Source organism: Rana temporaria, chromosome 2 (genome assembly GCF_905171775.1).
Source record: "Rana temporaria chromosome 2, aRanTem1.1, whole genome shotgun sequence".
NCBI lineage: Eukaryota > Metazoa > Chordata > Amphibia > Anura > Ranidae > Rana > Rana temporaria.
The window spans coordinates 410,657,290-410,801,468 of record NC_053490.1 but is presented as its reverse complement, the minus strand read 5'-3'; positions in this window follow the sequence as shown (position 1 = coordinate 410,801,468).

Below are 144,179 nucleotides of genomic sequence, written 5' to 3'. Positions count from 1 at the left end.
TTTTTTAATGATGACAGGACATTTAAGGTACCATATAGTGACAATTGATTGTATTTTATACATGTTCTTTAATATAAATGTTTTTAATTATACCCTATTGAGTTTGGAAAGTTGGGTGTATCTGGAGTGTTGTTGTAGGTTCATCTTTTTTGTGGAGGATAGATGCTCCCTTTCCCAGGGTCCACACCTAGATTTCTGCTGGCGGTTTGACACTGTTATTTGGTTTTCATCTGCCTTCACAGGTAAGGGGTGCCCCAGCACAATACATGACAATGTTTATTATTTATTACCATTACACCATTTTGTGGTGTTTTATATGTATAGTATATATGTATATTTACACTTGCACTTTTCTATACAATCCCGAAGAAGCAGCCTGACATAACCGATATAAGAAAAAATATATGACTACTGTACATGAATATGTTGAAATGAATGTAAGAATTTGGGATTTTTAAAGGTTCTGTATTATATTTATGTTGACAAAGAGATTTTATTGTATTTATGTTGACAAAGAGATTTTATATATTACAGTTTTTATAAAGAAATTGTGTTAATAAAAAAATGATATGCCTTCTTTAGATGCAGAAAAGGTATATAATAGAGTAAAAATAAATGAATACTACCTTAAGTACCAAAAATATGAATTCATTGTAAATAAATAATAAAATTAGTTACAATAAATACCAGCTGCAGTAAAAACTTGCTAGTCGGCAAATTTGAATAAAGAAAACCAGTTCACCATACTAGGTGATATTAATTAGGCAATAATATCAAAATTGCAATGATTGCAATGTGACAGTCCCAATATAGAGATGTTCACAGGTGCTCGTACTCAAACATACTTCCGTGCTCCTTGGGGTTCAGACTGGGTGCCCCACATACATGTACACTCACCCCTCCATGTTGACCAACTATTGCTAGTATAGTCAATCAATAGTGTAGGGAGACCCCTGGAGATATCCGTTGCTGGTGGCTCTTGAAGTGGATATGCCTCATAAAGATGGATATGAATAAAGAGGAAACCTCATTGTGCAAAAATGTTTTAAGAAGGATTTATTGATAAAAACAATATGGTTTCAATCACATGTAAAGGTGTGTATGCCCTGGCCCCTGGTGTGAATAGCAGGTAATTAGTTTGGGGGAATTCGGCCCACAATGGATGATTGACCGCTGGCCGTTGTTCTGCATGATTTCTGAAAGTTGGTCGCGGACAGAAGTGGGTCACAATGACACAATCTACCTGAACACAATTCAGCAAATCAATGGGTAATCATCAGGAAGCTCTAGTTCCGCCATCCATATTGGGTGAGGGCATTTATACCCTTACTCCTAGTCTCGTGATTTGTATTGATCAAATGATTTAATTACCTGCTATTAACTCAGGGCGGCCTGCAATCTACTAATTGCAAACTTAATATAGATAAAAAAGACATCAATTTAATAGTACCAATATTATCATTGAATTAATTAGATGATGAATTAGAATAATACAATTTTAATTTAAACAAAAAAATTTGAATATAATTAGGAAGCCATCTAGTGGACATTAATGAAAATGTCAGTGACAATGATAATTGTCAATTCTTCTATGAAATGTGGTGTTAGTGAAATGTATTACTAAGGGTGTTAACAATTAATTTAACTTAGATAGCAACAAACCAATATTAATAAATATTGATCCAGAATGGCCAATAAAATATCTCTATGGGCTATAACCATAAATATACTATAATAGTTATAATATGAATATATTTAAAATTAAAATGAACACATAACAGAGTAACCCTTATGGATGGTCTCTATTAGATATTGGCCTTCCTTACAGTGATGATAAGGAATAAATGAATACATAACCAATAAGTCAATGCAGTTTATGATATCAATTATAAAGACTGAATAGACGGTTATGAACCTCTATAACATGCACGATACTAATCACCCAACTCCTACAGGGTTCCACCAGCCTATTCAATGCCTTGGAGGGGCAGAGGCAGGGGGAGGCAGAGGTAAGAACAATAACCATCATTACACAAGAGACCCAATAGTGGGAAGGGAGGATAGTGGGAGTGGAGAGAAACCATATCCCAATACCCCAAATCCAGCGTCCCAGTGGGAATCCATGAACCAAAGCGCACCACACAAAGCAAACAGGGGTGCAGAGGGGGGAAATCACATAAAAAGGGAAAAGAAAAAATTAGGAGAAGGTATTTTTAACATAAGCAATATCACATTATCTGATCAAGAGTTATATGCTATGCTTTTTTAGTGCTTTTTGCATTTTGCAGATTTGATCTACAGAACGTGTTCCATAGGTGCAAAAAGCACAAAAAATGCATAGGTGTGAATCCAACCTTTTGCCCTGTACACACAATTGGTCCATCCAATGAAAATGGTCTGATGGATTTTTCCATCAGTTATCAGATGAAGCCCACTGATGATCAGTCGTGCCTACACACCATCAGTTAAAAAAACGATCGTGTCAGAACCCGGTGACGTAAAACACAACGATGTGCTGAAAAAAATGAAGTTTAATGCTTCCAAGCATGCGTCGACTTGATTCTGAGCATGCGTGGATTTTTAACCGATGGACGTACCCACAGACGATCGTTTTTTTCTATAGGTTTTTTATCCATCAGATAATTTTAAAACAAGTTCCTAATTTTTAGGAACTAAATATGCACCTACCAAGAATCCAGATAAGCTTGAAGCATTTATTTAAAAAACAGGGTGCAATCAGCGCAAATATATAGATCAAAAAATGATGATATTAAAGTGTATTTATGTGATACAGACCCCCAGGGTTCAGATCACTGGTAATGCCAGCTGAACACTAAGGGAAATTCGCAAAAATCCTAAACAAGTAAAAAATAAAATAGAAAAAGTGCAGCGCAAAACTCAAATATATAAATGATACTGGTATACTCAAACACCAATACCATAAGTGTGAATATGAATATGCAGAAAAAATGAAAAAAAAAAATATTAAAAATTAAATACAATTCAAACAAACAGTCCACAAGTCCATAAGTGTCAGAAGATGAGTGAATTAAACGAAAATAAATCTCCACCACGTGACAATCCACCAAAATTTTGAAGTGATCCCTCCACCGTTGTAGATGGCTACTCTCACCTTCATATATGGACCACTGAGTTAACAGATGGTCAGTAAAGCAAATCAAATAGGCAGGTCATGAACAGGAACCAGGCTGATGTATTAGATCCTCATAAGACAACCAAACCGCAAAGGACAGGTGCATGTAAAGAGATAATCACAGACTAAGTGCTTACTGTTGCAATGTGTAGATTTATTCTTTAAAAGAAGCAAAAGTCAGGCTACTCACATTTGGCCAGACAAAAAACGGCATGAAGTAACAATCTTTAGGAATGAACAGCAGATGAGCGACGTGATGTTTCAGGCTCCTAAACCACCGGACGCGTTACGTTATATCAACTTCCTCAGCGGGGCGGTGAGGAAGTTGATATAACGTAACGCGTCCGGTGGTTTAGGAGCCTGAAACATCACGTCGCTCATCTGCTGTTCATTCCTAAAGATTGTTACTTCATGCCGTTTTTTGTCTGGCCAAATGTGAGTAGCCTGACTGTTGCTTCTTTTAAAGAATAAATCTACACATTGCAACAGTAAGCACTTAGTCTGTGATTATCTCTTTACATGCACCTGTCCTTTGCGGTTTGGTTGTCTTATGAGGATCTAATACATCAGCCTGGTTCCTGTTCATGACCTGCCTATTTGATTTGCTTTACTGACCATCTGTTAACTCAGTGGTCCATATATGAAGGTGAGAGTAGCCATCTACAACGGTGGAGGGATCACTTCAAAATTTTGGTGGATTGTCACGTGGTGGAGATTTATTTTCGTTTAATTCACTCATCTTCTGACACTTATGGACTTTTGGACTGTTTGTTTGAATTGTATTTAATTTTTAATATTTTTTTTTTTTTCATTTTTTCTGCATATTCATATTCACACTTATGGTATTGGTGTTTGAGTATACCAGTATCATTTATATATTTGAGTTTTGCGCTGCACTTTTTCTATTTTATTTTTTACTTGAAGCATTTATTGACTTACAAAAATTTGGTAGAACATTAGGCATTAAAAAACACTTTGCCACAAAGAATGACACTATCACAGCAGTACAACCATCTAACCTAACCTTAATTTAGAAAAATGCATACAGTTTCTTACTACCTTCCATTGCAGTCGGCTATGCTAATGTACAGTAGTTGATTCTGAATCAGGTTTTTTATAGTATACTTAACCACTTGCAAACCAGGCCAATTCTGACATTTCTCTCCTACATATAAAATATTAAATTATTTTGCTAGAAAATTACATAGACCTCCAAATATAATTTTTTTAGCAGATACCCTAGAGAATAAAATGGTGGTTGTTGTAACTTTTTATCTCGCACAGTATTTGCGAAGCAATTTTTCGTCATGATTTTCCGAAAGAAGCCGAACTGCGAGTCGGCTCTATACGGCGCTATATGGCGCCTGCGCACCGACTAGGAGCCGTGTAGAGCTGACTGCACAGGCGCCGTATAGAGCCGACTCGCAGTTCAGCTTCTTTCGGAAACTCGTGACGCTCCTTATCCACGGGGGGAAGTTTTTGTCCAGACGTCAATCATCTGGGCGAAGTCCCACATGACACTATGCCTCTTCATAGGAACACCTACTCCCGCGGGAGTGAGAACCCGGAAGCCGGGTGGAAAATAGCTATAAGATGGTATGTACAGCAAAAAATAAATAAAAAATCAGCATACTGTAAATGTTGGAAGTATGCACAATGTAATGTTAGAAAAATGTTTTTAGGGTGAACCTTCGCTTTAACATTAAAGGACTTTTTCTTCAACTTACAGCTTCTTTGTCGAAACCCTAGCACATAGGGCCAGATTCACAAAAGAGATACGATGGCGTATATCCTGATACGCCGTCGTATCTCTGTGATCCGCCCGTTCTAACTATGCGACTGATTCATAGAATCAGTTACGCATAGCTAGCCCTAAGATCTGACAGGTGTAATTGACTTACACTGTCGGATCTTAAGGATGCAATTCTAGACCGGCCGCTAGGTGGCGAGGCCACTGCGGTCGGTGTAGAATATGCAAATGACTAGTTACGGCGATTCCCGAACGTCCGCGCTGTCCGTCGATCTAACTTTACGTTGTTTCCGTCGAGATACGCCACGTAAAATTAGGGCTGAGCCGTAGGTTTTCTAAGCCATGTTAAGTATGGCCGTCGTTCCCGCGTCGAAATTTAAAAAATCACGTTGTTTGCGTAAGTCGTCCGTGAATGGCGCTGGATGCCATTTACGTTAACGTCTAAACAAATTACGTCCGTGCGACGTCATTTAGCGCAATGCACGTCGGGTAATTTTCCCAACGGAGCATGCGCAGTACGTTCGGCGTGGGAATGCTCCTAATTTAAATGGTGCCCGCCCCATTTGAATTAGACGGGCTTGCGCCAAGCGGATTTACGTTACACCGCCGCAAGTTTACAGGTAAGAGCTTTGTGAATCAGGCACTTATGCTGTAAACCTGCGGCGGTGTAACGTAAATGGGATATGTTACGCTGCCGTGGAGCAACGTAAATATATCTGAATCTGGCCCATAATGTATAAGTGCTTTTGGTTTGAGATCTTGGTGACCAATATTTGTTATACAAGTCTTCCTTCTTACGATCACCTATCTAAACCTTTCCACATTACGCTCCCACTCTTGCTAGATGAGCTACTCTCCACGCTGTTAAGGAAAAACAGTCATACACGCAACCGTTTTTCGGGTTGTAAGAAATTACATTTTTAATGGTCTAGAAAAAACAACGTTTTTTTCAACCCGATCGTTAAAAACGGCCTTGCCTACACATGATCATGAAAAAAAAATGCTCTAGCAAAGCGCGTGACGTACAAAACGTACGACGGCACTATAAAGGGGAAGTTCCATTCAGATGGCGCCACCCTTGGGGCTGCGTTTGCTGATTTTGTGTTAGTAAAAGACGATTCACGTTTTTCAGTCTGTTACAGCATGATAAATGTGCTTACTCCATTACGAACGCTAGTTTTACCAGAACGACCATTTGCCACAAGCCCACACACGACCATTTGTTTCGATGTTAAAAACTACAATGTTAAAAACGTTGTGAAAAATTGTAGCATGTTCTAAATTTTTAATGCCCATTTTTTACATCGTGAAAAATGCTCTGGAGCCCACACACGGTCGTTTTTAATGACATAAAAAAAAAACGTAATTTTTTACAACCCGAAAAATGGTCGTGTGTACGCGGCATAAGTCTTGGGTCACAACGAATGTGACTTTGAAATAACATGAGAAGTCACACCAGTGTGACTGGAGGCTAAGGTACTGTAGACCATAGATTATGCAATTTTCTTTCCTTCAACCAGTCAGTATTGATGGGGGAATCCCTCCTGTAGTTTTTTTGTGTTCTGTTGGAGGTGTGCATGGCCAAATTGTGATCAGTCTTTGGCTAGCTGTACATCCTGGGGTGCCATTTTTGGTTTTGCCATCTTGACATTTTCACTCAACTTGAAAATTTGTATAGATGTTAATACATATGACTTTGTTATATTGTTTAGTTAAAGGGTCACTAAAGGAATTTTTTTTTTTTGCTGAAATGACTGTTTACAGGGTATAGAGACATAAAAGTTAACTGATTCATTTTAAAAATTATTACACATAGATAAAAAATCAATCATATAATGTTCCTGTAAGTTAGTTTCACTTTTAAACTGTTTTCATGTTCCTGTGAACTAGAGAGACACACAGAACAAAAACAAACAAATTCAGGGCAGTGTTTTGTTTTTAAAATGAATCTGATTGGTTCTGTTAAGTTTTAGACACACAGTAATCAGGGCCGTCTTTACCACAGGGCAAATGGGGCAGCTGCCCAGGGCCCTGTCACTGTTGGGGGCCCAAAGCAACCCCCTTTAAAAAAAAAAAAAAACATTTTTTTTTTTTTTTTTAGGGGTCCGGAGGTCCCCAGGGGCCCGGAGGCCCCCAGGGCCCCAGATGGCAACCCCCCTTTTTTTATTAATTTTTAAATAAAAAAATATTTTTTTTTTTAATATATTTTTATTTTATTTTTTATTAAAGGGCCAATTTTTTTTAGAGGTTTTTTTATTAAAGGGACAGTTTTTTAGGGGTCCCCATGGGCCCAGAGGCCCCCAGGGCCCCAGATGGCAACCCCCATTTTTTTATTTATTTTTAAATAAAAAAAATATATTTTTTTAATATATTTTTATTTTATTTTTTATTAAAGGGCCAATTTTTTTTTAGAGGTCTGGGGGTCCCCAGGGGCCCGTAGTTCCCCAGGGCCTCGGATGACAACCCCCCTTTTTTTATATATTTTTTTTATATATATTTCTTTATTTATTTTATTATATATATATATATATATATATATATATATATATATATATATATATATATATATATATATATATATAATATATTATTATTATTATTATTAAAGGACCCAGAGGTCCCCAGGGCCCTGAATGGCAACCCCCCCTTTTTTTATAAAAAAAATCATATAATTATTTTTTTTTTATTTCTTTTTTATATATATATATATATATATATATATATATATATATATATATATATATATATATATTATTATTAAAGGGCTCAGAGGTCCCCAGGGCCCCATGTGGCAAACACCCTTTTTTATTTTTTTTTTATAAATGTTTATTTTTTTATTTTTGTTTTATATATTTTTTGTTTTATATATATTTTTTATTTTTGTATTTTATTAAAGGGCCCAGAGGTCCCCAGGGCCCCATGTGGCAAACACCCTTTTTTATTTATTTTTTATAAATGTTTATTTTTTTATTTTTGTTTTATATATTTTTGTTTTATATATATTTTTTATTTTTTTATTTTATTAAAGGGCCCAGAGGTCCCCAGGGCCCTGGATGGCAACCCCCCCTTTTTTTTATATAAATGTTTCTTTTTTATATATATATTTTTTATTTTTTATTAAAGGGCCCAGAGGTCCCGGATGGCAACCCCCTTTTTTTGTAATTTATTTTTATAAAAAACAAATTATTAAAGGGCCCAGAGGTCCCCAGGGCCCCAGATGGCAACCCCCTTTTTAAAAAAAATATATATATTTTTTATTTCTTTTTTTCTTTTTATTAAAGGGCTCAGAGGTCCCAAGGGCCCCGGATGGCTACACCCCTTTTTTTATATATATATTTTTTTATTTATTATTTTGTAAAGGGCCCCCCGCTTCTAAATTTGCGGCAGCCCCCCCCCCGCTTCTCAATTTCAGGCGGCAGCACCCCCCCCCTGCTTCTCAATTTCAGGCGGCAGCACCCCCCCGGTTCTCTGCTCCAGGGGGCCCATGCCTGAAGCTGTGTAAGTAGCCCCATAATTCCTGATCCCTGCCGCCCGTTAAGCCCCTGTGCTGCCCACAAATCAGGCTGAAAATCATCAGCGGCACGCAGCCAGTGACAGTACTGCTTCCCTTCCCAGTGTTTTAAAATGTACAGCACCCCTGGCTTCCCTTTAGATGTGCACTTCTCCCTTCCTGCCACTGGGTGCTGCTTGTATATAAAAGTGAATTAGAATGTGATTTTATAACATCCCCAGTTTGCTCTTCCCGAGGCTGACTTCTTCATGTCCTGCTCCTCAAGGTTTGTCACCGTTTGCTAATCTATATTGTAAATAGAAGTTTTCTGTAGAGTGTGCCCAAAGTCTTTATAATATTTGATGATTCACTGCAGGTCTGGTCAGTGTTTTAAAAAGTTCCTCTATTTTACACATGGCATGGCATGGGGGGTCACAGCACCGTCTGTCCATTCTGCTTTAGCACCATGGGACCCCATGCCATGCCATGTTTAAAATAGAGGAACTCTTTAAATCACAGACCAGACCTGCAGTCCAGGCTGAGTAAGGCCTCAGAGCACATGGCATTACTGTCTGTATTTAACTGCTTGATGGGCTTATTTTGGGCCTGGCTGGTTCACATGCATGTGTTTTGGCGGCCCACATTTGCGCAGGCACGGCAGCCCATTCATTTGAATGGGCCGCCATGCCTGCGTTTCCTGCAAAGAAAAGCGCATGCCTCATGTAATAGGCTGTGCACACGGCACACCTATGCCCATCAAGCACTGAAATACAGCACTGTCTGTCCATTATGCTGTCTGCTGTGACTTATCTGCAATTCCCGCACTGTCAAACTTGCTGCATTTTTAGACGTTTAGGTCACGCTTTTAAAAACACAGTGCGTTTGTGTGTGCAAGAACTGCAGGTAAGTAGCATGGTGCAAAAGCAGAATGGATTTCAAGGCAACTGTATTTTTAAAATGCTGAATGCACCTTTTTTCTGCAGGAAACGAAGGCATGGAAGCCCATTCAAATCAATGGGCTGCTGTGCCTGCACAAATGAGGACCGCCAAAAAACATACATGTGAACCAGCCAGGCCCAAAATAAGCTGGAGGGGGGCCCAAAAAAAATGTTTGCCCAGGGCCCAAACCATATTAAAGACGGCCCTGACAGTAATGACAGCTTAGACCTACAGTGAAAAGCTCCTAGTACGATAGTTATAAGGAAAAAGACAACCAGGAAGTGTGGAGATCACAGCAGAATTACAGCCACTTCAAAGCAAAAACGAACAATAAGGACATGAAACCAGTACTGCAGTAAGGTAAAGGAAGCTATTTAGCTAAAAAAAAATGTCCTTTAGTGATCCTTTAAAAACATTGCAGCAAGTGTTTAATGTTTCCCCCTAAACATGTATTTAAAAACCAACATTCAAGTCTGGGAACAAAAACAGCACAGTGCGTTTTATGCGTTGGAAAAAAAATAATAAAATGTGTCCAATTCAGCTGGTACTTGTGACAAAAAACTATCAGCAGTGAATTCTCATTCACATCTATGTAATATACAGTAACAGTATAGTGAGCTTATCTTGACAGGTATACAAAGAGTAAATGCTGTAAAGATATGCCCACCTCCCCAGTGCTATGATTAATTACACCAATGTGAATGTCTGCCTGCCTTTGGCAAGTGTCAAATGCTGCCAAGTGTAATAGGTGAAAAGTTCATGAGTTTGTTTTTTCTTTTTTAGCAAATATCCAGAATAATAATCTCTAAAGCCCCATACACACCATCAGATTATCTGCAGATTTTTGTCTTCAGATTTACCAAAACCATGTAGTACAAGGGCCTGCCTGATTGCATACAAATTGAAACTCTTAAGGTTTGACCTCCTATTATATGGTTTTGGTAAATCTGAAGACAAAAATCTGCAGATAATCTGATGGTGTGTATGGGGCTTTAGATGTTATACCATGTTATACCATGTTAAAAATAATTGCGAATGAATGCACATTTATTTTACAGAATTTATATAAAACCTTTGTATATGTAAAAGAGAAATGTGCCCTTTTTATACGTGTACCTATTTATCATTTTCTAGTCGATCTCAGTTTGTTTTGTTATTTTTTTCAGTCCAGTTATTGCTAAAGATAGTCAAACCAGATGCTGTCAGTGATTAAAGAAAGACAAATTATTTCTAGTAATAGGCTAAATGACAGGCACATTAAATCACAAAGGATATACTATTCGCAATTCCAGTCCTCCAATTAAAAATCACTGGGTATTAGGGGAGTGGTTGAGGCACTCATGTTAGCAGACACGCTAGCTGGAGCTCCAACTGAGTATCCTGAATAACCCTCTGTTCTGCTGATCCTGAGCTCAAACTGCTCCTATTCTATGGCCACTCCTTAAGATTTGTTTATGTAACTCTGACACAAAAAAGAGGAGGAATAACAGATGCCAGTATGCCATGATGGTGCCAGAACCCTTCCACAATACCCTGGCCAACACTCCATCCCAGGGCACATCTGCTGTACAAACAACTCAGCAGCCACCACCTTTTCTTGTACCTGTGGCGGAGTCCAGTGTACAGGAGTTGATGAGAGGCAAGGGTGTCTGGCCTATACCTCATGAGGGTCCCGCTGACACTGTGGAGACGCCACTCCTATATGATGAATATGAGCCCTTCAAATCATTTCTATAGGAGGTACTAACTATTAATAATACTTGTAAAACCTCATTGTTTCCTGTGTTGAATCAATGTTGAATCAACCTAAAAAGTATGAAAGAGGGTGTATACTTTCTGGGCCACAATGTTCAAAAAGTTAGGGAGCATATAACAGGTCTTAAATAGTTCAGTCCTTTATGAAACCTTAAGCAAAGCTGATGGCTGTCATAACCCTGTGCCTGTTTTGTTAATCTGACTCATGAATTGAAAGTGAGACAGCCACCGGATCACTTTCACAAAGTGGGTGGAGGGGTGTCCCCCCACCCCCACCTGTGCTGTTCTTGGGCACTCCCACTCTGACCACAACTGTGTATATATATATATATATATATACTCTGCATCCAGTGTAGCCTATACACTAGATGTAGCCTATACACTAAATGGCCTTTCAGCCACTTGCTACAAACACTTTACATCACTATTCTCACCCCTCATGGTCAATGCCTTTAACTCCCTCCTTAAGGGTCACTATTTTCATACAGAATCACTCACCGCCTCCATTTCCATGATTCTTAAACCCAACACAGATGACACATCTTGGTCTAACTATAGACCAAAATCCATCCTTAACAATGATATCAAGATATTGGCCAAAATTCTCTCCTCCAAACTTAACCCCATTATTGGCTCCCTAATTCATAAAGACCAAACTGGATTTATCCTCTTAAGACAAGCAGGTGACAAAATATGCTGAGCTACACTCATAGCTCATGTAGCTTTTTCTCACTGCATTGCTACATATTTCCTTTCGTTAGACATACGAAAGACATTTGACTCATTATCTTGGCCTTATCTAACACTCTATCCTTAATCAATGGGGACTCGGACCACATTACTTGAGATGGATCGCTACCCTTTATCAATACCCAAAAGCATATATTTCCTATTCAGGATTTAAATCCAAACCCTTCAATATTGAGAGAGGTACTAGACAAGGATGCCTACTATCCCTCTCTCCTTTTTTCTCTGGTAATTGAACCACTGGCCCAACTCGATCCAATCTGAATATCAGAGGACTAGAACTATTACCATAAATGATGTATGTTTTCAGACAAGGTCCTAATATTCCTTACTTCACCCATAGTATCAGCACCAACACTTCTAGATATCCTCTCTAAACTTGAATGAATACTGGGCCTGTCAATAAATCCTCACATCAAAAGTCCTAAATATTTCATTGCCACCTATTATCCAAACTCAACTACTTCATTCCTCACCATTTGCCTGGTCAACAACATGTATCTCTTATTTGGGAATTAACTTTACATCTAATCATATGTAGCTCAATGCAACAAATTACCCATCAATGTTATCACAACTTAATAAACTCCTCACAAATTGGTCAGCCCTACCTTTGGCATGGATGGATAGAATTACAGTGATTAAAATGTCTATCCTCACAAAAATCCTGTATTTTTTTAGAGTGCTTCCTATCACGATCTTATCACATTTCTTACGCATCTTACAATGCAAAACCTTGCAAATTATCTGGGGCAAAACTAAAACCCGATTACCTAAACCTATCTTATATTCTCCCAGAATGTGAGGAGGCCTAGCCGTACCAGACTTCACCAAATATTACTATGTAGCCCAGTTATCACAATTATCCAAATACCACGCTACGACTGAAACCCCACTATGGGTAGCATTGGAGTAGGTTGATTGTGACCCTCTTTCCACAGCAAATCTTGTATGGCACACTCCTACACAACGTCGGACAATTACAAACCCTGTTACCAAACACAGCCTATCTATTTTGGACAGATTAAAAGCCTGATTTGGTCTACAATCTCAACACAATCCTCTTCTTTCCTTTCTCCATAACCCATCATTTTACCCAGTCTCGTCCTCCCCAATCTCCTTCTTACCTTGGTCAGAAGCAGGATTGACATGTGCTCACCATTTTTACAAATCCACAACCATCACACTATTTCCAACCCTACGTGAAACGTATGATTTTCCACCCTCAGAAACCTTTAGATACCTTCAAATTAAACATTTCTTGATTAATAATGCACCCTCAGATTCGAAGTCCCCAGGTTTCACTATATTTAAACAAGCCTGTAAACAAGCCTGTCTTGCAGCCCTCTCAGGACCATGGGTATCCACAAGTACTTAAAGTCAATAAAAACAAGAGAAGGGCACACCAACCTAGTGCAGTACCATTAAAACCATGTATTCAAGGATAAAAAAATTATACACAGAATACTTACAAACATGTGTAGTAAAAATGAATGTCAAACACAGTGTGCAAGGAGACCAGATGCCGTCCGTGATGGCTAGGCTGACACATTTTGATGGAGAACCCTCTTCCTCAGAGCCAAGAGTCTTTTGGCCCTGAGGAGGAGGGTCCTCTCTCAAAACTCATAAGGTTTTTGATTCTAGCAACTTCTAGAATCAAAAGCCAAACTCTTAAGCCCTGTACACACGATCGGTTTGTCCGTTGAAAACAGACCAATGGACTGTTTACAAACCAATCATGTATGGGCCCCATCGGTCTTTTTTCCATCGGTGTAAAAAAATAGAACATTTTTGAAATTTTTCCTATGGATAAAAAGACGTTTAAAAAAAAAAAACAATTGTCTGTGTGGAAGTCCATCGGAGAAAAATCCACGCATGCTCACAATCAAGTCGACGCATGCTCGGAAGCATTGAACTTCATTTTTCTCAGCATGTCGTAGTGTTTTACGTCAACGTGTTTTGGCACGGTCTGATTTTTGACTGATGGTGTGTAGGCAAGACTGATGAAAGTCAGCTTCATCGGTTATCCAACGACAAAATCCATCTGATTAGATTCCATCAGATATCTGATCGTGTGTACGAGCCTTTGGTGTTTTTAAGCAAAGAATCTACTATGAGTTTGGTGATAAAAGTGGCACATTTTTAGCTAGAGCCCTTTGGGAGGCCAAATTGTCATCTAACATAGCTGGGATTAGGAATAAACAAGGAATGTTGGAACATGCCACTGAAAAGATTGCGGCTCAGTTCCATATTTTTATTGGGATCTCTACAACCTACCTGTGCAACATAAATCAAAAAGTCTAAATGGGGATAAGGCATTTTTAATTGTGCCTACTTGACCCAAATCCAACTTTCTACCCTGATACCGACAGACACTCGAAACCTAGACAGACCAATTTGGGATAATGAACTTATCCAGGCTATTAAGGACCTGAAACATGGCAAAAGTCCGGGCTTGGATGGTTTCTTCTTTGGAGTACTACAAGACGTACATTGACCTCTTTAAGAATCTGCTCCTACAGGACCTCTCACAGAATCAGACACAGTTCCTGCTGCCTTTTTTACAAGCTCACATTACCGTGATACCCAAGCCTAAAAAAGACCCGCCAGAATGCTCTAAATACAGGCCAATTTCATTACTTAACCCTGATCTAAGTCCTCATTCAGATGCCGCTACGGAGACCGCCAGCTCCTGCCAGCTCAACGGGTGATCTCTCTGCTGATCTCCGCTGACCTGGGCAGATGACATGTCTCTCTCTGCTCACTGAGCAGGGAGGGGCTTGTCTAGCGCCGCTGTCTCCTATAGAGAGATCTTATGAAAATGGACAGCATGTCTGTTTTCATCAGATCGGGTCGGATGTCAGCGGACATGTCACCGCTGACATCCGACACTCCATAGGCTTGCGTGGAGCGGCTGTTCAGGTCAATCGACAAAACTGACAGGTGGACCTCAACGGTCCGACCGTGTGAAAGGGGCCTAATGCGGCTGGCTAAAATTCTTACAAATCACCTTTGACCTTTATTACCACACATTATAGCCCCTTAACAAGCAGGTTTTATGGCGGGCAGGGAGGCCAAAAAATGTTACCAAAGCCCTGAATCTAATTTACTATGCCCATTGGCAAAAAGTCGAGGGTCTTCTCTTGTCTACTTATGTATATAAAGGCCCCACGATTAACATAAAAATAAGCAATTCCCTATCCAACACGATGTATATAAAAAACGGTATGAAACAAGACTGTCCTCTATAGCCTCTATTATTTTTTTGACAATGGAGGCATTACTCAGAACTTTCAACACAGACACTCCCATACAAGGTCTGAAGGTAGGCAACAGTGTCTACAAAACAGCAGCCTGTGCTGATGATATGCTGTTTTTACTGACCTGACCACAATACCCAGTCTAGCCTTCATGTCTAACTCCGCTGATGACTACAAATTCATAACTACCTTACAGTACATGCAGAGAGTGTAAACGGGCAACCTCCTTGTCCATGTGGAGGAAGAGGAAAAGAGTGCATTATCGGCACCATAACAAAAACTTAGGGAAAGTAGAAAAAATAGCACTGGACTTGTAAGGTTATCTTATTGGTATTGCTTTCTTAAAGTATTTATGTTTATGTAAATATATTTATTCCCAACCTGGTGGCTTCTACAACCCAGAGGAACTCCAAGGTCTCATTGGTTTGTAGTGTAATTATATATATATATATATATATATATATATATATATACACACACACATATATATATATACACTGCTTAAAGGTTCAAATTTGAATTAATTTCAATAAACATCAGGGGGACAATACAAAAAGTGTCCACCACTTTCAGGGGTCCAAAAAAAAACTTGCATTAGTACTTGATTGAAAACAATGTACATGCACTATTGATAGCCAGTGTTTGGATCTTTGAAATTCTTTGTTCATTTGTGGATTTTCACCCTGAGTTTTCTTGTCATAAAGTCATATGTGGACCTTTTAGCAGTGGTGTGCCATTTCAATTCACATTTTCATTACAAGAAAGTGAGTGCAACCTTTGGTTGATAACATGTCCCATTCAGGTACTGTTTTCACTGAGCTCTGTGGTGCAGTCATGTGTTTCCTTATGCATATGTGACCCAAATGGCTGGTACTTTTACCACAGCTGATAAGTTGCAGGCTGAGGCTGCAAAAGATGCATTCTGAAAGGCCCTCACTTTAGAGCGCTCTTTCTATTTGTGACCTTTTCATGTACTTGCGTACTAGTTTCTACCATACATATACCCGAAGTCTCTGTTTTCAACATTATGTGATTAATTGGGAATATATGTGAGGTTGTTGTTTTGAAGTGCTTTTGACATTTTATTAAACTTTTAAGACAATGCATGCTGGAAGATGCTCATAAACTATGCTTTTTAAATGGGCAGTGCTGCAATGTAATTAGTGGGCAATGTTTATGTAAATTTGTGAGAAAGACATTCATACAGTATTCACAAGACAGACACTGTATGGATGTTAATATACTGAGCTGTGCATGCATCCCTATGAACTGAGCTGTATACTTACAAATACAGAACTCAGAAAAAAAAACTATAGGTTTTGAACTTTAAGGCCTGTTCCATGAGGTGCAGTAGGCCTGTGTTGGGCATCTATTTTAGCATAGACCCACTAGAAGAAATGACAAAATGCCTTGTCTCCTATCAGGCCATTTCACACCACTGCAATCACTGTGGAAAAAAGTTCAGCACACGGTACATTTTTTTGTGTAATACAGTGTGGCACAGTCCACCACCTACCATTATATTGTGGCAAATAGGACTTAATGAAATGTCACACTGTGACAATAAAGTTCATAAAATAAAATAAAAATGACTGTTAATTACTTCAGCTTAAAAGTTCTTTGTATTGGTGGCTGTATTTGTTTTTTGTTTTTTATTCCCAGCTAAGAATATTTTTGCAGGTACCTTTTAATCTTTAAAAAATATCAGAATTTATCCGAAGATAGTACTGATCCAAGCGCTCTATGGATATAGTGTGATATCTACTGAGATTTGTGAAGTGGTAGTTTTTGGCAGAATAGCAGCTATTATAAAAGAAATGCTAGAAATTAGGAAAGGTGTCTCTATATGGAAACACTAACAGCGCTTAGGTAAAAGAAAAAAATCTAAAATTACCCCTCTGCTTATGGTGATAGATATTCACCCTTGGTGAGAGCAATTGTCACTCCAAATCAATCATATACCATGAGTGAAAAAGAAGAGCACAAAACCTCACTGAAATGATAATGGTTGAAATTGCAAAAGAAACGATGATACAAAGTCCATTTACCAAAAAAAACGCATTAGCATAAAAAAGTCTCTAAAATCATTGTAATTCCTGTGCGTTGTTATACTCCTGAAGTGTCCACACAAAGATCTTCACATACAGGTCTCCCTTAGGAGTTCTACTCACCAGATGCCTATGGTGTAATCAGCCTTGAGAACTCCTGTGATCCTGCTGGGCTCCTTCAAATGGTATGCCTAGGATGTATCCTGGAAGACTCTAAATATCTTTCCTCCTATTACCAGCGTCTCTCGGTGGAGTGGATGGGTAATCAAGGGCAGAGTATGATCATGGAAAATAAGCATAGGAAAGAAACATAGTGTGATACTGCTTTTTATTCAAACCAAGCCCCTCACAAAATGTTATGCTTACAATGTAATAGAAAAATACAGGCACATCAGATGTTAGGACTATTAGCTCACGTAGCTATGTTGCTTGTCAGCTCAGCTCCAGCTGACAAGTTGCTCGTTCTATACAACTGCTGTCTGTATGGGTGTAGACTCGTCGTGTAGCCACGCCCTGACGCGTTTCGGGATTGGTTCCCGTCTTCAGAGGTCGTAGCTACACAACGCTGGCTCCGAATTTAAATAGGCAGAGCTGGTGTGTCCATCCACGCTCCAGCCTATAGTACATCAGCTATGTGTGCGGATGGTACCTGCCCACTCAGTCCTGGAGTTCCCTCTCAGGTCCTGTTTTTGGCTGATGGTATCTCCCTATGCAAAACTATGGGCGCGGAGTGCATTGTAATGCCAGCGCTTCCATAATATGCCGGATGTTTAAAGCTTAGTGACACCTCCCTCCGAACGGATGACACGGCATCTGTGTCACCCTGCTCGAGGTGGTGTCTATGCAGAGATGGGGCAAATGAACAAAAACTCTGTTTAACCAGAGAAGTACTCCCCATCTCAGTGTGATAACCTGATCCCTGATGTTTTATCCTGCCCCCTGTTAACTGCAGATGCAGGACAAGGTTTGGGTAAATAAAGGTGTTATATCTTTAAACACCTGAATCAACATGCTGTGTGTGTGCCTCATCACTATACACAATGTGAGCACGAATTTAAAAATAATGACAATGCTAAAATGGCAGCAAGTGCTGTGCATGATAAACAGTAAAAAACACAACATATTATATGTGCAAATACAATGTATAAGTCAACGTAAATCCATTGATATGCTCTGGCACTAAGAGCTCAAACATGGAAATACACGTGTTAATTCATAATATCAAACAAATACAATAAAAATACCATTAAAAAATATCATAAAAAATGCAACTATCTCTTCGTTAGCTATATATATTCTATATGCGTTGAGATGAACGATTCAAATATACAGAGTCTTAATATAATGAAAATAAAAATAAAAATAAAACGACCTCTGTATAAAATATATAGTGATTACTGACTGTATCGAAGACAGTATGTACACTAGGTGTATGACTACTCATGAAAGAGACTAACAATAAAACATAGATGTTAAAACATATGTTAAACTGTAAAATGTGAATACTTAATAAAAATGACCAGCATGAGGGAAAATTTATCATGAGGGAAAATTTATCAGCATGAGGGAAAATTTATATATTACTGTGTGTCGATACACTAAAATCATGAAAAATCATAAAAACATCAATCTGAGCTGAAATTAATCTAAGCTAAAATTAATGGTTACTTATAAAACAATTTATGTCCAGGTCTATGTTCAGGCCATTGGGGCTGAGTGTGTTAGTGAGGAAAATCCACTCCGTCTCGCGCTTAGATATTTCTCTCACCCTATTGGACCCTCTCCAGTTGGGGTTGATCTTATCTATGCCCCAAAATTTTAATCCAATGGGATTTTTGTTATGTTTCTCCAAAAAGTGGAGGGACACACTGTGCTCATCGTAGCCTGTAGTAATATTGTATATATGCTCTGATACCCTCTTAGACAGCTTCCTTTTTGTACGGCCAATATACATTAAACCACATGGGCACTCCAGGGCGTACACTACATGCATGGATGCACATGTGATGCATTCTTTAATTTCAAAAGACTTGCCATTGGCCGTAGAAGAAAACTGTTTTAGGTCCCTTAGATGAACTGCAACCTGCCGGCATGCTTTGCATCTTCTGCATGCCGTGAAACCTGGTCTGTCCCAAAACATTTTAATCTTCGTGGGGGGGTCCAGTACTTTTTTCACTATCTGATCCCCAAAGGAAGGTGCTTTCCGATAGATGAATGGTGGAACACTCGGTAATTGTGTATTTAATATTCTATCCATCATTAGTATGTTCCAATGTTTTCTAAAGATGGCCTCAATGTCCTTATATTGTTCGTTATAGCCTGTTATGAAGCCCCATTCATGCTGTTGATTCTGTGGTCTGATTCTGGGTACCAGAAGGTTATTTTGTGTATTACTTCCCACCTCTTGCATTAAGGAATTCAATTGCGGTTCCTTGTATCCCTTTTCAACAAAACGATCCTTTATCATTGTTGCTTGATTAAAATAATCACTATCCTCAGTACAATTGCGCCTAATCCTCATAAATTGTCCTTTAGGGATGTTACGGAGCCATCTCGGGTGATGTCCGCTTTGAATGGGGATGTAACTATTTCTATCAGACGCTTTAAAGTATGCCTTAGTATAAAAATGTGTGACTCCCTTCATGACTGTCACATCCAGATAATTGATCTGTTCTTTATCCCACTGAAATTCCAGCTTAATATTATTTTCATTGGTATTTAGCCAATCTGCATAATTCTTAAGGGCGTCTTCCGATCCTTCCCAAATAATGAACAGATCATCAATAAAGCGTTGGTAGAAAATTAATTCTTTACGTCTGTTATGAAAGATCCATTTATCCTCCCACTCACTCATGAATAAATTTGCTATACTCGGTGCAAATTTAGCGCCCATAGCGACGCCAGTCTTCTGGTTATAAAAATGGCCACCGTACCAGAAATAATTGTGCGTGAGACATGGCGTATGTTAGTGTACAAAGAGGACACATCAGCTGTCACTAAATATAAAGTGCTATCGAGTGTGATCATAACTTGTTTTAATTTCTGCAAAAAATCTGTAGTGTCTTTGAGGTAAGCTTTAGTTATAATTACACTGGTCTGAAGAAAACGATCCAGGTACTGGCCTACTCTTGCTGTCACTGACTCAATGCCATTCACAATAGGTCTGCCTGGTGGTAATGTAAGGTGCTTGTGCATTTTTGGAACCGTATATATAGTGGGAGTGCGGCTGAAACTAGGACATAAAAATAGTTTTTCTTTTTTATTCAATATTCTCATATAGTAACCATAGTCTACTAGGTTCCGTAACTCTGTTCTATATTGTTTATTTGGGTCAACAACTAAGTGAGAATAAGTGTTTACATCATTCAGCATTTCCTGTAATTGGGAGTGGTAGTAGGTTTTGTCCATCACTACTACACCACCCCCTTTGTCCGCTGGTCTTACTACCACATCCTTAATTTTTTCTAAAGCTTGTACCCCTTCTTTGATGTGTTTCGGATTGAGGCTTTTTTTCACTTGTAGCGTGTCCAAATCCTTTAATACAAGCTGTTTAAACACCTCCACATGGTGATTGGAAGATTGTGGTGGGTTGAATAGTGACTTGTTTTTCAAACCGCTATCTACCCCAATAACTTCTGAGTATTTATTGCTCTTATTGCCACAGTTGTTATTAGTCAAAAAATATTTCTTAATATTGACTTTCCTTATATACTTATGTATGTCGATGTAAACTCCAAACTTGTTCAATGGTTTTGTTGAAGCACACTTCAGACCTGCATTTAGTATGTTGGTTTCTTTCTGTGTCAGAGCTATAGAAGATAGATTATAAATACCTCCTATTCTGTTTGTCTTGCTCTTTTTTTGTTGGACTCGTTGCCCTGCCCTGGTTCCTCTTCTCGTGGTGGTTGATTGTTCCTTAAAGGACTGTATGTGGCTTCCCCCATTGGGGGGTTCCACCAATCTCTCACATTCTGAGTGTTCTGATGTTGCTGTGGTCGTCCCCTCCAGGGGCGTCCCCCACGTGATCGACCTCTGGGGTGTCCCCTCATGCCTCTCCCTAAAAAAGGAGCCGGGCGTGGTGATTGCGTATAATATTGATTATCTGTATTCTCCTGTCTTGGTAATTGCTCGTACCTATTATGGGTGGTTATTGGGTAATGCTCATTATTATATGCTGTGTAGTTAGCATCATACTCCATTTTAGGAGGTGCATTGATACCTCCCCTTCCCCGAGATTTATTGCCTCTACCCCGTCTTTGAGGATTAGAAATTAATCTCTGATCACTACTAGGCATTGTTGCTGTAGTGCTTATAGAGCTGGTGTGTGGTTGATTCGATACGGGATTAGGTTGTGATTGTACTGTTTGAACAGTGACTTTGTCCAACTGCCACATATAAATTGTATTGGTTTTGAAATCATTCAGATCTCTTCTAAATTTTTTTGTTTTTTTCTTTTGAGTGTCTTTATCAGTTTTCTCCAACTTTTTTTTGATTTCATTATCAAAGTTGGTGAAAACCTGTGTTCCTTTCAGTGGGTCTAATTTGGCCTTTAAATCTGCAATGGTTTTCTCAAGGAGTGCCATCTTTTTCCTTTTGCGATTGAGAATCAGTTGCTGTAATTTAATGCCGACCCCATTAAAGAAATTCAACCACTCACTTGTGGATTCTTGGTCATCTAGCCCATCCTGAGGGGTTACTTCCCACCTGAGGCTGCGCATGATGATATTATCCTTTAAATATTGTTCAAACGTTGATATATCCCACCAGGTACGCACTTGTTTCTCCAGTGCGTTGCCTAGTGCGTTCATCAATATATTATGATCTTCATTGGTCTCCCATTCCCCTTCCTTGGAGAATACTAGATCTAGGTCTAATTGTCTATTCACTAAATAGTTAATGGAATCCATGCTCGCTATAGGTTAAAAAATAGATGAATATATAAAAAATATCAGAATTTATCCGAAGATAGTACTGATCCAAGCGCTCTATGGATATAGTGTGATATCTACTGAGATTTGTGAAGTGGTAGTTTTTGGCAGAATAGCAGCTATTATAAAAGAAATGCTAGAAATTAGGAAAGGTGTCTCTATATGGAAACACTAACAGCGCTTAGGTAAAAGAAAAAAATCTAAAATTACCCCTCTGCTTATGGTGATAGATATTCACCCTTGGTGAGAGCAATTGTCACTCCAAATCAATCATATACCATGAGTGAAAAAGAAGAGCACAAAACCTCACTGAAATGATAATGGTTGAAATTGCAAAAGAAACGATGATACAAAGTCCATTTACCAAAAAAACGCATTAGCATAAAAAAGTCTCTAAAATCATCTATCGGAAAGCACCTTCCTTTGGGGATCAGATAGTGAAAAAAGTACTGGACCCCCCCACGAAGATTAAAATGTTTTGGGACAGACCAGGTTTCACGGCATGCAGAAGATGCAAAGCATGCCGGCAGGTTGCAGTTCATCTAAGGGACCTAAAACAGTTTTCTTCTACGGCCAATGGCAAGTCTTTTGAAATTAAAGAATGCATCACATGTGCATCCACGCATGTAGTGTACGCCCTGGAGTGCCCATGTGGTTTAATGTATATTGGCCGTACAAAAAGGAAGCTGTCTAAGAGGGTATCAGAGCATATATACAATATTACTACAGGCTACGATGAGCACAGTGTGTCCCTCCACTTTTTGGAGAAACATAACAAAAATCCCATTGGATTAAAATTTTGGGGCATAGATAAGATCAACCCCAACTGGAGAGGGTCCAATAGGGTGAGAGAAATATCTAAGCGCGAGACGGAGTGGATTTTCCTCACTAACACACTCAGCCCCAATGGCCTGAACATAGACCTGGACATAAATTGTTTTATAAGTAACCATTAATTTTAGCTTAGATTAATTTCAGCTCAGATTGATGTTTTTATGATTTTTCATGATTTTAGTGTATCGACACACAGTAATATATAAATTTTCCCTCATGCTGATAAATTTTCCCTCATGATAAATTTTCCCTCATGCTGGTCATTTTTATTAAGTATTCACATTTTACAGTTTAACATATGTTTTAACATCTATGTTTTATTGTTAGTCTCTTTCATGAGTAGTCATACACCTAGTGTACATACTGTCTTCGATACAGTCAGTAATCACTATATATTTTATACAGAGGTCGTTTTATTTTTATTTTTATTTTCATTATATTAAGACTGTATATTTGAATCGTTCATCTCAACGCATATAGAATATATATAGCTAACGAAGAGATAGTTGCATTTTTTATGATATTTTTTAATGGTATTTTTATTGTATTTGTTTGATATTATGAATTAACACGTGTATTTCCATGTTTGAGCTCTTAGTGCCAGAGCATATCAATGGATTTACGTTGACTTATACATTGTATTTGCACATATAATATGTTGTGTTTTTTACTGTTTATCATGCACAGCACTTGCTGCCATTTTAGCATTGTCATTATTTTTAAATTCGTGCTCACATTGTGTATAGTGATGAGGCACACACACAGCATGTTGATTCAGGTGTTTAAAGATATAACACCTTTATTTACCCAAACCTTGTCCTGCATCTGCAGTTAACAGGGGGCAGGATAAAACATCAGGGATCAGGTTATCACACTGAGATGGGGAGTACTTCTCTGGTTAAACAGAGTTTTTGTTCATTTGCCCCATCTCTGCATAGACACCACCTCGAGCAGGGTGACACAGATGCCGTGTCATCCGTTCGGAGGGAGGTGTCACTAAGCTTTAAACATCCGGCATATTATGGAAGCGCTGGCATTACAATGCACTCCGCGCCCATAGTTTTGCATAGGGAGATACCATCAGCCAAAAACAGGACCTGAGAGGGAACTCCAGGACTGAGTGGGCAGGTACCATCCGCACACATAGCTGATGTACTATAGGCTGGAGCGTGGATGGACACACCAGCTCTGCCTATTTAAATTCGGAGCCAGCGTTGTGTAGCTACGCCCTCTGAAGACGGGAACCAATCCCGAAACGCGTCAGGGCGTGGCTACACGACGAGTCTACACCCATACAGACAGCAGTTGTATAGAACGAGCAACTTGTCAGCTGGAGCTGAGCTGACAAGCAACATAGCTACGTGAGCTAATAGTCCTAACATCTGATGTGCCTGTATTTTTCTATTACATTGTAAGCATAACATTTTGTGAGGGGCTTGGTTTGAATAAAAAGCAGTATCACACTATGTTTCTTTCCTATGCTTATTTTCCATGATCATACTCTGCCCTTGATTACCCATCCACTCCACCGAGAGACGCTGGTAATAGGAGGAAAGATATTTAGAGTCTTCCAGGATACATCCTAGGCATACCATTTGAAGGAGCCCAGCAGGATCACAGGAGTTCTCAAGGCTGATTACACCATAGGCATCTGGTGAGTAGAACTCCTAAGGGAGACCTGTATGTGAAGATCTTTGTGTGGACACTTCAGGAGTATAACAACGCACAGGAATTACAATGATTTTAGAGACTTTTTTATGCTAATGCGTTTTTTTGGTAAATGGACTTTGTATCATCGTTTCTTTTGCAATTTCAACCATTATCATTTCAGTGAGGTTTTGTGCTCTTCTTTTTCACTCATGGTATATGATTGATTTGGAGTGACAATTGCTCTCACCAAGGGTGAATATCTATCACCATAAGCAGAGGGGTAATTTTAGATTTTTTTCTTTTACCTAAGCGCTGTTAGTGTTTCCATATAGAGACACCTTTCCTAATTTCTACCTTTTAATCTTGCAAGAAATGAAGTGTCCTTGTCACTTCCTGGGAACCTAACAGAAAGCACAAACAGCTTATCTTTATTCGGTATACTACAAATCCCATCATTTATCATGTAATGGAGATAAACTGAGGCAGATAAGTCAGAAATCTAAACTGTGTCACAGCCATGTCTCTCGCCTTATATATAGTTATTCTGAGAATAACCAGATGAAAATAAAGTAAAAAAAAAAGAAAAAAATGCAGCCACCAAAATTAAGTATTATGTTTTGGGGGAATAGATGGGCTTAGATACACTTTAAAATTCAGTGTATGCTATTGTTATTTATTCAGACCTTTTCATATGGTTCTAATTTTTTTGTTTACAACCACTTTAATTAAAGGGTTAAAACAGGATACTGAAAAAAAAATATGCAATCAGTGTGAGACATAAGTACAGTATATGGCAGTATTAAGCATTGTGTATCCATTATAAACTAAAAATATAATAATAGGGAAATAAAAAGAAAACTGAGGGGCCATTGGCCTGGAGCAACCAGGAGGGAGAGAAGGACTGAGCATTTTTATCTCCACATATTTTTGCCTTAACAAAGGTTGACCCTAAAGAATTAATCCAGAAGTTGGACGTTGACACACAAAGTTTGGCATCAGTTAAAAAAGTGGCACTGATAGGTGGCACTGATAAGGCATGGACTGTGTCAGTAGTTGTTATCCGAGTACACATGGAGATGAATTTGCAGCGCTGACCCTGTCCAGGAAAGAGGATGATGGCAATTTAAAAACATTCCAATGCTTGACGTTTTTAACCATCTGGTGAGTGAGATTAAAGGTTTGTTGAAGAAATGTATACAAACTAAAAGGAGGTTCTTGTAACAGCGACTACTACATCACTATGTCATGCTCTATACATCAATCAAAGTCCGGTTTAGCCATTAAAGCCAGTAGAAAGGATGGATCACCCATCACCCAAATAAGAGGCCAACTGAGGGGGATGAGGGAATCAGACGAAATGTGTCCTTATAAAGAGACCACAAATAGAAAGAATGATAAAACAAAGTGTTCAAGGGTGCTATATCTATAGACTTAATAGATCTCGACCATATCCAGCCCGGGAGGTTAAAGGTCTCGATTGAGTAAGGTTCAAACTGCAACCAAGGTATCTGAGCAGACGGAGCGTGACATTGAGCCAATTGCACCAAACGGCTGCTAAATAATATTTCCAGAGGTTTCCTCCTATCGCTTGGGTTCTATAAGCTAACAGTTTGCCAAGACAAAGTTTTTTGCCTTGCTACAAAAATGTATTCACCTCATATTGCATGGCATCAACCATTGATCGAGAGACATAGAGAGATGGAACTTAAAAATAATATAACAATTTAGGAAGGATTGACATTTTGTCAGGCTAGAATCAGATAACAGGTAACAGTTCAGGTGTGCTGATTATGCAAAGAGATCAAGGAACAAGAGCACATACTATGAGCAGGTCTAAGCAGAACAGGTCAGCTGGAACTTGTAGTTCACCACTGTAGGCGGCTAGAAGGCCCATCATATTGAAGGTGAAGGTAGATGTTGGCTGGACCTTGTCAGGGCCGGACTGGCCTACCGGGATAGCGGGAAAATTCCCGGTAGGCCGCCTGCTGTCTGTCAAAAATCAACCAGTTAGCTGCCTGTGTGGCCGGGCCACGGCCGCCGCCGCCATCGCGGCCACACTTTTCAATTAGCCCTCTCTACTCCAGTGACTGTCACGTTAATGTCCTCTCACCTCACTCACAATAATCATTGTATGTTTTTTAAAGCAGCGGCGGCCGGCCGCCGGCTATTTGCGGCCGCCATTCTCGCCGCTGCACTTTCGCGGCTGTGAGCAATCGTGTGTGTCACGTGTCTGAGGGAGGGGAGGAGCCGAGCAGGAGAAGAAACGAACGTCAGATGTTCTTCCTTCTTCCCGTGCGGCGCCAGCACAAGGTGAGGAAAAAAAGATTAGAAATCCTACTGACAGTATCTCTCTCGACTCTCTCACCATATAACGGTGCACCCCCCGGGCCCCCCCTCCTCTCTCTGCCACCTACCTACCTTTTCTGCCCCTGAAAAATCTAAAGTGTGTGTCTAATAATCTCAGAGAGGGGAGAGAGGGGGGAGGGGGGGTTGACCATGGAATGGTGAGAGAGAGAGAGAGAGATTTTACAGTTTACAATTTGCAGGGGCAGAAAAGGTAGGTGCAGAGAGGGGGGAGGGGGGGGTTGACCATGCATTGGTGAGAGAGATTATACAGTCCAGATTACAATTTGCAGGGGCAGCAAAGGTGACAGAGAGAGAGGGGGGTTGCATGGTGCACCCCCCTTTCTTTGTCACCTTTGCTGCCCCTGCAAATTGTAATCTGGACTGTATAATCTCTCTCACCATTGCATGGTCAACCCCCCTCCCCCCTCTCTGCACCTACCTTTTCTGCCCCTGCAAATTGTAAACTGTATAATCTCTCTCACACCACCATTGCAGCTCCCCCCTCTCTCCCCCACCATTGCAGCCCCCTCTCTCTCTCCCCCACCATTGCAGCCCCCCTCTCTCTCTCCCCCACCATTGCAGCCCCCTCTCTCTCTCCCCCCACCATTGCAGCCCCTCTCTCTCTCCCCCACCATTGCAGCCCTCTCCTCCACCATTGCAGGTCCCTTCTCTCTCCCCCACCATTGCAGCCCCCCTCTCTCTCTCCCCCCACCATTGCAGCCCCCTCTCTCCCCCCCACCATTGCAGCCCCCATCTCTCTCTCCCCCACCATTGCAGCCCCCTCTCTCCCCCCACCATTGCAGCCCACTCTCTCTCCCACCATTGCAGGCCCTCTCTCATCATTGCAGCCCCCTCTCTCCCTCCCACCATTGCAGCCCCCTCTCTCCCTCCCACCATTGCAGCCCCCCTCTCTATCTCTCTCTCCCCCCACTATTGCAGCTCCCCTCTCCCCCCCACCATGGCAGCTCCCCTCTCTCCCCCACCATTGCAGCTCCCCTCTCTCCCCCACCATTGCAGCTCCCCTCTCTCCCCCACCATTGCAGCCCCCCTCTCTCTCTCCCCCCACCATTGCAGCCCCCCTCTCGCTCTCCCCCACCATTGCAGCCCCCTCTCTCTCTCTCTCCCCCCACCATTGCAGCCCCTCTCTCTCTCCCCCCACCATTGCAGCCCTCTCCCCCACCATTGCAGCTCCCTTCTCTCTCCCCCACCATTGCAGCCGCTCCTCTCTCTCCCCCCACCATTGCAGGCCCCCTCTCATCATTGCAGCCCCCTCTCTCCCTCCCACCATTGCAGCCCCCCCTCTCTCTCTCTCTCTCTCTCCCCCCCCACCATTGCAGCACCCCTCTCTCCCCCACCATTGCAGCTCCCCTCTCTCCCCCACCATTGCAGCCTCCCTCTCCCTCTCCCCCCCACCATTGCAGCCCCCCTCTCTCTCTCCCCACCATTGCAGCCCCTCTCTCTCTCTCCCCCACCATTGCAGCCCCCTCTCCCCCCACCATTGCAGCCCCCTCTCTCCCTCCCACCATTGCAGCCCCCCTCTCTCCCTCCCACCATTGCAGCCCCCCTCTCTCCCTCCCACCATTGCAACCCCCTCTCTCCCTCCCACCATTGCAACCCCCTCTCACTCTCCCACCATTGCAACCCCCTCTCACTCTCCCACCATTCCACCATTGCAGCCCTCTCTCTCTCCCACCATTGCAGCCCCCTCTCTCTCCCACCATTTCAGCCCCCTCTCTCTCCCACCATTGCAGCCCATCTCTCTCTCCCTACCACCATTGCAGCCCCCCTCTCTCTCCTATCACTGCAGCCCCCTCTCTCTCTCACTATTGCAGCCCATTTCTCTCACCATTGCAGCCCTCTCTCTCCCTCTCTCTTACTATTTCAGCTCCCCTCTCACCCACCATTGCAGCCCCTCTTTTTCTCCCACCAATGCAGCCCCCCTCTCTCCCACCATTAAAGCCCCCTCTCTCTCACACACTATAGCAGCACTTCTCTCTCTCCCACCATTGCAACCCCCCTCTCTCCCACCATTGCAGCCCCCCTCTCTCCCACCATTGCAGCCCATCTCTCTCCCTCCCACCATTGCAGCCCCCCCTCTCTCCCATCACTGCAGCCCCCTCTCTCTCTCTCTCTCTCTCTCTCACACTATTGCAGCCCCTTTCTCTCACCATTGCAGCCCTCTCTCTCCCTCTCTCTTACTATTTCAGCTCCCCTCTCTCCCACCATTGCAGCCCCTCTCTCTCTCCCACCATTGCAGCCCCTCTCTCTCTCTTGCCCACCAATGCAGCCCCCCTCTCTCCCACCATTAAAGCCCCCTCTCTCTCACACACTATAGCAGCACTTCTCTCTATCTCACCATTGCAGCCCCCCTCTCTCCCACCATTGCAGCCCCCTCTCTCTCTCTCTCTCTATTGCAGCTCCTCTCTCTCACTATTGCAGCCCCCTCTCTCTCTACTGCAGCTCCTGTCTCTCACTATTGCAGACTCTCTCTCTCTCTCACTATTGCAGCCCCTTTATCTATGTCTCACCACTGCAGCCCCTCTCTCACCACTGCAGCCCCTCTCTCTCACCACTGCAGCCCCTCTCTCTCACCACTGCAGCCCCTCTATCTCTCATCATTGCAGCCTCTCTCTCTCTCTCTCTATCTCTCTCTCTTGCAGCTCCTCTCTCCCACCATTGTAGCCCCTCTCTCTCTCCCACCATTGCAGTTTCTTTCTCTCTCTCTCTCTATTGCAGCCCCTCTCTCTCACTATTGCAGCCCCTCTCTCTCTCTATTGCAGCTCCTCTCTCTCACTATTGCAGCCCCTCTCTCTCTCTACTGCAGCTCCTCTCTCTCACTATTGCAGCCCCTCTCTCTCACACTATTGCAGCCCCTTTCTCTCTGTCTCACCACTGCAGCCCCTTTCTCTCTCACCATTATAGCCCCCCTCTCACCATTGCAGCCCCTTTCTCTCTCTCTCTCTCTCTCTCTCGCCATTGTAGCCCCTCTCTCATGGAGTTAACTTATGTATTATAATAAAATAATATACTGTAAATAATAAAATGTGAATGTATTTATTATAATAATAATTAAAAACATTTTTCAGGTAAAAAAATGTGCATTTATATATATTTTTTTACCTGTTCTCTCTGCATTAGTCTCTTGTATCATGTCTGCAGTCTCTGATCATCTCTTGTATCATGTGAAGTCTGCAGTCTCTGAGGGAGTTTGGAGAGGAGTCAAGAGTGGGAGTGTCGCTGGGATGGGGGTCATGGGAGAAGTCAGAGGTGTGTGGACTGTGGAAAGGAGACTATAGGAAAACCAGAGCCACCAAGCTGGAGCCGCCTGACTGATCCCTGCAAGGTGCACCTAAAAGGAGGTCAGTGACAGCGCCGCAAGGCCAGCCTAAGGGGGGGGGGTCATTGATGTAAGGGGGAGTTAATACAATAATGTAAAGGGACACTGATATAAAGGTTTCCCCCTTATATCAGTAACCCCCCTTACCTTAGGCTGCTTTCACGCTGGGGGCGTCGGCGGTAAAGCGATGCAATTTTTAGCAGTGCTTTACTAACTTTTTTGCAGTGCTTTTCGGGGGGCAGTGGGGCACTTTTAACCCCTGCTAGTGGCCGAAAAAGTTTAAAACTATGGGGCTGGTATGACATTTTTCCAGGGCTGGTTTTTATTCCCAGTCCGGCCCTGGACCTTGTAGTCGTGTAGGCATGTAGTTGGGGCTGCTTTTGCTTATTTTGTGTTAGTAAAAGTTTGGTGAGAGACGATTTGCGCTTTTCTGTCTTCGTGCTTTTCAGTCTGTTACAGCGTGATGAATGTGCTATCTCCATTACGAACGCTAGTTTTACCAGAATGAGCGCTCCCGTCTCATAACTTGCTTCTGAGCATGCACGTTTTTTTCACGTCGTTAAAGCCTACACACGACAACGTGAAAAATGACGCGAAAAAATAGAGCATGTTCTAAATTTTTAATGCCAATTTTTCACGTCATGAAAAATGCTCTGGAGCCTACACAAGATTGTTTTTAATGACATAAAAAAAAAAAAATTCACATCATGAAAAACGGTTGTGTGTACGCGGAATTACACTTAAAAAATGGACCTGTTCCAACCTACATATTCAGTAAGTTCAACTTAAGAACAACCCTACAGAATCTTGTTTTGAACCCGGGAACTGCCTGTATGTATGTATATGAGAGAATAATTAGATGGTGACAGCCTACAGTTTTATGGCATTTTAATGATATTATAATAAAAAAATAAAAATTTTATGCAAATGTCTGAGTTGGTCTTTCAGGGGTCAGTCTTTTCATAATTAAGCTGGTTAAGGCGTTGTAAACCTCCGTGTTTTTTCACCTTAATGCATCCTATACATTAAGGTGAAAAAACACCATGCAGTGTGTGGCCCCCAGCCCCTCGTTTTACTTACCTGAGCCCCAAATATCCATGGGCGCGATCCCACGTTGCTCTCGCCACAGCTTCTCAGCTCTTCATTGGATAGATTGGCAGCAGAGCAGTCATTGGCACCTACTGCTGTCAATCAAATCCAATGACGCGGCTACGGGGGGGGGAGGGGGCGAGTCTTACACTCGGTGGTGTCTATGGATGCCGAGTTTATGACACAGGAGTGCGTCTGCAAGGTTACCCCCTCAGGAGAGAGCTGCACAGAGGGATTTATCTAACGGAGGGAGGGGGCGCGAGAGCCATCGTGGGACCCCAGAAGAGGACGATCGGGGGCCACTCTGTGCAAAACAAGCTGCACAGTGGAGGTAAGTATGATGGGCCAGATTCACAGAAAAAGTACGCCGGAGTATCAGCAGGTACTTTCAAATTTGCCGCGTCGTATCTTTATTTTGAATTCTCAAACAAAGATACAACGGCATTTGGCTAAGATCCGACAGGCGTACGGCTTCGTACGCCTTCGGATCTTAGGCTGCAATACTTCGGCGCCCGCTGGGTGGAGTTTGCGTTGTTTTCCGCGTTGGGTATGCTAATTAGCTGTTTATGGCGATCCACGAAGCTACACGCGCTCGTCGCATTCTCTTACGTCGCCGCTAGTTGGCTTTTCCCGTCGTAAAGTTGCGAGTACTATTTCAATGGCTTATATTTAGACCAGCCATGTTAAAGTATGGCCGTCGTTCCCGCGTCCAATTTTTTATTTTTTTTTGCGTAAGTCGTCCGTGAATAGGAAAGGACGTAACGCACGTCACCGTTCAAAAAATTACGTTGGTGCGACGTCATTACGCGCAAAGCACGGCGGGAAATTTCAAAACGGAGAATGCACAGTACGTTCGGCGCGGGAACGCGCGTAATTTAAATGATACACGACCCATTTGAATTAGGCGGGCTTGCGCCGGACGGCTTTACGCTACGCCGCCGCAAGTTTACAGGCAAGTGCTTTGTGAATTAAGCACTTGTGCTGAAAACCTGCGGCGGTGTAACGTAAATGACATACGTTACGCCGCCAATGTATGTGAATCTGGCCCGATATGTTTGTTATTTAAAAAAATAAACTGCAACCACTTTGAGATTGTGGGTGGTGTGTCTCAGTCTTCTAGACATGGAAGATGTTGAAAAAAATACTTTCTATACAAAAAACAAAAACATTTGACAAGATAGTAGCAAACATTATAACCACCTAGAAAGAATTTGTTAGACTGTATAGCCACTTATCCACTTGCCAGCCATATAACTTAGATATACAGCAGCAAAGTGGCAAGGCTGTGTCCGATCACATACCTAGTATGCACGTTCCTGGATTCCATTTCCGCCGGCAACCACCGATCCTTTGGTACAGAGGGAGAACGGGAGTCTGCCTATTTTAACAAGGCATATCGCTGTTCTGTCACTACATAAGGCAGACATGTCCAAAGTCCAGCCCGGGGGCCAAATGCAGCCCCCCCTGTTGAATTAATATGGCCCCCCTGGGGATTTGGATATATATATATATATATATATATATATATATATATATATATATATATATATATTGTTTGTGGCCCCCAGGACCACAAAAGATATATACTGTATTTATTGGCGCTGCCTTGGAGGGGACAGGGAGGGGGCAGGATGAGCGCTGTTAGATTACATGAAGAGAATCTCCTCTTTACTCAGCAGCGTCTCTATTGGAAGTCCTGTCTCCTGGGATGCCATTGGATGACTGTTCTGTCTATAATAGGAGGTGGGACTTTGTATTAAAGAGGCCACAGGGTAAACAAGAGATTCTCCTGTCTCATCCTGCCCCCTCCCTCTGCCCTCCGAGGCTGCAGATGGGCATCTTTCAGGCTGAACTGATGGCAATGGTAAGGCTGCATTTATGTCACATGTGAGGCTGCATTTATGTCACATGTGAGGCTGCATTGGTTGCAATGGTAAGGCTGCATTGGTTGCAATGGTAAGGCTGCATTGGTTGCAATGGTAAGGCTGTATTCATGGCACATGTGAGGCTGCATTTCATGGTACATGTGAGGCTGCATTTCATGGCACATGTGAGGCTGCATTGGTTGCAATGGTCAGGTTGCATTGGTAAGGCTGCATTCATGGCAATTGTGAGGCTGCATTCATGGCAATGGTAAGCTTGTGCGTGTTATACGGCGATAAATGGGGTATATCAAAATAACACACCCAAGCTCATCCTTAGTCCTAAACAGCGCTCTGGGATTAGTTGGGGCCACAAAAGAAATCTATACAGTATATCCAAATAACACGCCCAAGCTCATCTCTTCACCACACACAGCCACAAGAGAAGGCAAGAGAATTCTTGTTGGGCAGTGTATTAGTGCTCAGACTAACACACTTAGATCGAATTTTAATGGTTCAGAGAATGTCAGGCAAAATAGTCGGCCCTCATGCATGTTCACTTATTGAAATCTGGCCCTCTTTGAAAAAAGTTTGGACACCCCTGACATAAGGCATCGATCATGTGTTCCTGCAAAGCAGGGACATGGATCCATGCCTTCCCCTAGTACAAGATCCTCCCCCATAGTAATAAAAAAACACCAGCTAGGCACACAGGTAACCCTTTTATCACCCCTGATATTAACCCCTTCTAAGCCAGTGTCATTAGTACAGTGACAGTGCATATTTTTTAGCACTGTATTAGTGTCACTGGTCCTCAAAAAAGTCTCAAATATGTAAATTAGTGTCCGATTTGTCCACTGCAATATCGCAGTCCTGCTATAAGTTGCTGATCACCACCATTACTAATAAAACATTCCAGATAAATAAAAATATCCCATGGTTTGTGGACGCTATAACTTTTGTGCAAACCAATATTATTTTTACCACAAATACGTAGCAGAATACATATTGGCATTAATAGATGAAGAAATTTGATTTTTTTAAAACATTTATTGGATGTGTTTTATAGCAGAAAGCAAAAAATATTGTTTTATTTTCAAAACTGTCAGTCTTTTTTTGTTTATAGTGCAAAAAATAAACACCACAAAGGTAATAAAATACCACCAAATGAAAGCTTTACTTTATACAAACATTTTATTTGGGTACAGCGTCACACGACCGCACAGTTGTCAGTTAAAGTAACACAGTGCCATATCGCAAAAAATGGCCTGGTCATGAATGGGGGTAAATCTTCCGGAGGGCAAGTGGTTAAACACAATTTATGAAAAAAAATATATTGCCTTGTGTTGGATAAATACTTATCATGTCCTTTACTCAGATGTTCCTCTCTTCCTGAATGAACATCAACAAAGAAAGAAATTACTAAATATATGCAGTAAAATATAAACTGAAAAGCATAAGGGAATTCTTTTATAAAGTCCAGAAAAATCACGATGAAGTTTTAAATCTTTGAAAAACAGTGAAGCACTGAAGCATGATTTAATTTATGACTTCTAAAGAAAAAATAATTAATGTTTAGGATGTTTTATCCAGGCAATTAAACCTTTTTAAGAATAAATTCTTGAAGCATGTTATGCGACAAGGACCACAATTTATAATGTCACCTCATATGTCAAACACTCCATAAACTTAGCATTCTGTGTTATTTGTTAAATTTAGTTTTTTTTTTATTTAAAAATTATAAACAGGAGGCTAAACATTCACATCTTGTTGAAATTGAACTGTCAAAAAAAAAAAAAAAGCATTTGTTTTACCAAAGGTAATACCAAAGCTAAGAATATTTGTATTCTCTATCTATATTAATTCTGTTTTATAAAATAATGGCTGTATGTGTCTGATGTCTGTTGTTAATAACTTGATTAACTACACTTGTTAAAGTGTTTTGAAAGAAAACTGACTCTGTCTCTGACTGGAATTATTTTCTGCATCACTGACCAGGATCAAACATGCAGAAAGCAAAGCTATAGTAAAGTTGCAAGGCCTGATCTGCATGCTTGTCCTGTAAAAAATATTGAATGTTAGAAATGTCAGTCTCCATATTTATCTGGTATGATATCCTAAATAGAGGTCGACCGATATGGGTTTTTCTCTGGCCGATGCCGATATTTAGAAAATGCGGCGGCTGATGACCGATATATGATGCAAATACTGAAGCTGCTGACTTTTAATATATGGACACTTACCTGTCCTGGCTGCCTGCGATGTCGGCACCTGAAGCCGATCTCTCCCTCGGCTCTTGGGTGCTGCCCCTGCCATCTTCGGTAAGGGGAAGCAGGAAGCAGGCACAAAAACAGGTAATCAAAACTTTTGGACCAAAAAATAAAAAAACGTGCTAACTTTACTGTTTATTTTTTATTTTTAATTCATTAAAGTGTATTTTGTTCCCAAAAATTGTGTTTGAAAGACCGCTGCACAAATACTGTGTGACATAAAATATTGCAACAACCGCTATTTTATTCCCAAGGGTCTCTGCTAAAAAAAAAAAAAATTATATCGTGCCTGGGAGGTGTCCTTAGTATGACTGTAATGTAGTGCATCTTTCCCGTGTTTAAAACAGTACCACAGCAAAATTACATTTCTAAAGGAAAAAATGTAATTTAAAACTGCTTGCGGCTGAAATGAATTGCCGGATCCTGGCAATATAGATACAAATCATTGAAAAAAATGTCATGGGTTCCCCCCAGTCCATTACCAGGGGAACCCTGCAGCAAAATAAAAGATCTCACCCCATGTAAGAACAAAGGACAAACATAAAACAACAAAGGTTATTAGACTGGTTACTGTAACCAGTGAAGATAAGTTTACATTGCTCAACACTTTGAGCTATACTTTAATCTTTCATATCTTTGACCTGAATAAACTTCATTGTATTTTTATCAGTCTCTATCACTGCCCCTTGCTGCCCCAGTAGCTGCCTTTTATTTTAGGGTGTCCTCATCTGAGACCTCCCTTACCCCCCCTTTTATCACGTCAAGTTTTCTTGGCTATGGCAACAACACTTGACAAGGGTGAGTGACATAGGGTCTGAACTAATTTATTCATTGATAGGTGTGTCATTAGTGGACCCGTCTCCCCCTGTGTTGTATTCGTGTCATTTCAAAAAGCCTTCAGCCGCGGGACGCCTCCCATTGAGTTTTTCATTTTTATTTTATTTTTTTCAGGTCGTCGGCACTGTCATTGAAGATGGAGTTACATTGCAGGACATTTTTTTTAATAAAGGACTTGTCCCAAACTGTCTACTGTCATTTTTACAATTTTAACACTTTTTTTGGGTGAATCTGGGTCCGGAATCTGGGGCCCCCCTTGTTAAATGGAGCCTTCAGATTCTGATAAGCCCCTCACACGTAGACTGCCACAACCACCAGGCAAGGGTTGTGGGGAAGAAGCTCTTGTCCCCATCGACATGGGGACATCCTCCCCGTGTTGAGGGCATGTGGCCTGGTAGGGTTCAGGAGGGGGGCGCACTCTCGCCCTCCTATTTCCCTGCAGCCTGCCAGGTTGCATGCTCGGATAAGGGTCTGGTATTGATTTTTGGGGGAACCCCACGCCATTTTTTTCTAATTTTGCCATTTTTTTCCCATCGGAATCCCATACAGACAAACAGATTTTCCAACAGGAAATTTTTTAGTCTGAAAAATTGCGAACATGTTCTCTATCTATTGCCCTGTATACACAGTCGTAATTTCCGATGGAAAAAGTCCAATGGGAGCTGTTCATCGGATATTCTGACCGTGTGTATGCCCCATCTGACTTTTTCCGTCGGACAATCCAACGGACTTAGATAGAGAACATGTTCTCTATTTTTCCAAAGGAAAAAAAATTATAGCACCAATCCTGCCCGGGTTCCCAGAACGGCACAATCGCGGCTGTTGGTGCCGCACGCGCGTGCACAGTGTTGGCGCGTGCATGCAAGGCATTGGCGCGTGCGGGCACGCACGGCTCGCCATTCGTCCGATCAATCAGAGCCCTGAGCGGGCTATTTAAACCTCCCTCTTTCCCAAGGCTGGTTTCTGGCTTGTCATAGCAATTGTGGTACTTCCTTATTGTGAAACCTGCGCTGTTTGTTCCTGATCACCCGACATTTGGCTCTGTTTCCCTGGATTGCTGCTTTCTCCTAAACCTTCAACCTTGGCTTAAATATTGGACTGCTGATCTCTCCTGCCCTTAACCTTTTGGCTTTGAACTTTGGACTATTCTGCTCTCCGTGCTCCCCTGACCACAGCTTGTCTCCCGGATTACCTCTTGCTTCTTCCGTTCCTAGTTCCCGGACCCTTAGGATCATCCCGGTATACATCCCAGCTACCTCCAGTGGACTACGTCCGGATTGGCCCTGTTCCACGCACCCGGCCCCCACCTTCCTGTCGGTACCGGTGCCTCCTGGTGCGTCCTTCCCCCTGTCCTCACTCCAGGGGGCAGACCGCGCTGGGTCGCAAAGGGAGCCGCCCTCAGCATCTTGGCCTTGGTAAGTGTACTTCTGTTAACCCGTGATAAAATTCTTATCGGAAAATCCGTTCGTCTGTATGGAATTCCGATCAGAAAAAAAACATGCATGCTCGGAAACAATTCAACCATGCTTGGAAGCATTGAACTTAATTTTTCTCAGCTCGTTGTAGTGTTGTTCGTCACTGCATTATTGACCGTCGAAATTAAAAAATCACGTCGTTTGCGTAAGTCGTCCGTGAATGGCGCTGGACGCCATTTACGTTAACGTCTAAACAAATGACGTCCTTGCGACGTTATTTAGCGCAATGCACGTCGGGTAATTTTCCAGACGGAGCATGCGCAGTACGTTCGGTGCGGGAACGCGCCTAATTTAGGCTTGCGCCGAGCGGAATTACGTTACACCGCCGCAAGTGTACAGGTAAGAGCTTTGTGAATCAGGCACTTACGCTGTAAACCTGCGGCGGTGTAACATAAATGGGATACGCTACGCTGCCATGGAGCAACGTAAATGTATCTGAATCTGGCCCAAAGATTCTATTTACACAGCCACTGTTCATTTATACAGATCCCACTTGTTGTCTGTTGGAGAGCACAGGAATATCACTTTATATTGATCAGATATCTGTTTTGTATGTGATAGTAAGGGAATCTATACAAAGTTTGCAGCAGCTACTAATTTGTGACAAGTGTTTTTCATTTATTTAAAAATGTATGTATTTGAAGCTCCTCTTGTTTGTACAGTTTGAAAATGTCTTACTTTGCCTCAGACGGTTTACTTAACAACATACAGAACATTTGAAAAATAAAAAACTAACATCACAGGCAAACATAAAATAGCTTTTTAAAAGCTTTTGACTGTAGTAGTGATATTGTTATATTAAGGAAACATTTGTTTAATTAAATATTTATAAATGTTCATTATTACATATGCAAAGCCCACAAATAAATTGTTCTCCCATGGTAGCATATAAGCTTTTAGGTAAACCTAGGCTATTCAGTTTGTGGATCTGTATACCACAGATCAATAACCTAACACCAGCATCTTGAAAGTGTGGATCAATAATAATTGAAACTGTCTAATGTAGTTAGAAGGCTTTATACCACAAAGGACTGAAGTATCTCATTAATGTAAAATACCAAGAACCTTGAAATTCACAAACATTAACATTTCATTCTCATATTTTGTTTTAAGTGCTCTAGATACTGAACATTGAAATATTTGTATGTCTTTTGTTTGGTGAACAATGAATTTTCATCTTTACCAGAAGCAAAAGCAGCTTTTCATCAGAGGTAGCGTATGTCCATGGCAAACAGCACAGTTGTTATAAAAATTAAAATACTACCAGAAGCTGTGCATAAGGGTAAAAAGTGAAATGCTCTCACTAAAACTATAAAAATGTAAAGAGTTTTAGAATGTGTGCATTATCTTTTTTTATGTTTATCAGTATGTTCAAAGGTATTACTTTTTTATTATTAACGCTAGGTTCACTCCTATGGGTTTTTTTGCAGGCCGCCATTGCAAGGGCATACCTGTGTTTCCAAATAAAAAAGTGCATGTACCTTTTTAAAAACGTGACTGCAAGCAAATTGCATGTTTTTTTTTTGACCATGCGATTTCCCTGTGGTTCCCGCGAATGCAGTGAGATTTTTTTACATGCGTACATTTTTACAGCGCATTTTTGCAGAGCAGTGCATTTTCACTGCGGGTAATTTCAGGTGTGGGAAGCACTGCGATTCCCGCACTCGCAGCCACACGCAGAAGTGTGAACCAAGGGGAAAAAAATATTCTACTAAAAACTGATAATTAGGTTGTGTTTGGACATCAATGGATTAGGTGACTTTGTACACTTATTGCTTCATTATGGGTTCTTTCTGCTGCACTTTTCCTTTCCTCCCTTCCACACTGGCATTATAAAGGTGCCACTTTCACAGTTTTGTTTCCATTTTATTCAGATTCGTTTTTTTTATTATTTTTAAAACAGGAAGTGTGTGATAATGTGAATTTGTTCTGTCATGACTGGAGTCAAGGAACAGAGTTGGGAACTCTGGTCACTGGGAATGAGCTTGTGATTAAACCTGATAGCTATCAAAAAAACACATTCTCAAATTTGAATGGCCTTATTCTTTTCTATACTGTATTTACATTTTTCTTCAAATTTGTGATCTTTAAAAAAAAAAAATCATGAAAACAATGTAACATCCGTTGTTAGGTCAACAAGATGTTGGTATGCAGATACTAAGTGAATAATATATTAGTTGGCAACCAAGTTGGATTAGTTGAGGCCTATACTGGTATAGTCATTTAATTTACTGTTGAGAAGTAGGTCTCCTGATTTGTATGCTGCCATACGCTGCCTTTCCCATCTCTTTTCCTAAATACATTAAACCTTGCAATTATTTAGCCACGACATCATAGGTCCACCTTTTTCTCCACTGGTAGCATTACTCACACTTATGCCATGTACACATGATCAGATTTCCGATGGAATAAAATCTGGTGGAATTTTCCGTCAGCATTCCGATGAAGCTGACTTTCATCAGTCTTGCATACACACTATCAGACTAAATTCCGACCGTCCAAAACGCGGTGACGTAAAACACTAAGATGAGCCGAAAAAAATGAAGTTCAATGCTTCCGAGCATGCGTCGACTTGATTCTGAGCATGCATGGATTTTTCTCCGATAGAATTCCACACAGACGATCTGAATTTCCTATTGTTTTAAAAAAAAATTAAAACATGTTCTATTTTTTTACACCGATGGAAAAAACTTTGATGGGGCCCACACACGATCGTTTTTTCAGATGAAAAATGTCCATCGGATTTTTTTCATCGGAAAAAAAACGATCGTGTGTACACGGCATTACTCCTGGACATCACAGTTTTAATCTTATGATGTGTCAATGCCGTTCTGTCCAGGAGTTACCTGAATCCAAACTAGTGCAATGATGAACACCTGGGGGTGGGTATATAATACAAACATATGGCCACTGCCCTCACCTATAACTGGAGTTTGAAGCAAGGAGCACATGGAAGGGCAATGCATGCAAGACAAAACCAAAGAAATTCCCAGCCTAACTTACCAACCAGTCCATTAGCTACAGAGCCCCTTCACGGCACCCCAGTATTTACCGTAGTCCGAACTAAAAATTTTGAGAGCCTCCACAGTATGAAACACATGCAATTGTAATAGATAGGCAGAGGGCAGGTGAGCCTGGAGGGAGCCCCTCCATCCTTAAAGGCACAGGGGTGCACTAGACATCTGGCATTTAGCACTATGGCAGCAAGGGTGTCCAGTGCATTTCCTCACCAACATATCAACAGTACAAACAAATGTCCACTGCCCTCACCTACTGTATAACTCGGTATACATGTAATAGCCTGGGTTCTAAGGAAGAAAGTTGGTTGATGCTGTACATCATTCGACTCACAAGAGGACTGGATCTGAATGGCAGTGTGGGGTGTCTGCTGAGCACAGTTTGGATGAGGAGGCAAGTATTGAAGTGAAAGCAGCTTTTTATTTTAAAACCCACTGAGCAAATAATTTATCATTTTACAAGAAGTAGCATTGGGCATGTTTTATTGCTTTTTAAAATATTTACATATTCTTAGCAAGCAACAAATTTAGTTTTAAGCACACTTTCACTGGATTTATTGTAGGAAATGAGTAATTACCGGTAATGCCCAAAAGTTGTTTCGCCAGCTCATCTCATTCTGTTCCTCCTATCTATCCAGCAGTGGCCTGGCAGCCTTTCAGCCTCTTAACCTCTAGTGCAAACATAGAACAGGTGCACAGGAATTAAGGGGGCAAAGTGCTGAGACACTACTTGAATGACTTCACTGCTTTACTTTTGAACTTTGAGAATAAACTTTTCACCAGTGTTTGCAGGTAAAGCGGTTAGTAAGAATTTGATTGAAATACAGTCAAAAAAACGAACAAAAAATGAGTAGTCCATTAAGGCCTGATTTACACCTATGCAGGTTGAAGTTTGCATATTCCAGGTGCATTTTGCATTTTTCAATACACATTTTTGATCCATTGAAGTCTATGGAACCATAAAACTGAATAAATCACTGTCCCTTTCCATAAAATGCACAGATGTGAACTACATCCATAGGAAACCATGGTAAATGGACTGTGGTGTGTTTCTGCAAAACTGAAAATGCACAAAAAAATGCATAGGTGTGAGCCAGGCCTAAAAAATGAACTAAAATAGCAGGTGCTGCAATACTCTCCTTTAGTCTGAATTCACACCTGTGCATTTTTAGTGCTTTTTGCATTTTGCAGATTTGCAGTCCATTTACCATGGTTTCCTATGGAACACGTTCTGTAGTGCAAATCTGCAAAAAGCAAAAAGCACAAAAAATGCATAGGTATGAATCCAACGTAAATCTAAAGTTGTTTATAGTTGTGCCTTTTGTATCTGCCTAGAGTTTGGCATTAATGTTTTTAGGGCCTCTGGTATTTTAAATATTTTAAAGTTTTAAATCTGGTTGCTAAAATAATTTCATTTAAATATACTTTTTGTCTTAATTTTCTTTTTCTTTTCTTTTTTTTATTATTTTGCTATCAGAATTTCTTGTTAATTTGTTTATAGAATTGGCATTTATTTCATTATGTTATAATCATTTAGGGACTATTCTTTTTATTGAACTAAAAGAGCATTATGTTTTTTCCTTCAGCCCTTAGGTCCCTTTGTACTTTCTATTGATTCAAGTGGTATACAGTATTATGTTAGGGATTGAGAACTTTTTAATAGTTTTTATTAACCCTTTCCCAAAAAAAATGTGTTTTAAAGATTAGCTTTAACAATGCATCTTGTTTCAAAATATAAGAAGTTATGGTATTTCAAATGTAGTTCTCTTGCAAAGCCTTTCTGATTTTAGCTCTACATCTCATCTATTTGAGCAGTATTGATTTTGCTCAGATTTACTTGATATGCTTGTCAAACAGAAAGTATTATGCAATGGGAGGAAAGAAGTGAAGGAGGAGCAGGACATGCTTTTCCATGTGCTCCTCTGTTACCAAAATGCAGTATTGGGTGAGATATAATAAGTTGCTCAAATCAAATGAAGTGTGTTGAAGTTGGTTATTTTAGATCAATGAAGAATGTCATGTATTTTTGAATTTCCATTTAGAGAAATTAAATATCCAAGATATGTTAAACATTAATGCTGACCGAATATTACAGTAAAGTGTGAATTAGCATAAGAACTTTCCTATAGTAACTACAACGTTAAATTGTAAACAAGGCAGATCGCTGTTCTGTGACAAGAAACAAGAGAGATCTTGTGTCTCTGCTAAGCAGGAACATGGCTCTGCCTTCCCACAGTTAAAGCATTCCGCACACAGTTAGAAAGAACTTCCTATGGACACATTTAACCCTTTGATTGCCCCTGATGTTAACCCCCTTCCCTGCCATTGTAAGTAGTACAGGGACAGTTTCTATTTGTGGGAAAAAAGGGCATCAATTGTATTTGTGTACAACATTGCACAACCACACAATTATTAGTTAAAACCGTATCGCAAAAAAATGGCATGGTCACAAAGGAGGGTAAACCTTCCTAAAGAGTAAAAAGGGGGGGAATAGGGTTGGGACTTTACATGAGGCATATGATAGAACTACCACAGTTCTCCATCCCTGTAAATGGATAGAAGGGTGAGAGGTTTTGGGACTTAAAATGAGATGCATTTTTAGCAGTATGCAATTATATATATATATATATATATATATATATATGGAATATAAAAAAAAACACAGGTATTTGCAAATACATGCAACTAAACCTCTGTTTTTAATGCATACAGCTAGACAGGTTAATTTGGTTTATTGCTTTTTTGGTTGGTAACTTTGAGCCTGGCTATTATGGAAACATTTTTTTATATTCCATATATATATTTAATTGCATACTGCTTAAAACACATCTCATTTAAAGTCCCAAAGCCTCCCCCCCCCTTCTAACCTTCCTAAAGAGAAGCTGTGATGTTCTGTGTGGGGTTCAATGCAAAGATTTCCCCACCTATGCCTCTTACATAAATATATTACAATAAATCATATATTCTCCCCAAAAATTTCTTGCATAACTCTGCACCATGTACAGTGCCTTAAAAAAGTATTCATACCTCTTGAAAATTTCCACATTTTGTGATGTTACAACCAAACAACGTAAATGTATTGTATTGAGATTTTATGTAATAGACCAACACAAAGTGGCACATAATTGTGAAGTTGAAGGAAAATGATAAATGGTTTTCATTTTTTTTTACAAATAAATATGTGAAAAGTGTGGCATGCATTTGTATTCAGCCCCCCTGAGCCAATGTTTTGTAGAACCACCTTTTGCTACAATTACAGCTGCAAATCTTTTTGGGGATGTCTCTACCAGCTTTGCACACCTAGAGAGTAACATTTTGCCCATTCTTCTTTGCAAAACAGCTCAAGCTCTGTCCGATTGGATGGAGAGCATCTGTAAACATCACATTTTCAAGTCTTGCCACGGATTTTTAATTGGATTAAGGTCTGAACTTTGACAGGGCCATTCTAACACGTGAATATGCTTTGATCTAAAGTACCATTCCATTGTAACTCTGGCTGTATGTTTGGGGGTGTTGTCCTGCTGTAAGGTGAACCTCTGTCTCAGTCTCAAATCTTTTGCTGACTCTGACAGGTTTTCTTCTAAGATTGGACTGTATTTGGCTCCATCCATTTCCCTATCAACTCTGACCAGCTTCCCTGTCCCTGCTGGAAAAAAAAGCATCCCCACGACATAATGCTGCCAGCACCATGTTTCACAGTGTGATGGTGTGTTCAGGGTGATGTGCAGTGTTATTTTTCTGACGAAGTTCTGAGACACATGGAACGAAACATGTAAACTCTTGGGGATCAGCACCCCCCATACATGTTGAGCTTTGCTACCCCCTTTTAGCTCAGTGATATCTACACTTTGAGCCGTTATGCAGCTTACTGGAGGACATCATATGGAGACATTAATTGTCTACACTGAAGACAATCACCACCCTCTGCATGGAGCTGCTTTAAACTGTTTGGATTGGAGACTGGAGATTACTATTTTATTATATATCCTGTTTGGACATTGGCATCAGCCATTGTTACACCAGACATTGGCATCAGCTGTTGTTACACCAGACATTGGCATCAACCATTGTTTTTCACCGGATATCAGCACTAACTATTATTTCACCAGACATTTACTACATCTGCTCTAGTAATGAGCAGTGCACTCATTGTGGATATACACAGATGTATGGATTGGCTGCAATCCCTTTGAGCAACTTGTGACAACATATTGGATGGAATAGCTGCGATTCTGAGCTATTTGTGACAGCTAACAGTGAGTAAACCTGTGTGTTACATTGCTTTGGAATACTACTGTAGATTGGGGGTAAATAGAGGCGCTTGCCAATTAAAATAAATACTAAAATGCCAAATAACGCACAGCAACGTATGGATAGTATTGATTGAATCCAATATATATGTTTCACTCCTTATTTCCAATACCTTCAAAGCATCTAAATTGAGATGAATGAGGTGGAGATAGTGAAAATTAATAATACAAAAATAAAGACTAAAAATAATAATTGATAGTCAACACATTAATATCAATCCAATGGTGTCATAAAACAGTGATAACGTGAGTGATAAATCCGTAAGAAAATCCAAAAAACACACAGTGTAAAATCTGGGTGATGAAAAATGTTAAAAAATAAACATCAATGATTGTGAATAAATAATGTTCAAGTAAGAAAATATATATGATATATATGCAAAAAAATGAATAAAAAATTATTAAAAATGTGATAATATAAATAATTTCAAGTTAATTAAAGTGTTTCAAGTCAACCTCTACTTGTGGTAAAAAGTTCCAAAAGAAAGGTGCAAAAAGACTTATAATAAGGTGCCAGTCCAAACTCTTCCAAAAGAGTGCAAATAGTGTTTTATAGTAATTAAATAAGTGCTGCAATCCACCGCACGAAGTTCCAGTGTAGTTAGTGCAGACTTGTGAAGATAATTCCAGCCTCTCACCTCAGAACAGGTTAAACCAGCCTGTTAGATGTAATAAAGGATTCCAGCAATGTACACTCTATGGGTCACTCCAAAACGTCCACCAAGGGTAAAGCTCCAGACCACTCACATGAAAGTAAATGCAAGCTCCATAGTGTAATAAGTTCAACACGATTTTAATGATAGTTAAAACAAATATTACACTCACATTTACCAGGAAGTAAAAACAGCATGCAGCGAGTGTTTGTGTGCAAGGTAGCAGATCTCCGCTCTCGGCCGCGAGCGGAGATGACGTCACCGACGGCACTTTCCTTCACCTGACGTGTTGCGTAGCAGATCAACGCTACTTAGTCATAGGTATGGAGGTGCCGTGGGTGATGGTGACTTAAATAGGAGTGCGGATGCGCGCTGATCGGCACTTCCGGGTGGATACTGAACCACAAATACTAAAACAGATAAATCCTTTGGATATAACATCGAAAGTGCATGTAATAAAATGGAGGGTAAATCATATATATTATTACTACTGCAATCACTGTTCCCTATAACCATCAGGCTACTTGTCTGTTTACAAGCTGCCTACCCAACACTGTGGATATAAATCTTATGGATTGATTCAGATCTTCTATGAGTAATATCTGCTAGTAATATAGTGAACAGCTCTATGGACACAGTTTTCTACATCACAATTACTTTGATTGAATGGACTATACCCGTATGATATGGGAATCCGTTTAACTGTGGCCACATCATTGCGACTTTACTAATCGCATTTCTGGTGAATAATATTGTGAACATCTACAGCGCTTTGCCATCTCCTCTATGTCTCCCAAATAATTCTAAGAATCAATGAGATCAGACCCATATGGAGGTTACACCTGTCTGACATGGTGATTTCTATGGAAGGACTTTTAATCTACCCATCAGGTTCCTTGTCCCTCTGGTATTTTCATTGACAATCTTGCTTGTTATAAGTTATCCATCAAAGTGGAGTGGTGTACTATATCTTTTTACCACATTCATGTGGTCTGTATATTTATTTCCAGGTGTCTTTTCAGTGCTGCGTTTCCACACATAGACAGTGGACATCTATCACCTGTTATTACAGGGAATCACTGTCCTCTGTGGGAACCATCAGGGGTACATTTAGCTAGCAATTGGGCTCTTCATCTAGGGCTGGTGTCTGTGTTTTGTGGAGGGTGGGTGTGCTATTCATATACCTCTTTCCCCCTGCGGGGGAATCAAGTTTGTTTAGTTACCAGTATATGCCGTTATTGGGGTTCTTTTAATGTGGAATGTGCTGGGTAGGTCCACCTATTTATAGGGACCAGTTTTTTTTTTTAGGGGTATCCGAGTAAAGGGGCTGAATACAAATGCACGCCACACTTTTCAGTTTTTTTTTAAACATTTTGAAAACCATTTATCATTTTCCTACAACTTCACAATTAGGTGCCACTTTATGTTGATCTATCACATAAAATCCCAATAAAATACATTTACGTTTTTGACTGTAACATAACAAAATGTGCAAGAATTTCAAGGGGTGTGAACACCTTTTCAAGGCACTGTACAGTACATCCTATTTAAAGCATGATGATGATACAATGGACACATAATTGGTCTAGCCAGTCTTATACAGTTTTGCAAAGCTTCTGGCTTGTAGTGAATCCAAAATGATTACCACTGACAAAATATCACCTGACATTTTATAAATGTATAAAAATCGAATTTCTATTAACCACATCCCTTTAGTTGTAACCATGACATGACCGTTGCAGAACACTGCAGCATTACGTCAGTCACCCAGATGAAATGTGTTTATCGTACTTCCTTTCAACACCAAGAACATATATCACTTTACATATAACTGAGAACATGCTTTTTCTATTTTGTTTATATATTCTAAAATCATTCAGAATGACAACATTTTTTTTCCTTTAATTTATTACCAAAATTATATTAAGTATATGCAAATATGTATTCTATTGTTAAAGATAAGTAAAGAGGCAAATGAAACTAAAACAGGCTCTCATGTAACATTTGAAGGTGAAGCATACCAAAACTTGCAAGGAAATAGAATTGGAATGAAATGATAACACATCCCAGCTGAATCAAAATCAAATTTATAGCAAGGAGAACTTTTTTTAATCCAATCTACATTAGATGTTGCCAGAATGATTAATTGTATACTTGATTGCTTCATGTGAGGTAAGAGCTCCTGTAGCTTTATCCAAATGTATTGTAAAGCAAAATTATGTTCTTTAAATTTCACATCATTCTGATTAATATATTCTGATGCTGCAGTCCAGAAATAGATGTTTTTGCATAAAGCAAAAAATACATATAAAATGTATTTATAATATTAGAACAACATCATTGTAGATTTTCTACTTCAAAATCACAGCAATTGTTATCACTCCAAAACTGGCATTAACCCAATTCTACCAATATAAGACTACAATTATTGTCAAGAACACATTTATTATTGTGTGAAAGTTACAAGTCCAGTCTATCAGAAGAAAGGGAAACAAAAAAAGTACTATGAGTAGGGTACTATGAGCCCCATACTGATTCACATAGGGGGTGGTATCTGGATAACACCCTTATTGCTGACCCCTTTCTGATGAGCGTACACATACAGTATGTGCTTCCTCACTAAAGTAGGCCTTCTTCCATGGAGCTGCATATGTGCTGATGTGGTTGTACTGAGAGACCAAGCTCTCGCTGTCTAATGATCAGGAAGCGGGAGGTCTGGTTCCCATCACCTGACCACTCTGATAGCTTCCAATTGCATACCACAGTAATCAGTCACTGTACAGCCTGCCCATGTTTTTTTTTTCTCCTCTTGAATAAGAAAAAATATACAGCATATTGACTCTTTTTTCTCCTTGCTAGAAGATAAAATGTAAATGTAAAGAAAATTGAGTATAATAAATAAATAAATAAAAAATAAATAAATAAAGATAAAATAGCTAGATCAAGTTTATTTTGATCAGTGTTAGGGCTAGTGTTATGGTCAATGTTAGGGTCAAATGTCATAGTCAGAGGTAAATATTAGGGTCAGAGGTCAGGGTCAGTGTATTTGAGGCAGGATTAAAAAAAAACATGTTTTTTTATTTTGTTTCAATGTCAGTGTGTTTTTGGTAGGATAAAAAAATTGCACTTTTGTTCCTGGGCCCTACTACAGTTACAAACAGCAAATAATATACACATATGGGGCATCACTGCAATCATCAGGAGCAGGAACATTTATTTAAGGTATTCTTTGGTCGTAGGTTTTGGTAATACAAATAAATGCAGTATATAGCTATATTTTAAAACATTGTTTTTTTGATCCAGTTTTTCTTTGAAAAAAAAAAAAATCGGAGATATTCAATACAATTTACCACCAAATTAAAGTTCAGTGTGTTCTGCAAACATGGAATTATAATTCACCTGGATATAGTCAGTAATTGATATGTGATGATGATATGTGCAATTTTACTAACAAATGTCAAAGTTGCAAACCTGTGATAAGGCATTAAGATTTGTTTAACCTTCCTCATGAAGGGGTTAAAGTAGGCTTCCAGATTCTGATAAGCTCCCCTACCTTTGGTCCATCACAACCATCAGTCAAGAGTTGTATGGAAGAGGCCCTTGTTTTTATCAACATGCAGATAAGGTGCTTTGCTAGGGGGTCCCACCTGTCAACCCCCCTGATGTTAAGTACATGTGGTCTTGTATGGTTGAGGAGGAGGAACATGCTCTCCCCTTCTTTTCCTGGCCAGCCAGGCTGAATGCTCTGATTAAAGGTCTGGTATGGTTTTACTAGAGGACCTGAAGCATTTTTTATGGATTATTCCCTCAAACAATAAAAATTAAATATTTGTGCGCTTTGTATCTAGTGGGGTGTAGCACACTACATAACTCTATATATAATTAAAAATGAATAGGTGCACTTCCCCTTTAAAATGTATTAAAAATAAATTGTTATTCAAAAAGTGCCAGTGCTTATGTAAACACACATATACATTCAATATATTTCACATACTGTAAAAATGCACACATTAATAATGCAAAAATATATTTCCTGACGCATTCATGGCAGCACACACTGGGTTGTGACTCCGCCCCCACAACCTGACAGGATTGGTTAACTATAAATTTGAAGGGGAGACGCCCTGCACCATTCTCTTTTTTTATCCTCACCTGACGGATTGGAAGGACACGCAAGTAATGCCTCTTACCACACATCGCCCCAGCAGGTTCATGCCTCTCCTGTTTGGAAGTCCCTCCTGTACAGTCTCTAAATGAGCTTTATGGTGAGAACCCCGTTCTGGTGGTCTCAGGGGCACATGGAAATATACTGGCACATTTTTAGCAAGCTTTAAAGAAGCTTCAATTCTCGCAGTGGCCCCCACTTTCCTTTTCTTTCCTCTCCAGTACATGCTGTCATGAATGTATTGTTGACTAATGCATTTACCATCAGGGTTATTCATATTGGTACCTTTTTTGTGTTGGATCAGCTCTCGCTGAGCCTGTGGTTCCTCTGGCACCCCCATACTTTCTGGGTTACCGCCGCGTCCTCCACGCTGGTCTGCGCATGCGTGCAGCACAATGATGATGCCGCTTGTGCCCTCTTCCAAAAAGGCGCCGAGCGAGCGGGACGCTTCCGCGCATGCGTGAACACGTCATTTGCGCTGCGACGGCGGCGCCGAATTTAAAAGCACAGTCTTATGGCTGTGTGCTTCAGGCTGCCGCTCTGCTGCTCTGCATTTGCCAGAGTGAAGATTTCTTCAAGAGTTTGTTCCACAGATGTCTAGATGGCTAGGCTTTATTGACAGCCTAAAAAATAATAAATAATTAAATAGAAATAAGGGAAATAAATATAAATATATATATATATATATATATATATATATATATATATATATATATATATATATATATATATATATATATATATATATATATATATATATAATTAAATAATTAAATAAATAATAATAAAACAAATGTAATAAATAAAATCGATAGAATTCATGGGGGGGGGACATATTTTAACAGTCTCACTTTCCCTCTCCTTTTCTCATTTTTTCAGGCTGTCTCTCTGCTATCTCCTCATGGGGGCCACTGCCCTCGCAGACCACCATCAGCACTAGGTAAGAGGCCGTCCAGAAGGTGGTAAATAGAGAAGAGACAAAAAAAGAGAGCCTGACCACCAACGCTACTTTTTTGGTAGCCCTATTGGGTCAAGAGACGCAAGTTCGCGGCACAGAGGGAGATCAAGCCATGCTTCCAGTAGAAGGTCTCGCAGAAGTCGCTCAAGGTCACCCTCACACTATCATCGCTCAGGACATAGCCTATAGCCATAGGACATATTTGTGGGGAAAAAAGGACGCCAATTTTGTTTGGGAGCCACGTCGCACGACCGCGCAATTGTCAGTTAAATTGATGCAGTGCCGAATCGCAAAAAGGGGCAAGGTCCTTAACCTGCATAATGGTCCGGGTCTTAAGTGGTTAAATACCCCCTTAAAATCCATACCAGATTTTGTTCATTGTTGACGTGGGTTGAGCTGCAACAAAAATTACATTGACAAAAAAAATGAAACAGCGTAAATTGCCAGAAAATTACGTTCATTGCCAACTTTAAAAAAAAAACACACATAGGGGATTATTTACGAAAGGAAAATCCACTTTGCAATACAAGTGCAAACTACAAGTGCAAAGTACACTTAAAATTGCACTGAAAGTGCACTTGGAAGTGCAGTCACTGTTGATCCGAGGGGGGCATGCAAGGAAAATAAAAAAACAGAATTTTAGCTTGCATATAATTGGATGATAAAATCAGTAGATCTTGTTTCAGATCTACCCCTCAGATTTACAGCCACTGCACTTCCAAGTGCACTTTCATTGCAATTTCATCGCTAACTACCATTGCAATTGGAGAAACAAATGCAACATACATTATACAGTGGCTGGACAGTATGTAAGCAGCATGGTTAGGCCACAATATATTCCTCTATATGTAATACAGGCATTTATAGGGCACTGACGATTTACTCAGCACTTACTGCACATTCACATTAGTCCCTGTGCTTAGGGAGCTCTCAATCCAAAGTCTCTATCCCACATGCATACATACTTGTTTAGACAGCTATCAATTCACCTACTGGCATGAATTTAGAGAGACAAGTCAAGTTTTATCTTGCATAGGCAGTGCCTAAATACATTAAAATAAAATTCGGACCTTGACCCTAGTTATAAATTAAAAATGATAAATTAAATATAATTGTTTGTATTAAAAAACAAGCAATTCGACCTCTTTATTAAAGCCTAGGGGGCAATAATTCCTTTTGAAAAATCTATTTAGTTTCTTCTTTGGACATATTATAAATAATATTATCTTCTCTATAGCTTGTTCAATTTCTCAGTTTAAAACAATTTTGTTATGTTAAAAGAATGACTGTTATGAAATATTTTTAATGTTTAGAGAGAGAATGCAATTTTTGTGATTAACTATGTTAGCAAAACAGTCACCAATTCACAGAAGAAAATATATTTACTGTATCTTTCCTCTGCTTTCAGGTTTCAATGTACTAGCTCATCTTGACCCAATGTTGAGTCTCACTGCAGTGACTTAGAACTTTGCCATTGCTGAGAGGAATCTCTGATCTGAACTGTAGATGTTAAATGTGGTAATAAGGAGGTGAAATTTATTGCTGTCATAACTAGGTATATTGAACTGTGATGTTTTGATGATCACCATATAGCCTTGCACATTGTCTAGTGGAATGTTTATTATAACCATAGCCTGAGCACCCTAATATGGAACTATGGTTAACACTTATGCTGCCATTATTGACACTTTTGTGTTTTGCTTCATATTTCCTTTTTCATTTTTTACATTCCTTACCTTTATAATTAAATAAACCGTTTAATAACGTGTTAAACTAATTAAGTTAAATACTTTAATAATAGTGTTTTATTCAGTTCATAAGCATGGATCATTTATTTTGAGTTTGATTATCTATCAGTAAATATAAATTGTAATAAATGTTGAAATAGTAGTTATTGTCTCTTTATATCAAGTTATAAGCATTTAATTGAAGGTTTTGTTTCTACATACATCCCTGAAATGTTTATTGTATGTATTTTTTCACCTAATTGTCTCGATCTCGATATATTTTATGTAAAACAGGCTGCCTGACAGAAGTAGATAAACAGAGGTGCAGTGTTAAGCTTGTTGATGCCTAAAGCCTCGTACACACGATCAGTCCATCCAATGAGAACGGTCTGAAGGTTAACCGGTGAAGCTGACTGATGGTTCATCGCGCCTACACACCATTGGTTAAAAAAACGATCGTGTCAGAACGCGGTGACGTAAAACACGACATGCTGAGAAAAAGTTCAATGCTTCCAAGCATGCGTCGACTTGATTCTGAGCATGCGTGGATTTTTAACCGATGGTTGTGCCTGCTAACGATTGGTTTTGACCTATCGGTTAGGAATCCATTGTTTAAATTTAAAGCAAGTTGGCTTTTTTTTAACCGATGGTTAAGTAACCTATTGGGCCCACACACGATCGGTTTGGACCGATGAAAACGGTCCATCAGACCGTTGTCCTCTGGTTAACCTATCATGTGTACGAGACTTTAGTTTGTCTTTCTATTAGAGGAAATATTCTCATAATTCCTTTCCAATCTAAAGAGTATGTAAGTGAAAACAATGAAGAGATTCAAATTTTCTGCAGTCATACAGCCGTGGGCTTGCCAGATCACTAAATCTAGCAAATCTATGTTCCTGTTAAGGTACTATCTAAATTCTGTGAACGGTTTTCCCACTTATATGAGGCCATGGCCACTTTCTCCCCTAACCAAGCTAACCTTCTGCTTCATGACTTGGCTATGCTGACTTTGCCTGAAACCAATCATGAGTCTATGGAGCGCCCTGTCTTGATCAAAGAGGTCTTGGTGGCGATCAAAACATTAAAAGTAGTTGTAAACTCTGTTACACCACTTGTACCTACAGGTAAGCCTATACTTAATTAATATACTTGTAAATGACGTACCTGTAGGTTCTGTAAATATCCCCTAAACTTGCACAGTTTAGGAGATATTCACTATGGGCCAGATTCTCAAAGGAGATACAACGACGTATCTCCAGATACGCCGTCATATCTCTGAGTCTGCGCGGTCGTATCTATGCGCCTGATTCTTAGAATCAGTTACGCATAGATCTCTATTAGATCCGACCGGCGTAAGTCTGTTACGCCGTCGGATCTTAACTGCATATTTACGCTGGCCGCTAGGGGCGTGTACGCTGATTTACGCCTAGAAATATGTAAATCAGCTAGATATCCGAATTCACGAACGTACACCCGGCCGACGCAGTACAGTTACGCCGTTTACGTTAGGCTTTTCCCGCAGTAAAGTTACCCCTGCTATATGGTGGCGTACATGCGGCGTACCAATGTTAAGTATGGACGTCGTTCCCGCATCGAATTTTGAATATTTTACGTTGTTTGCGTAAATCGTCCGTGAATGGGGCTGGACGTCATTTACGTTCCCGTCGAAACCAATACGTCCTTGCGGCGTACTTTGGAGCAATGCACACTGGTATATTCCACAGATGGCGCATGCGCCGTTCGTGAAAAAGGTCAAACACGCCCCCTGTTCCAAATTTGAATTAGGCGGGCTTACGCCGGCCTATTTACGCTACGCCGCCGCAACTTACGGAGCAAGTGCTTTGAGAATACAGCACTTGCCCGTCTAAGTTGCGGAGGCGTAACGTAAATCGGATACGTTACGCCCACGCAAAGATACGCCGATCTATAAGAATTTGGCCCTATATATCCTTTTGCCAATGTCATTGGCACATGCGCACCAGTGGGCCGTTACTTTAGAGCCTGTGCCGTGACTGGCGGTTCCTGCAAGCTTGTGCAGGAATGACGTCATCACGTCTTTGGCTAATCACAGCCGTGGAGCCCACAAACCCGGAATTAACTACGGTGAAAGATGACAGCCGTGTACTTGGTGTGCTGGTGCTGATTCAGGGCATCGTTCTAAGGTAAGTATTTCATAAGGAGCTAGTATGCGATTCTTTAAGTCCCACAAATGCCCTTGCCTTGATGGCTTCTCAGCAGCGTACTTAAAAAAATTTGCAGACACCCTAGCCCCTTTATGATCAAATGCATTTAACGCTCTGTTAAAGCAACATTCTTTTGGTCAGGGCTCATTGACGGCTATAATATCCAGACATCCAATTATAGACCAATACCCTTGCTCAACCTAGACATCAAATTAGTTGCTAAAATCTTAGCTCTTAGACTTAATCTGATTATTGGAGGTTTAGTTCACAAAGACCAAGTAGGTTTTAATCCGAGGCGCCAGGCCAGTGATAACATCAGGTGGGTGATTCTGTTACATCATCTAGCTATGACTTGTAAAATTACCTCTACAACTGTTTTCTCTGCATATTAAGAAGGCATTTGACGTGGTCTCTTGGTCATACCTGCATTTTGTCCTCCAGAGATGGTGCTTCGACCCTAATATTTTGAGGTGGATCATCCTTGTATTACCTTCCCCAGACGTATGTCATATATGTAAATCATCCGTGAATGGGGCTGGACGTCATTTACGTTCACGTCAAAACCAATACGTCCTTGCATCGTACTTTGGAGCAATGCACACTGGGATATTCCACAGATGGCGCATGCGCCATTCGTGAAAAAGGTCAATCATGTCGGGTCACAAGTTATTAACATAAAACACGCCCCCTGTTCCAAATTTGAATTAGGCGGGCTTACACCGGCCTATTTACGCTACGCCGCCGCAACTTACGGAGCAAGTGCTTTGAGAATACAGCACTTGCCCGTCTAAGTTGCGGAGGCGTAACGTAAATCGGATACGTTACGCCCGCGCAAAGATACGCCGATCTATAAGAATCTGGCCCTATATATCCTTTTGCCTATGTCATTGGCACATGCGCACCAGTGGGCCGTTACTTTAGAGCCTGTGCCGTGACTAGTGGTTCCTGCAAGCTTATGCAGGAATGACGTCATCACGTCTTTGGCTAATCACAGCCGTGGAGCCCACAAACCCGGAATTAACTACGGTGAAAGATGACAGCCGTGTACTTGGTGTGCTGGTGCTGATTCAGGGCATCGTTCTAAGGTAAGTATTTCATAAGGAGCTAGTATGCGATTCTTTAAGTCCCACAAATGCCCTTCTCAGCAGCGTACTTCAAAAAATTTGCAGACACCCTAGCCCCTTTATGATCAAATGCATTTAACGCTCTGTTAAAGCAACATTCTTTTGGTCAGGGCTCATTGACGGCTATAATATCCATGACATCCAATTATAGACCAATACCCTTGCTCAACCTAGACATCAAATTAGTTGCTAAAATCTTAGGGCCAAATCCACAAAGCAGATGCCGACTTAACTCGAGATTTCTAATTTTACTCCGCGCGTATCTTTGCGCCCGATCCTCAAAACGAGTTACGCATTAAAATCCGGATTTTCCGTCCTACCTAAAATGATTACACCGGCGCATCCTCGGACGCAAATAACGCTAGTCACGCCACTGTTTTTGATAGGCAAAGATGCAAATGAGGGAGATAGGGCGATCCACATAATTAAGTGTGTGCGCCGTAGATTACGCCCTGTGCGCACCTGTGCGCAAATTTACACGTTATAAAAGCAGCCCTAATTTTACACATGCTGTGTAAAGGTCTGCTGAAGCAACAGCATTGAGGAAAAGCTGAGCACACATATTTGCTGGACTTCAAACTGTCTGCCAACATGCCCGGGCCATCCATGATCCGAACGGCACTCGCTACTTTAGAGGCGCAAAGAAGGAGGAGGGCACAGAGGAGGAGGAGGAGGGCACAGGAGAGGGTATACCGCCCACGCCGAGATCTCTTTGGCATGCCTGCTTCTGAGGTCTATGGCAACTTCCGTTTTAACCGGGAAGCCATCCTGGAATTAACCAGAATCCTGCAGGATGATCTCACCACCCCAACCCAACAATCCCATGCCCTGCCACCTCTCATCAAAGTAATGGCAACACTCCATTTCCTTGCCACTGGGTCTTTCCAACGCACATGTGGAGGTCTGGCTGGGATGGCACAATCCTCCATGAGCAGGTGTGTCCATCAAGTAGTTCCTGCAATACTGAGACGCATGTCCAATCAATTTCAAAAACCCACCCAGGAGGACCAGCGATTGCAAACCATGACGGACTTTTACAACATTGCCCGATTCCCACGGACCATCGGGGCCATTGATTGTACCCATGTGGCACTACAGCCCCCCCCCCATGAGACAGAGCACCTGTTCCGGAATCGGAAGCACTGGCATTCCATAAATGTCCAGGTAATCGTAGATACCCATGGCCTCATCTGGCACGTCTGTGAAAAATTCCCGGGATCCTGCCATGACAGCTATATATTCCGGCAGACCAAAATCTCCAGAGATTTGGAAATGAACCTGTATGGAGACAGCTGGCTGATTGGTGAGTGACATGGGTGTCAGGTATGCCCCCCCCCATGATGCAGACATCACGAGGGGCACATGCATGACTAACATCCTCCTGTCTTTTCCCTTCCAGGTGACTCTGGATATGCCCTGGGACCACATATGATGACCCCCTTCAGGAACCCCCAAACCCCAGGAGAGCAACGCTACAACGAGGCTCACATTCGCACCCGGGCAGTTGTGGAGTGCACATTTGGGCTGCTGAAGTCCCGCTTCAGATGCCTGGATAAGTCTGGGGGTACATTGTTGTATTCCCCAGACTTTGTGTGCCAGATCATCGGTGCATGTTGTATTCTGCACAACTTTGCCATGAGAAGGGGACTGGAGATTGACATTTGTGCTGACCTGACCCCCGACCCAGGCAATCCCCCCTAACCCACTCTACCCGGTCTGCTGAGGGCACAGCAGCCAGGAGACGCCTCGCAGAAGGCATTTTTTCACAGTAAACGCACATGAATAATGTCACAATGAGAATGTTTTTTTCATAGTAAATGCACATTAATTATGTCACAATGAGAATGCATGAATGCGCACCACTGTGGTCCCTAGCACAGACACATCACATGCACATCGAATTGGATTAGATCCAAGTACCCCCCCCCCATTGGCACTTGGGAGCAGTAACGCCACGCCACGGCTCCAATTATGGGGATCCCTTCTCCACCAAAACTGAGGGTGACACCCTTATTTTATCAGGAATGCCACCCCCCACATTCACACATCATTCACACACATAAACCAAATCATAAGTACAGTATAATAAACAAAATCATAAAAAAAAAAAAAAAAAACTACCCCTGCTAATTAATTCCGGCGGCGAGTGCTCCGTCTGGGCTGCCCAAGGGCATGGGCACGGCCACGGGCACGGCCAACTGGAGGATCTTCACGGGGGGGTGTTAGCAGGGGAGGGAGTATCTTCATGGGGGGGTGAGTGAGCAGGGGAAGAAGGAGCCTCCCCTGGTGTCTGTCCTCCCGCTGGCCTGCCCTCCAAGGCCACTGCTATCCTGTTCAGACAGCCAGTGATGGCAGCCGTATTGGCCTTGCCAGCCCGGTTATTGTCCTGCACAGCCCGGGTATTGTCCTGCACAGCCTGGGTCAGGGCAGTCACCTCCTGGGCCACGCCTGTTGTGGCGGTCTTCAGGCACCACAAACATGTGATGACCCCCAAAGAGTTTGTGGCCACATCACCGAGTGACTCCCTCATTGCACCCAGGCTGTGCTCCATCTTGGTAAGAGTTTTTTGAATCTCACCCAGAGTGCGGGTCTGCCAGGCATTGTCCTTCTGCAGACTGGCCGGCAGACGCTCAAACACCCCCCTGGTCTCCTGGGTCGCCATCCTGCCTGCCCCTGAGGCTTGTGGCTCTGGAGGAGGGGAGAGAGTGACCCTTGGGGTTTGCAGCCTGTTGGGGGAGGAGTGGGAGGGGCTACCCCTGATGGTGGCCTGACTGCTGCCAGCCTCTGGGGTAGCCTCTGGGGTAGGCTCTGGGGTAGCCTCAAGGGTATCCTCAAATGTCATTAGCTCAGAGGCCAGAAGGATTTCCCTGCCAAGCTGCAGATTTTCTTCTTCCTCCCCCTCATCCTCCTCCCCCTCATCCTCCTCATGAGGGGAGGTTTGGCCACTCCCCTCCCCTGGGGACTCCTCAACAGCCTCCTGTCCTTGGGGTGGTGCAGCAGCCTGGCCTGATGGTCCAGCATCCTCCTGGCCTGATGGGCCAGCAATCTCCTGGTCATCTGTGGAGGACACCAAACAATCACAGGTTTGAGGATCCACACACTTGGCACATCTTCCCTTCCCCCACCCACACATGCTAATCACCAGATAGAAAAAAAAAACGTACCTGGCCCCACAGGAACATCAGAGTCAAAGCCACGCAGGCCCACCACCTGCTCTGGCTGGAAACACCGGGCCACTGCCCATTCCTCCTCAGTCAGCCGGGTGGGGCATGGTCCCCCTCCTCCAGTGCCCCTCCTATGGGCAGTGAGCTTGGCCACCTTATTGCAGACCATGCTCCTCAGATCATTAATCTTTTTCTGGATGCCAGCGGGGGTCCTCGTCTCCCCCCCCGCCGCATTTATCTGATCTGTAATTTTTTGATAGATCTTCTTCCTTTGGGCCGGGGAGGTGTTCCGGCTCTCAGGCCCATGTAAATAGCGCCCATATAGGACGATGGACCTAGCAAGGATTTGCTTCTCCACATGTGTAAAATTAAGCTTCCTGTGCTTGGGTGCCATCACAGACACCACTCAGCAACAAGAAAACTCACAGGACAAACAAACAAAAATTCACACACAACAAACAAACAAAAATACACACACAACAAACAAACACAAATCAAAACACACAAGCAGACAGCTACTGCAAAGTCAAAAACAAACACACAAAAAACAAACACAAAATCCAAGCAGAAAAAACAAAAACAAATACACTTAGCAGAAACAAACAACAACTACAATCTAATACTCCTCCAAAACTTCTCTATCACACACAACTCACCAACAAACACTGACAAACGTTCAGAGCAGAAGCAACTTGCTCTAGGAAGGGAACACAGGGAAATACTTTTGCAAGGGAAGTGTGTTTGACTGGGGCTATTTACACACAGGGCGATCCTCAAACTAAGTATGCTTGGCCTTTTACCTATCTCACTGATTGCGCCGAGCAAAGTTCTGCACATGCCCAGTGAGAAGCAGATTCGTACGCGCATGTGCAGTACGGCCGGCCCTTCATTTGCATGGGGTCACGGCTCATTACAATGAAGCAGGCCCACTTCCTTCCCACTTGCAATAACCCCGCCTTACGCCTCGGAATTTAAGTTACGTAAGCGCTATTTTGTGTGCAAATGCGCTGTGGATACGGCACTTACGAGACCAACTTAGGGCGCCGTAACTTAAATTACATAAGTTTCGAAAAACTTAATTTCCGCTGCTGGCTGTGGATTTGGCCCTTAGCTCTTAGACTTAATCTGATTATTGGAGGTTTAGTTCACAAAGACCAAGAAGGTTTTAATCCGAGGCGCCAGGCCAGTGATAACATCAGGTGGGTGATTCTGTTACATCATCTAGCTTTGACTTGTAAAATTACCTCTACACCTTTTTTCTCTGCATATTAAGAAGGCATTTGACGCGATCTCTTGGTCATACCTGCATTTTGTCCTCCAGAGATGGTGCTTCGACCCTAATTTTTTGAGGTGGATCATCCTTGTATTACCTTCCCCAGACATATGTCATATATTCTGGGTTTTGCTCGGAACGCTTCCCCATTTAATGAGGAACCAGACAGGGCTGTCTGCTTTCCCTACTGATCTTTGTGCTCGCATTAGAACCCCTTGCGCTCTTGATCTGATCAGTTAGAAATCACCTCCACCCATCATGAGGTGTGTTTATTTGCCAATGACACCTTGCTATTCATTACTTCTCCACGTATAATCCTCCAAAATTCATTCAAAATTTTAGATAACTTTAAAATAATAAAAAGCAATGAATGGTTCCCTGTGAAATCAGTAAACAAGCATAATTAAAGCTGCTCCTTTAAAAGTGAACAAGTCACCAAAATCTGCGGAAAAAATATATTAAAGGATGAGGTGCTAGTGATGTTCAGTGAATCAGAAAAATACAGATACAAATATTCAAAATATAGCAAGCTTAAAAGTCCATATATGATGAATCCCATCACAAAAATGTGATGCTCAAAATAGATTTCTAGTTCTTCACCACAAGTACTCAATAGACGGGTGGCCACACACCAGAAAATGATGACCCCTTTTTACAGGAAGGTCAAACAGCGCTTCTGGAATATCAATTGATTCCACTGACAGTACAGTTTCACTTCACTGGCCCCTCAAGATGAAACTAGGATGGGAAAAATGACTCCACAAGAGACATAGAGGAAGGGCTCATAGTGCAGAAATTGTAATAAGTATAACAGTTTGACAACAACAAATGGCGATTACACTCACATGTTACACGGCCAATCCGGGCACCAGGTGTAATCAGCATCTGCAAGCTGGCTAGTCCTTGAAGAATGGCATGTAGTCCACGTCTCTCCTAAGGGCAAAACCTAAATGGGATGTGGGATCAGGACCTGGAATTGTGGATCCTCTGCTCCGACATATGTTTCGCCGCTTTGGCATCTTCAGGAAGTGTTGTCATGCCGATCCTAGCTTGCTTAAAAGTGCTAGTAAACCGTTAAACTGGTAAACTATTCAGCTACCCTTCAATTGCATCATTAAGCCTGTCTCCTAGGTGTTCAAGGTGCACAGTAAAACATAAAACTATTAAAACTTTAAAAAGTCCCAATGTCCAATGTGAACTGTAGCAGCGCTACTTCCAGACAGGCGTCTGAAACACTTCTATAACCAAGTGGGTATAGGAAATCAGATGATAGTGCGGATAAGATACATAAATAGTCCTTCAATCAGTGCTCCTTTCACCAGAGGGGGCGTTCACCACGTGGGGGGATATTAACTCCCCTTTTGGGGATGCACTCACCACAACTATGGAAATAAAGAGCCTGGAATATAATCCTTGTATCTCCTAAGGATTATAAATTAAATTATGATGAGAGCATGAATAGGAGCTCACTTCCCAGGTCGAGTCTGTCATCTTGCACAAATTAACCTGTTAATAACCGTCAGTCTATACACGCAGCTCTGCTCAATATCTAAGGTGTGCCATGAAGCGCATCCAGATCAATATAACACCATCCACGAAAATGAATAAAGACGGAAGAGTCTAGGATAAGAATGGAGCCCAAAGAAGAAACACGCCACATAACATAGGCCATATATAGGTGTGCAACCTACCATAAGATGGGTCACATGAAAGGGGGCAGCCTACTTCCATGTAGTCTAAGCAAACTTAGACTTTTGTACTTGTCATAGATCTAAATGTATGAGAGGGTGCTCTATAGGTGCTTGTTTATGAAACAGCATGTCTGCCTAGAGGCGCAGAAAATGTCTCTACAAGAGCGACATATAGAACTCGAGAGAGCTAGCTGGTCATAGAAATGTGCTTCACCTAGGAGAGTCTTGTCTGATAACTTCTAATCAGGGCCTCGTACACACGATTGGTTTTCCCGGTGAGAACATGCTCGGTAGCTTTTTCCCCCTACACACAGCCAGGTTTTCCGACAGGAAAACTGCCATGAGAGCTTTGGTTCGGGAAACCCGGCCGTGTGTATGCTCCACCGCAGGTTTTCCCCATAGGGAAACTGCCGACTTAGAAAACGCCGGGAATCCCGGTGGGAAATCTCTTTTTTCCCACTGGGATTCCCAGCATACACACGGCTGGGATTCACGGCCAAAAGCTCTCATGGCAGTTTTCCTGCCAGGAAAACCAGTCGTGTGTACGAGGCATTTGAGTGCCATTTATACAAGAAGCGATCTGTTTCCTCTATATGTGGAATTACCCAAGATGTTTTGATGCCCAGTTTTGGATGTATTTATTCGTCTTCGCCTGGAACCTGGATGATTTTACAGATCCATCAGCAGGATTCCTTATCTGACTATCTGATGAGCCTTGTCTGACCCTTGGGTCATTGTTGGAGGTGAGCGGCCAATTCATAACTTTAACAGTCGATGCTTGGATAGATGTTTTATCTGTTTTTTCTTCTATCAAGTTATCTCTATAAGAGTTTTGCCTTTATATGAACTAACTCCTACCATTGGGCTTTAGTTGGACTTTATTCACATCTATTTATTTATTTGTATGTTTGAATACTCAGCATATTTTTTTTTTTTGAGTATACTACTCTATGCCACATTATTGAATAAGCGCACCATTCTCATCTTTTTCTTTTATAAGTCAAGCAGGTGCAAAAGCATGAAAATGAAAATGAAAACCCTAGGACAAGGGTAAACACACATATAATCACAACACAAACAGACAAAAAGCCTGCTAAAGGCCACTATTCCATCCTATTGGGACTATGAAAATGCAGAAATAGTCTCTCTGTCATTTTTTTAAAGATCCAGATGATGGATTTTTATGTGGATAGAGGATGCAGTAAATGTGGATGATATACTATGAGGTGGCTAAGATGCACACTGTTCTTGCCCCTAACTATTTCTCTTTTTCATCAAATGATGCAGCAGAAAGCTGTGAACAAAGGACAGCTAAATATAAATGCTGGGCTTCCACCCCAAATAAAGAGGCTCTATAAACATAAAATAAAACTAGTATATTAAAAATACCAAAACACCACTCCTTGACTTCCTGAAACAAAAGTCTTTCATGAAAAAAAAAAAAAAAAAATCAACAACAAAAAATGTATTTGAATAAGACAGCAGCTAACAGTGACTGCTGCCTCAAATCAACCATAAAAAATTTAAGACCAAAAAATCTCCCTAAAAAGACAGAAAAGGGGTTATTGTTAAAAGAGCTAGCAATCAGAATAAAATCACACCCTTCTAAATGACCCTAATATCTCCTTATATGGTTTAATAGCTTTCGCTATCCTTTACCTACAGCAGCTTTGATATATTGACACTATCGCTTCTCTGTGCCCCCTTTTAGAGTGGAGAGGCTAGCTTACCCAAATCCCTGTTACATGTAGTTAAAAAATCATGCAGTCGATTAAAGTGGAGGTTCACCCAAAAAAATCATACAGCATACAGGGCGTTACGAGTTCCCGAAAATAGCCGAACGTCGGTGCGCAGGCGCCGTATAGAGCCGCACCGACATTCGGCTTCTTTCGGCAACTGGTGACGCGCTGTATGCGACTGTCGGAAGACTGTCAATCAAATAGGAACGCCCATTCCCGAAGATCATACCCGGAAGCCACGGAGAACATCTATCTCTAAAACGGTAAGTACTGCATTGATTTTAAAATAAACACCCGATTCTGCTTCACATAATTAGCCTCAATCTAATGTTAAAAAAAAAAATTTGGGTGAGCTCCCGCTTTAAGGTTAAACAAAAAATTGTCAGGGTCAATTCAGAAATAAATTCTGCAGGATCATCTTTTGGTTGATCTAAAATGGAAGCAGTTCCATTCATATTAATGCAATTAGATCTCAGGGCAATTCTTGTACTCAACTGCTATTTTTATTTGGTGTATGATTCCAGACCAGTAGTCCACCAGTTAATATGAAGTTAGTGTAAACTGTAACAACACGTATATAGTAGTAACTCTTTCCCTAGTTTTATACTCACCTGTTCCCTATCCAAATATGGTAGTTATCTCTAACTAGAACTCTGCTTGTCAAAATCTTCCCAACCAGATCTGCATATGCACTCTGCTCTCTTCATTTATTTCTATAGAGCTTTATAGTATTCCTATAGTGTTGGAGTGCTCCTTTCATACTGCAAAGATGATATAAGTGTTCTGAACTAATTGTATTGTATATCATTCTTAGAATTCTTTACACCAGTCCATACACATTATACTGTACTTATAAGACGTTTACTTGTTTTAAATATTTAATTGAAGTGTCACTAAATTAGACATCATTCAACTTTATGCATAACAACGCAATGGGGGTGATTTACTAAAGGCAAATCCACTCTGCACTACAAGGGCACTGCAAGTGCCCTTGGAAGTGCAGTCACTTTAGATCTGAGGTGCAAATCTAAATGAGGGAAAGCCCTGCTGATTTTATCATCCAATTATGTGCAAGCTAAAATGCTGTTTTTTATTTTCCTTGCATGTCCCCCTCGAATCTACAATGACTGCACTTCCAAGTGCACTTATAGTGTAAGGCGGATTTACCTTTAGTAAATAAACCCCAGAGTGCTGTAGTGTGTTTCAATGTTTTGCTGTGTGTTGTGCTACGTTTGTTATGTAATACACAAAAATTTACCTGTGTGGGGTGAATTGAACACATAGAAAACAGTTGTTTACTCTGAGTCCAAGTGTAGATCAATGCTGTGCAATACAGCTCAAGGCACCTGGTGTGTACAACCCCTTAGGCTGGGTTCTCACCTATGCGCATTGGATGCAGGTTTTCACTGCATTCAATTAGCTTGACAGGAGATTGTGACCATCATGGCGTCAGTTCACATATCTCTGTTGTGCCTGAGGAGCAGCTTGTACAAGAATGCTGTGTGCCTTCGGCTCCATTTTCGGGGGCCAAATTCAGGCAAAAAATGTCCCTAATTCGTCCCTGAAACAGAGAACATGGACGCACTGGACCCATGCTGTGAGTCACATCCGTCGGAGATGTGAACCCAGCCTTACTGTACATCTATGAACTTTGTTTTGTTAAATGGAATTATAACACCAAGGACATACTCATTTCATTTTATAGCATCTTGTTTCAATTCTTAATCTTATTGTTTTATTTCCAGCTACCAAAACTTGTCCACATAGATAATATGTGTTTTGTGCTTACAAGCAAATATAATAATATTATGGGATTATTATTGTGTTACATAGTGTTTTTGGATCCCTGCTGCTATCAATATAACTCATGCTGTTTTAAAACAACTTTACATGCTAGAAGTTTTCATTTTCTTCTACAGACTTAAGACATAACAAAATCAAATTTAATTCAGAGATTGTTGAAATTACTTTTTTATTTGAAACAATAGTGATTAGTACAATAAATTACTAGGTTTATGCTTGCAGATATTAGCTGCAGAGATAGTAAACCTGTAATATTACTACAAGCTAAATAAAGGCAGGATATTGTTTTTAAAATAAGGTCCTGTTCAGATCACTAAATATGATCAATAAACATGTTTTTTCTCAGTACCTCAGAATTATAGTTAAAATGTAACCTAGGACCAGCGATAACAAAACATTTTGTGATTGTGCCCTATCTCTCTCTAGATGACAATATGCTGTATGAAAAAAATAAAAACACCTGGTAATCCATCTGTGAAGATCCTTGGTCAGGCACTGAGGCCCCGTACACACGACCGAGTTTCTCGGCAGAATTCAGCCAGAAACTCGATGGGAGACGTATTCTGCCAAGAAAACCGGTCGTGTGTACACTGTTCGCCGAGGAAACCGACGAGGATCTCGTCGGGCCAAAAAGAGAACATGTTTTCTATTTCCTCGTTAGTCAATGGGAAAAGTTGGCTCGCCGAGATCCTTGGCAGCTTCACAAGGAACTCGACGAGCAAAACGATGTGTTTTGCCCGTCGAGTTTCTCGGACGTGTGTACAGGGCCTTACTGTTTTTAGGTGAAATCCCTCTGTTTCCCAATTGTGTTCCTGTATTGTCATCCTGTCACAAGGATTTCTGTTGGGGGGCCAACAAGTGGTAATTTCAATACACATAATGCAGGCAGGGCCAATCCTAGGGTCAGAGACGCCTGGGTACAGAAATATTTCTGGCGCCCCCATTTGGACGTGGTCATCTTACTAACTCCTCCCTTTGACAAATGTTTCTATGACAATGACTCAAACACAGAGATGCTCACCTGAGGAGTTTTCCTTACCCTGAGATCCTCCCACAATCTCTTAACAACAAACAAAATACAGGAAAAGAAGCAGAGTACTCGGATAGATGTATAGGATTATTGGACCTAGAGGGTGTCTCTCTAATGGACACAGAGTGGGTCTCTGTTAGAGAGTCTGTTGGAAAGAGCCCCCACCAGGCCCCATTAGAGACTACAATGGGGTTTAATAGATTGTGTCTATCTAGTGCCTACCTTCCACCCAGTTTGCACCTACACACAGCCCTGTAATAGATGCCGGAGTGCATTAATTGAGAACTTTGCTGCAGACTGATTGTATAACAGGAACCTAGTGGTGTGCAGGCAGTGATTAGATAGTAACATGCATGAGAGGTGGGAATGCAGGAATACGAAAAAAGCTTTGGACAGCCGCACTCCAAAAAATGTTCCTTTTATTGTAAAAACAAATCACAAAAATACATGCCACAGCAAAAAAACAAATGAAATCTTTCACACTGTAACTCAGTGCTTAATCATAGTAATTTTTTTTGCTGTGGCATGTATTTTTGTGATTTGTTTTTACAATAAAAGGGAAAAAAATTGGAGTGCGGCTGTCCAAACCTTCTTTCGTATTCCTGCATTATTATTTGCATTGCCAGCACCCGTGGTTTTGGATCCAGTGAGGAGGTTCATCTACTACACCTGAGCGGTTACTCTTTTCTTCACCTGACTGTGGGAAATGGCTGTGATTGATCAGCAGTCATGAGCGTACCTAGAGCATTTGGCACCTATAGGGCAGATTGCACAAATTTCACAGTCCACCATCACAGTACACCTTGCACCCCCCCCCCCCAACCCATCTCTCTAATCATAGTGACCCTTTTACTCTTTACCTCCTCTGCACAGTCCTACCTTTAGCATAAATAGATAGCTAATACTATTAACAATGTGTTTTAGTAAGAGCCTGCACACATACTACAGGAGATGTAAATACAACAAACAAAAGTCACTGCCCTTACATATGACTGGTCTATACAATAAAGAGCGCTGGAGGCCTGCAGCTTACACATGCATTTGCAAATGCGTGCAACTAAACCTCTGTTTTTGACACACACTGTTAGACAGGTGAATTTGGTTGGTTGCTGATTGGTCGGTAAGTTTGAGCCTGGATATTCCATGTTTTTATATGTATATAAGCCCTTTCCAGCGCTCCTTGTTGTATAGACCAGTCATAGGTAGGGGCAGTGACTTTTGTTTGTTGTATTTATGTCATTGTGGTCAGGCAACGCACTGGCACCTTTGCTTCCATGTGATGAGTGTGCAGTGTGCTCCTGCCCCTTTAATGAGGGCTGGGCTACCTCCAGTCACCTGCCCCTTATCTATCCATCAACAGTCATGTGCTCCTACTGAGGAGACTTAAAATGCAATGTTATAGTTAGGACTGCAGTATACAGAGAGCCTTGACGGGGCCTGCAGCTTACACATGCATTTGCAAATGCGTGCAACTAAACCTCTGTTTTTAACACACACTGTTAGACAGGTGAATTTGGTTGGTTACTGATTGATTGGTAAGTTTGAGCCTGGATATTCCATGTTTTTATACTACAGATGGTTAGAGACTGATGACATGATAAAAGAGATAATCAGAGACTGCAGACACAGTACATGAGATGGTCAGAGACTGCAGAGATGATACAAGAGATATTCAGAGACTGCAGACATGATACAGGACAAAGTCAGAGACTCAGGACATGATACAAGAGATAGTTAGAAACTGCAGACACAGTACATGAGATGGTCAGAGACTGCAGACACACTACATGAGATGGTCAGAGACTGCGGACATGCTACATGAGATGGTCAGAGACTGTGGACATGATACAAGAGATGGTCAGAGACTGTGGGCATGATACAGGAGATGGTCAGAGACTGCGGGCATGAAACAAGAGATGGTCAGAGACTGTGGACATAATGCAAGAGATGGTCAGGGACTGCGGGCATTATACAGGAGATGGTCAGAGACTTGCGACATGATACAAGCAATGATCAGAGACTGTGGGCATGATACAGGAGATGGTCAGAGACTGCGGGCATGAAACAAAGGATGGTCAGATACTGAGGACATGATACAAGAGATGGTCAGAGACTGTGAAGAGATGGTAAGAGATTGCTGTTGCAGGCTGCCTCTCACAAAACATCAATCTACAGGTAATCTTATGCTAGATTATTAGATTTAGATTCACAGGGAAGAGAACATCTGTAGAACAGTTCTGATTTAGAAGTTTTTTGTGTACATATACATGTGTTATTTTCCTGACCCCAACCCAGTCCATGTCCCAGATGTTGGTTACATGGTGGGCACAGCACTCCGCAATACATAGTGGGCACAGCACATGACACCGTGGGCACAACACAATACATGGTGGGCACATGACACGGTGGGCATGGCACAGCACATTACATCGTGGGCAGGGCACATTAAACAGAGGGCAGACCACTCCACATTACACAGTGGGTACTGGACAGCACATCACATGACATGGTGCGCACACCACTCTGCTTTACATGGTGGGCATAGCACAATACACAGAGGGCACACCACCCCACATTGCATGGTTCGTCACAGTACATTACACAGAGGACAGACCGATCCGTATTACATACATGGGCACTGTACAGCACAGCACATGGTGAGCACAGCATAAAGCATCCTTTATTTATAATTATGTTTTATTTAAGAAAAATTGTAAATGTTGATTCAGCTTTCTAGATGACGTGTTTGCAATATGGGAGGGTGACTTAAACTCATTATTTCATGCATATATTAACTACCTCATACCCGAGTTTAATATGAATGTAAGTATGAATGTAAGTCAAGAAAAAAATCATTTTTGGACACATGTATAAGGACAGAAAATGTAGGTTCTCTAGTGATCTACAGTATCTCACAGAAGTGAGTACACCCCTCATGTTTTTGTAAATATTTTATTATATCTTTTCATGTGACAACACTGAAGAAATTACAGTTTGCTACAATGTAAAGTAGTGAGTGTACAGCTTGTATAACAGTGTACATTTTCTGTCCCTTCAATACACAGCCATTAACCACTTCAGCTCCAGAAGGATTTTCCCCCTTAATGACCAGGCCATTTTTTTGCGATACAGCACTGCGTCGATTTAACTGACAATTGTGCGGTCATGTACCCAAACAAAATTTACGTCTTTTTTTGCCCACAAATAGAGCTTTCTTTTGGTGGTATGTGATCACCTCTGCGGTTTTAATTTTTGAAGCTAATAGGGGATAGACATGTGCATTCGTTTTCGTCCGAATGCATTTTCATCCAAAATTCAGCACAGAATCCGAAATCCAAAAGATCCGACATAAAAAATACTTTATTTTTGTTTTGTTGCAACAACAGTTCGATACAGATAGAGGATTTTTTTTTACCAAAAATATGTAGAAGAATTCATATCAGCCTAAACTGGGAATTTTTTTTTTAATTGGGATACTTGTTATAGCAAAAAGTAAAAAAAAAAGCAAATAGCAAAAAGTTAAAAATATTGTGTTTTCTTTTCAAAATTGGCAGTATTTTTTTGTTTATAGCGCAAAAAATAAAAAACGCAGAGATGATCAAATACCACCAAAAGAAAGTTCTATTTGTGGGATAAAAAGGACGTAAATTTTGTTTGGGAGTCACGTTGCACGACCGCGCAATTGTCATTCAAAGTGTGACAGCTGAAATTGGCCTCGGCAGGAAGGGGCTGAAAATGCCCAGTATTGAAGTGGTTAAATTTGGTGTTATCTCTCTTACTCTCTCATACTGGTCAATGGAAGTTCAAAATAGCACCATATGACAAAGAACTCTGCGAGGATCTGATAAAAGTAAAAGTAAAAAGATTGGCAAGACCCTGAAACTGAGCTGGAGCATGGTGGCCAAGACCATACAGTGGTTTAACAGGACAGGTTCCACTCAGAACAGACAATGCCATGGTCGACCGAAGGAGTTGTCTTTTGGAAATAGACGCATTATTGCTGCCAGCATTTCTGCAGAGATTGAAGCGGTGGGGGGGGGGGGTCAGCCTGTCAGTGCCCAGACCATATGCTGCACACTGCATCAAATTGGTCTGTATGGCTGTCGTCCCAGAAGGAAACCTCTTCTAAAGATAATGCACAAGAAAGCCCACAGTTTGCTGAAGACAAACAGACTAAGGACAAGGATTAAAGGAACCATGTCCTGTGGTCTCATGAGACCAAGATAAAATTATTTGGTTCAGATGGTGTAAAGCGTGTGTGGCGGCAACCAGGTGAGAAGTAAAAAGACAATTGTGTCTTGCCTACAGTCAAGCATGGTGGTGGGAGTGTCATGGTCTGGGGCTGCATGAGTGCTGTCGGAAGCAGCACATGATCCCCTCCCTTCAGAGACTGGGCTGCAGGGCAGTATTCCAACATGATAACAAGCCCAAACACACCTCTAAGATGACCACTGCCTTGCTAAAGAAGCTGAGGGTGAAGGTGATGGACTGGCCAAGCATGTCTCCAGACCCATCTTGAGTCAGGAAGGTTGGCAACTCGGATGCTCTCAAATAAAAGTACTTTATTTGTTACATGGGTACACAGGTACAGGCTATATGCTGAAGCGTTTCAGCTATGGAGCCTTCATTTTCCTGACTCAATATGTATGTATGTCTATGTGGCTTCTAAAATTGCCAGGCACAAATATTCAATAAGGGATAAACTTACTAAATTGCCATTGGCTACACACTTTGTGGAAATTGGATATACAGCATTACAAGTTAGATATATGGTAATTGATGCAGTTCCCCAAAATAGACGAGGTGGAAATTCGGAATTAAATTTACAAAATTATAGTATATAATATAGTATTTTAAACTTTAAATAGGTAACATATTTTTGTTACTGTTGATTAATTGTATATACTGTATGTCTATATTTTTGTAATAGGTCACCAGACAACCAGAACACTATCTGTGGGATATTGGAGGGTGATCACACCTCGCTTAGCTGTCTCTCTAGGATTTAGGATGGAAGAATTAAAATGTCATTTGCTTAATTGCCTAATTGATACCTAATTTATTCCTGGTGTGACATGTATTAATATAAAAGGATGTAAGAGCATTATCATTCTATATTCTGTTCCTACCTTAAGAAGGGTGCAAGCTTTATAGCCTGAAACCGTTGTGTGGAATGATATGTAATCTGTCTATATGTGAATATTGTTCAATAAATGTTTAAGTGCAGCAACACCTGAATTTTTATTACACATTATTATTATTATTATTATTATTATTATTATTATTATTATTATTATTATTATTATTCATACTACACAGGACACATAAACATTACTTTGCTTTTTCTAGCTAAAAAAAAAAATTAGCTTGATTTGTAAGAATGTTTTAGCAGTGCACAACATGTCTGTTAAACATAATTAGCATGAATTGTGGAACTATTTAAATTCATGGCATTGATACAAAATATTAGAAGCTGATCCAACCAATATCTGTAGGGAGAGCAACAATGATGATCAGCTATAAGTTTTGCTAATGCATTTGGCTAAACTAACAAACATGAATCTGAATGTGAATGAAGGCTATCTTAAAGAAGCCATCTGTTCTGGCTCTATATAATTAATTACACTTGTTGTTTTACAGTTTTCCTAATTTTGTTCAGTAATCCAATTTATGCACATGTTTCGGTGGGCTTTATGTATGAAATAAAAGCCACAACTGGGAAAGTAAATGTAGAAAAAAATATACTACCAGTTTTCTGTTTACCATCTATCTATTTATCTGTCTATCCAAATAGTTAGCTATCTATTAAAAAATAAGAATATAGATAAAATAATACATGACTGTATAACTAAATCCAGAATGAATAATGATTTGCACACATGTGCATTTATGAATGCAGTTGTGTCTTATTTACCGATGTAGCACTATGCAAATGTGTTCCAACAATTTACAGTTTCATGCTTGAAATGGGTTATTTTCTGTGAGGAATTTGCATTATGTTGACCGTTAAATGTTTGAACATTATCCACTTGACCACTGGGCACTTAAACACCCTTCCTAACCAGACCAATTTTCAGCTTTCGGTGCTCTCACGTTTTGAATGACAATAACTCAGTCATACAACACTATAACCAAATGAAATTTTTTGTCCTTTTTTTCCCACAAATAGAGCTTTCTTTTGGTGGTATTTGATCACCTCTGCGATTTTTATTTTTTTCGCTATTAATGAAAAAAGAACGAAAATTTTGTAAAAAAATGAATTTTTCTTCATTTCTATCATAACATTTTGCAAAAAAGAAATTTTTCCTCATAAATTTGGCCTAAAATGTATACTGCTACATATTTTTGGTAAAAAAAAAAAAATTGGTAAATTATTTAGTCTGGGTGAAAGTTATAGGGTCTACAAGCTATGGTACCAATTTCTGAAAATTGAACAATTTGATCACATCTGAATACTGACAGCTTCTCTCATTTCTTGAGACCCTAACAAGCCAGTAAAGTACAAATACCCCCCAAATGACCCCTTTTTGGAAAGTAGACATTCCAAGGTAGTTAGTAAGAGGCATAGTTAGTTTTTTGAAGTTGTCATTTGTTCCCACAATTCTTTGCAAAATTAGGATTTTTTTTTTTTCACACCATATTGTCATTATAACAGGTTATTTCTCTCACCTGGCATGTATATTCCACAAATGACACCACAAAATATATTCTGCTGCTCCTCCTGAGTATGGCGATACCACATGTGTGAGACTTTTACACAGCGTGGCCACATACAGAGGCCCAACACCGAAGTAGCAACTTCAAGCATTCTAGGAGCATAAATTACACATCTAATCTCTCAACCACCTATTACACTTTTGAAGGCCCTGGAGCACCAGGACAATGGAAACGCCCACAAAGTGACCCCATTTTGGAAAGCTAACACCCCAACGTATAATCTATGAGGCATAATGAGTCTTTTGAACAGTTCATTTTTTTGCCAATGTTTTTGGAAAATGTGGAAAAAAAAATGAAAATGCATTTTTTTTACACAAAGTTGTCCATTTATAGGATATTTCCAACACATAGCATGTACGTAGCAAAAATTACGCCCCAAAATATATTCTGCTGCTCCTCCTGAGTATGGCGATACCACATGTGTGAGACTTTTACACAGCGTGGCCACATACAGAGGCGCAACACCGAAGTAGCAACTTCAAGCATTCTAGGAGCATAAATTACACATCTAATCTCTCAACCACCTATTACACTTTTGAAGGCCCTGGAGCACCAGGACAATGGAAACGCCCACAAAGTGACCCCATTTTGGAAAGCTAACACCCCAACGTATAATCTATGAGGCATAATGAGTCTTTTGAACAGTTCATTTTTTTGCCAATGTTTTTGGAAAATGTGGGAAAAAAATGAAAATGCATTTTTTTTACACGAAGTTGTCCATTTATAGGATATTTCCAACACATAGCATGTACATAGCAAAAATTACACCCCAAAATATATTCTCCTGCTCCTCCTGAGTATGGCGATACCACATGTGTGAGACTTTTACACAGCGTGGCCACATACAGAGGCGCAACACCGAAGTAGCAACTTCAAGCATTCTAGGAGCATAAATTACACATCTAATCTCTCAACCACCTATTACACTTTTGAAGGCCCTGGAGCACCAGGACAATGGAAACGCCCACAAAGTGACCCCATTTTGGAAAGCTAACACCCCAACGTATAATCTATGAGGCATAATGAGTCTTTTGAACAGTTCATTTTTTTGCCAATGTTTTTGGAAAATGTGGAAGAAAAATGAAAATGCATTTTTTTTACACAAAGTTGTCCATTTATAGGATATTTCCAACACATAGCATGTACATAGCAAAAATGACACCCCAAAATATATTCTCCTGCTCCTCCTGAGTATGGCGATACCACATGTGTGAGACTTTTACATAGCGTGGCCACATAGAGACCCAACATCCAAGAAGCACCATCAGGTGTTGTAGGGACACAAATTACACATCCAATTTCCTTACAATCTATCACATTTTTGAAGGCCCTTCATATTTCTAACACAGCATTTACATACCAAGAATTACACCCTAAAATACATTCTGCTGAGTAATGGGTAAAAAAAAAGGATTACCTGTGGTTTTAGTAGTGCAATTGTCCACAGGAGGAGAGCCCTGATCCAGGCAGCAGGCAGGGACGTGGTCAGCGACAGTGAATGGAATTGTCCAGGCAGCAGGCAGGAATATTGTCCATAGTCGGTACAGGCAGGGATACTGTCCATATATAGTCCAGGGCCAGTGCAAGTAGAAACATTGCCAGCAGTGCCAAAATATTGGTCCTGGTAGTAAGCAGGAACATGGTCCAAGTAGCAGGCCAGGAAAGAATGGGGACAGGGGTAGAGGCTTCTCCCACCCAAATCTCTTTGAAGCCTCCGGGCAACCAGACCCTAATCTGGGAATGAGAAAACTAAAAATTTAGTTTTTTCATCCAGAAAAACTATTCTGGAGCCCCTCACATATGTGAGACCCCTGTGTTCCCACTAGCATAGCAGGGTAAAAGATCAATCCAAGGGGCAGGCAAAAAGCGTGGTCAAACAGTCCAGGGTCAGTTCCAGAGCGGGCAGAAGTAGGTACAGTTTATCGTTAGGCAGAAGAGTAGTCGTATAACAGGCCAGGGTCATTTCCAGAGCAGGCAGAGTAGGTACAGTTTATCGTTAGGCAGAAGAGTAGTCGTATAACAGGCCAGGGTCATTTCCAGAGCAGTCAGAGTAGGTACAGTTTATCGTTAGGCAGAAGAGTAGTCGTATAACAAGCCAGGGTCAGTTCAGGAGCAGGCAGCGGTATGTACAGTGGCATAAGAGGTGTGGCCGTGAATGATAATTACGTTTACCATACTTTCCTAATAATCTAGTAAAGTATGGTAACGGCGGAAACATTGATTGAAACAAAGGCCTGGTTGGGAAGGACAATCAGGGCAATAATATGTAGTGTCTCTTCTAGTTCCTGCTTTGGTGCACACACGGCATCTCTTCTGACGTTTTCGGCCTGATTCATTGGGGGGGATTTTCTCAATAAAGTGTCGTTCATGGAGTCTGCTCACGCAATCGGAGCGAATGCCATCTGGTGAGTCTTCAGGGTACAAAAGGCAGGAGACAATTTCTTCTTGGTAATAAAGATAAGATAAGGGGGTCCTTGTAGATTTACGGTAAATGACATAAGTGTTGTAAATGGCCAAATTGAAAAGATATATGGAGACTTTTTTATACCAATGGCGGCTTTTTCTTGTGGAAAGATAGGGTTCGAGCATCTGATCATTGAAATCGACTCCCCCCATGAACAGATTATAGTCTTGAACACATGCCGGTTTTTGGACAGGGCCGTTTCTTCTGAGGATTTCCATGTGGGTGTCATCATGTATCGTTGAGAGCATGTGTACATTTCGTTTGTCCCTCCACCGGATAGCCAATACTTCTTCATTCCGCAAAGACGCCGTCTCCCCTTTTTGCAGTCTTTCCATAATGAGCCTTTGCGGGAAACCCTTCCTATTGGGTCGCACTGTACCACACGCTGGAGTGCCCATCCGGTGAAGGTTGCGGAAGAGGGGCAAGCTAGTATAGAAGTTATCCACATAAAGGTGGTAACCCTTTCCAAAGAGTGGATATACAAGCTCCCAAACAATCTTTCCGCTGACTCCAATATATTCTGGACATTCAGGGGGATGCAGTTGGGTGTCCTTCCCTTCGTACACCCGGAAGGCGTAGACGTACCCCGTGACCCGGTCACATAGCTTGTAGAGCTTAACCCCATATTGGGACCTTTTGTTTGGGATGTACTGCTTGATGCCAAGCCTGCCTGTGAAGTGGACCAATGACTCATCCACGGAAATATTTTGGTCGGGGACAAATAACTGGGGAAATTTCTCAGAATTTTTTTTTAGAAGTGGCCGAATTTTAAATAATTTGTCATGTGATGGGTCATTTCGGGGAGGGCACTGGTCGTTGTCATTGTAATGGAGGAAACGCATTATCGTGTGGTATCTGGTTCTTGACATAGTGGATGAAAAGACTGGCATGTGGTGGATGGGTTTTTTGGACCAATATGAGTATGATTCATTTTTTTTTTAGATCCCCATGTTAAACGTTAGGCCTAAAAATAATTTAAATTCCTCCACTGTCAATGCTCTCCATTTATAGGGACGGGCGTAACTTGAATCAGGGTTGTCTCTTATGAATTGCTGTGCATAGAGGTTGCACTGGGCCACAATGGAGGATAATAGGTCTGGGGTAAAAACTAAATGAAAAAAATCCATAGGGGCAAAGTTCTCTGTGTTCACCTTAACACCTGGCTGGGCGGTGAAAGGGGGGGTGTTTGCTGCTAGTTGATGCCACTGCATTTTTGGTGGATGGCACTGAGCTGCTAGTTGATGCCACTGCATTTCTGGTGGATCGCACTGAGCTGCTGGTTGACGCCACAGCGCTACTTGTGGTAGCCTGCTGCTCCATGTCAATACGTCTTCGTTTCATGGGAACACTTGGCTCTTCCTCTGAATCTGAAGAAGACCCACTGCTTACAACCGGTTCATATTCTGAATCAGAATCAGAGAGCTCCCCGCTGCTCTCGTCGGTCAAGCACATATGTTCGTATGCCTGCTGAGTGGTAAAAAAACTTTTTGCCATACTGGTGACTGTGGGCTGTGGTGACAAACTATGGTAGGGAAACGAACAGATATGGCTGCACTGATGGGTGCTGATGAGGCTGGTCTAATGAGGGTGCACTGATGGGTACTGAAGGTGCACTGATGGGAACTGATGAGGGTGAACTGACTATCTGCCACTGATATGCACTGATAAGGTGGCGGTGATGAGGATCCACTGATGAGCACTCACTTATGGGCACTATTGGGCACTCTAGTGGCACTGATGAGCGCTGTAGTGGTGCAGATGAGCACTATAGTGGCGCTGATGTGGTACTGATGGCACTAATGTGGCACTGGGCACTGGTGGCACTGATGGGCACTGGTGGCACCGATGAGCACTGTAGTGGCACTGATGGAGCACTGGTGGCACCAATGGAGCACTGATGGACACTGATGGCACAAATGGGCACTGATGGACACTGGCGGCACTGGTGTAGCACTGACGGACACTGGTGGCACTGATAAGCACTGTAGTGGCACTGGTGGTGCACTGACGGGCACCGATGGGCACTGATGAGCACTGTAGTGGCACTGATGAGCACTGATGGACACTGGCAGCACCGATGAGCACTGCAGTGGCACTGGGCACGGTAGTGGCACTGACGGACACTGGCGGCACTGATGAGCACTGTAGTGGCACTGGTGGCAGCGATGGGCACTGTAGTGGCACTGGTGTGGCACTGATGAGCACTGGCAGCACCGATGAGCACTGTATTGGCACTGGGCACGGTAGTGGCACTGATAGAGCACTGGCGGCACTGATGAGCACTGTAGTGGCACTGGTGGCAACGATGGGCACTGATGAGCACTGTAGTGGCACTGGTGTGGCACTGATGAGCACTGGCAGCACCGATGAGCACTGTATTAGCACTGGGCACGGTAGTGGCACTGATAGAGCACTGGCGGCACTGATGAGTACTGTAGTGGCACTTTTGCGGCACTGACAGACACTAGCAGCACCAATGGGCACTGAAGTGGCAGAGGTGGCACTGGTGGGGACTGTAGTGGCACTGGTGGGGACTGTAGTGGCACTGGTGGCACAGATGGGGACTGTATGGGCACTGGTGGGGACTGTAGTGGCACTGGTGGCACAGATTGGGACTGTAGGGGCACTGATGGGTAGTGGTAGTGGCACTGTGTGGCAATGCTGGGCACAATATAGATGTCACTCACTTGAAAAAATCTCTTCTCTCCTCACACGCTGTATCGGTGTGAGGAGAGAAGAGAAGAAGACCTCCTGATGACCTCTCTATGTTTACATTTTGACTGCTCCCTCATTGGAGGGAGCGATCAGGTGGTGAAGAGCCGCTATCATTGGCTCTTCACCGTGATCCGTGTAGCGTCGGATCCCCTGAACGCGGCGAGCATTGACACTTCCGCGTGCGCGTCGTAGTGGACGCGCAGACGAGGAAGTGCACGAGGACGTCCCAGGGACGTCCTGTCAGAACTACTCGACCGCGCTGTAGCAGTATTTTTGCTATAGCGCGGTCGGCAAGTGGTTATATATAAAATAGGTAACAATAATGCCCTGTACACACGATCGGTTCGTCTGATGAAAACGGACCGATGGACCGTTTTCATTGGACGAACCGATCGTGTGTGGGCCCCATCAGTTTTTTTCCCATCGGTGGAAAAAAATAGAACCTGTTTTAAAATTTTCGTATGGTTAAAAAACCGATAGAAAAAAATGATCGTCTGTGGGGAAATCCATCGGTCAAAAATCCACGCATGCTCAGAATCAAGTCGACGCATGCTCGGAAGCATTGAACTTCCTTTTTCTCTGCACGTCATTGTGTTTTACATCACTGTGTTGGACACGATAGATCTTTAACCGATGGTGTGTAGGCAAGACTGATGAAAGTCAGCTTCATCGGATATCTGATGAAAAAATCCATCGGTTCATTTTTATCAGACGAACCGATCGTGTGTACAGGGCATAAGGGTTTTTAACCTCCTTGGTATTCTTTTTTTCTATTTACTGTACTTAGAAGTAATGGTGGGGAAATATGCTTGGTTTTGATTCATGGCTGATTGCAAAATTCACAAACTGCAAACTTTAATGGGAACGCCACTGAAATCAATGGAAGGTGCATCTTGAAAATCAAATCTGGCTATTTTCAAGGCTAATAGGCAAGGGATTGTCAATCAAAAGGCATAGGTATCTGGGCACTACTAGGATAGATATATACTAATTCAAAAATACAATTACAAAAATACCCTTTTAAGATATTTTTAAAAGGCTTAAGGTATTTTTTAAGTTGTTTTAACAAATATAGAAATCACAATTCCTGTAAATAACATGATGCTTGGGGGATGCCCTAAACCTGTTGTAAAGTTGTGCAACTGTAGGATGTAATAAAGCAAAATTGCCAAAACAAGAAAGTGCCCTCAGATATGCTAGCCTCCTATTATAACAGCAGCAACCCACAACCCACTGATGACTCTGTACAGTTGTTCCTAGCTCTAGTACAACTCCCCAAGCTTTCCAATAACCAGTTGGAAAAGTTAAATTCCCCTTTTTCTGTTAGTGAAGTTTGCAAAATTTGTTAACTCCCTACACCCTGGCAAGTCCCCAGGCCCAGATGGGTTTACGAATAAATATTACAAGGAGTTTAAAGCTCAATTGTCTCCCCACATGGTGAATGTATTTCAACCCACAGCATCTAAAGAGTCTTTGCCTGTGGAGATGCTCAAAGCATATGTGGTTACTCTCCCTAAGGACTCAACAACCCTCGCAAATGTTTGCCCTTTTTTAGCCAAAAGCCAAATTATTAGCAAAGAGACTCTTGGATATTCTTCCTTCTTTGGTCAAACCTGACCAGATGGGATCCACAAAGGGTAGACAACCAGCCAATGCTACAAGGAGAATTATCATCAATTCTACATTATGCTGAGCAGACTTGCATGCCTTCTTTTCTGCCATCGATTGATGCAGAGAAGGCGTTTGATGTAGTTCATTGGTGCTATATGTGACTAGTGTGGGAAAAAAAAGATTTTAGTTGTGTGATACTGTCATCTACAGTATATTAGCTCTTTATTATGGGACATCAACCCAGGTATACACATCTGACCTATTGTCAAAAAAAATTCACCATTTCAAAAACTGACATTTAAAAACATTTGTACATAAAGCTGAAGGGGGATCTTGGGTGATATAATTGATCAAATAATTGATATTAATGATAATATATGATAAATAATGAAGAAAAAAATGGTGTGGGATTCCCCTTAAAAATTCATACCAGGCCTTTATCCTCGATGAGACCTTGGTATGGATTTCAGGGAGGAGACCACATACAATGCTTTATTAACAAAATATAAATAAATTAAGGTCTTATGATGTAAATCCATAATAACATGGTCCTACATCCATCCGACTTTCATGAACAGGATACTACATTGATCCGACTTTGTGATAGTCTGACTTGGTCTTTGACCAATCAAAACAATCCCAGTGTGAGATAAATTATTTTTACTGCTGCTGTAATCACCATGTCGGATGTCAAAAGTCAGATGGTTAGGACAAGGATCCTACTTTGATCCGACTTCAATGATATTCAATAGGCTGAAGTAGGATCAAAGTCGGACCAAAGAAGTACAGGGAGCATTTTTAAAGTCGGACCGACTTGTGTCGGACCACTTAAGACAGCTCTCATAGGGAAACATTCATTTTCACACGTCATGCAACATAAGCTCCCAAAGTGGGAACGTTAGTCGGACAAGTGTGAACCCAGCCTTAGGATGGGTTCACACTGATACTACACAACAGTGATACGACTTTCATCCTACTTTACTCTGTGACATCAGTCCTACATTGATCCTACATTGGTCCAACAGCCATCCGACTTTCATGAACAGGATACTACTTTGATCCGACTTTGTGATAGTCTGACTTGTTCTTTGACCAATCAAAACAATCCCAGTGTGAGATAAAGTCCTTTTACTGTTGCTGTAATCACAATGTCGGATGGCAGGACAAGGATCCTACTTTGATCTGACTTCAATGATATTCAATTGGCTGAAGTAGGATCAAAGTCGGACCAAAGTAGTGCAGGCACTTTTTTCAAAGTCGGGCCGACTTGCGTCGGACCAGTTAAGATGGCTCTAATAGGGAAACATTGATTTTGCATACGTCATGCGACATCGGCTCCTACCATGTACAGCTGCACCAGATTAGGAGTACTCTAGCTTCAGTAAATATCCCCCACTGTGTTCTGAACAACTGAAGTGGTAACATAGCAAGATATACAGTATAATGAGCTGGTGGGATTTTGATGAATACAAAGACATTTGGTGGTTGTATTTGATTCACTATGGCTTTGGACATTCCCTTGGCTGCAAAATAAATTGCTACAGTAGGACAAGATTGTGGCTTATTGGACATTTTAAAGTGTTATATACTGTAGTTGTCCATGTGTATATGGCTTTTGGTGCTGTCATGAACAGGTGAGACCAGAACCGCGTGAACTGCGACAAAGGAAACCAAACGTATATAATGTGAATAATTAGGTTTAATTAAGTTAAGTGATATGAATACACAAACACCTCCAATACTAAATAGTGAACAAATAAACCAGACAGTAACCCTCAAATAACAAAAAACTATATACAATTGATGGGGAGTACCAGAATAATAAACATAGCCAGGCCAGGGTCATATACAGGAGAACAGCAGATGGGGGGAAGGAAAAGGACAGGACAGGGAGAAGGTGGATGGGATCAGGCTGTAGGGCAGGGATGCAGGGTAGCAGAAGGGATGGGATCAGGATCAGGATCGGATTCACAGGTACACAGGGTAACATGATCGGGTTCACAGCTACACAGGGTAACAGAATAAGGGTTCACAGGTACACAGGGTAACAGGATCAGGTTCTCAGGTACACAGGGTAACAGGGTTAGGTTCTCAGGTACACAGGGTAACAGGATCAGGTTCTATGGTTAGCAGATACAGATCAGGGTGCAAGGAAGATACCAAGGCAAGTGTGTGAATGTCTGCTCCACACTGCGGGGAGACACTCACTGGTGGACATTGGTACTGCGGCCCAAGGATCTAACAGTGCCACCAGCAGGTGAAACCATTCATGACAGCTCCAGACTGTTAGGAGACACCCGCTGGTGGACACCAGTACAGTGATCCACAGGACCAACAGCGCAATCAACAGGTGAAAACTTTCCTGACAGGTGCTGCCTGATTTCTTTGATCAAATATGGTTTCGGCCATATTTAGTCAATGATATCACCCAATATGTCTTGTGGCTCATTTACAATTTGAAACAAGGCAGCAGACAGCTAGTTACTTGGTTGCTAGGATTCTGGCAGATACCTGAATCCTAGCAACCAAGGATGCTGGAAGGCTTTTTGCTTCTTAGCATCCAATGACTCCTGTGGTCTGCACAAGAGAACATCAGTTTAGTCCACCACTAAATGAAAGACTTCATACTGCAGGGGATTTGGGTGAGCAGACATGCCCAAATCTGGTTCTCATGTTCCATGAACCTTGAATAGCAAGAGTTTGGGGCAAGCCTTTCACTACCCAAGACTTGAATCTGATCACTACTTGGAAGGAGAAGAAAGGTCAGATACAGTGGGTGGAGGTTACATAAAAGAGTTCTATTTATGTCTGGCATATATGTGGCAAATTGTGAACTAAACAAAACGTAAAGGGGGAATTCATAAAGGTTGTCATAGACACTCTGTAGAGTCAGGGCCAGACTGGGAATAAAAATCAGCCTTAAAATTAACTTCATATCAGCCCCAGTGGCGTAGCGTGGGTTGTCAGCACCCAAGGCAAGGCAAGTAATTTGCACCCCTAACCCACGGACATTTAACAATCCCTGAAAATAGCAGAGGTGTCATTAGCCAGTAATTTCACACTGCGTTTACCATAGGACGTGCGCCCCCCTAATAAGATTGGTTAAATGCGCTTTGTTTACAATACACGAAACAGGAGATCCTGATTACTGGAACATACTCACCTGTGTTAGGGTAAATGGCACCATAGAAATGGATGAATGGATACAGCCCTCCATGTGTGATTATCCCACTGGGATGAACTCAGATCACCAGGCATGAAAGTAAAAAAGTAGCCAACATAGCCTAATACTGTTTAGGATATTTTTTTTTTAAATAGGAGAAGTAAACACTCACATGAAAGCTTTAAAATAGGCGTGCAGGTATAACTGATCATTAATCCAGGAAGCAAAATGGCCGACATTGATCGCACATGTATGGTAGTGTGCATAAAGCTTTCATGTGAGTGTTCATTTCCTGAGTTCATCTCCCCAAAAAATAAAAAAAATATATAAAAAAATATGAAAATTTAAAAAAATTGCATGAAAATAATGCAATTCCCCAAAGGGGAAAGGTTGAAGAACAAAGAGGTGTGCAGTCTTGGGGATAGAGAGGACATCACAGGGATAGTTATCTGGTGACATTGCACCCGAAACTCCCTGGGCTTCTCCCATACATAATCATGGATAAGAAGCCAATACCCATTGTTGCCTGGAAAAGTGTAGTGGATAAAAAGATGAAAGAAACCATATACCACAAAAGAGAAAAGAGAATAAAAAGGTAAAAAATCGCACGAAGATCATGCAGTTTTCCAAAGAGGAAAAGAGTGAGGAAAAACAAAAAGGTGTGTAATAATGGCGATAAAGAGGAAATCGCAGGGATAGTTACCCGGTGACATTTCACAGAGATGTACCCCTGTACAACACCACAGCCCCCTGTACAACAACGCAGACCCCTGTACAACACCGCAGCCCCCTGTACAACACCGCAGCTCTCTGTACAACAACACAGCCCCCTTTCATTATAAAGAACCCCCCCTGCACTCCCAGCGCTGGGACAGGGACAGCGCTGCCAGCATACTCTAAAGTGGAGAAAACTTCACACTGTCAGCCCCTTCTCATACACTGTGTCACTCTGTAAAGCAACGTTCTAAAAATACCTCCATTAACACTGTTCTCTCTCATGGACCTATTCATGTGACTGCTCTTCTCTCCTTCATTGACGGTCACATGACCGCTCTCCTCCTTCAATCAAAAGCTACACATGAGGAGGAGGCGGAGCGGGAGGAGGAGAGCAGTCACAATGAGCGGCGTTAATTGGTATGCAAAGGCTTATATTTACATTAACTACTTGCCGACCAGCCTGCGTGAGAGCCTGTAGCAATACGTCGGCTCTCGAAGAGGCCACTAGTGGCGTTTGAGCGCCCCCCGCTCGTCCCTGACTCCTGTGCGCGTGCCCATCGGGAACGATCGACGCCGGGCACCCGCGATTTCTCATTACAGAGCGAGGACCGGGAGCTGTGTGTGTAAACACACAGCTCTCGGTCCTGTCAGGGGAGAAATGCCTGACCGTCTGTTCATACAATGTATGAACAGCGATCAGTCATTTCCCCTAGTGAGGCCACCCCCCCTACAGTTAGAACACACCCAGGGAACATACTTAACCCCTTCCCCGCCCCCTAGTGTTAACACCTTCCCTGCCAGTGGCATTTTTATAGTAATCCAATGCATTTTTTATAGCACTGATCGCTATAAAAATGCCAATGGTTCCAAAAATTAGTCAAAAGTGTCAGAAGTGTCCGCCATAATGTCGCAGTACCGAAAAAAATGCTGATCGCCGCCATTACTAGTAAAAAAAAATATTAATATAAATGCCATAAAATTACCCCCTATTTTGTAAACGCTATAACTTTTACGCAAACCAATCAATAAACGTTTATTGTGATTTTTTTAACGAAAAATATGTAGAAGAATACGTATCGGCCTAAACTGAGGACATTTTTTTATATATATATATATATTTTTGGCCTATGTTTATTATAGCAAAAAGTAAAAAATATTCATTTTTTTCAAAATTGTCGCTCTATTTTTGTTTAAAGCGCAAAACTAAAAACCGCAGAGGTGATCAAATACCACCAAAAGAAAGCTCTATTTGTGGGAAAAATGGACGCCAATTTTGTTTGGGAGCCACGTCGCAATTGTCAGTTAAAGCGACGCAGTGCTGAATTGCAAAAAGTGATCTGGTCTTTAACCAGCAATATGGTCCGGAGGTTAAGTAGTTAGGAGTTTACACAGGAGGAGCGGTATATGACAAAGGAGTGGCAGTAATGTTTTCTGAAAGTCAAAGTTTACTGCCAGCGCTGTCCCATGGCCAGGAGAGGTGGGGCGGGAGGCCTGATCCCTGCCCCCGTTGGTAAAAAAAACAGATATCGGCATATAAACACAGGCACGGTTTACCCTCTATTTTCAGGGTAAAAAAGGATAAATACGGTAATTTAAAACTACTAGTGGCTATTTATGAATTGTCGGTCCCGGCAATACAGAGAAAAGTAATTAAAAAAAATGACGGGGGTCCCCCCAGTCCATTACCAGGCCCTTTGGGTCTGGTATGAATATTAAGGGGAACCCCTGACATTTTTTAATGACTTTTATCTGTATTGCCGGGACCCGACAATTCATTAATAGCAGGAGTAGTTTTAAATGACTTTTTTTCCTTCAAAAGTGACATTTTGTGCAGGGAACCAAAATTAAAAAAAAAAAATGTGTGGGGCCCCCCCAAATTCCATATCAGGCCCTTCAGGTCTGGTATGGATATTAAGGTGAACCCCGCGTACTTAAAAAAAATGATGTGGGGTTCCCCCAAAATATCCATAACAGACCTTTCAGGTCTGGTATGGATTTTAAGGGGAACTCTGCACCGAAATAAAAAAAATGGCATGGGGTCCCCCCAGAAATCCATACCAGACCCTTTATCTGAGCATGCAACCTGGCAGGCCACAGAAAAAGAGAGGGGGACCAGAGAGCGCCCCCCCTCCTGAACCGTACCAGGCCACATGCCCTTAACATGGGGAAGATGTTGATGGGGACAAGGGTCTCATCCCCACAACCTGGGCTGGACTTACCATTGGGCTTGACTGTGCTCAAGCCCATGGGCCCAGCCCAATAGGGGGCCCCGCTAATTTACATTAAATTTTTTTCAATAATATGCCAGTCATTTAATTTTTCATTTAAAGTGTGTTGATTGGTCTAGCTTTTTACCTGTTCTAGGGACATTGATAATTTTTGTCCTCCGTCCAAGTAGACAAACTGTCTTTCTTTTATTATTACCCTTGTGAAGCTATTTTTGCAATATTATGCCCGGTGTCTGTCCTTTTTCTGGATGTGGCATGTTACTTGAATACATTGCACTCTGACTTGTGTCAGTGCTTTTTTGTGCTCATGCGCAGTATACATCATGTCCCTCGGGACAACGCTATGTTTACTATTGATGACTTTGCGTCATCATTATGCGACATGGTCGCGATGACGTCATTACGCCCGGTCTTTCTTCTGCGCATGTGCGGGCATCTGAATGACACTATTTTTAGCTGCGGCGGCTACCGATGGACAGATGTGAAGGTTCGTACAGCAGAATTATATGATCCCTCTCCACCTGACAGGTACAGATTTGTTCAAAAATGCTGATTTATCTATGAAACAAGTGTATTTGATTGAGGAATTGAATCATTCATTCAAACCCATTTTTTTAAAAATAATTCAGATTAATTTAACATTTTGAATAGACTTCAGAAATTAACATAAATTATGTAATTTTGTTTAGTTGTTTGTTCAGAATCGTGATCGCTATTTTTATACTCAGTTTATCCAGAATTGTGTAGCTCTAATACATAGCTTGTGTATGTATCATTTTTTTCTTTATTAAAAAAAAAAAAAAAACATTCCAGCGATGTGTTGATCTCCACTCCAGCGATGGAATCCATTCTTGGTATCCAGCGATGGGTGATCTCCACGCTCCAGCGATGATGTCCAGAGGAACAGGCACACGATCCTTTCTCCACCGGAGACACCCCTGGAATGACCACAGCTTGCCTGGCTGACAGCTCTTATGTAGCTGAGGGCGGGGCCCACTGTCACGTGGCCCTGCCCCCCTCTGACGCAAGGGGAAACATTGGGCTTTCCCATTGACGTGGATGGGTGGTTTCAGTTGCATCAGGGGGGCGGGGTCACCCATCCATGCATATTTAAAATCACTGCTCCCAAAAAAATTGTCATTTTTAAAACTTTTATTTGCATTGATACATGTCCCTTGGGGCAGGACCTAGAACCCCAAATGCTTTTTAGGACAATAACAAGCAAATTAATCTTTAAAATGATCACTTTTGATTTTTCATGTTCATGTCCCTTAGACTTTAACGGTGTTCGCGTGTTCGAACACATTTTTTGCCTGTTCGCATGTCCGGGTACGAACCGAACTGGGGGGTGTTTGGCTCATCCCTGCCAGTCAATTGTGCCTCCATCCCTATTAATGTAGAACGCAAGGGGGTTGTGGGACTAAGAAAGGTTTTTTTGGGACTTTGAGTGAGGCACAAGACACGTGACAGGAGAAATTTAATCAGAGACCTGAAATTTTCTCAAAATTTATTTGAGCATAAAAGGATTGAGAAGGGCTTAGCTACACTATACATAGTGCAGAGTATTATGTTAAAAAGCAAGCAATTGGGGAAAAGCTCCTAATATACTTAGATGCAGAATTAAAAGGCATAGGTACATTCTATTGTAAAACAACACATTCATGCTACTAGTCACATTCATCAGTACATTACATTTAAACTGTGCTTAAAGAGTAATTCCACTTTCATGGGGAAAAAAATTGAAACAAAAAAAAATAAAATAGCATATACAATGACAAGTCATATTGTAATTAAAAGTTATTAAATATGACCATTCCTTTTCAATTTGCAGCTTCGTAATTATCTGTAAAATGCAATGCAATATGGCTGCCTGGAGGTGTTCTGTACAGGGAATATTATATAGGAGAGACAACAGGGAACTATGAGGTCCCTACATAAAAAAAAATTGTATTTAACATGTAACATTTGTTCCTGCACCACCATATTACCAATAAAAGGGAGTTACTGTAGCGGTACTGAAACACTAAAACATCTTTACCTGGATGAAAAACTGAATTTCTTAGCAGGTAGGCTGTGTTTCCTTGATGTAGTTTACAGTGTTTTGTATTGAGTCGTCCCCCGTCTCCCCCCCCCCCCCCCCGTATATAGTTTTATTAAGTTTTGACTCAGCTAGTCAAACCTTTTTTCCACTTCCTGTATTAGGCCAAGCTGTGAAATTTCCCCGTAAAACACACATTAAAATGTTAAACAGAGTGAAATACATAATTTCATACATAAAATCATCAATAACTATTCTATCTATTCATTGTTTAAAATGGGGCATTCGTCTAAAGTTCCTTTTTTAGCTTATACATGTTGCCATAAATCTCACCTTTGTAAAGTATAAGATTGCACGTGTTTTTTGTAACAACAGTGTTAATCAAAAACGTAATTTACACAAGTATAACACTTTAAAATGTTTTAAATTGTGTTCCTGTTATAATATATATATATATATATATATAAAGGAAAAAAACTAACCTTTGGCTGAGATGGATTAAATCTATTTCTTCTAAATATGAACTTTAACATAATACTTTGCCAAAGTCAGCAAAGCTTACAATAACAACATCCATCCACTGGAGCAATATTATTCTCAAGGTAAAGTTCAATTCTACAATTAAACCATCTTTACTAAGAAACAACATGCAGTAAGAAAGGTCATATTTTTCACCAGAAAACAACTGCCATTCCATCCATTAAATACAAACAGTAGCATTTACAAAATATCTGTGTCTAAGAGAAAAAGTACATCAAGAACATATAAGATGAACACCTATGGATAACAAAATGGCAGAGTAATTTTTGTTACTCCAGTACTAATATGACTGTATTCAATATCATTAACTATACAGTATGCAAAGAACGATAAGAAAAATATTACAAACTGCACAATTTCTTTAATTTTTTTTAATAAGATTCTGCACAAGAAGTTTAAAATTAAACCAAAGAATTTGCAGATTTCTTTTTTTTAATAACTCTGTACAATCTTATTCCTGGAGGGAGTAATGCCGCGTACACACGATCATTTTTCGGCATGAAAAAAACGATGTTTTTCGGCATGTAGAAAAAACAAAGTTTTTCCAACTTCATCATTAAAACGACGTTGCCCACACACCATCGGTTTTTAAAATGCTCTAGCAAAGCGTGGTGACGTACAACACTCACGACAGCACTATAAAGGGGAAATTCCATGCGGATGACGCCACCCTTGGGGCTGCTTTAACTGATTCCGTGTTAGTAAAAGACGATTCGCACTTTTCTGTCTGTTACAGCGTGATGAATGTTCTTACTCCATTATGAAAGGTAGTTTTACTAGAACGAGAGCTCCCATCTCATAACTTGCTTCTGAGCATGCGCGGGTTTTTCATGTCGTTTTAGCTCACACGCGATCATTTTTTACAACCCGAAAAACGACATAGTTTAAAACGACGTTAAAAAATGCAGCATGTTCGAATTTTTTTTTTGTCGTTTTTCAGAACCTGAAAAATGATGTGAAGCCCACACGATCATTTTAAATGACATTTTTTAAAAAACACGTTTTTTTCATGCCGAAAAATGATCGTGTGTACGCGGAATGAGATTTGGAATGCACAGCAGAGAAACTTACAGCTGGAATAATTTATGCATCATCCGTATTGTGGGAGGTGGAAAAGCAACCTCACATACATCTTCTTGACTACAATGACACTGAAAAGAAAAAGAGAACACTAATGCCGCATACTCACATTTTTCATGTCATGGAAAAAAAAAATGTTTTTCTCAAATTGATTCCTCTCAAGCCTGCCTTGCATACACACGATGGTGATAAAAAATGCTCAAGCAAAGCGCGGTGACGTACAACATGTACGACAGCACTATAAAGGGGAAGTTCCATTCGAATGGCGCCACCCTTTGGGCTGATTATGCAAATTTCCCTTTTCATAACTTGCTTCGGAGCATGCGATTTTTTCCCCAACCAGCCTACACACGACCATTTTTCACGACGAGAAAAACAACGACGTGAAAACGATGAGAAAAAATAGAGCAGGTTCTAAATTTTATGGCCATTTTTCGAGAAAGATGCTCTGGGGCCTACATATGATCGTTTGTAACGACCAATTTAAAAAATTGCATTTTTCGCATTATGAAAAAGGTTGTGTGTACGCGGCATAAGAGAGCAGAGTTGCACAAGTTCCAATCCCACATAAAGACTGCACAGTTCATACATTGCAGGGTCATGACTATGTAAAGTACAACATAGTATATATAGTATAATGATCAAGACTTTGTTATGTACAATATGGTGTGTGCAGTGCAATGGACAGTCATTTACAGCATAACACAAATAAAACCCCCTACCTAGGTCTGGAGTAACTGGGTAAGTATAAAAAAATCAACCTATTTATGTGAACAGCATAGATCCTATAGATAAAGAACATTTATAGAAGAGGTGTTTAAATGTGTCTTTATCATTGAATGAATGAATGCATGAATGACTACACATGCGAACTGAATCGCCTCTGGGCACTTTTTCCAGCCAGTGTCTGCTTGGCTGGTGCGGTCATTTTACCCCGTAGGATCGTGACACGCTTGGGACACACAGTCATACACACAGATATACATATATATACTGGGCCAATTTGGACAAGATCCAATTTACCTACCAGCATGTCTTTGGAGCATGGGAGGAAACCAGAGTACCCGGAGGAAACCCACGCAGGCACAGGGAGAACATGCAAACTCCAGGCAGATGTGTTGTGGTCGGGATTCGAACCAGCGACCCTTTTGCTGCTAGGCGAAAGTGCTACTCACTACACACTGTCATTCATCCAACATAGCCATAAAATAAATAATAACATAATTTAAGAATGCTGAATTGGACACCAACAATGCTAGTCTCTAAATATAAATAACTATACTAGTGCAGTCAGTGCTGTCACATTTAAAACCTCATATATATGCCATACGTATATAAAGATAACAAAGCAAAATATGTGAAAAACAATAATAGTATAGTACAAATAGTATTCCACCAAGCATATATAATTGCAACCTATAACAAATCAATTTTGTGTATCAATTTTGTGTATCAAGTCACAGAGACTGTCTTCAGTGCAAAAATTGTCCAAATAAATCACTGTAACAATAGTGACTCCAGCTTGTGCAGTTCCTCGCAATACACTGTGCAAAAAAATCTTTCTTTGCATCTGTCACCACCAAACTTTTCTGTCTGCATAATCCTCAAACCCAGAAAACAAAAAAATAAGGCTCATAAATTCACAGAAAATAATCACCATAGTATTATTAAAACTTGGTTGGCTGTTCATCTAGTCCCTCATGGCAGAAACTTCCCCTATTCCAGTGTTTCTCAATTCCAGTCCTCAGGCCCCCCCAACAGGTCAGGTTTTCAGGATTTCCATTATTTTGCACAGGTGATTTGATCAGTTTCACTGCCTTAGTAATCACCACAGCCTTTTCATCTGAGGGAAATCCTGAAAACCTGACCTGTTGGGGGGGCCTGAGGACTGGAATTGAGAAACACTGCCCTATTCCAAGAAGGGAACCTCCTAAAAGTGTGGATATGTATAACCAAGCAATGCCTCCAAATACGGATCAGTCTGCAGATGGATGAGCCAAAAAATGTGATATGTTACTCATACAGTATGTCAGATAGATCTGTAAACAAACCAGGCTGGAATCTGTGTATCAGGAAAGAATCATTAGGACACATAAGAAAGTGTCTTTAACCATCCCTCAACCACCATATTATAAATGAGAACCAGGATCCTGCCATCCACATAATGTCAGTCATTGCTATTTCAGGAGGCTCATAATGCATACAAAATATTTGGGAAACAATAAAGAATCCAACCCTGCTATTAAAGACAATTCACAATGCAGTCATTGAGGATGAGCCAAGAGTTTACTCCAAAGTTGAATTTTCTGTTTGAACTTTTTTGCACACAATTCAATCTTTTGCTCTGCGAAGACATCCCGTAATGCATTGCAAATAACTGTCATTGGCCTGAAGTCTTGCCCCCTGACCGAGACTTTATTATTTGTATTATTATTATATCATCCAATTGTGGTTTATCCAATTGTGGTTGCTTTATCCAATTGTGGTTGTGTACAAAGTTACAGTGTACAGTACACATTATAAAAGGTTGTTGTCCCAGTAGCAGTTTGTCAGTGTGTGGCAGTTTAGCTTGAGAGACAGCTGAAAGTCATGCAGGGAGAAAGAGTTGTGAGTGTAGCGTGCTACTACAACTGTACAGCACTGTATTCAGTACTTCATATTTCAACTGACACTTTGCAGTGAATTGGAGTTTGTATGTCTACAGAGAGTGGACTGTACAACCATCTACACTCACTGTGCTTTAATAAGATCAAACAATCCTTTTTAGGGCTACTGTTTTGTGTCAGCAACAACTTTTGATAATGTTCTGCCTCTAAGGCCGGGTTCCAATGCGAATTGGATGCAGGTCTCCCGCATCTTGTGGTCTAAGAAAACATAAAAAAACATTGTGCTTCAAGTCTATATACAAGTCTATACAATACAAAAAAATACAAATGACAAAATCAAATAAAAAAGTCCACAGAACATCCAATAAAGAAGTTGTATTACAAATATCATCCCAATTTAATAAAGTGCTCTTGTCCTCCAAACTTCTTATAAGTGCTGCTGATGATTGAGCACATCAGCACGTATAAGAAGATTGGAGCATAAGCACACTTTATTATCCTGCAACAATATTTGCAATACAACTTCTGAACTGGAAGTTTTTTGATCTTTTTAATTTGATTTTGTCATTTGTATTTTTTGCACAGTTGCAAGTGCTGTATTTATCTATGTCTTATGTACTATTTTTCAGTCAAGAAAAAAATCAAGATCAAAGTCTGCATGTTTTCTCCTTCCATCATTCTATCTTATCTAGAAAGGAGTACATACTGCCCAACTAATGTTCTGTTCTGTTTTTCTTGCTTGTGGCTTTGGACAATTTCCTTTTAATTTAGTTACATGCTGCATGACACCTACTAAGTCTCATTGTAGCCTAGAAAAGACAATTATATGGTGTGCAGTATGTCCCTAAAATATTTCTGGATCTTGACTGCCATAATAAACATTTTTTTTAGAACATTTGGCTCTAACATAGTTACCAGGTACAAATGCTGTCCTTGAAATACTATATTCCATTATTTCTTGATTTTTTTTTACTTATCACACATTCTTACTTTGCTGTGCCCGTACCCCATCAAATGTTTTATATAATCTCCAGACTTTGTGCCATATGTTTTACTACTGTCTCTAAAACTTGGATCTATCATTTATCTTGCACTCTGACTTGACATTTTGCAAAACTTTGTACTATACAGTGATGGTTACATTCCTTGTGACAGCAATAAAAAGTGTTTATTGTTAGCAAATATCCCAAAAGGACTAAACATGAGACAGAAAAAGAGATTATACAGAGAAAAAATACGTTTACAAACAAGCATCCCTGATAGGCCAAAGATTTGTCCAAAAATAATATGAAAACATATATCAAACAACAAATCAAGGAGGTAGACCAAATGGATAGAGGAAATATAAGAAAAGATAAGCCCAAACAGGATACCTTTGTAGATAATATGCTCATCATCATGAATTAGTACAACATAAAAAAATTGAAAAAATGTTCAAAAAACATTGGCCTATTCTTACAGCAGATAAGCACCTAAGCAAAATATAACCGGAACAACCAAAATGTACTAATTGCAAAGCCCCTATGTTACGAGATAAGATCGCTAAACACTTAATAGATCCACCTTAAAAACATGAATTTATGTTTTTGTACTGAAAAGGTAATTTTTTTTCTAAACTTCGTTATGCATGTATCCAAACTAAAATAATGAATTGCAAGAGGGAGACCTCTTTGGAGTGACAGCAACAGGAAAGGAATATAAAATTAGGGACTGTATCACATGCAGAACAGAGGGGGTGATATATGTCCTCCAATGCCCATGTCAGAAACAATACATTGGTACTAAGGTACTAAGTTACAACCGCATACCTTAAACTGAACTGGTCGGGCGTGGAACGGTCCATCTGTCACCAATATAGTCATCTGAAGAGCGACTCCAGTACACCTTCATAGGGCTGTGAGTAAACCTGGGCTATTTGTTGGTCCGCCGTGACCACTGGTTCACCTGGAGGAAAATTTTCGTTTGTGTTTACACCGTGTGATGTTTGGATTTAATCACTGCTTATGACAAGAGTCATTTTTGTGAGTGCATCTATTGGGAGATTTTTAGTGTTTTTATTAAAAGTTGTGTTGCAATATCACACTATTGTGCTCTCTCTCTTCATTATACATGTGGCTGTCATCTTGGAGTTTTTCCTTTTTCCAACGGATCTCCATTTATTTAACTGAGTGCTCCAGTTTCCAAAGAGGGAGTTCCATCAATTAAACTGAGTGGTTCAGTTAAAAAGCCTGTGTGCCTTAACACGAGAGTGTCAGGCCATTTATTGTGGTGAGTTTGCATTCTGATGGGTGGTGGAATCACGCAGTCACTGTGGTGTGGTGAAAGCACTGTCTGAAGATCGTGAAGGGACTTCTTCTGTTCTCCATTTATGAACTTCATTTACGTTCACACAATCAGTTTATGGATTTTTTTTGCCAACCTGTTATTTTGGGTGTATTATTGACACCTATTTTTTGACACTGATATATTGTTTCACATAGAGGGTGGATCACTCATTATTTTTCACTTAATAGTCTAGCAATATTATATGTGTGTTTTTTTTATTTTATTCTCTTGAGCGCTGCTTAATATCACATTTGATACCTTTTTTCACATCAGGTAGCACTGTATTTGCATATTACATTTTGATTGTTTAACTTTTAGAGCAGCAGCTCACATATATTTATTTATTAATTAATTTATTTATATTATCAATATCACTATATTTTCACTTATATTCTCCAGTTACGCGCAGTGGGGGTGGCTCAATTAGACGGCCCTTATTTCCACCTTTTTCCAATACATTGGATGAACCAAACGCCCCATGTGAAAAAATTAGGGAACATGTACAAAACATAATCAAAGGCTACCCAAAACATAGCGGGCCAGATTCAGGTACATTTACGTTATGCCGCGGCGGCGTAACGTATCCCATTTACGTTGCACCGCCGCAGGTTTACAGCGTAAGTGTTTGATTCACAAAGCTCTTACCTGTAAACTTGTGACGGTGTAACGTAAATCCGCTTGGCGCAAGCCCGCCTAATTCAAATGGGATGGGCACCATTTTAATTAGGCGCATTCCCGCGCCGAACGTTCTGCGCATGCTCCGTTAGGAAATTTCCCGACGCGCTTTGCGCGAAATTACAGCGCCCCGACATTTTTTTTGAACGGCGACGTGCGTTACGGCGTTTCGTATTCCCGGACGTCTTACGCAAAAAAATAAAAAATTTAAATTCGACGCGGGAACGACGGCCATACTTTAACATGGCTGTTCTAAAGGTAATTGGAATTGGAGAGGAAAAGAAAATTGACTTTGTAGGCACTTTTATGTAAAAATACAAATATTTTTTAATAATAGTAGAAAATCACAAAACAATATACAGACATATCAATAAATACAAAGCATTAAAACATGATGTAGGATATATAGAACCAGGTGATTGGACCATAGGGGTGATTTGTGTAGTCATTAATCACTGGGGAACTTCAGTTCGCACTTGGTCCACACTTGTTCAATCCTTAGCATGTAGGGAGTTCCACGATTGGCTCAACTAGTTTCGCGGAGCTTATCCGCTTCATCGGGAGCTTTGGAACTAAAATGTAGAGAATAAATGTATCAAAACAAGTAGCAAAAATTAGTATAGGAAGCCAGAACCAGACTTTGGATCAGTCCGGTGTAGGGGTTCCTGTAAAGTATACTCACCACTTGGATGGTATATGTTTGTAGTGGAATGCTAACAGCAATAAAGCACCACCCAGAAAAGGAGCCTCCTCCTTACCAACCCAGCCGGGTCAGACAAGAAAATACATCACTCACCAGCAGACACCACCAGGGCTGTATTGGGCCATTCCGCAAGCTAGGGGGTGCCAATGGTAACTGAAAATATAATGATACAATCAATAATGGGCATGATGGCCTGGACAAGATTGCACATTCAAAAAACATGGGCAAGCAAGCTTGAAGATATAGAGCTGTGTTACATAATATAGAATAATCATTGCTATAGAATAAAGCATTAAATAATACTAGGAAGGCAGTATAGTTATAGTTATTGGAACATAAGCCACCAAAATGAAGTAACAAGCTGGAGGATTTAAAGTTTATGAGGCCAAGTAAGTCACTTGTTAGTGGTAGGCAATGTGAGTGCTTGCAAAGCTAAAGCAATAATTATTATGTAGAGGAAATGAGAGGGGGGGGGGGAATTTGGCTACTAAACCAAAGATTAGAACATATCATTAGGTAGGTAAACTTTATAGAAAGGCCAATGCTTCAGTCGTTTACATTTGTCATTTAAGAAATGTTGTATAAAGGGATCAGTTGTTACCTGATATTTATAGTTATACAATTAAACTTGCTGTAGAATTCTAAAAAAGAGAGAGACGTTTGCACTGCAGCACAGTCGAGATAGGGTTCTAAAGGATAGCCAAAAGGGACAAAGTAAATAGAGGTTTAGTGGTCTGGCAAAAGCAATTGCCAATATCAAGCATGATCAGCTAAAAGGGAGTCGCTTACCAGTGATGAACGCCGAGTCCGGGTAAAAAAAGCCGCACCTGGTGTGTGTAATGTGGCTCGCTCCACACTAACTAGGAGTGTGTGCTGCCTGGCTTTAAATAACACCCCGCACGCTGTGCGTCAGAATGCGTCTGACGTCATGCGCGCCGGCCACGTCAGTCCATCGCGCATGCGCCGACTGGCACCAGCGCTTCTGGGAGTTGTAGGAAATCCCAGTGCGCTGTAAAGCGGGTTGGACCGAAGGACCATTGGAGATGTTCTAAAGATAAGCCATGTTAAAGCAGGCCTAACTTTGCGACGGGAAAAACCGCCTAGCGACGACGTAAGAGATTGCGACTAACGCGCGTATCTTCGTGGATCGCCGTAAGTAGTCATTTGCATATTCTACGCCGACCACAATGGAATCGCCACCTAGCGGCCGGCCTAGAATTGCATCCTAAGATCCGACGGTGTAAGTCAATTACACCTGTCGGATCTTACGGCTATCTATGCGTAACTGAATCTATGAATCAGCCGCATAGTTAGGATGGGCAGATCGCAGAGATACGACGGCGTATCAGGAGATACGCCGTCGTATCTCTTTTGTGAATCTGGCCCAGCATTCTTAAACACTTAGGCCTGGATTCAGAAAGACTTACGCCAATGTATCTACTGATACACCGCGTAAGTGCACGGATGCGCCGTCGTATCTCTGCGCCTGATTCTGCAAGCAAGATATGCCTGAAATTTGGCTTCCTCCGACCGACGTAAGTTTTATACGCCGTCGTATCTTGGGCGCATATTTACGCTGGCCGCAAGGGGCGCTTCCATTTATTTACGCTCCAATATGTAAATTACCTAGATACGCCGATTCACGAACGTACTTGCGCCCGTCGCTGTAATCTACGCCGTTTACGTAAGGCGTACGTCTGACGTAAAGTTATTCCACATATAAGGAGGCACATCCCATGCAAAGGTATGGACGTCAGAACAGCCGTCGTATTTTACGTTGTTTACCTAAGTCGTACGTGAATAGGGCTGGGCGTAGGTTGCATTCACGTCATAGGCATTGAGCCGTCGTATCTTATGGAGTAAATTCGACGTGATTCTGAGCATGCGCGCACATGCGCCGTTCGTTCGGCCCATCATTTGCATGGGGTCAAGCTTTATTTAAATGGATCACGCCCACTTCCTTCCTACTTTGAATTAGGCGGGCTTACGCCGGCCAATTTATGTTACGCCAGCGCAACGTTGGGAGCGAGTGCTTTGTGAATACTGTTTTGCCTCACTGATTTACATCGGCGTAGCGCATATGTTTTAGGGCAGTGGTCATCAACCTTGTCCTGCTGGGCCCACTAACAGGCCAGGTTTGCAAGATAACTGAAATACATCACAGCTGATATCATTTTCTCCTCAGTGATTGCAGTATTCTAGACTGCATCTCCCCAAGGTAATCCATAAAACCTGGCCTGTTAGTGGGCCCTGCAGGACCCTGTTTTAGGGAATAGAAAAAATATAGTAAAAATAGCATATACAAGAATTAAAAATGAACATAAGAAGACCTTGCTGAAGGCATGACACTCCCCGTCTGGTATACCATGGATGCCAACTATGGTGGTCCCTCTGGGGAGAGAAGTGTAATTAGTTTGGACACCTTAACTTCAACTTTCCTGACTTTCCCATCTTTGCTTGGAGACACTTGGGTTATCAGGCCCAAGGGCCATTTGTTTCTCCTTGACTGAGAGTCTTTCACAAGAACAACGGTGGCAAGTTCCATGTTGCGCTTGCTATCTTCAAAGGGATTGAGTTTCTTTAGAGGACAGTCTTTTGGAACATTCTTGTGTTTTTGAAGACACTCTAGTGTTAGTGCATAAGTCTCTTGTTGGACACAATGGATGATAACATTTTTAGCTTGTGTGAGCTCATCCACTGTGTATGCCTTGCAACAATAGTGCCAACCTTTGCAATGTCTTGATCCTGTAGGTGTGGCTTTAAAAGATATAGCTATGTGAATTAAGCAGGTTATAGCTTAGTGAAAAGACTTCCAAGTGAATAATCTATGAAAGCGTTTGGATTCCAACAATTTGTTAGCAACTTTTGTATGTAGTGCAGAAACCTGAGGGTGGATTTCTGCATTAGATTCAGGCTCCATCAGTACGTATTGGCCTTTTTCAGGAGTGAGTGGAGAATCACAATCACATGTGTTTGCAGTAAGCTCTCTGAGCAGCATCTTACTGGTGCTGCAAACCCAAGTGGGTCATACAGACTGTTTATTGTAGACAAGACACCTCGCTGTGTAAAAGGCTTTGGCTCCTGGTTGACCTGGAAGGTGAGGGTGTCAGACTTGACATCCCTATTGAGTCCTAGGCTGCGCTGCATGGGTAGCAAGTCTGTTGCCAAGTCTAGGTCTTTCAACTCACTGGCGTAATCTTAAGAGGGAAAGGCCTCCATAACAGCCTTGCTGTTTGAAGCTATATTATGCAACCTTAGGTTTGAACAGACAAGTGTGGTTTGGGTGGTTTGGTAGACTGATTGCAGCCTCAGGTGATGAAAGTGACGTCAGGCCATCATCTACATAAAAGTCTCTCTCAGTGAACTGTCTAACATCTTGCCCATAGTCTTTTTCACCTTCTTAGGCAAATAGCTTAATTCCATAGATAGCAACATAAGGGGATGGGCTATTGCCAAAAACATGCATTTTCATGTGGTATTCTATAACGTCTTTAGTGGTGAAACAAAAAACATTTGTTGTATGTCAGCAACTATAGCGATGGCTTCTTTGTGGAATCTGATGAGAATGCCAAGAAGTGTGTGGTGGGGATCTGGTCCTTTTAAGAGGACGTTGTTGAGAGAGATTCCTTCATACTGGGAGCTGGAGCCAAATACAACTCAGATTTTGCCAGGCTTCTTGGGGTGGTAAACACCAAAGATAGGTAGGTACCAGCACTCTTCTTTCTCTTTTAGTGGTGGGGCTACCTCTGCATTGCCTGTGGTCTCTGTGTTTTGAAAGGCAGGGGTGCTACCCAGCTTTTTGCATCATTTTTGTAGAATGCCTGTTCCATTACCTTCATGAAGATATGATCTTCAATAGATAGGGCAATTTTGTGGTCTTCTTTTGTCTTTTGGAAAACCGAGCATCACAACTGATCTTTGTCTTTATCGCAGGGAAAATTGCTAGTGTAAAGGTTGGAATTTATGACACTCACAGGTTTCTCTTTTATAATGAATCTGTTGGGGCAAGGTTGGGTACGGGATAGCTCAGAGCATTTGGTTTGTGAGCATTTCCAATGCAAACATTGCCTATAATGACCCTTTCTAGGTCCAGCTTCTGAGCTTAAGGAGAGATTTGGGGGCCATTGATTTGTTTTCTCACCTTGTGAACTCTGATGATACAGTAGGTGTTTGTGATATTGTGTTTTTAGCACGACAGCATCGCGCTGATTCTCGGCGACATGGTGCCGAGATCTCGCCGACATCTCGCACTCACTGGAATAGTGACAGCACATCCCAGCAAGCGCGTCATAGAAGCGACGGGAGATCCGACTTGGATTCCCGCCAATTCTACACGTGTGCGGCGTTTGTTATGAATCCTGAGGGGGAAGTCCCCGCCGGATTTTAAATAAAAATCCGGCATGGGTTCCCCCCTCAGGAGCATACCGGGCCCTTAGGTCTGGTATGGGTTGTAAGGAGAGCCCAAAAAAAACGGCGTAGGAGGTCCCCCTACAATCCATACCAGACCCGTATCCAAAGCACGCTACCCGGCCGGCCAGGAAGGGAGTGGGGACGAGCGAGCGCCCCCCCCCCCTCCTGAGCCGTACCAGGCTGCATGCCCTCAACATGGGGGGGTTGGGTGCTCTGGGGCAGGGGGGCGCACTGTGGCCCCCCCACCTCAGAGCACCCTGTCCCCATGTTGATGAGGACAGGGCCCCTTCCCGACAACCCTGGCCGTTGGTTGTCGGGGTATGCGGGCGGGAGGCTTATCGGAATCTGGGAGCCCCCTTTAATAAAGGGGCCCCCAGATACCGGCCCCCCACCCTAAGTGAATGGATATGGGGTAGATGTCCTTGTCTCTGTAACCGCCGATCACGGGTGCCTGGCGGGCGTCGCGGCCGCCAGGCACGCGCATCGGCATCTCTGTGATGCTGCGGGAATGCGCACACCGCCATCATCGTCACTCACGCGCCCCCCAGTGGCTGGAGGCCGTAGGCCGTATATGGACGGCCTCCCGGAAATTTAGATCCACCCTGCGGCCATATAAAGTCGTACGGCCGTCAGGAAGTGGTTAATTACATCAACACTATTATTATTTATGTAAATAACTCATCCCTTCCCCCCTTCTTCTCCCCCCCCGCTAGAGCTAACTCATCCTGTATCTATCCACAGGAAGAAATCCCACTGCAATAAGATCAACAGTCATATATATCTAAAGGTACGCCTATCTTTACAATCCATTTATATCCTAAACATATCCCTCTACTCTTCCTTTCTCTTTTTCCACTTTTCTTCCTTTTCTCTTCTTTGCCCTTTCTTCTCCTTCTCCCTTTCTTTTTCCTCCTTTTCCACCTCTCTCTTCCATCTCCCTTCCTTTTTCTCATCCTACCTTGTATTTACTTTCCCTTATTCCACCCTCACTCACTTATCCTTCCCCACATTTTCTATAATTTGAGAAACACTATCCACCCCTGGAGTTCCATCTGTTGCTATTATAAAAGGAGTAATCCTGGGTATGCCCAACCACAAATCCCATATTTTATGAAACTTTTTTATTGACCCCCTATTTTCGCAAACCTGCTATTCTTTTAATCTTGTCATCGACCTGTAAGCGTCATTCCTCTTATGTTGGCACATTCGAGGAAATCCATTTTTGTGCGATTAGCTTGCGTGCCATAAACAACATCTTGTTAATTGCTATACTGATTTTTGGTATGTATGTTTCTTTTCTAGGCACCCCAGTAAACTTATTTTTGGATCCCTTTGTACCTGTGTTTAATATACCCGGTTAATAATATCAATTATTTTTTGTCAGTACCTATTAGGTCAACTGAGGTTCTCCTACCCCGGGGACAGTCAGATATGTCTCTTCTACCCCAGTAATACAATTTAACTAGGGTCCTATACACCTTATGGATTATGTATAATTGTGTTAAAGTTTGCTGGGGTGAAATTGATACTGATTGTACTTGTTCCAAAATATTTTGCCATTGTTCACTAGAGTTGAGCGGACACCTGGATGTTTGGGTTCGGACCCGAACACAGACTTTGAAAAAAAAGTATGGGTTCGGGACCGAACCCGAACCCGGACTTTGACCCGAATCCGAACCCCATTGAAGTCAATGGGGACCCGGACTTTTGACTACAAAAATGTCTCTAAAAAACTAAGGGAAAGGGCTGGAGGGCTGCAAATGGCAGCAAAATGTCGGGAAGAGCATGGCAAGTACTCTGGAAATAAATGTGGATAGGGAAATAACTTAAAATAACATAAAAAAAATTAAAATAAAAAATATAATGATTTTTGACCTTTGAGGACGAGGTCCATACAGTTTTGTTCAAAATTATTGAACCCCCCAATGCTGTAAAGGGTTTTAGGGAATTTAGTGTACATTTGTAATTGTATTCAGAATGAAATCCTACAAGGACTTCATAAAGAACCATATGCAACTAATATGACATCAATTGGTTTTGTAATACAGTAGTAAATGCACAGGTGGTGGCAGGTGCAGTGCTGTTGAAATATTCAGAGTCACCTATAGAACCTGTCACTGAACTATGTACTTTATAGAAAAACACACTATATCACAGGTGCACAGGTGGTGGCAGGTGCAGTGCTGTTGAAATATTCAGAGTCACCTATAGAACCTGTCACTGAACTATGTACTTTATAGAAAAACACAGTATATCACAGGTGCAGTGCTGTTGAAATATTTCCCTATCGTAAGTGAAGCACAGTCAGTGACAGGGAGCCAGATAGCATTAGATGATGCAGATATCAAAAAAAATAAAGTGTGTTTCTTGAGATTTCTGGAGCACAGAACACCTAAAACTGTCCCTGGATGCCAAATGCAGTGTTTCCCTATCGTAAGTGAAGCAGAGTGATGATCTGTGCTGTGTGCCTCTATCTAATATAGAGGCACGTCACATGATAGGTCACATGCTACACTGGCCAATCACAGCCATGCCATAAGCAGGCATTGCTGTGATCAGTTCCCAGTCACAGTTGTAAAACGAATGGCGATTGGCTGCCGTGCAGCGCGCCAAAACATACCCGAACTCCGAACCCGGACTTTTTCCAATTATTCGGGTTCGGGTCCGGGTTCGGGAAAAACCCAAAGTCCGTACCGAACCCTATTGTTCACCTGTCAGATCTTCTAGGTCCTTTTCCCATCCCCATCTAGCTTGACATGTAACCTTTCCCTGGAGTTGGATTAAATAGCCATATATTTTAGAGATGATGCCCTTTTTCAATTGTATCTTTGCGAATAAGACAATTAATGGCATATGTTGAACTTTTTAATTATTTTCTTTAAATTGGATCTGTAAAGCATGTCTTAATTGTAAATATTGAAAAAAGGTGTTGAGGGTAAGGAAATTTTATTTTTGTAATTTTTTATATGATTTTAGAACCCCGTCAGAGTATAATTGGTTAATATATTGAATCCCAGATCCTTTTCATACCCCACATCCTTCTAGTTTATTTATCTCCTTATACTTTATATTCTGCCATAGAGGGGTATAAACTTAAATGTCTAAATAATGGATTTTTAATTCTAATTCCTGCCATATTGTCACGTACCTGGTAGAAGCCTGGAATGACAAGGTCGGCCTCCCTTGTATCTCCAACCCAAGCCTCACTGAAGGTGGAACTAGGTGGCTAGGGTGAGGAGGAACATGAGTGCCTGTAGGTCAGCCCCTTTTAGAAGTCAGGACATCCTTTAAATAGGCCATCTGGTAGCAATTGTTGCTAGGGGAACGCTCCTGCGCATGCACACCGTGTGATGCGCATGCGCATTGGCGCGTGTGAGAATCTGCCGTTGCCGGCGCATATGGGCATGTGCACGTGTACGCGGATTCATTCTAACAGTCCTCTTACACATACTCTGTTCATCAACACTAAAGTGGGTCTTTGTATAGTGTTTCCAATGGATCTGGATTCCAAATGATTACAAAAGGTTGAGTCAAAAGTATCCCACCATCTGTTGCAGTTGAGAAGCAATAAAACACATCTTTGCATTTGGCACAGCAAGTTCCCCCCTATCTTTAGAAAGTAGTGATGTAGAAGGTAGGGATGCACCAATATATCGGTGGCCGATACATATCAGCCGAAAACAGCTGTTTTGGGGACATGCCGAAACAGCTTAAAAAATTCCGATAATGACTGCTCGCACAATCACCGCTGACTGTCCCGCGTGTCCTCCTCCAGCCCCCCTCCGTTTTGCTGCAGTCTCCCTCCCTCCATGTCCCCCTCTGTGTTTCTCTCACTACTCGAAACAGTGAGGACCAAACAGGCACCCTTACCTTACTGTGCTCTTACCACCACTGTCTCCACTCCAGTGGTCTCCGAGCTGGGTTTTGGGCGGGAGGTCTCCCTCCGCATGTCTGGCTCACATCTAAGGTACACATAGTGCCTGACATAAGGGAAAAGAGAGCCAAAGCACACAGAAGATGCTTGGTGCCACCCAGTGGAGTCAGGAGAATTGACAACACTGTAGATGAAGGCCTGGGCATCCATAATCCAAAGAGGGTTCCTAAAAAAATATTATAATGAATTGTTGTTTATTTTTCACAATATGTGTATCTCTGTATTTATACATTTTTGTATTTATGTGTGTTGTTTTCTTCTACCTTTTAGTAGATAGTGCATGATACCACTATCCGTGGTGAAACATATTGAGAATTTTGTCAGCCTGAAACTCTATTGTATTTTTTGATGGATTTTACTCATACTCAGTCATTTTTAACTTTTATAAATAAAAATCTCTTTTGATATATTTTGTTGTTGTAATTCAGCACCTTAAAAATCCCAATTCTCACTTTTTTTCATTGTCACCTTTTTCTTGAGCTGTTTCTTTCCACTGCCATGGTATTTTCCCGCTGCTGTCTTCATCTTTGCTGCAGGTTACCTGCTATTTTTTTTTAAATGCTCTTGTTCTGTTGATGTCTCCATCTGTTTTGTTGTCACCCGCTCTCTGCTGACTGTTATATAGCAATGGGACAAGGCCATCCAATGACATCACCCAGAGGGCCCACCCCTTGTAACAAAAATGTTGGAACTGCAAATATCTCCCATAAGTGACAGCTCAGTGGATTTCTTGTATGTACAGTGATAATAAACAAGTATTACCATGACATGTTTCTTCCCAAAGAAATAAATATGTAAGTAATTGTTTTTTTAATAATAATGTTAAGAGACAGCAACCATGAAGGAATGAGATACTTTGTTTAAGCATATTTAACTTGGGCTAGTGGTATAGACCGATACCAATTTCGGTGCAACAGAAGATTCATTACCATATTTTTATAATGATTAAGATCCATTACTACAATGTTTCCCCTTTATCAGAGGGTTTTATAACAAATTGATCATTTTGTTTTAAAGAAGTTAATGCTTTTCGATGTGCCAATTTTAGATTGAATTGTCTGCTGAACTGTTTCCATTTGGTGGCCTGTGTTTCTTTTATCAACTGCTGTGTAAATATTGGGATTGCCCTGTAGGATGGGGAAAGATCTAGATTTAGGCTTGTAGAGGTTATATGGGGGAAAAATAATGTAAAACACAAAATGTATGAAAACTGCATGCAGAAATACATACAAAATACTGATTTAAAAACGCAAAATGCACAGAAAAACATGCCTAAAAAACACATCAAGAGCAGCCACATGAATGTGAACCTAGACTCAGTGCTCTCACATTCTGATAACCTCTAAGGACTAGAGAGTTAGGGCCAGATCAACAGATAATTAGATGGGCGCAGCATATCAGAGATACGCTACGCCGTCGTACCTTACCTGGCGGATTTTCGAATCCTCAAAGAATTTGCGCCTTAAGTTACGGCGGCGTAGTGTATTTCTGGCGGTGGAATTCAAATCGGTGGGTAGGGGGCCTGATTCATTTAAATGAAGCGCGTCCCAGTGCCAAATAAACTGCGCATGCATCGTTTCGAAATTTCCCGCCGTGCATTGCGCTAAATGACGTCGCTAGGACGTAATTTTTTTAACTTAGACGTGAGTTACGTCCATCCCTATTCACGGACGACTTACGCCAAAAAAACAAAAATTTCAAATTTTGACGCGGGAACGACGGCCATACTTAACATGGCAAGTCTATCTATACGCCGCAAAATACCAGCTTTAACTATACGCCGGAAAAAGCCAACTACAGACGATGTTAGAAAATGCGACGCCCGCGCGTACGTTCGTGGATCGTCGTAAATCGCAAATTTGCATACCCAACGCGGAAAACGACGCAAACTCCACCCAGCAGGCGCCAAAGTATTGCATCTAAGATCCGAAGGCGTACGAAGCCGTACGCCTGTTGGATCTTACCCAGATGCCGTCGTATCTTGGTTTGAGGATTCAAACTAAAGATACGACGCGGGAAATTTGAAAGTACGCCGGCGTATCAGTAGATACGCCGGCGTACTTGCTCTGTGGATCTGCCCCTTAATGATTAAAATGCACACACACACAGGATAGGCAGGGAGACTGCTGGGAGTCTGTAAGTTGGCAGGGTGAGATTAAACTTCAGTTAAATTTACAGAAAGAGTTTTTTTTTTCTTGGCCTTTGTTGAATGTCAGTACTTCTGATCTTCTTCAGCCTCTTTTAATTACTGGTTTACACTTCCTGGTTGGGTGAGGCACTGGTAATGTAACTAGAGCCTCACGTATGCATCCTGAGAAGTCTACATAACCAATGCCTTCCTTCTCAGAAGATCTATACTATCACATGTTCCAGGATGCAGACTCAGATTTACAGGAAGTAAAAGGAGATGGATTAATCTGTCCTTGGTAAAAATGGCCACCATGAGAAGAATGTGGAGGAAAAGGAAAATAAAGTATGCAATGTTTAAAAATCCTGCAATTATCAATAAGTCTATTATGCAGTATGATATATGTGTGAGAATTTCCATTATTAATACAGTACCACACCAGGCCTAGTGACACACCTTAGCGCCAGGATGCTATGCCACAAATGATATGTTGATGATTCAGTCAATCACCTAGAGGTTAATGGTCTGACACACAAACCTCAAAGTAGTAAATGTGGATATATTAGTATTTACCAAATTTCCATATAAATAGGTAAAAGTGTGTAAAAAGCAGCTATTTAAAACATACTATCAAAAAGACGTATGTATCAAAACATAATAATGAGAGTACCACTCTAAAAAACAGAAAGTTCAATGTGGTCAAACAGCGCTAAAAATTGGTAATGATTGTCCAATTTCAATAAAATAATGTGCAGGCATTCATCTGAAACGAATTAAGGAGATCAAGGTAGTGAAGATAGTTGATAGAATATCCTACACCTCTTCCCAGGATAAGTCACCACTTGTGGGGCACACTCCCCTTCGGGGTACTCACTCACCAAAAGGCATAATATAGTATACACTGAAAGGTATCTTTACTCTCTGGATCCTCCGTTTCTCAAGTAGGTATCAGGCAAAGGATAAGGCTCCACATAAAAACAGAGAAGGGTACCAGACAATAGTGTAATCCCGTTTTTATTCCATAAAATGAAGCAATCCCTTTTAAAACAACAGATCCCCGCTCTAAATGCACGTACCGCACAATAGATGGTAACACACGTAAGTCCTCGGTAAGTGAAGGTGTCCTCTGACCGGCATCCGATCTCCCAGGTAAACTTCACAAACAAACTTGCTGGCCGAAGTTTGCAGGAAACCCTGCAAACTTCGGCCAGCAAGTTTGTTCGTGAAGTTTACCTGGGAGATCGGATGCCGGTCAGAGGACACCTTCACTTACCGAGGACTTACGTGTGTTACCATCTATTGTGCGGTACGTGCATTTAGAGCGGGGATCTGTTGTTTTAAAAGGGATTGCTTCATTTTATGGAATAAAAACGGGATTACACTATTGTCTGGTACCCTTCTCTGTTTTTATGTGGAGCCTTATCCTTTGCCTGATACCTACTTGAGAAACGGAGGATCCAGAGAGTAAAGATACCTTTCAGTGTATACTATATTATGCCTTTTGGTGAGTGAGTACCCCGAAGGGGAGTGTGCCCCACAAGTGGTGACTTATCCTGGGAAGAGGTGTAGGATATTCTATCAACTATCTTCACTACCTTGATCTCCTTAATTCGTTTCAGATGAATGCCTGCACGTTATTTTATTGAAATTGGACAATCATTACCAATTTTTAGCGCTGTTTGACCACATTGAACTTTCTGTTTTTTAGAGTGGTACTCTCATTATTATGAGAATTTCCATTACTAAACATTTCTAAAGGTGCTGTTGTAATTTTTAAGAGAAGGATGATGTTCCTCTTTAAATGTATTTCTATGTTTGCAGTCAAATAGGTATAACAGCTACATGTCTTTGTTCACTCGAAAAAAAAAGAAAGAAAATAAATAAACATTGCAGCTTATTATTTTAAATGTTTTTTTGTGGAAGCTCCAGGACTGATAAATCTAACTTACAAGGTAGTTCTCCATTATCATTTATAAATTGTATTTGAACACTGTTTGTTTTAAAGTGGATGTAAACCCAATTTTTTTTATGTCACAATGTAGAGTATAGGATTTCCTATCATCTGTGCCCAATCTTGCCACACAGAGTTAATCCAACTCTGAGCAATCCTCTTTTATTGTTCAGTGAAAATTAACAGACTTCCAGATAAAACCCTGTCTAAATACAAAGGGCCAGATTCTCAGAAGAGTTACGCCGGAGTATCTACTGATGCACCGGCGTAATTTGAATTTCCCGCCGGCGTATCATTGTTTTGTATTCACAAAACAAGATACGATGGATTTAGGCTAGGATCCGACTGGTGTAAATCACTTACACCGTCGGATCCTAAATGCAATACAACGCCGACCGCTAGGTGGCGCTTACGTTCAGGTCTCATTTGTTTATGCAAATGAGCCTGATACGCCAATTCACTAACGAATTTGCGTCGCGTAGCCGTCGTTTGCGTAAGCGTAAGGTTACCCCTGCTATATGAGGGGTAACCTTACGCCAGCCCACCGTATGCCATGTTAAGTATGGCGTCGGGTCCGCGTCGTCTTTTCCCGTTGGGTACGTCGTTTTCCTAAGTCGTTCTTGAATACGACTTTACGTCAATGACGCACACGTCGGCGTCATTGACGTTTTCCGTCGAGAACTGGAGCATGCGCACTGGGCTATTTTAAGCCCGGCGCATGCGCAGTTTGATCGGCATGGGGGCACGCTTAATTTAAATACAAGCCGCCCCCTTGGAATTACACGGGGATACGCCGGGCCAATTACAATACGCCGCCGCAAATTACAGAGCAAGTGTTTGGGGAATACAGCACTTGCTCCTGTAAGTTGGGGCGGCGTAGTGTAAAAAGCTTACGCGACGCCGCCACAGGATCTACCAGAATCTGGCCCAAAGTCCTTTCCTCTCTCCTTGCTTTGAGTGACAGGTTATTTACATATCTAGCTTGGACATGTTTATCATATGTTATGTTAATCATAATATGAGGTGATCCACAGGTCATTGTATATTACCAGGATGTGTTATGTGGGGGAGGGTTGGTTTTCTCACTTTTTTTGGATCACCTCATATTATGATAAACATAACATAACATATGTTACACATGTCCAAGCTAGATATGTAAATAACCTGTCAGTCAAAGTAGGGTTGTCCCGATACCGATACTAGTATCGGTATCGGGACCGATACTAAGCATTTGCACGAGTACTTGTACTCGGGCAAATGTCCCCGATGCTTCACCTGATACTTGTACTGTCGGCGGTGATCAGTGCGTGGGGAAGTTACAAACATCGATCACCGCTGATTTTAAAGCAGCTGAAAGCCGTCGTGTATCCCGTGTATGCCGCGGTGTGTATCCCGTGTATGCCGCCATGTGTATCCCGTGTATGCTGCCGTGTGTATCCCGTGTATGCCGCCGTGTTTCTCTCCCCTTCGGTGCTCCTCCACCACCCCCTGGAAATGTCAGGATGGAGAGCGGGGTAGGAGCTGGTAAATCCGGCTCCTTACTGCTCCGAATGGACAGAGTCAGTGATCACTGACTCTGTCCATTCACATAACTGAAACATTGTAACCTGTGTTTACAAATGTTTCAGTTTATGAATGAAGAGAAGACGCTGTCTTCACTCCATTCATTTTCAGCGCAGCTGATGCTGCTGAGAAAGGGACAGGGGAACATGTGTCCCTAGTCCCTTTCCCTGTCTCAAAGGGAAGATGTCAGAGGTCTGTTAAGACCCCTGATATCTCACCAAAGCCCCCCCAACAGGGCTGAAAAAGTAAAAAAAAAAAAAGAATAAAAAAATGATTGTAGAAAATAAAGAAATTAAAGAAAAAACACACTGACACGGTCCACCCCCCCCCCCCCTTAAAAAAAGAAAGCATTATAAATAAAAAATGTAAAAAAAAATGTAAAAAATTAAAAACAAATTGTTAACGATAAAAAAAAAACATACTGACACATGTGCCGCTGTCACATGAGATTAAAAAAAAGTATCGGTATTCGGTATCGGCAAGTACTTGAAAACAAGTATCGGTACTTGTACTCGGTCTTAAAAAAGTGGTATCGGGACAACCCTAACTCAAAGCAAGGAGAGAGGAATGGACTTTGTATTTAGGCAGGGTTTTATCTGGAAGTCTGTTATTTTTCACTGAACAATAAAAGAGGATTGCTCAGAGCTGGATTAACTCTGTGTGGCAAGGCTGGGCACAGATGCTAGGAAATCTTATACTTTACATTGTGACATAAAAACAATAATTGAGGTTTACATCCACTTTAACAAAGAGTTAAAAATTAAGGGCCAGATTCACAAAAGGGATACGACGGCGTATCTCCTGATACGCCGTCGTATCTCTGTTTCTATCTTCATAGAATCAGTTACGCATATATATATCCATAAGATCCGACAGGTGTAATTGTTTTACACTGTCGGATCTTAGGATGCAGTACCGCGGCCGCCGCTGGGGGGAGTTTGCATCGTAAACCAGGGTATGCAAATTAGGAGTTACGGCGATCCACGACGGATTTTCGCGTTCGCTACGTCGCCGCTAGTCTAGTTAACCGTCGCAAAGTTAGTCGTAGTTTTGGGTGCCCTAACTTTAGTCAGCAATCGTATTGCTGTCTAAAGTATGGCCGTCGTTCCCGCGTCGAAATTTAAAATTGAACGTTGTTTGCGTAACACGTCCGGGAATACGGAAGCACGACGGGAATTGCAAAACTGAGCATGCGCAGTAGGTCTGGTGCGGGAGCGCGCCTAATTTAAATGGCACACGCCCATTTGAATTGGCCCGCCTTGCGCCGGAGGCCGCCGGCGTAGTTTTCATCGCAAGTGCTTGGTGAATCAGGCACTTGCGATGAAAACTTGCGGCGGTGTAACATATCTAGGATACGTTACGCCGCCGCGATTCTACGTGAATCTGGCCCCATGCATTGCATGTTAATGAGAGGAAATTTGTCCTGTCGTAAAAGCTTTCTTTAGGAGCAGGCTGTATAATACTGTATTTGTTCAGAAATGTTTGCAGACACAATTGTTGTGACACCTTCTTCTAAGAAGCATCTAAAAAGGTAAGACATTTTTTTTAGGCATGTCGTGTAAGTGTGAGCACATAACAAACATTCAGAGAATGCTCTGCATAGAAATCAATCAGCATCCATTTTTTTTTTGTCAAGGTTTATAGGATACGTTCCCCTTTAAAAACATGTTACACATTCCACCCAATTTTTGGATGGAACATGTAACATATTCCAGCTCCTGCAGCCGCTCAAGGATCTGCTGCCTCTGTTTGACAGTTCCTTGTATCAGCTGTCACGTTTTGAAAAGAGCACAGCCATGAGGGTCTCGGGCCACATGGCCGCATAATTCATTCACAATGTTCTGTGAATGAATGAATTACAAGTACCAACATCCCTAACGGCTGTCGGCTTGTAGTTCTAAATAAACTACCATGGCACTGTTTAGTGCTGTGTTAGTTTATTGATTCTTCTAGTCAGTGTGAAACTACCTATCTGTGCGATTTATGGGCACACAGCTTATACTGACAATTTGCAGGAGTCCATGGCAACCCCTGATCTCCTGATTGCTGGTGCAATGCTTTCTAGGCTCCTAAAAAAAACAATAATAAATGCACATTTGTTACCTGCAAAAGAAAAATGATCATTGAATATCTTTTTTTAAAAGGTGAACTTATCCTTTAATTAAATAAGTTAGAAGATCAGCTACACCAGTTAGAAGATCAGCTACACCAGATTTTGCACTCTCTAGTTCTAGTAAATCAACCCTATAGCGGGTTTTTCTCAAGACTGTGGGCAAAAGTAGAATTAAGCTTTAAAGGGTAAATTCACCTTTTCACATGGTCAGTGTGGGTGCTTTAAACATATCTACAAAACTTTGGTTAGTCACCTTCCAAAACTGATTATTTCTTTAAAAACTGCATTCTGAAATGCATTTAAAAAAATAATAATTAGCCTTAAAGGGTAAATTTACCTTTTCATGAATAATATCCTGGTCACCTCCCCTCCCCAAGCCTCACTGTCCATAGTGTCTCTGATGCCTTGTATTTCTGGTGCATCACTCCATATACCACAATGCACAGCTCTGGAGTGAGTATTCATTATAACACTAGTAATGGCAAATGCTCATTGGTCAGCACAGCCAAGTAACCATACATACAAATGAGAAGACATCTGAGGCTTCTTATTTTGGTAAGTGCTTCCAATTGGTCAGCTTAGTCACATGGTATCACTGACTAATGAGAACTTGCCTTTGGCATTATGATGGATAATCACTCAGGGGCTGTGCATTGCAGTGTATTGTGTGATACCATATGATATATGGTATCTATGGCAGCACGACCGCTATGTGCAGTAGGGTCCAGAGGGGTGACCAGGATAGTTGAACTTAAAATAAATAAAGACTATTTAAAAGTAGTTGCCTTATAAGAACTATACTAGTCCATTCGGCATGGAACAAATCTTCACAAAGTTTAAAAACAAGTTATAGCATTTATAAATTTGCTTTGCTTTGCTTTGCTGTGAATTATTAATCCTCTAGATACGATCCACATAGTTTATTATACAATGAGTAGATACAGGGTTATCAGATGCCCTTGTTCTTCAAATGAATGATCACAATAACTCTTGTAGCAAGAGTATTCAGCCCTAACAGATATATTTCTTCTGCTTAAAAAAAAAATCTTTATAAACCAACCTTCACAGATTTGTTGATGACAAAGGGAGAATTCAGTCGTGTATGCTTTAGTTTTAGCTGCATATGTGACATAAAATAAATGGTTTTAAATATGACACAATAATATGTGTGCGACTTAGAAAATAAAACATAAAATCAAAAAGAACCTACCCTGATGTATATAAGTCCCTCTATCAAACCATGATCAAGTGAAAGAATATCGAGTATCCAAAAATGTATGTGCCACATGATCTATCACTTCTTGTGATTATAAACAGTGTGTCAGCTATAGACAGCTTGCAGACCCTGCAGCAAAGGTGCACTGCAGATTTTACTTGGGTCTATTCTCCTATTATTCCTGTGGCTGTTGTAGGCAGAATTTAGAGCCCATCCTGCTAAAGAGTACATTTAGACCTGCTTATTTAACAATAAGGAGGTCAAAGGATTCCATTGAGTAAGCGCCTTGAAGAGACATGGAAGAACATGTGGGTGACTTTTTCTTGTTCAATGTTTATTTAATTATTTAATTATTAAAAGTAGATAATAACAAACATTGCATGAGAGACAATGACAATGTAGTACAATGAGCTGGTGTCTTTGTACATGTTAACTAGATGATAGCATTACATATGAGTAGAAGAAGTGTAGGAGAGTATAAACTCACATTTGACGCACGTGGCATGGGTAGTTATAGTACAATAATTTACAAAAGGAGAGTAATGACTGTGGAAAGGGTTTATTACCTTTAACACTTTGCCTCCAGGTGAATGGGTAGGGGTACGATGTACCCCATATCCATTCACTTAGGGTGGGGGGCCGTTATCTGGGGGCCCCCTTATTTGAGGGGGCTCCCAGATTCCGATAAGCCCCCCGCCCGCAGACCCCGACAACCAACGGCCAGGGTTGTCCGGAAGAGGCCCTGTCCTTATCAACATGGGGACAGGGTGCTCTGGGGTGGGGGGCCCCGCAGTGCGCCCCCCTGCTCCAGAGCACCCAACCCCCCCATGTTGAGGGCATGCGGCCTGGTACGGCTCAGGAGGGGGGGGGAGCTCGCTCGTCCCCACTCCTTTCCTGGCCGGCCGGGTAGCGTGCTTTGGATACGGGTCTGGTATGGATTGTAGGGGGACCCCTACGCCGTTTTTTCGGCGTAGGGGGGTCTCCTTACAAACCATACCAGACCTAAGGGCCTGGTATGCCCCTGGGGGGGAACCCATGCCGGTTTTTTATTTAAAAATTGGCGTGGAGTTCTCCCTCTCAGAATGCATACCAAACGCCGGCTAGAATTGGTGGGAATCCAAGTCGGATCTCCCGTCGCTTCTATGACGGCTTTGTCTCCATCGCGGCAAGCCAGCTCGGCGCTGGCTCCCGCGATAGGGCTCGTAGGTGGTCAATCTCGCTGAGAAAGGGAGCGAGATTGACACAATATCGCGGTCACCCACTGTAGCTTGGGTGACCCTAGTTTTAGTCTCTACTGAACAGAGAGATTAGGATTTCCAGGCCCTTGCAATAGTATGTTTAGAAGCTGTAATGATGTATATTACTAGTTTCAATTAGGCCTTTGTAAGGTTAGGTGGACATTGGTTCACTAAGGCAAAAGCAGGGTCGGGGTTAGCCGGCCTGCTTAGTAGAGTGGACAAAATTCAAAAGATTTTGGCCCACAATTGCAGCATGATCGGATAAGTCCACCAGATATGCACATACTGTATGTGCTCCATTCTCCGCAACCTCAAAAACATGTGAGAGGGTAGGTCGAAAGGTATTTAGCAACTCTTGCCGGGACCAGGTACCAGTGCAAAAGCACTTTGTCTCAATAGCGAGCATGTTTTGGGATGAGGAATAAGTCATAGCCCAAATGTCATCCCAATCTTCCTGTTCTAGAGAGACGTTCAGGTCAGTGGTCCAACGGGTAGTATAGATGGGGAGGTGGGAAGATGTAGTCGTGAGGTGGTTGTACAACTTAGAAATTATACCTGAAGCGTGGAAATCAGAGTTGCAGATGCCTTCATACAACATCATATTAGCCACGCACATAAGGAGCAAAAAAAGAGGATATTTGTGGATAATGGAAGATTTCCCTGTTAGGGATTTGGAATTTCTCCTGCAAGATCAAAAAGGTTTTTTAGGGAAGAGGAAACAACCAGAGTGATTAGTTAAACCGAGACACTTCCAAATTGTGAAAGCATCTGTGTCTCTGTGAGCCGGGAAGAACAGCAGGTGGCCTAGGAAGGATAGTAAGGGGTAGTGTGGGGAGTGTCATTTAAAAAGGACCTTTGAGCCTATAACATAGCTTCAAGGAGTGTGCTGTCATCGGATTATGATGCTCGGTAAGATTATAGCACTATATTTTAACCCTAGGGCTCTCAGAATATATAGAAATATCAAACAGTACTTGGCAGGGGTGTTCTTTGTCCCCATTGTTATATATAATGGTAATGGAACATCTTATTACAGCAATAAGGGAAAATAAAGGTGAAGAATATAAAATGGCAGTATATGCGGATGACATCACCAACCCCATTATAACAATTCAAAACTTAATACAAGAATCCAAATGATTTGGGGAATTAAGTAACATTAAGGTTAATTATGATAAATCAGAAATGTTAAATGTATCATTAATAGAAAAGGTACTGACACTTCTTCAAAAAGATTTTCCCTTTAAATGGCAAAAAGAAGCAATTAAATATTTAGAAATACATATCCCAAATAACTTAAACAATTTTCAGGATCTCAACTATTCAAAAAGTTAAAAAACATCTCCAAAAATATGATAAAATAAATTACTCATGGTTGGGAAGAATTAATATAGTGAAAATGGATATATTACCAAAACTTTTATACATATTTCAAGCAATACCTCGGATCCCTCCAAAAAAAATGATGATGCAATTCCGAAAAGCAATAAGAGGGTTTATCTGGGCTCAAAAAATCTCTCAAATAAAAAGAGAAACTTTAATCAGAACAAAAATAAATAAAAAATAGAGGCCTTGCACTACCTGATTTTTCCAAATATTTACAAGCAGCATCATTTAGAATTAAATTTGAATATTTTAGATTAAAATAATAGATTGGCATCACAATTTGGAAAATAAGCAATGGGTTAATCTAGAGGAGGATATTATAGGAATATAACTTAAATCCCTTTCATGGATAAAACCTTATTTACGACCTGAGAAAAAAGACTTAACAATCTTTATATCAGCTACATTAAAAATATGGGATGCAGTATTAAAAAAAGGGAAACTCTCCACTATGATTGGACCTATGACCCTGTTGTAGTCCAATACAGAATTCCCATCAGCTCTAGGTGTCACTAATTACTTAAAATGGAATAAATTGGAGAACGTAAGGTTGGTTCAAACTCCCAAAGCTGCAGGAAATAGGGCCCGAACATTAAAATAAATGGTTACAATATCATCAATTAAATACATACATTGAATCAAAAATACAATTATCTTCAACAAATAGGCCAATAACTAAGTTTGAAAAAAATATTAACCACTTAAGACACGGACCAATATGCAGGTTAAGGACCTGGCCCCTTTATGCGATTCAGCACTGCGTCGCTTTAACTGACAATTGCGCGGTCGTGCGACGTGGCTCCCAAACAAAATTGGCGTAATTTTTTTCCCACAAAATTTTTTGGCGCTATAAACAAAAATAGAGTGTCAATTTAGAAAAAAATTCAATATTTTTTTATTTTTTGCTATAATAAATATCCCCCAAAATATATATATATATATATATATATATATATATATATATATATATATATATATATATATATATATATATATATATATATATATATATATATATATATATAAAAATATCCTCATTTTCGCCCGATATGTATTCTTCTACTTATTTTTGGATTTTTTTTTTTCGAATAAAAATCGCAATAAGCGTTTATTGATTGGTTTGCGCAAAAGTTATAGCATCTACAAAATAGGGGATAGTTTTATGGCATTTTTATTAATATTTTTTTTTTTGTAGCAATAGCGGCGATCAGCAATTTTTTTTGTGACTGCGACATTATGGTGGACACATCGGACACTTTTGACACATTTTTGCACAAAAGTGCTATACAAATGCACCAATTACTGTGAAAATGACAATGGCAGTGAAGGGGTTAACCACTAGGGGGCGCTAAGGGGTTAAGTGAGCCCTAAGGGAGTGATTCTTACTGTAGTGGGACGTGTCTGGACGTGTGACGTCACTGATCGTCGTTCCCTATAACAGGGAACAGACGATCAGTGACACTGCCACAGAGAAAAATGGCGAAGGTGCGTTTACACGTACCTCTCCCCGTTCTTCAGCTCCTGTGACCGATCGCGGGACACTGGCGGTGATCGGGTTCGTGGGTGCCGCGGGCGTGGTCACGGAGCTTCGGACCGGGTCACAAGCACACGCCACCCGCGGCTGGGCTCTTAAAGGCGACGTACCTGTACATGCCTGTGCCCAGCCGTGCCATTCTGCTGACATATATCAGCATTAGGCGGTCCTTAAGTGGTTAATAGAAGAAGAAAATCAACTAAAAACTGTGTAAGATATATAATCTACCACTCCCCTTTGGATCTCTTAATGAACTAGTAGGCACAAAAAGATGGGAAGAGGAAATAGAAAGCCAGATATCAGAGATGGAACGGAAGAAGGCATTTTCAATAATACATATCATTGATAGCGAGTAAACATCAGGAAATAAATTATAAAATTATGATGAGATGGTATTGGAGCCCAGTAGCTTTAAATAAAATAAATAAAGAGAACTCAGAGACCTGCTGCAGATGTCTTGGTATAAAGAGTACCATGAATCATATTTGGTATGGGTGTCATGTAGTGAGGGACTTATAGAATAAGATATTTGAGATATATCAGAAGGTGTCTGGAGTGGAGATAAGTCCAAATATAAACATTGCAATATTGTCTATAATGTCAGGGTCAATAAAAGAGATCAAGACAGATATTCTTCAGAATAATAATAGCCTGTAAATGGCGAAATCCAAAAAGCCTGACTATAACGGAATGGATATGTGAAATGAACGAAATCCAAAACATGGAAAAACATGGAAAAATAAACATGTCACAGCAAAAAAATTGGAACAAAAGCTAACGTTTCGCACTGTAGCTTCAGTGCTTAGTCATAGCTGGTGTGACCAGCTATGACTAAGCACTGAAGCTACAGTGCGAAACGTTAGCTTTTGTTCCAATTTTTTTGCTGTGGCATGTTTATTTTGTGATCGATTTTAATTAAAAGAACATTTTTGGAGTGCGGCTGTCCAAGTTTCCTTCGTATTTTTGCATCACAAAAATAATAGAACACTTATAAATATGAACAAACAACAATCCCAAGGGGGAGGAGTTGGGGAGAGAGGTGGGAAAAGAGAGATTTGTTTTTATTTTTGTGAGAGTAGGAGAGAATGAAAGACAAAGGAGTATAGAACTCCTGGGGAAGGACAGGTATGTAGCGCCCCCTTACTTTCAGTATGGGCACTATGCTAAATTTAGTGGGGAATGGGAGAGTTATTTTTGCTCCCATTCACAATTTGCTCAATTCCGGGCCGCTGTCATTCCTGAACTGTCCTGTAGGTCAGTCTGTGCTCCAGGGGTGCTGATTCCACCCATGGGCGACAGGTGGCGCTAGAGGGGTTCTGGCAGAGCCACTTTTCCCCAGCAGCCAATTTGAGGAGTTTTCCCTTGCAGGGCATGCTGGGGGAGAGTATATATGTGGCAGATGCCATTTTGTGTGGTTCTTCGCAGGTTCCAGGGGTGCGCATCCAACGGACCCCGGCGATGGCCTACCAGGCCGGGGTCGCACGCTACGCGAAGTTCCATGTTGCTGAGAGGGGCCCCGGTGAATTGCTGGGTCTCCAGCTCTACTGAGGAGATCCCAGGCTGGATGCCGTTCGATGGGGGGTCAGCTTGAGGAGAACCCGGAGGCATGTTGTCCAACAGGGCTTGAACTTCAACTGTCACCCGGTGACCCTTACTTAATCTACTGAGAGGATTCGCTCAATCCATTCGGTTCACTTAAAATACTAGGCCTGTGGCAGAGGCCCTAGAGTCAGGTCTGTGGCAGAGGCCTGTTCCTCCCAGCAATCTAAAGTGACACTTCGGCTGCCAGGCTCGTGGCAGGAGTCTGTCTGGGGGCGCTTTACCCACTCTGGCTGGAGTGGCGACGAACTGTAACTATTACTACTGTGCTGTTGAGAGCAGAATCGCTCCTTTCATATCCAGGCCTGATACCGCAAAGTTCTCTATCGCTTCATCAACCTTTCCTCCCTATCTCATGTTGATGTTGGCTATGTTGGGCTGAAAATAAAGCATTTGAAAACCTTCTTTCATTGACTGGACATTCACTCACTACTCTACTTATCAACTACACCCCTAGACAACACTGAGAGGTAACTTAATTTGCCGATCCCAACAACAACCAGCGGCTCCTGAGGGGGTAGCGCTACAGGTGAAAGATAGAAAGGAATGATGAAGGTAAATAGACTAATAGACCCTATATTGTATATTATGGACCCCAGCTGATATACAGGAGAATAAGCATTGCATAATGTAATAAATATGTTTGTAATAATGTATAACTGTGTAATTTGTGTATAAAATTAATAAAAAAGAGATTGAAAACAAGAATCTTTACTTAATAAATGGTAGCTGTGTTCACTTTCAATAACCAATCATGTGAAGAGAAGAGTAGGACACCATTGCACAGAGCAGCTAAATATGACATGTTTGTTATTAAAAGAAATTCCTTTTACAAACACTTTTAATTAGCCATGAATGCATCCCTCTGTATCTGTATCCCTTGTGACTACTGCATTCTCTGCTTCTGTACTACATTCTTATGGTATTTTCTTGTTGTTTAAAATATATATTTTTTACCATAATCTGCTTTCGCTGCTGCATGTGTCTCTCCTATATCTGTATGTGACTGTGTATGTGTCTATAGTTTGATTTTTTTTTATCCATTTGTTAGGTCATTCGTTACATCCTAAGCTATATTTTGTGCCATGTATTTGTGGACATCTCTATTTAACCCTTTTGCTGTAGAAGACCCTTTCAACTTTTTTGTTGCTAAAATTAATTGTTAATTCGAAAATTAGTATATGAACAATATGAAAGAAACCAATTTTTGGTAAAATATAAAATATGAGGTTGTGCCAAATAAATAGATACCCAACATGTCAAGGCTTGCATTATTCTTTTGTTTATCTCATACTGTAATGCCGCGTACACACGGTCGTTTTTTGTGATGAAATAAAACAAAGTTTTTTATCATGAAACAAAACAACGTTTTTCAAACTTCATTTTTAAAAACGACGTTGCCCACACACCATCGTTTTTTCAAAATGCTCTAGCAAAGCCCGGTTACGTTCAGCACGTACGACGGCACTCTGTTCCATTCAAGCTCGCATCATAACTTGCTTCTGAGCATGCGCGGGTTTAAAAACGTTGTTTTAAACATCGTTTTACCCACACACTATCATTTTAAATGACACAAAAAACGACGTTTTGAAAAACGACATAAAAAATTGAAGCATGCTCAAATTTTTTTTTGTCATTTTTTAGAAGACATAAAACAACATTTTCCCCACACACGGTAATTTTAAATGACGTTTTTAAAAATGTCTTTTTTTTCATCACAAAAAACGGCCGTGTGTACGCGGCATTAGTATTAAAAAAACATGTTTAAAGGAGTTGTAAAGGATTTTTTTTTTTTTTTTTTGCTGAAATTACTGTTTGCAGGGTATAGACATAATAGTTAACTGATTCATTTTAAAAATGATTAAAAATAGATAAAATTCAATCATATAATGTACCTACAGTTTCAGTTTCGTTTTTGCATGTTTGATGATTGGTGTTGAGGGGTTTTAGACACACAGTAATCACACCTCCTTGATTAGTGACCACAGAGAGAAAGCTCCCATGACTTTTTTCATCAGGAAACAGACAACCAGGAAGTGTTCAGAACAGAGAAGGATTAGAGCAAAAACGAACAATGAGGACATAAAACCAGGACTGCAGTAAGGTAAAGGAAGCTATTTAGCTAAAAAAAAATCATTTAGTGACCCTTTAATACATTTGGGAGACCATTCAAGTAGAAGGGTCTTAAAAATAAAATTAGCATCATCAAAAGCTCTGACAAAATTTTTTTCCGACATTCATACAAACATTCAAATGAAATTATTGTACAGTCAGCTTTAATCAACTAGTTATGGGATTATCATGTTAGGTCAGATGCTAAACAAAAAATATTGATGAACTAAACAAGTTAAAACTGTTCACTGAAAAAAAAAATCAAATAATTACAAAGCTCTGGGGTAAACAGGGCCAAATATGATTGTGCTCCAGTGACTTATACCCTTGTACACTTCTCAAATGTCATCAGGGGGTGGTAAGAAACAGCCAGTGTCAATGTCCACTGAGGGATCAATTGCCCTCCATCCCAATGAAAAACCAAGTGGTTAGTAGGATAATAGTCAAATCATACCACCACTGTGGTGTTTGGTAAAGCCATGTAGATTGAAACCATAAAGCGTTATTCCTGCCAAATGCAGGTCACTCTCTAGGGGTTGTCACTAGTTGACACTCCAAACCACTCAGGGAAAGCACCAATGCAAAGGTCTGTGCACCAGTTGGGATTGCATAGCCAGAAACGATGTCACCAGAAATTGAGTCACACCTAGCTGCACCACCGGAAGGGACATGCCAATGATGCTCTTGAAGGTACAGGGGAAGGAGTCAATGCATTTTGGGGCATGGTCACTTTATGGATATGGAGACTAAAGGGCAGGTTAAATAGGATAGGACTGGGGGCGAAGGCATAGCGGGGGCAGGATGATTGAAAGATACCACAGTCACTTCAAATACCATGGCATCACCCCTTAGTCAAAAGCATACCATAAATGAATCCCTCCACATGTAATGGTGGCAGCTTGAAAATAATGGACACTGAATATCAGTACATTCAAGATAAAAGATTGCTTAGTTGGTATATGTAAGAAAGTTGATTGATTGAAAAAAATGATTAAAGAAACTGATAAAGTTAACACTTGCAATTAAAAAAAAAAAACATAAAAAGATACAATACACTGTCAGGCATAAGACACTCCTATATAGCAACCTAATGCCGCGTACACACGGTCGCTTTATGTGGTGAAAAAAAAGAAGTTTTTGTGTCAAAAAAATTAACGTGTGTAGGCTAAAACAACGTTTTAAGCTGCGCATGCTCAGAAGCAAGTTAGGAGACGGCAGCGCTCGTTCTGGTAAAACTACTGTTCAGAATGGAGTAAGCACATTCGTTAATAAGCTTTAACACCATATCTAGCCCACAAACTCATCCACTGTTCACTATAATAAAGACAAAAATACAGTTATGTACCGTCGTATGAAACGATCGTGACTTCCGCCTTCTTCCACAGACTCTGAACACTTTCAAACGTTCAAACACGTCGGATCTCTTTTTACACTATGCACGCGTGACGCTCCGCACGATACCCCGCCCCTGACGTTCGGTCTCGTGCTTTCCCCGCCCCTTCTCTCTTGTTTCATCATCATGAAGAACATGGCAGCATCACCCCAGCACCTCAACACGCCATTATCAGCACAGTAGACAGGCCAGGCTTCTGCTGACACCTCCAGATCCACCAGGAGAAGAAGATATACAGTACCTGCCGCCGAGAATGTGTTTTTAGCACGACGGCATCGCGCTGATTCTCTGCGACAGGGTGCCGACATCTCGCACTCGCTGGAATAGTAAAAGCACATTCCAGCAAGCGCGTCAAAGAAGCGACGAGAAATCCGACTTGGATTCCCGCCAATTCTACACGTGTGCAGCGTTTGTTATGAATCCTGAGGGGGAACTCCCCGCCGGATTTTTAATAAAAATCCGGCATGGGTTCCCCCCTCAGGAGCATACCGGGCCCTTAGGTCTGGTATGGGTTGTAAGGAGACCCCCCCTACGCCGAAAAACCAACGTAGGGGGCCCCCCTACAATCCATATCAGACCCATATCCAAAGCACGCTACCCGGCCGGCCAGGAAAGGAGTGGAGACGAGCGAGCGCCCCCCCCCCCCCCCCCTCCTGAGCTGTACCAGGCTGCATGCCCTCAACATGGGGGGGGTTGGGTGCTCTGGGGCAGGGGGGCCCTACCCATTCACCTGGAGGAAAAATGTTAAAGTTAATAAACACGACTAAAAAGGGTTTTTAAAATAATTTATTAGTCTGCTCCGGAGGCACCCCCTGTCTTCTTTAGCTCTTTCTGCAGGGGGGCTTCTTCTTTGACGTCTTTGGGTGGGGGCCGCTCTTCTTCGCCGCCGTCTGGTTCTCTTCCACCGCCGGGGGGGGTCGCTTTTATAAAAGCGCCCACCCCCCGCCGAGTTTCCTCCGACGTCTTCGGCGGGGGGTGGTGTGCTTCTCAGGGGGGGCTTCTTCTTCCGCTATCCGGGGGTCTTCTTCTATGTTCGCCGCTCTCCGCTGTTGACTCTGCGCACCCCGGTTCTTCCTCCCGCTGTCCGCTGAACCTCTTCTTCTTCTTCTGTGCTGTGACGTCGTCTTCTTCTTCTTCTCTTCTCTTCTTCAGCCTTCTCCCGATGTTGACACGTCGCCTCTTCTCGCTGCAATGACAGGTGCGTGGTTTGCATCTGACTTATATAGGCCTCACAGTCCCATCATGCTCTGGTACCTACCCATGTGATACCTACCCACGTCGGTAGGTACCGGAGCATGATGGGACTGTGAGGCCTATATAAGTCAGATGCAAACCGCGCACCTGTCATTGCAGCGAGAAGAGGCAACGTGTCAACATCGGGAGAAGGCTGAAGAAGAGAAGAGAAGAAGAAGAAGATGTCACAGCACAAAAGAAGAAGAAGACGTTCAGCCTCGAAGGAGAAGGCACCGGACAGCGGGAGGAAGAACCGGGGTGCGCAGAGTCAACAGCGAAGAGCGGCGAACATAGAAGAAGACCCCTGGAGAGTGGAGAAGACCCCCCGGATAGCGGAGAAGACCCCCCGGATAGCGGAAGAAGAAGCCCCCCCCTGAGAAGCACACCACCCCCCGCCGAAGACGTCAGAGGAAACCCGCCAGGGGGTGGGCGCTTTTATAAAAGCGACCCACCCCCCGGCGGTGGAAGAGAACCAGACGGCGGCGAAGAAGAGCGGCCCCCACCCGAAGACGTCAAAGAAGAAGTCCCCCTGCAGAAAGAGCTCAAGAAGACAGGGGGTGCCTCCGGAGCAGACTAATAAATTATTTTAAAAACCCTTTTGTCGTGTTTATTAACTTTAACATTTTTCCTCCAGGTGAATGGGTAGGGGTACGATGTACCCCATATCCATTCACTTAGGGTGGGGGGCCGATTCCGATAAGCCTCCTGCCCGCATACCCCGACAACCAACGGCCAGGGTTGTCGGGAAGGGGCCCTGTCCTCATCAACATGGGGACAGGGTGCTCTGGGGTGGGGGGGCTCCAGTGCGCCCCCCTGCCCCAGAGCACCCAACCCCCCCATGTTAAGGGCATGCAGCCTGGTATGGCTCAGGAGGGGGGGGCGCTCGCTCGTCCCCACTCCTTTCCTGGCCGGCCGGGTAGCGTGCTTTGGATACGGGTCTGGTATGGATTGTAGGGGGACACCCTACGCCATTTTTTTGGTGTAGGGGGGGTCTCCTTACAACCCATACCAGACCTAAGGGCCCGGTATGCTCCTGAGGGGGGAACCCATGCCGGAATTTTATTTAGAATCCGGCGGGGAGTTCCCCCTCAGGATTCATAACAAACGCCGCACACGTGTAGAATTGGCGGGAATCCAAGTCGGATCTCCCGTCGCTTCTATGACGGCTTTGTCATCATCGCGGCAAGCCAGCTCGGCGCTGGCTCCCACGATGGGGCTCGTAGGTGGTCAATCTCGCCGAGAAAGGGAGCGAGATTGACACAATATCGCGGTCACCTACTGTAAGGCGTCTAACATGACCTTTCGTGAGATGGTAGAAATAGCATGGCCCATATGAATTTCCCAATAAAATCAAAGCACAGATCATGGAGAAGGTGGTGAGGCGTCTCCAGCGGAAATTTGGGGTCCGAAGAAGCAAGGAACAACTACGCAAACGATGGTCGGACCTCAAATTGCGGGAGCCAGACCAGAAGAAGAAGATCAGAAGAGAGATTAGAAGAAATAAGTATTTTTTATGTGTAATCCTTTTTTGTCTTTGCTATTTGCGCCATGTGCTTTTTCTTTCAGGTTGTACTGTATGTATTTCATGTTTGTGGGCCCAATAATTTGTCGTAAAAGTTGTCGTTCATTCAGAACGACGACTCATATGACAAAATATTGTGCCCACAAACCAAAAATTTGGGACATGTTTTTTTTTTTTGTGAGATCAATTGTGGAATTAATGTAGATGTGTTCTTAACTAGTTTTTACTACTCAAAATTAAGACAATATACAGTAAAAGGAGAGTCTGCTCAGCAGTTGGTGACACATGTGGACTCAGTAGCACAATTGTTGGGCACCAAAAATAACTATTTAGGGGTTCACACAGAGGTGAGGTGATCCTGTGGATACTTGGTTTGCTTCCATGTAGAAAACTCAACCAAAGGTAAAACAAGTTTTATCATCTTTGGGAATGCCTACAATCCTGTGTCCTGCTTAGAGGGGTTGTAAAAACCAACAATAGTCACACAAATTATAAAAAGAATGATTCATATTCCTCTTTCAGGCCTACAATCTTTTTAAAGCATGTTTACCTTTTCTTCATTCTCGTAGAGCGACATGAAGCAGAGCAGCAGGACAGCAGGCAAGCCACACCCCCACGGGATGAAAATGAGCATGCCACCACATTCGGTAAAGTATCATATACCACAGCTTCAGGTAATCTAGATGTAGGCCTGCCTAATTTTAATAAATGCGTTTGTCCCACATTTCAGGAGCGGGATTTGACTCCTACAGCGCCCAGCTATTGATTTTGGATGTGTTGGCGTGCAGGGCCGAGATTGAGGATATTAATATAGCAAGCAGAGAAATCATACAGATAACGAGAAGGGTGGAAATTAAATAAAAAAAATATTATTGATGTTCTGGGGAGGGTTTGATTGTCTTTTTGTATTTAAAAAAACAAAAAAACAACATGATTGTATTTTTGTATAATTGAAAAAACAAAAAAAAAAAAAAAAAAAAAAAAAACCTTGATTGTATTTTTGTATAATTGAAAAAAAAAAATTAAAAACCTTGATTGTATTTTTGTATAAATGATTTTTTTTTTTAAATACCTTGATTGCATTTTTGTATAAATGAAAAAATAAATAAATAAAAAAACCCTGGCCCAGATTCTCGTATCTGAGCGTAAAACTGCGGCGGCGTAACGTATGTCATTTACATTACGCAGCCGCAAGTTTTACAGGCAAGTGCTTTATTCACAAAGAACTTGCCTGTAAAGTTGTGGCGGCGTAGCGTAAATCCCCCGATGCAAATGAGCCGGGTAGGGGGCGTGGATCATTTAAATTAGGCGCGTTCCCGCGCCGAACGTACCGCGCATGCGCCGTCCCTAAAATTTCCCGAAGTGCATTGCGCTAAATGAAGTCGCAAGGACGTCATTGGTTTCGACGTGAACGGAAATGGCGTCCAGCCCCATTCACGGAACGACTTGCGCAAACGACGTAAATTTTTAAATTTCGACGCGGGAACGACGGCCATACTTAACATTGGTTGCCCCTCATATAGCAGGGGCAACTTTACGCATCGCAAATCTAACGTAAACATCGTAACTTCACTGCGTTGACCGGGAATTCGCGTATTTTGCTAATTTGCATACTCGACGGGGAAAACGACGGAGAATCTGGGCCCTTGATTGTATTTTTGAATAATTGAAAAAAAAAATTAAAAAACCTTGATTGTATTTTTGTATAAATGAAAAAAAAAATAAAAAACCTTGATTGTATTTTTGTATAATTGAAAAAAAAAATTAAAACACCTTGATTGTATTTTTGTATAAATGAAAAAAATAAATACAAATTTAAATACCTTGATTGTATTTTTGTATAATTGAAAAAAAAAAACCTGGATTTTATCTCTGTTAAACAATAAACATATATTTGTAAAATCAAAAATATGTGGCTAGTTCTTTGTATCAATGCTGACCAATAAATATTTGGGGTGGTAAGATTGACAATGATGGGTATAACCTAGGAAAAAGCTACAATACACAAAACTAAAAATTTATTAAAATTACAAATTTTATAAAAATTGGGGGGGGGGGGTTGGGCGTGGACTACAATGGAGGCCACAAATAAAGGGGGATAAAGGGACACACACAATGCAGCACTACAATGGAGGCCACCAAAAAAGGGGGATATAGGGACTAGGCTAGGTGTGTTTGGCCACAAAATAGAATAATGGACAGGTTGGCTATATAAAAGATGCATGTAGGCCCAAACTTAAAAAAAAACAATACACCATACATGGAGACAAAGGGAACATTCACAGCATATTACAAACAGGTTAATTAGGGAGTGTTTGGAAAAAACAAATAAAAGCAGGCAATAAATACATAGGCCCAGATTCTTATAGAGGGGCGTAAAACTGCAGCGGCGTAACATATGTCATTTACGTTACGCCGCCACAAGTTTTACAGGCAAGTGCTTTATTCACAAAGAACTTGCCTGTAAAGTTGCGGCGGCGTAAATTCCCCAGCGCAAGCCCGCCAAATTCAAATGAGCCGGGTAGGGGGCGTAGAGCATTTAAATTAGGCGCATTCCCGCGCCGAACGTACTGCGCATGCGCTGTCCCTAAAATTTCCCGACGTGCATTGCGCTAAATGACGTCGCAAGGACGTCATTGGTTTCGACGTGAACGTAAATGGCGTCCAGCCCCATTCACGGACAACTTACGCAAACAACGTAAATTTTTAAATTTCAACGCGGGAACGACGCCCATACTTAACATTGGTTGCCCCTCATATAGCAGGGGCAACTTTACGCGTCACAAATCTAACGTATACGTGGTAACTTCACTGCGTTGACCGCGCATACGTTTGGGAATTCGTGTATTTTGCTAATTTGCGTAAACGACGGAGGCGACAACTATTTGCAAAAAAAAAATTGTATTTAATATCCGACAGCGTAAGAGCCTTACGCCTGTCTGATCTAATGGATATCTATGCATAACTGATTCTAAGAATCAGTCGCATAGATATGACGGCCCAGATTAGGACTTACGACGGCGTACATTGCGTTGCGCCATCGTAAGCCCTTTGAGAATCTGGGCCATAGTTTGTGCATTGAAAGGACACCACTTACCTTAACATAGTCCTCCTGCAGAACCTGAATGATGGCAGAACAGGTCTCCGGGATTATGAGGCCCAGAGCCTGGGGCAGATGCCCGTCGAGAACTTCAAGTCCTGCAGACTTCTCCCTGTTGCCAGGTACCGCAACATAGCAATTAGCTGCTGCTCAGCAGTGATGGCTTCCCGCATAACGGTGTCTTGCCTGGTGATATAAGGCGACACCAAAGCCAAAAGCTGCTGAAATACGGGGGCAAACATCCTGAGACAATTCCTGAAATCATCAGGGTTGTTTTCTCGGATCTCCCGCAGCAGAGGCATATGAGAGAACTGGTCCCTGCGAAGCAACCAGTTCTTGGTCCACAACCTCCTCCTCACCCTGTTCATGGACCGTTGCCGGGATGCAGCACACATCCGAACAACAAGCACAGCACGATCTCGGCGACGAGAACGTACCCGCAACATGGCTAGAAAACAGTCATCAAATCAGATCGAACTAAAAATTACGCCCTGAAAAACAGAAAGGCCTCTGAAGAACGTGCACACAAGAACGCACTGCCAAAACAAATACGTCCTGAATACAAGCACTGTAAGACAGATTCGACCCCAAATACACAAACTGTACAACAGAAAACGAAATTTAAAGCACGAAGACTGAAAAGTGCGAATCGTCTCTCACCAAACCTTTACTAACACGCAGCAACACGATATCAGCAAAAGAGGCCGTCTTCCGCATGGAAATGACCCTTTATAGTGCCGTCCTACGTAACCGCTCTTTTCTAGAACTTTTTGAAAAAACGATGGTGTGTATGCTACGTCGTTATTTAAAATGAAGTTTCAAAAACGTTGTTTTTTTTCATCACATAAAACGTCGTTTTTTTTTCATCACAAAAAACGACCGTCTGTACACCGCATTAGACACAATTCTAAATATCAATATAAAAAAATAAAAATATTTTTTCAATGTGAAAAAAGTCATTCACTATAAAATCATGTGAAATGCATATTTTTATTTGTTTATTGATATTTTATCCTTTTTTTGTGCCAATCTTGCCCTACCTGTCTTGCATTTCATTCTGTACTGTAAGGCTGGCAATGCATTATACAATTTTATTATTCAACTTCCTTTAGATTTACCTTCATCTATGTAGTGCAAGAGCCCACCTGATTGCACACAAATTTAAAGTGTTTAGGTTTAAAAAATTGTACAAGATAATTGTATAATGTATGGCCAGCCTAAGCATTGAATTTACAGTCCCTGCTCCAGTACAGCAAAACCAGTGGGTCACTCACTCCCCACTGTGTCATTTGTATTTTTTTTCCTTTCACAGAATACCATGCATTCTTTGAATGGACAAGGGGGATCATGACATTCATCAACAGAACAGCTTATTTTCTGCAAAAAAAATAATACAATATATGTGAATATTTTTATATATATTTGTGAATATCTGAGTTAGGAAGTAGGTGACTCAGTATCATTACTGTACTTGAACTGAAACTGTTATGCCGCGTACACACCACCACTTTATGTGATGAAAAAAAACGACGTTTTTAAAAACGTCACTTTAAATGACCGTGTGTGGCGGAAAACGTCATTTTATGTCTTGTGAAAAACGACCAAAAAAAATTGAAGCATGCTTCAATTTTATGTGTCGTTTTTCAAAACGTCGTTATTTACTTCACAGAAATTGACCGTGTGTAAAAAAAAACGACGTTTAAAACAACGTTTTTACACCCGCGCATGCCCAGAAGCTACTTATGAAGCGAGCTTCAATGGAAAAAAGTGGTGAACGTAACCTCGCTTTGCTAGAGCATTGTGAAAAAACGATGGTGTGTAGGCAACTTCGTCTTTGAAAATTGAAGTTTCAAAAACGTGTTTTTTTACTTCACAGAAAATGACGTTTTTTTTCATCACATAAAGTGATGGTGTGTATGCGGCATAAGATTTAGAGCAGAAGTTCAGTGCTTACAGTAGTGTGCAGGATGAATGAAATTAAGAGTTTTACCTAATGTAGCAGCATCCACACATAGGACACTCATCATTAGAGAAAATCTTTTTTTACACAGCAAATGTAAAAAAAAATGCTTTTTTTTCTAGGGTTCAGCTTTAAGCATTATGTTTATGTCATCCGTCATCCTGGTTCCAGCCTCTGGTAATTCCATATGCCATGATCAGAAGAGTTATGTTGATAATTACAAGAGAGTCTTACTCTCATAATGGTATTGTCTATTTATTTTATGTTACAGAGAAAGCAGAAGGAACCTGGGTTTAGATCTTAAAGGGTCACTAAAGGAATTTTTTTTTTTAGCTAAATAGCTTCCTTTACCTTACTGCAGTCCTGGTGTCATGTCCTCATTGTTCGTTTTTGCTTTGATGTTGCTGTAAATCCTCTCTGTTCTGGACACTTCCTGGTTGCCTTTTTCCTGATGACCACAGTACTGGGAGATTTCTCACGGTGGTCACTAATCAAGGAGGTGTGAGTAAAACGAAACTGGATTGGTGCTGAGGAGTTTTAGACAAAGTATCACTGCTCTCTATTGGCTGACTGCCCTCTAGTGGCTCTCTGTACATCAGAGAACCAGCAAACAACAGCAAAAACGAAACTACACTGCAGGCACATTATATGATTGTTTTTTTATCTATTTTTAATCATTTTTAAAAGGAATCAGTTAACTATTATGTCTCTATACCATGTAAACAGTCATTTCAGCTAAAAAATTTTTTTCCTTTAGTGACCCTTTAAGACTGTAGTCCTGATAGATTTCAAACAAATTTTGTTTTTAGCATCAATTGACCTATTATTGTATGCAGTGCCGATCCTGACCTCCCTGGAGCGATAAGCAAAATAGCAAAATGACATGTCACATTAGAGTTGAGAAACGGGGGGGGGGGGAGGGAGTGTTCTGCTGTCGGAAATTACATCTTACATTAAAGTGAGAAGTGGGGGGTGCTGACTTCTTACTTCTTTTCCCATGCAGCCAGCGAGTTGAGAAGCAGGGTGAGGGGCCAAAAATGACTTCTCACCAGGCGGGGCCTCTAGTAATTTGGGGGGCCCCCCTGAAGCTTTGCAGGGCCCTAAGTGGCTTGCATAGTGAGCCTATAGGGTGGATCGGCCCTGATTGTATGAAAAGGGAGGGCACATATTTGAAAACAATAAACCTAACAGGATGTCCAAATTCAAAATTGGTCTTTAGATGATTCCTTTCTTAGTAAATCATGGGTTTAAAGCTAATGCAGGTGTACAAAATACCCAGCGGGCGGAACAGAAGAAATCTGAGAGGTTGCTGTACTAACTAAGATATGTTAGTTTAGCGCTCTTTCCTGCTGAGCTATTGTGATCTGACAGGGTGACTGCCAGGGTTGCCAACCGTCAGTAAATTTACAAACAGTTTGTAAAATCCGTAATTTTTGCATCTGTCCATAAATGTCCATTACGGACAAAAAGACTACGCGTCCTTTCATGGACAGATGCAAAAATTACCGATTTTACAAACTGTTTGTAAATTTACTGAAAGTTGGCAACACTGGTGACTGCTCCCCAGCTAGAACACACTGATCAGATCAGCAAGTGGTGATCAGATGCTGGCAGGGGCGGACTGACCATTCGGTCATTCGGTCATTGCCCGAGGGCCCCGTGGTGGGGGGGCCCGGGCTGGCTCAGTCCGTCCCTGGAGGTGCCCGCAGCAGCGTCAGCTTCTACACAATTAAAAAAAACGTAGTCTGTACTCTGTACCCCCGAGATGCCTTGTATAAGAGGCTCGCTCGGGAGTTATGAGCTTCCCAGGATGGATGGCTCATCAGAGCCGTGAGCCGTGCGTGTGGGGATGTACAGTGACACTATGACAGGCGCTCCGGCCACCTCTCTCCCCTGTGCTTCAGCTGAGGGGGCGGGGCCATAAGTCACTGCCTCGGAGGACTGCATGTGAAGGAGCTGCTGCTGCTGGACTGGAGAGGCAGGCAGAGCACACTGAATTGCACAGACACAGGAACGAATGGCATTCACAATGACCTGCCTTGTGTTGTGTGCAGATTAGCAGGTCAGTGTGATAAGTAATGAAAGCCCTGTGATTGCAGTTACCGTGACAGTGTCTAATCTGTGTAATAAGAGCCATGCCCATGCTGATTGTTTCTTTACCTTCTTGTCCTGTGCTGTGTCTGTGCTTATTTACCAGGTAGCAGGTCATGTCAGGGGCTATTCACTAGTGCACATGTTGAGCCATCCATCCCGGTGTCTTGTTGAGATAGTTCCCCTATCGGATAGGTTCCGACCTCGACTGCGCAGGCGCTGCACTTGCGCAGTCGGAGGCTACGAAAATCTCCAAGCCCGAAGAGCTGTTTGTTAGCTGTAAACAGAGCATATGCAATGAACACTGCGCTCGCTCCCGACCCAATGCTTGGTGCTGGTTACACACACCCCCAGTTTGTTGATATTCTCAATATCACATCCACCCCTTTGACAAAAGCACTGGCCATCGAGTGGAGGAGCCGTGTATAACCAGCCCCAAGCATCGGGTCGGGAGCGAGCGCATTGCGCATGCTCCATTTACAGCGGACAAACAGCTGTTCAGCCTCAGAGATTTCCGTAGACTCTGACTGAGCATGCACAGTTGAGGTCGGAAACTATCAGATAGAGGAACCATATCGTCAGGACACCGGCCAGCTCATACCTCCCGACCCCCTCATATACAACAGCCACATCAACCTAGCTAGTGGGATTTAATGGTTCAAGGCACTGCTTTCTCGGGGGTACAGACTCAGTTTTTTTTTATTGTGTATGATAAGCTGCCACTGTTGCGGGCACCTCCAGTGGCGGACTGAGCCGGCCCGGGCCCTGCCACCACGGTGCCCTCGGGCAGTTACCGACTGACTGGTCAATCCGCCCCTGCACACTGATATCTGGTACACTGAATGCCACTCAGTGTATAGATATCAGTGTTATATATAGGGAATAGCACTTAGACCTGGTTCACATTGAAGCAATTTACCATGCGATTTGACATGTCAAATCGCATGGCAATGGCACTAACCAAATCGGTGCGATGCCCCATTTGTGGCGCCGATTCCCAAAAGTAGTTTCTGTACAACTTTTGGCGACTTCTTGGTGCAATTTCCATAGACATCTGTGCTGCAACCCTCACAGATGTCTCTGAAATCACCCGCCAAATTCGCACTGATATGCGGGTATGAAATCATGCGAGTTTAGCTGAACTGTCTCGCACAATTTCATTCCCGCTGTCAGTGCGAACCTGGACTAAAGCTGATTCACACCTATGGCATTTTTTGTGCATTTTGCAGATTTGCACAACAATCCATTTAACATGGTTTCCTATGGAACACGTTCTGTAGTGCAAATCTGCAAAATGCAAAAAGCACTAAAAATGCCATAGGTGTGAATCCAGCCTAAGTGAGTGTTATTCCCTATATATATTCCTTACGTTGGTGGTCAGTGAGAAGAATGTTCCTTACATTGGTGATCAGTGGGAAGAATGTTCCTTACATTGGTGATCAGTGAGAAGAATGTCCCTTACATTGGTGATCAGTGGGAAGAATGTCCCTTACATTGGTGATCAGTGGGAAGAATGTTCCTTACATTGGTGATCAGTGGGAAGAATGTCCCTTACATTGGTGATCCGTGGGAAGAATGCTCCTTACATTGGTGATCAGTGGGAAGAATGTTCCTTACATTGGTGATCAGTGGGAAGAATGTCCCTTACATTGGTGATCAGTGGGAAGAATGTTCCTTACATTGGTGATCAGTGGGAAGAATGTTCCTTACATTGGTGATCAGTGGGAAGAATGTCCCTTACATTGGTGATCAGTGAGAAGAATGTCCCTTACATTGGTGATCAGTGGGAAGAATGTTCCTTACATTGGTGATCAGTGGGAAGAATGTTCCTTACATTGGTGGTCAGTGAGAAGAATGTTCCTTACATTGGTGATCAGTGGGAAGAATGTCCCTTACATTGGTGATCAGTGGGAAGAATGTTCCTTACATTGGTGATCAGTGGGAAGAATGTTCCTTACATTGCTGATCAGTGGGAAGAATGTCCCTTACATTGGTGATCAGTGGGAAGAATGTCCCTTACATTGGTGATCAGTGGGAAGAATGTCCCTTACATTGGTGATCAGTGGGAAGAATGTCCCTTACATTGGTGATCAGTGGGAAGAATGCTCCTTACATTGGTGATCAGTGGGAAGAATGTCCCTTACATTGGTGATCAGTGGGAAGAATGCTCCTTACATTGGTGATCAGTGAGAAGAATGTCCCTTACATTGGTGGTCAGTGAGAAGAATGTTCCTTACATTGGTGATCAGTGGGAAGAATGTCCCTTACATTGGTGATCAGTGAGAAGAATGTCCCTTACATTGGTGATCAGTGAGAAGAATGAATGTGGGCGGGGACACATGGGCGGAGACACAGGGGGCCCCATGATCTCCTTTTGCCCGGGGGCCCCATGAACTGTCAGTCCGCCCCTGGATGCTGGTTTTCCAGCATGGCTGTTCTTCAAAAGCTGGTCATTGGGGTTTCTGTCAGAAAGGCTACTGCACACACAGACTGAATGTCAGACGTTTTTTGTTGAACCGACCAATACTGGCTGATATTCGGCCAGTGTGTACCAGCCTTAAGAGTCATTTCACACAATTTGTGGTGACCTGCATTTTTCTGCACGAATCCATGCAGGTTAAAACAAGGGCACATAGAAAACAATTAAAACCATGTCTTTGTCCCCCATTCACACCACAATGATAGTGCTATGTGTAATAGAGAAAAAGTCAGACATGCTGCATATTTCTGCACCACATTGCACTACACCGGAGGTCATTGTAGCTTGTCACAATGCACTGTGGTGCATAGAATTTACTGCTTTGTCACTTATTGATACTTTCATGAAGTTGAAAATAAACATAAACAGTGCAATGCTCTGTGACAGCACATTGCTCTGCCCACATCATTCTGCAAAACGGACACCAGTCTGTATTCTATAATTGAACATTTGTGTAATCACTTAGTTTAAAAATATCATTCTGAAATCCTTAAAAAAGCTGTATATCAGTTTCACTAAATACAATTTGTAAGCCTGCACAAAATTGCTTAGCTTCTGATGTTATATTCTTATAAGAGACAATGGCATTGAGATATCATGTGAATGAAGTAAAAGCTACATGTTTAAAAAAAAAAAAAATCACCAGTGCCAAGAAACTACAGGTGGAGGGGGGGAACTATTAGTAGGAGGATACAAGCTAAACATAAATGTAGAAAACAACACATTTTACCAAACTCATTAAGGTTTACAGTATTTATCATTATGCCATAAGAAACATGTCAGATTGTGTGGACAGGTTTGCCGTACAGATCCATCTGGGGTCTTTGCCAATTAAAGGTATCACTTCTGTTGTTTCAACACCTGCCATCCACACTCACCATTTTGGAAGTTGGGACCATGTAAGATGTAAGCTGCTACTATTTCACCTGCATCTGGGCTGTGACTTTTATATTGTTGATTATTCATTTTTCATTTAACAACTTTATTGCAATAAAAAAAAATCTTTTTTGGGAGGGGGCGTGGCTATCTGATGCTGAAGATGGATGCCTAGATCCACAGCTCATCAGTGAGGGAGAGAACTTGAGCGACTAAGGCCCACCACCGAGCACAATCCAACACCATCCTCTTCCCAGGGAAGCAGGAAACCTCTGTGACCATGTCCTGAAAATGGATGGGTGATTGCAAGCCGAAGTAGCTGACCACTTTATTTTTAAACCGGCAGGCTAGGTCAGTTATACCCAAGATGGCAGTGGCCGCACCGCACTGCGCAAGGCCTGCACAGATCTTCCTGATGATATCCAGAGAGACACAGACACCTCAGTCCTATTTATATCCCCCACACAAGACCCAGGTACAGCCCCTCACGAGCAGCCTTGCTAATGCCTGGATGCGAATGGATGCACCGATATTGCGGCCACCTCAGCCTTTACTTAAGGTCCAGGCTTTCAACCCCCTGCAATCCAACCAGGCCTTGCATACATCAATGGCATACTTCCCCACCACAGGTCAGCCAGTGATGCACACTACCCTGAAAAACATGTTACTGTCATTGCAAACAGTGCTGATGACAGACCTCTCCTCGCTGTTCAATAAAATCTCTACAGATATACATACTCTGGATAACACAACCACTGAAACAGGTATAGAGGAATGCACCACCATGGTGAATGACATCATTGATATCTATGAAGAAGTGAAGGAAGAACAAGACTGGGTCCAGGCCAAGCTGGCCGATCTGGAGGACAGATTAAGACGTAATAACGTCAAGCTGCGGCAGTCCCCAAATCTATCCTGCCGGCAGATTTACCCAGATACACCAAAGAGCTCATGCACACAATTCTACCTGATGCCTCTCCTAGAGATATCATTGTTGACAGCACACATAGAATAGCAAAACCTCCCCACTTGGCAGCATCTGTATCTAGAGATGTGCTCATGAGGGTGCATTTCTTTCATGTCAATGAAAAGTTAATGACAGGAGCCAGAACCAATTCACTGCTGCCCCAACCATATGAAGGCATACAGTTCTTCCCATACCTCTTCAAATACATGCTACAACTCAGAAGACATCTGAACCCAATCACCAAAGGCCTCCACAATCACAAAATCCTTTACAAGTGGCGTTACCCTGCAACACTCCTAATTACCAGAAATGGCACCATACATGTTGTCAGCGAACTCCGGAAAGGCATGCATCTACTACACACCTGGGGTATCATCTTGGAGCCTCCCATGGATGCGGATCCACCTCTGCAACAATGTAGATCATTACAATCACACTGAAACCAGGGGAAAAAAGCACCTAACCAAGACTTGGCACTTAACCCAGATGGGCAAACATCACAGATCAACCCCCCCCCCCACTGCATATTGTCATGTTCACAGTTCCTCTCAGTAACTAACTGTTTTTACCCCCTATGGCGGTCTAGCTAAACATAACTTTTTTTGCACATGCCGCCTCAAACCTTTATTGAGTGATACAATCACCTAACAGAAAAGTTCCAAAAGTTATACTTGTTATAAATAAGTTGATTTATTGATTTTTATCGCAGCTCTAGATCCAAGCCCGACATGCCAAGCCATACAGCTTGCAACGGACACACAACTTCAGGCTCAGTTAGCCCACCTCATTGTTCACTTCATCTCAACAAACTGTAAAGCCCCATACACACTATCAGTTTTCCTGCAGGTTTTTCTCTTCGGGTTTACCAAAACCATCTAATATGAGGTCAAACCTCAAGAGTTTAAATTTGTATGCAATCAGGCAGGCCCTTGCACTACATGGTTTTGGTAAACCTGAAGAGAAAAACCTGCAGGAAAACTGATAGTGTGTATGGGACTTAAGTGTTCAACTACCCCCCCCCCACCAGCAGCCTTACTCTTCAGCTATGCCAATTAACATCCTCTCAATCAACGCTAATGGATTAAACCATCCAGTCAAGACGCACTTATTGTGGGACATGGCCAAAGATCTAAAAAGTAACATCATATATGTCCAAGAGACACACTTCCTACCCACATCAGCACCTCTATGCTCCATCAGCCAATACTCTCACATTTACAATGCCTCATACACCTCAAAAAAAGAGGCGTCCTAATAGCAGTAAGAAACAATGCAGACTTCCACTTACTAGAATAAATATCAGAACCAAATGGTCGCTACATAATTCTTGTATGTACAATTGCTACCAATACCCACCAGATGAGATTCCTCTGGAAAGTCATATGCAAAAGCCCAATCACCTCGAAAGGGTCATTACTCATATGCAGAGATTTTAATCTTGTCTTCAACATACATATGGATGCCAAGTCAGCAGCAAAGAGGAGAGAGTGCCCCTGAAATAATTCATCACATCACAGGACATATTTGATGTCTGGAGGTGTCACCATGGTTCTGAGAAGGACTATACTTACTTCTCCCCACATCACAAGTCTTATTCAAAAATAGATATATACCTTACAGAAAAGTGGCTTCTACCAAAAATCTGCGCATCTGTAATCCACACCACGACGTGGTCAAACCATGTTCCTGTCACAATCTCAATAAACGACACCAAGCACCAATGGAATTCATTCATCTAGCATGCAAACAATTATATAATACAACACCCAAACTACTCACAGAAAATTATAGTCCAACTAAACAAATTCTTTGACCATAATAGTGGCTCAGTGGATGACCCCAACATGGCGTGGAACACACACAAAGCTTTTATTTGTGGTATGTAAATGAAATTAAGTACCTTCTGTAACAAGAAGAGGGCACTGCGTATTCATACCCTAACTTCACAAGATGCTAATATTGAGAACCAACGCAAGGCAGATCCAAGACCAACACAGTTGGCACAGTTGCTGCTAATGAGACAGGAACTGAGGTCACTTCTCCTCCACTCCTTTCAACATATCCAACCTAAAATAAAAGCCACCTGCTACTCTACCTCAAACAAAGCAGGGAAAAAGCTAGCACAACACATCAAAGAGAGAAGAATCAAAACTAAAATAACCCATTTATTCCACCCCCACACTAGAGAGAAACTAACCAACCCACAAGACATAGCAAACACATTCAGTGATTACTATAGCGACCTCTACAACATTAGGAAGAAACCCTCCACATGTCAAACTTCAAACGAAGATATTAACATATTTCTGCAACAAATGAAACTCCCCACATTGACAGATACACAACTGTCTTACTTGAATGAACCCTTTACGGAACAGGAAATCCACTCAACAATAACCTCACTACCCACAGGGAAAGCACCAGGCCCAGATGGTCTGACTGGAGAGTACTACAGGCAATTCTCTAGCCAATTAACTCCACACTTAACACAACTCTTCATCAACGCTGCCTCCTCTTCTGAGTTTGCAACTGAGTTTGCAAATTAAGTTCACTACTAACGCACTACATATATGTTGGGCTATATGCCCCTTACACGTTTTCCGTTATTGGAATAACATTTTTTGGTTTAGCGCAATTACTCTTTTTTCCATATTTCTTTGTTGTTTCACAATCTAATTGCTGCTTATCAATCCAGACTTCAGCATTTAAACATAGCGCAGTTGTACCCATCCAATTTATCTAGCTTTATAATATGTTGTAATGTTGTAATTTGAGTGATTAAGAACATTTTAACCTCCTGTTTCTATAGTTAGTAATGATCAAAATATCCATTAATATTTATATTTATAATTTGTCAATCTCTTGTTTGTAGGTTATTACAGTATATGTACAACATTTGTGCTACCTCAAGGCCCTGATGAAGTGGGACTCCCGTGAAAAGTGTAGCCATCTGTCTTGATTTTCTCAGTCAGAACTAGCACATCCTGGACCAAATAACAATAACTGTGATTTTAACCCGTGGTAATCGTAATGTTTTTATTTAACCATTTGTATATGAAAAATAAAGATTAATTATATTTTAATCTTTTGGTATATGTATTCATTAAACTCTACAAGGTACACACAAAGTCCCACCCCACTTTATTCTGTTTTTGATTTTTGCTTTGCTTATGATGGTACCTGTGTAGGGTTATAATTACCTCACATCCATCCCTCACCTCTGTGCTATAGCCAGATGCCTAATAGACATAATGCCAGATCTTTTTCACATAGACCAGTCAGGATTCACTAAACTAAAGGGAGACAAACACCAGACGCCACTAGATGGATGATTAAAGTGATACACCATGCTGAAACCAGCGTAACGCCTTCTCTGCTGCTATCTTTAGATGCAGAAAAGGCAATCGACAGCATTCACCAGTCTTATTTACAGAGAGTACTTCAAAAATGTGGCTTTAGAAGCCATAACTTTAGGGCCATCATGGCACTCTACACCACTCGATCAGCACAAGTATACTAAGCAGACATGTTATATCAACCATTCCCCATAACAAATGGAACTTGACAGGGATGCCCACTATCTCCATTAATATTCAACCTACATATGAGCAAGTTCGATCAAACCCTCTAATGACAGGACTGACAATAGGCAAAACCTGCAGAATCTGCAGCGGAAGGAGGTGAGTGTTGTTGTCTTTGACCGACTTCACTGAGCATGTATACCTGGAAGGCTTATGTAAGAAAACACCAGGTTTGCACTTACTCCCTCCAGTGGTGAGAACCAGGAAAGACATCCTACTCACAGAAGATAATACATAAATAAAATTATATCTTCTTCTTACCCGATCCACGCTGCAGGAAAGACTACTAAAAGTAGTTCCAGCTTTCACCCATCACGGCGGGCAAGTTGTGCCAACCTTCAGGTTTGTCAAGGGTTTTATTAGAGAAAACCTCATACCTGGACCTGTAGAAGACTCTGCCAGAAACTTTACAGTGTCCCTGTGTGCCGCTGATTTTCGTTCCCTGCAAAGTTACGACACACGGGGCGGAGAACGGCGCCAAATTCAAAAAAGTAAGCAAACACATTACATACAGTATACTGTAATCTTATAGATTACAGTACTGTATGTAAAAATACACATCCCCCTTGTCCCTAGTGTTCTGCCCAGTGCCCTACATGTTCTTTTATATAATAAAAACTGTTCTTTATGACTGCAAACTGTAGATTGTCCATAGCAACCAAAAGTGTCCCTTTATGTCAAAAATGGTTTTAGAGCAGCTAGAAAACAGCGATAATAAATTATAATCACTTGCAGAATTGTGCAATAGCGATTTGTGGGGAAATTCATCATAAAAAAAATAAAAGTAATGACAGCGACAATTCTGCAACTGAGCAAATTTCAGTGATTTTGAGTTGATTACATTATTGAATAATTTTTATAATAATTATATTATTATTTGTTATACTTATTTATAATTATTTATTATGTTATAATTTATAATTTTGTTTTAAAAAAAAAAATCATACCCGGGATGCCTACTAGACTCTTGTTTGGTCAGATTTAAATGAGTTATTCCTAAGAATTTCAGGCCTACAGTATAAAACGCCAAATTTTCTTGTAAAATAATTGTACCGCTTTTGGTACCTAATTCCAGACAGAATCATACCGCCAGGGAGGTTAAAGGACTTTTCCCAAGCTGTCTGTGTTTTTTTTACCTTTTTCGATTTTTTTTTGTGAAATGGTAGAGGTACAATGTACCCCGATACCAATTCACATAGGGGCGGAATCTGGGGGTCCCCTTTGTTAAAGGGGCTTCCAGAGTACGATAAGCCCCCCGCCAGCAGACCCCCACAACCTCCAGGAAAGGGTTGCAGGGATGAGGCCCTTGTCCCCATCAACATGGGGACATCCTCCCCATGTTGAGGGCATGTGGCCTGGTATGGTTCAGGGGGGGGGTGCTCTCTCACCCCCCCCCCTCTTTCCCTGTGGCCTGCCAGGTTGCATGCTCGGATAAAGGGTCTGGTATGGATTTTTTGGGGGAACCCCACGTCATTTTTTTTAAATAACGCGGGGTTCCCCTTAATATCCATACCAGACCTGAAGGGCCTGATATGGAATTTTTGGAGACCCCCAAAACTTTTTTTTTTGGTTCCATGCACAAAATTACCTTTCTCTGAAAAAAAGTAATTTAAAACTACTTGCGCTATTAATGAATTGTCGGGTTCCGGAAATACAGATAAAAGTCATTGAAAAAAATGGCAGGGGTCCCGCCCCAGTCCATTACCAGGCCCTTAATATTCATACCAGACCCAAAGGACCTGGTAATGGACTGGGGGGGACTCCTGTCGTTTTTTTCAATTACCTTTCTCTGTATTGCCAGGACCAACAATTCATGAATAGCCGCGAGTAGTTTTAAATTACTTTTTTCCTTCAGAAATTACACTTTGTGCAGGAACAATTTTAAACACGGGAAACATGCGCTACTTTACATGCATACTTTAGACACCCCCAGGTACGAAATTTAAAGGAATATTTCACTTTTATTGTTTCACTTTAAGCATTATTAAAATCACTGCTCCCAAAAAAAACACAATTTTAATTTTTTTTTTTTTTTTTAGCATTGATACATGTCCCTTGGGGCAGGACCCAGGTCCCCAAACACTTTTTATGACAATACCATAAGCTTTTAAAATGAGCACTTTTGATTTTTCATGTTATTCTCCCATAGACTTTTAAACTGTGTTCCGCGGCTTTCAAATTTGCCGCGAACACCGCAAATTGTTTGCTATTCGGCAAACAGGTGAACACCCGACTTACATTCGACTCGAACATCGGGCTCATCCCTAATCTATAGTGACATTGGGAAAATTAAACTCAATCAGTAGGTGAGATTACAATGAGTTGTGCCAGTCCAAAACTGTATTTTAGGGCTTGACAGCCTGCTTTAATTAAAGGGAAAGTTCATATGCACATTAGTTGCCCATGCAGGGGTTTCTTCAACACAAAACCCAAACAATGAAAATGCCAAGCCATCTGGCTCATTTGTTGGCAGCAGCGCTGCTCCTTTTACCAGTCCCCCTGACTGTGTTGTCCAGCTCTCCTGGATCACTTGGCTCTCTTAGCCTTTCAATCACAGCGCCCCACTGCACAACTAACTTTTGGCCTGAGAAATGGGGTTCTTCTGTCACCCCAGTAGGCGCTGACCTGACTCCTGGAACAAGACCTCCCATTTCCTGGCTGCTAGCTGGGGAACCTCTTTCCCAGTGCCGATCCTGACCTCCCTGGGGCCCTAAGCAAAATTACATGGCACATTAAAAATGAGAAGCGGGGGGCGCTGACGACAGTGACATGTCACATTAAAGAAAGTTGAGAAGTGGGGGTAGGGGGTGTTCTGACATCTTACATTAAATTGAGAAGCAAGGGGTGCTGACTTCTTACCTCTTCTCCCATGCAGCAAGCGGGGTGAGGGGGCAAAAATGACTTCTCACCAGGCGGGGCCTCTAGTAATTTGGGGGGCCCTTTGCAGCTTTGCGGGGCCCTAAGTGGCTTGCATAGTGAGCCTATAGGGTGGATTGGCCCTGTTCTTACCCCTTGGTGGGACCCTCTGTCCCCCTGAAACCTGAGTGAGACTTTCTGTCTCCCACACTAAGAGTGGTCTCCAAACTGGAAGCTCTGAACTGTCCTCAGACATGAGTATATAATGACCCTGCACAACTGTGTACATTTTTTGTTTATTTAAAATCTTGCAAACATACAGCTTGTTATTAAAAACATATTTACATATATACCATTTTTTTTTAAATATATACATAATAAAGAAAAACAAAACAGCTTACCTCAGCAAATAACAGAAAATAAAACATATGTTTTCCAAAAATAACATAAATGGAGGTATATATAAAAAAAAACATAATTTTATTAAGAGTAATCTTATTTAGTATACCACTAAATTATGCAAAACACAAATTGTTTGGGTGTTAATGGTGAGCAACAGGTCTGTGTATCTGTCCCAATAAGGTATTCTCCAAAAATAACAGAAAGATGCCTTCGTGCTGAGAAAGGGAAGTACGACTTCATTTTTGCAGTGCCTCCTGCACTGCAATGCAAGGACAGCAAATAAACACGACATTATAGCAAAATGATCTAATTCAGAAATAAAAACACATGTAAAGAAATCAAAAA